We start from the raw sequence: 144,179 nt of genomic DNA, 5'->3' as shown, positions 1-144,179 counted from the left end.
TTCCTGTTAAAAGGGAGTTTTTCCTTCCCACTGTTGCCAAGTGCTTGCTCAAAGGGGGTCGTTTTGACCGTTGGGGTTTTTCCGTAATTATTGTATGGCTTTGCCTTACAATATAAAGCGCCTTGGGGCAACTGTTTGTTGTGATTTGGCGCTATATAAATAAAATTGATTTGATTTGATGTTTTTCCACCTAACGCAGCCCTTCAGGTCCAGCATTTGTCCAGCAGCACCCGCTGGTTCTCTAACAGTTGTACAAGTGTGTCTTTAACTCCAGTGTCCCAGCATTCTGATTCTACCATATTGTCATCATCCCGTGTTACCCATCATCCACCTCTTCTACCCACTCTGCAGTTGCCTGTAGTCTTTGATTTATTTCTTTGGAAAACTCATGCATCTGTTTCTTTGTGTCTTCCTGGAATCCTGCACAGAGCCCGTTAAGTCACTTGTCAGTTCCACTCATAGAGTTGTCATTTCAGCCAACACATCACTCACTGCTCCATGGATCAAGTCCAGGACTGCGTTTCGCTCGCCATCTTGACCCAGTGCTCAGCCTTCTTCATCAGCTGTGATGACGTTTTCCATTTCACAGTCAGGAATGTTTTTTTTACGTAGGCCGTATTGTCCTTTCTTAGTTTTGTCCACCACTCACCAATGCACCAAAATATAACAATACAACTCTCGAGTCTGGGGAACTCCCCTAGTTACGGAGTAACTAGGGAAACAAGACGCAGATGTCAGGGAAGGTTCTGGAAGGGGCGTGGTCAGATGAGACAGAGGTGAGACAGGAGTCAAGAGAGTGCAGGAAGACAGAGCAGACAGAATTACAATGAAGGTGAGAGAAGCTGGTGCAAGATAGTACAGTAAGACAAATGCAACTTGAACAGGACCTGACAAGATGGTGATCCTCACCACAGAGATCAAAATAAAACACCAACACAAAAGATGAACAAAACCCAAGTCTCAATAAACAAGAAATAAAATAAAGAAAACCTGACATGAAGGAACAAAGAATTAAACCATGAAACAAATGTAAGAACTGAAAAGAGCTAAACAAGAAAATAAAGACTAAGACCAAACCAGAAGGGAACTATGTGTAACAATAAACTTAATTATTAAGATGGCGGCGCGCACGGGTGCAGCGGCTTTTCGCTGTCCAATTTGGTGCTTGTTTTTGTTACTTTTTTCGCATATATTCTTCGAGTTTTGTAAAGCGACCCACAGTTACCCCATTGTAAACAGGGGATAAAGCGTGTCTCAGATCCCCTCCCCGGTTAAGGCTGGGTTTCAAACGTTTCACAAAGAATGCCTACTTGACCCCTCTCTCAAACCATTTCTTCTCTCTGGCTAATATTTTAACTTCCTTGTCCTCAAACATGTGGTTAGTGTCTTTAAGGTGGAGATGAACTGCAGACTGAGGTCCACTGGCGCCCTCTCTGCGGTGCTGGTATAGCCTTTTGTGTAAAGGTTGCTTAGTCTCACCTATGTAGTGTTCGTTACAGTTTTCCTGACATCTGATAGAATACACTACATTGCTCTGTTTGTAACTAGGGATCCTGTCCTTAGGGTGAAGTAATTTCACTCTCAAGGTGTTAACCGGTTTAAAGTAAACTGGGATTTTGTGCTGTCTGAAGATCCTCTGTAGTTTTTCCCCTACTCCTGCTAAATAAGGGAGAGACACTCCTCTTCTTCTTGTCTCCGTCTCCTCTCTATCTGGTCTCTTTGTTCTCTGGGACTTCTGCACTTTGTCCAGGGACCATCGTGGGTACCCACATACTGTGAGGGCTTTCCGGACAAGTTGTTGTTCAAGTAGATTCTACTTGATTTCTACTTGAAAGGACCAAACTCACACCAGACCACATCTGCCAACTCTTGGAGATCTGTCTTAACACCACGTATTTCCTGTTTAGGGGGAATTACTACAGGCAGATTCATGGTTGTGCGATGGGGTCTCCGGTATCCCCCATTGTGGCCAATCTGTACATGGAACGAGTGGAGAAGACAGCCTTGACGTCTTTCACGGGCATCTCTCCCAGTCACTGGTTCAGATATGTTGATGACACATGGGTTAAAATCAAGCAACAGGAAGTTGAGGACTTTACAGAACACATCAACTTGGTGGATGCCAATATCAAGTTCACACGTGAGGATGCCAGAAACAACCATTTAGCCTTCTTGGACTGTGATGTTACGATTGGAGAGAACAGGCAGCTCCAGACAGGGGTTTACAGAAAACCAATTCACACTGACCAATATCTGCTCTTTGGCTCAAACCACCCCCTTGAACACAAGCTCGGGGTGATCAGGACGCTTCAACACAGAGCCCTACAGGTGCCCACAACTGCAGGGGGAAGGGCTAAAGAACAACAAATTGTCCAGAAAGCCCTCACAGTATGTGGGTACCCACGATGGTCCCTGGACAAAGTGCAGAAGTCCCAGAGAACAAAGAGACCAGATAGACAGGAGACGGAAATAAGAAGAAGAGGAGTGTCTCTCCCTTATTTAGCAGGAGTAGGGGAAAAACTACAGAGGATCTTCAGACAGCACAAAATCCCAGTTTACTTTAAACCGGTTAACACCTTGAGACAGAAATTAGTTCACCCTAAGGACAGGATCCCTAGTTACAAACAGAGCAATGTAGTGTATTCTATCAGATGTCAGGAAAACTGTAATGAACACTACATAGGTGAGACTAAGCAACCTTTACACAAAAGGCTATGCCAGCACTGCAGAGAGGGCGCCAGTGGACCTCAGTCTGCAGTTCATCTCCACCTTAAAGACACTAACCACACGTTTGAGGACAAGGAAGTTAAAATATTAGCCAGAGAGAAGAAATGGTTTGAGAGAGGGGTCAAGGAGGCATTCTTTGTGAAACGTTTGAAACCCAGCCTTAACCGGGGAGGGGGTCTGAGACACGCTTTATCCCCTGTTTACAATGGGGTACTCAGGTCAAAGCAGTTTCAGTCTTTTGTTCATGGTAATGAGTCATTCACGTCATCAGCAGCGTTGTCAAGGGAGCCATCATGAGAGGGTCCGTCCCATCATTACGAGGGGCAGCTGCCCTGTCATTAGGAGGGTGCTAACTAGAGCACAATAGGTGCTAATTAGAGCTATTGTTTAGTCACTAGTCTATAGCAGTCTGCCTCTTGGTAGGAGGGGTCTGGTTAGGTTTAAAACTCCAGCTTTTGTGACTTCTTGATTATTCTTCTCTACAAGAGTCAAGACAGAAGTCAGACCACCAGAGCAAGAATTTTAGCTGAGGAAGCTTCTGCGATTTGAAGCGAAACGTCCTCATGTCAAGCAAACCAGTCCAGTCGAAGATTCAAGCTGCTCTACTATTATGAACTGTGTTGACAATGTCACCGTCAACAAACGGGTCAGGGTTGTTCCCAACCAGAAACCCTGGATGAATAGTGTAGTCCAGTCCCTATTAAAAAGCCACAACACCGCCTTTAAATCACGGGACAGGGCCCTGTACAGCGCGGCCAGGTCCGACCTGAAAAGAGGCATCAGGGAGGCCAAGGGTGCCTACAAGGAAAAGATAGAGGACCACTTCGCTGTGAATGACCCCAGAAAGATGTGGCAGGGAATAAATCATATAACCAATTACAGAAGCAGCAACCCAGGAAATGCCAGGTCTGACGCCTCGCTGGCAGAGGAGCTGAACCGCTTCTTTGCCCGCTTCGAAGCAGACAGACCAGCAGCAACTCCACACCCACCACCCTCCAGCACTAGCACACTAACACTTCAGGAACACGAAGTGAGACGTGTGCTGAAGGCAGTGAACACCAGGAAGGCGGCCGGCCCCGATGGTGTACCTGGCAAGGTACTCAAAGCGTGCGCTGACAACTGGCTGGAGTTTTCACCTGCATCTTTAACCTGTCTCTGTCATAGGCCATCATTCCACTCTGCCTCAAATCTTCCACCATCATTCCAGTTCCAAAGAAGTCAGCAGTGGAGAGCATAAATGACTACAGGCCTGTTGCACTTATGCCTATGGTCATGAAGTGCTTTGAAAGACTGGTCTCTCAGCACATCAGGGCCTGTCTGCATCCCATTCTGGACCCCCACCAGTTTGCCTACAGGGCAAACCGCTCCACAGTGGACATTATCACCACAGCGCTCCACACTGCGTGGAGCCACCTGGAGCACCAGGGGAGCTATGTGAGGATGCTTTTCCTCGACTTCAGCTGAGCCTTCAACCACATCATCCTGGTCCAGAAACTGACACATCTGGGCATCTCCACCCCCATCTGCAAGTGGATCAAGGACTTCCTCACAAACCGTCCACAGTCTGTGAAACTTGGCCCCCACCTTTTCTCCACCATCACACTCAGCACCGGTTCCCCTCAAGACTGTGTACTGAGCCCCCTCCTGTTCACCCTTTACACCCACGACTGCTCTCCGACTCATCTCTCAAACACAATCATAAAGTTTGCGGATGATACCACCGTGGTTGGGCTCATCTCAGGAGGGGATGAGTCTGATTACAGAGGTCAATTGACTGACAGCATCAGTCGATTGACAGCTAACAACCTGCCGCTGAACACCACAAAAACAAAAGAAATAATCCTGGACTTCAGGAAGAACAGGGCTGACCCAGCCCCACTCTACATCCATGGGGACTGTGTGGAAAGGGTCAGCTCCATCAGGTTCCTGGGAGTGCAGCTCTCTGACAGCCTCTCCTGGACTGCCAATACCACAGTGGTGGTGAAGAAAGCCCAGCAGCGACTCCACTTCCTGAGGGTGCTCAGGGGGAACAATCTGGAGGAGAAGCTGCTGGTGTTGTTCTACAGAGCCACCATCGAGAGCATCCTGATGTACTGCATTACAGTGTAGTACGGGGGGTGCTCAGCAGCAGACAGGAGAGCACTGCAGAGGGTGATCAAAATGGCCCAGGGGATCACTGGTTGATCTCTGCCCAGCCTGGAGGACATTGCCAGCTCTCGCTACCTCAGCAGAGCTGCGAGCATCAGCAAAGACACATCCCACCCCAGCAGCCACCTGTTTGACCTACTACCCTCCGGCCGACGGTATAGGTCAATCAAAACTAGGACAAACAGACTCAGGGACAGCTTTCTCCCCAGAGCGATCACTGCACTGAACAATAACAAACCACTTTAATCTGCACTTTTCAAAGTCCCTGTGCAATATCTGTAACCATGTGCAATATTTCCCGTGCAATATTATTCCACAGTTGTAAATAATTCTCGTTTTACATTTTACTTTGGTCCACATTTTATTTTATTTAGTTGTACATATATTTAAATAATTTATTGTTAATATTCATTACCTTTTATTTGGCTAACAATTACTCGCACCTCGGAAAAGCACCTTTTGGAGTTGCACTCAAATCTTGTTGCAATGCAAATTGCAACGACAATAAAGGCGATTCTGATAATTCAACATAAGACAAAGGAAAACTAATGACTATACAAAGGTATGACTGACAATAGGCACATGACTAAAGTAAGATAAACAGGAAATAACTGAATCAGAAAGTAAAACCATTGACATAAGTATTACACACAGGAGCGAGATAATCAGAACCAAAGTATGACGAGACTAGATTAATAATTAACATATAATGACCAGATAAAAGCAATAGGGGACAAAACATGACTGGGCCAGACTGGGGCCTAAACCTGGCATCACCCCCCAACCAAGGCAGCCGACACCGGCGGCTGACAGAACCCCCCAAAACCCAAGAAGGGGTGACCACACAGCATAGATGACCACGGGAGGGAGGTGGGGGACCGGACATAGGTCATCCAGAGATCCGCTACCCAACAATGGAACACAGGGCAGACAGCCGACAGACAGACAAAACCCAGAAAGAAAACCAGGAAAGTGACTGGGTGGCAGGCAAAAGAAAAAATGACATTCGGGAGGCCAAACAAAAGCAGAGGCCATGGATGGGCCCATGCAGCAGTCATGTGACCAGCCACAGGACCCACAGGGAACCACGGCTGGGGCCTGAGGACACTGGTACGGCTAACAGAGCCTAGGGCAGGGTCAGGAGGTTGGCCAGGGACCACAATAGAGTCAGAGGAAGGACAGGAGCTAAACTTGCAACAGAAGTGGACACAACACTGAACTTCCCCAAGGCTACGGTGTTACAGAGCCACCCGAGGCAGGAGAGATTACAAAACTTAACAGGTGAGCTGAGAGAGGAGTGAACATGCCAGAAAACAAGACACATCAAAGGGGAAGCACAATTAAACAAAACGGTAATCAACAAAATCCAAACCACCCAAAACCTCCACAGAGAGAAAAATGGGCGGAGGATGGATACTGAGAATGGAAACCAAGTAATGCCAGAATGTAAAATATGTGAAAACCAACATAATGACTAACTCTGGAGATAAGACATAGTGACTGAATCAACAAAAAAAACATGGGAAGAAGGGTCTGTGGCAAACTGCTGGGTGGAAAAATACTGTCTAAACAACAAACTAAAACAAAAAGGAAACCACTGAAAAGAAATGCACAAACCAAGTAAATAAGACAGAGCTACATGGAAAAGGAAATTGTTTGACATAAGAACGCAAACCCCTAGAATCCCAACCAAGTAGGTCCAAGGCCCAACCAAAACCCACTGAACCCATCAAGGAACGTGGAGAAAAATTAACAAAACAGTGATTTAGGTAGTCAACTCATTTCTGATGCAAATGGAAATGGTTTGAAGACCCAAAAATATAAATAACGAGGCTGTGGTGAAGTACATGGGAGATCACAGTCAAAAACTTAGTACACGAATCGTAAGAGGATCTAAGCAGACATAGACATTGAATAAGAACTTTTGGACCCCAAAGGTGCATGAGGTGAATACCTTCACAAACTAAACCTAGGGGGCGACAAAGCCCAGATAATACACTCGGAAACTTGGGAGGCACATCAATCAACCAGTAATGAGGAGTGCCTATCCAATTTACCAAAAAACATGACCCATGAGACAGCCAGAAAAATAAAACCTCCCAAAAACACAAAAGACAGGTGTAAAAAACATAATGAAGGGACGAAACCAAATATTGACAATGGACTCGAACTTGTCTATCCAGCAAGCACAGAGTTGGGTGAAGACACAAACGCAAATGCATAAGCAATACGAAAAACAAGAAAAACTCACTGTCCTGCTAGTCTTGGATTCTGCTGTTTTCTCTGAGAATGATTCAGAAGATTGGATGCAATGAGGTGGCACTGAAGATGTTTCTTGTGGTGGACTCGCAGTTGATGATTCCGTTTGCACTGCAGAGAAGCTTACAGCTGGGCGCATCGTTGTCTGTGGCGTGCACGCTGATGATTCGGTTTGCACGGCTGAGGAGCTGACAGCTGGGCGCGTCGTCTGTGGCGTGCGCGCTGACGATGATTCGGTTTGCACAGCTGAGGAGCCTACAGCTGGGCGTGTCATCTGTGTGTGCGGTGGCGATGACTCTGCTTGCACTGCTGTGGAGTTTACTGCTGGGCGTGCCACGGACGTCATCTGTGGTGTGCGCGCTGATGATGCCAGAGTCGCAGAATGCACAGCCAGTTGCAGAGGCGGGTAGGTAGAGATGTTGTGTGGTGATGAAACTTTTCCTGATGGCTCTGCTGATGGAGTGATCAGTGCAGAAAGTTCAGGCAACATGGGAGCTTCAGCTTCCATGTGCGGCGCAAGTGTAGGTGCTGGGTGCTGGAGCTGAGGGGCTCGAGATTTACGTGGTGTTGGTACCGGAGGTAGTCATGGAGCAGCCAACGACTGTGTCGGGAGACGCCGAGGTGCAGGCTCAGGTGGCAGATGTGGTCTGGGTGTGGTTTGTGCCGGTGCGAAAGGAAGCAAAGAAGAGATTGCTGCATTCGACATGGTGATTGACCATGGTGCGTCAGTGCAGGAATCATACAGGTCTGATTCAAACAGAAAGTTCATGGGATCCTCGATGTAAGAAGGAACCCTGCCCTGCCTGAAAAAAAGTCTTTATATTTGCTAGGTCTGGATAGGCAGTCACAGTTTCACACTCTGCTCTCAGGATCTGGTCTAGTGCAGAAAAAAATTGTCTGTGTGATTCCTCAGGATTGTCCCAATATGAAAAAAAAAATAAATCTTGAATCTTGAAAAATATATTAGCAGTATCTTGGAGTGCTGGATCTTTCTCTTCTGATGATGAGTCATCATCCATGTCAACCCACTCTGAATCCAGTCTGGGAGACTGTTTGAGGTGAAGATTTCATCCAGATCTTCTAATTTTGGGTCAGAGTCGAACAGCCAGGAGTTTGCCTCCACCGCTTCCCAAGCCTGATCCAGATAGTCAAACTTCTCCCTTGGAGAGGTGCAGTCGCGGAAGCAGACGAAAAAAAATTTGAGGTCAGTGAAGATTTCTTTGATTGCGGTCATTTCCAGGCTTGTGACTGTGGAAAGTCTGTTGGTGCACATGACGGGGCCTGAGTCTGTTGTGTTCAGGTTCTGGTCAGTTTGTTCTGTCATGAGCTGGGTAGGCGTGGCACAGAAGGAGGTTGAACACAAATGCAGACTCAAAATACTGAGGTGTACGTTAAAGGCTTTATCTCAGAAATGAGGCAGGGATTCAGTACACAGGAAGGCAGTCTGAGAAGCGGCGGTACAGGCAGGGGTCAGGCAGAGGCGTAGCCAACAACAAGTGCAGTTCCAAAATACCAGGAGACACAATACATGGGCAGAGGCAGGAGCAAGGTAAAAAAAAAAAAAAACAAGCACGGTCAAAAATGGCAAGTCATATACAGAGCAAAAAACAAGACGCAGGTGTCAGGGAAGCTTCATCTCCACCTTAAAGACACTAACCACACGTTTGAGGACAAGGAAGTTAAAATATTAGCCAGAGAGGAGAAATGGTTTGAGAGAGGGGTCAAGGAGGCATTCTTTGTGAAACGTTTGAAACCCAGCCTTAACCGGGGAGGGGGTCTGAGACACGCTTTATCCCCTGTTTACAATGGGGTACTCAGGTCAAAGCAGTTTCAGTCTTTTGTTCATGGTAATGAGTCATTCACGTCATCAGCAGCGTTGTCAAGGGAGCCATCATGAGAGGGTCCGTCCCATCATTACGAGGGGCAGCTGCCCTGTCATTAGGAGGGTGCTAACTAGAGCACAATAGGTGCTAATTAGAGCTATTGTTTAGTCACTAGTCTATAGCAGTCTGCCTCTTGGTAGGAGGGGTCTGGTTAGGTTTAAAACTCCAGCTTTTGTGACTTCTTGATTATTCTTCTCTACAAGAGTCAAGACAGAAGTCAGACCACCAGAGCAAGAATTTTAGCTGAGGAAGCTTCTGCGATTTGAAGCGAAACGTCCTCATGTCAAGCAACCCAGTCCAGTCGAAGATTCAAGCTGCTCTACTATTATGAACTGTGTTGACAATGTCACCGTCAACAAACGGGTCAGGGTTTTTCCCAACCAGAAACCCTGGATGAATAGTGTAGTCCAGTCCCTATTAAAAAGCCACAACACCGCCTTTAAATCACGGGACAGGGCCCTGTACAGCGCGGCCAGGTCCGACCTGAAAAGAGGCATCAGGGAGGCCAAGGGTGCCTACAAGGAAAAGATAGAGGACCACTTCGCTGTGAATGACCCCAGAAAGATGTGGCAGGGAATAAATCATATAACCAATTACAGAAGCAGCAATCCAGGAAATGCCAGGTCTGACGCCTCGCTGGCAGAGGAGCTGAACCGCTTCTTTGCCCGCTTCGAAGCAGACAGACCAGCAGCAACTCCACACCCACCACCCTCCAGCACTAGCACACTAACACTTCAGGAACACGAAGTGAGACGTGTGCTGAAGGCAGTGAACACCAGGAAGGCGGCCGGCCCCGATGGTGTACCTGGCAAGGTACTCAAAGCGTGCGCTGACAACTGGCTGGAGTTTTCACCTGCATCTTTAACCTGTCTCTGTCATAGGCCATCATTCCACTCTGCCTCAAATCTTCCACCATCATTCCAGTTCCAAAGAAGTCAGCAGTGGAGAGCATAAATGACTACAGGCCTGTTGCACTTATGCCTATGGTCATGAAGTGCTTTGAAAGACTGGTCTCTCAGCACATCAGGGCCTGTCTGCATCCCATTCTGGACCCCCACCAGTTTGCCTACAGGGCAAACCGCTCCACAGTGGACATTATCACCACAGCGCTCCACACTGCGTGGAGCCACCTGGAGCACCAGGGGAGCTATGTGAGGATGCTTTTCCTCGACTTCAGCTGAGCCTTCAACCACATCATCCCGGAGATCCTGGTCCAGAAACTGACACATCTGGGCATCTCCACCCCCATCTGCAAGTGGATCAAGGACTTCCTCACAAACCGTCCACAGTCTGTGAAACTTGGCCCCCACCTTTTCTCCACCATCACACTCAGCACCGGTTCCCCTCAAGACTGTGTACTGAGCCCCCTCCTGTTCACCCTTTACACCCACGACTGCTCTCCGACTCATCTCTCAAACACAATCATAAAGTTTGCGGATGATACCACCGTGGTTGGGCTCATCTCAGGAGGGGATGAGTCTGATTACAGAGGTCAATTGACTGACAGCATCAGTCGATTGACAGCTAACAACCTGCCGCTGAACACCACAAAAACAAAAGAAATAATCCTGGACTTCAGGAAGAACAGGGCTGACCCAGCCCCACTCTACATCCATGGGGACTGTGTGGAAAGGGTCAGCTCCATCAGGTTCCTGGGAGTGCAGCTCTCTGACAGCCTCTCCTGGACTGCCAATACCACAGTGGTGGTGAAGAAAGCCCAGCAGCGACTCCACTTCCTGAGGGTGCTCAGGGGGAACAATCTGGAGGAGAAGCTGCTGGTGTTGTTCTACAGAGCCACCATCGAGAGCATCCTGATGTACTGCATTACAGTGTAGTACGGGGGGTGCTCAGCAGCAGACAGGAGAGCACTGCAGAGGGTGATCAAAATGGCCCAGGGGATCACTGGTTGATCTCTGCCCAGCCTGGAGGACATTGCCAGCTCTCGCTACCTCAGCAGAGCTGCGAGCATCAGCAAAGACACATCCCACCCCAGCAGCCACCTGTTTGACCTACTACCCTCCGGCTGACGGTATAGGTCAATCAAAACTAGGACAAACAGACTCAGGGACAGCTTTCTCCCCAGAGCGATCACTGCACTGAACAATAACAAACCACTTTAATCTGCACTTTTCAAAGTCCCTGTGCAATATCTGTAACCATGTGCAATATTTCCCGTGCAATATTATTCCACAGTTGTAAATAATTCTCGTTTTACATTTTACTTTGGTCCACATTTTATTTTATTTAGTTGTACATATATTTAAATAATTTATTGTTAATATTCATTACCTTTTATTTGGCTAACAATTACTCGCACCTCGGAAAAGCACCTTTTGGAGTTGCACTCAAATCTTGTTGCAATGCAAATTGCAACGACAATAAAGGCGATTCTGATAATTCAACATAAGACAAAGGAAAACTAATGACTATACAAAGGTATGACTGACAATAGGCACATGACTAAAGTAAGATAAACAGGAAATAACTGAATCAGAAAGTAAAACCATTGACATAAGTATTACACACAGGAGCGAGATAATCAGAACCAAAGTATGACGAGACTAGATTAATAACTAACATATAATGACCAGATAAAAGCAATAGGGGACAAAACATGACTGGGCCAGACTGGGGCCTAAACCTGGCATCACCCCCCAACCAAGGCAGCCGACACCGGCGGCTGACAGAACCCCCCAAAACCCAAGAAGGGGTGACCACACAGCATAGATGACCACGGGAGGGAGGTGGGGGACCGGACGTAGGTCATCCAGAGATCCGCTACCCAACAATGGAACACAGGGCAGACAGCCGACAGACAGACAAAACCCAGAAAGAAAACCAGGAAAGTGACTGGGTGGCAGGCAAAAGAAAAAATGACATTCGGGAGGCCAAACAAAAGCAGAGGCCATGGATGGGCCCATGCAGCAGTCATGTGACCAGCCACAGGACCCACAGGGAACCACGGCTGGGGCCTGAGGACACTGGTACGGCTAACAGAGCCTAGGGCAGGGTCAGGAGGTTGGCCAGGGACCACAATAGAGTCAGAGGAAGGACAGGAGCTAAACTTGCAACAGAAGTGGACACAACACTGAACTTCCCCAAGGCTACGGTGTTACAGAGCCACCCGAGGCAGGAGAGATTACAAAACTTAACAGGTGAGCTGAGAGAGGAGTGAACATGCCAGAAAACAAGACACATCAAAGGGGAAGCACAATTAAACAAAACGGTAATCAACAAAATCCAAACCACCCAAAACCTCCACAGAGAGAAAAATGGGCGGAGGATGGATACTGAGAATGGAAACCAAGTAATGCCAGAATGTAAAATATGTGAAAACCAACATAATGACTAACTCTGGAGATAAGACATAGTGACTGAATCAACAAAAAAAACATGGGAAGAAGGGTCTGTGGCAAACTGCTGGGTGGAAAAATACTGTCTAAACAACAAACTAAAACAAAAAGGAAACAACTGAAAAGAAATGCACAAACCAAGTAAACAAGACAGAGCTACATGGAAAAGGAAATTGTTTGACATAAGAACGCAAACCCCTAGAATCCCAACCAAGTAGGTCCAAGGCCCAACCAAAACCCACTGAACCCATCAAGGAACGTGGAGAAAAATTAACAAAACAGTGATTTAGGTAGTCAACTCATTTCTGATGCAAATGGAAATGGTTTGAAGACCCAAAATATAAATAACGAGGCTGTGGTGAAGTACATGGGAGATCACAGTCAAAAACTTAGTACACGAATCGTAAGAGGATCTAAGCAGACATAGACATTGAATAAGAACTTTTGGACCCCAAAGGTGCATGAGGTGAATACCTTCACAAACTAAACCTAGGGGGCGACAAAGCCCAGATAATACACTCGGAAACTTGGGAGGCACATCAATCAACCAGTAATGAGGAGTGCCTATCCAATTTACCAAAAAACATGACCCATGAGACAGCCAGAAAAATAAAACCTCCCAAAAACACAAAATACAGGTGTAAAAAACATAATGAAGGGACGAAACCAAATATTGACAATGGACTCGAACTTGTCTATCCAGCAAGCACAGAGTTGGGTGAAGACACAAACGCAAATGCATAAGCAATACGAAAAACAAGAAAAACTCACTGTCCTGCTAGTCTTGGATTCTGCTGTTTTCTCTGAGAATGATTCAGAAGATTGGATGCAATGAGGTGGCACTGAAGATGTTTCTTGTGGTGGACTCGCAGTTGATGATTCCGTTTGCACTGCAGAGAAGCTTACAGCTGGGCGCATCGTTGTCTGTGGCGTGCACGCTGATGATTCGGTTTGCACGGCTGAGGAGCTGACAGTTGGGCGCGTCGTCTGTGGCGTGCGCGCTGACGATGATTCGGTTTGCACGGCTGAGGAGCCTACAGCTGGGCGTGTCATCTGTGTGTGCGGTGGCGATGACTCTGCTTGCACTGCTGTGGAGTTTACTGCTGGGCGTGCCACGGACGTCATCTGTGGTGTGCGCGCTGATGATGCCAGAGTCGCAGAATGCACAGCCAGTTGCAGAGGCGGGTAGGTAGAGATGTTGTGTGGTGATGAAACCTTTCCTGATGGCTCTGCTGATGGAGTGATCAGTGCAGAAAGTTCAGGCAACATGGGAGCTTCAGCTTCCATGTGCGGCGCAAGTGTAGGTGCTGGGTGCTGGAGCTGAGGGGCTCGAGATTTACGTGGTGTTGGTACCGGAGGTAGTCATGGAGCAGCCAACGACTGTGTCGGGAGACGCCGAGGTGCAGGCTCAGGTGGCAGATGTGGTCTGGGTGTGGTTTGTGCCGATGCGAAAGGAAGCAAAGAAGAGATTGCTGCATTCGACATGGTGATTGACCATGGTGCGTCAGTGCAGGAATCATACAGGTCTGATTCAAACAGAAAGTTCATGGGATCCTCGATGTAAGAAGGAACCCTGCCTTGCCTGAAAAAAAGTCTTTATATTTGCTAGGTCTGGATAGGCAGTCACAGTTTCACACTCTGCTCTCAGGATCTGGTCTAGTGCAGAAAAAAATTGTCTGTGTGATTCCTCAGGATTGTCCCAATATGAAAAAAAAAAATAAATCTTGAATCTTGAAAAATATATTAGCAGTATCTTGGAGTGCTGGATCTTTCTCTTCTGATGATGAGTCATCATCCATGTCAACCCACTCTGAATCCAGTCTGGGAGACTGTTTGAGGTGAAGATTTCATCCAGATCTTCTAATTTTGGGTCAGAGTCGAACAGCCAGGAGTTTGCCTCCACCGCTTCCCAAGCCTGATCCAGATAGTCAAACTTCTCCCTTGGAGAGGTGCAGTCGCGGAAGCAGACGAAAAAAAATTTGAGGTCAGTGAAGATTTCTTTGATTGCGGTCATTTCCAGGCTTGTGACTGTGGAAAGTCTGTTGGTGCACATGACGGGGCCTGAGTCTGTTGTGTTCAGGTTCTGGTCAGTTTGTTCTGTCATGAGCTGGGTAGGCGTGGCACAGAAGGAGGTTGAACACAAATGCAGACTCAAAATACTGAGGTGTACGTTAAAGGCTTTATCTCAGAAATGAGGCAGGGATTCAGTACACAGGAAGGCAGTCTGAGAAGCGGCGGTACAGGCAGGGGTCAGGCAGAGGCGTAGCCAACAACAAGTGCAGTTCCAAAATACCAGGAGACACAATACATGGGCAGAGGCAGGAGCAAGGTAAAAAAAAAAAAAACAAGCACGGTCAAAAATGGCAAGTCATATACAGAGCAAAAAACAAGACGCAGGTGTCAGGGAAGCTTCTGGAAGGGGCGTGGTCAGATGAGGTGAGATGGGAGTCAAGAGAGTGCACGAAGACAGAGCAGACAGAATTACAATGAAGGTGAGAACAGCTGGTGCAGTAAGACAAATGCAAAGTGAACAGGACCTGACAAGATGATGAACCTAACAAGAGTGATCAAAATAGAACACCAACACAAAAGATGAACAAAACCCAAGTCTCAATAAACAAGACATAAAATAAAGAAAACCCAACATGAAGGAACAAAGAACTAATCCATGAAACAAATGTCAGAGCTGAAAAGAGCTAAACAAGAAAATAAAGACTAAGCTCAAACCAGAATGGAACTGTGTGGAACAATAAACAGATAATTCAAAGTAAGACAAAAGAAAAGCAAACAGGAAATAAAACTAATGCATATATAAAGGCAGGACTGAAACTTGACACAGGACTAAAGTAAGATAAACAGGAAACAGAAAATAAAACCACTGACAAAAGTAATACACACAGGAGCGAGATAATCAGAACCAAACTATGACGAGACTAGATTAATAACTAAAATATAATGACCAGATAAAAACAATAAGGGACAGACTTGTTGATGTTATTGAATGACTCGGTGATGTTCAGAGTGACTTGTTGATGTTACTGAATGACTCGGTGATACTCAGACTGACTTGTTGATGTTATTGAATGACTCGGTGATACTCAGACTGACTTGTTGATGTTATTGAATGACTCTGTGATACTCAGACTGACTTGTTGATGTTATTGAATGACTCGGTGATACTCAGACTGACTTGTTGATGTTACTGAATGACTCGGTGATACTCAGACTGACTTGTTGATGTTACTGAATGACTCGGTGATGTTCAGAGTGACTTGTTGATGTTATTGAATGACTCGGTGATGTTCAGAGTGACTTGATGTCATTGAATGACTCGGTGATGCTCAGACTCACTTGTTGATGTTATTGAATGACTCGGTGATGCTTTGAGTGACTCGGTGATGTTTTGATTAACTCATTCACTGTGACTGAATGAAGTCTGTCGATCTGCCTGTTGTAGGGGAAAAAGGAAAAGGTCGTTGCCATGGTGATGAAGGAGCTTCCTGGTAAGAAGGCATCTTCAGAAGGAAACACCCTCTTCACCGTGACAACCAAGGTTGGCATGACGACAGTTGAACCAGGAAGTGGCAAACACTTCCTGGTTTGTTTGTTAAAAAGTTGTTTATTTGTCTCAAACAGTCAATGACAAAAGATTGAATGTAAAAAAGAAGCAGTCATGTTTTAGTTTGAACATTAAACAAAGACGGACCCACTAACTGAGTTAGCTGGGCACCACGTCACACAAAGCTGTTATGACTGTCAGTCCCAATTCTTGCCATTCTGTCAAATATGGCTTACAAAGTGACACATGTAATGGCATACCTGTGAATCTCAATTTTAAAACATCTTCAGTGGCACCTGTTACTGTTATGACAGCTGTTGAGTTGCCATCATGAATCAAATCGGTCATTGTCAGCTTCACAGGTGAAATATTTTTCAATTTGTTTTCATACACTGGTGTTCCTGGCAATATGCCACTATGGACTCTAAATACATTCTCAAATCTGCATCTAAACTCTGTCCATGGTTCTCCTTCTTTCTGAGTTGTCCTGGTAATTTCAGTATAATTTATCTTTGGTCCTAACACACCTTTTGCCCGTGTAATCATAGCTTCCACTCTTGTTTCTAAGACTAGATCATCATGTGTCAGTGGTACGCCTTGTTGGTCTGCAGGATTCCAGTCTCCGCGTATCTGACTCCATTTAGGGCCACATGCTTTCATCCACACCTGTTGGACTTCAGGTCCATTAAGGTGGTAAGATGTTCTAATGTTTTCTATATCCTGCATAAATCCCTCAATATCGACATGTGGCGATGGTATCATGTCGACTGCTGCTTTGATATCATCAGCATTCCATGTTCGATATACGAGCATGGTTGATCGCTGTCCTGCTGTTCCTGCACGAGGATTTGGTACTTCTATCATAGGATAGGCACCTCCCTGGTCACTGTGTTCCACCATGGGAGGGGCAGTAGGCACTTTCGCTTGACTGCGTGTTTGTGGTTTTTCTGGTTTTTCTGGTTTTTCACTTTTTACCTTAGGTTTTACTGCCAAATCATACTGTGGTGGCGGTACATCGTCATCCTCTGGTAGAGGAGATAAGGGTGTTGTTGTCACCGACGATCCAGCCGGCGGTGATTGTTGAGGCTGTTCTGGTTCTCTGTGCTGAATTATCACATCTTCTTCTGCCTTACCTACAGCTTTCTTTTTCCTTGCTTTCTCTAATCGTCGCTTCTCTGCTCCTTCTGTCTGTTCTCTGCTTCCTCCTCCCAAAATGCCACTAAATCTGCCCCTACTTTCTGCATCTTTTTCTCATCACCTTTATGTTGCTGTTCTAACTCCTTCTTCAGCTTCTGTATACTGATCAGGTTCAGTCGTCCGTCAAAGTTATGTTTAAGGTTTTAAGAATGTTTGGAGGAGAAAATACCCAACAGTTTTAGTGTATTTTGTTGTTTTTTTTGCCTGTAAACAGATTTATGTCTCTGATGAGATTTAGGCTGAATCTCAGTTCTACCCCTCGGCCCTTCCCCTCCGTTTTGAATCTGGATGCACACTCCGTTTGGAAGGGTAGGAGGAGCTTACCGCTGTCTCCACAGAAACAAACATGGCGCCGAAAGAGTCGCACAAATGAAGCGGCTTTCATTACAAATTAGGCTGTTTAGAAAGTTATTACGCTGTTTAGAAAGTTATTACGCTGTTTAGAAAGTTATAACTTGCCAAAAAACTTTACAGGCAGTTGTCTATGACAGTAACGTGTCTGCTGCTGGATGCATGTTGTGTATATTGTCGTTCTGAAGAATATCGTAACTTCGCTCGTGCGCTGAGGCGTTATAATGCACATACACACGAACGCTACGATAAGACACTTTTATATCTCACAACGTAGAAAATCATGATAAAGGATCAGCACGTTAATTTGTATGTTCATAAATCTTTGGATAATAGCGCCCCCTGCTGTTGGATTTCAAGGTCTGTAACACGTGTGTGTATTTAGTAAACAAACAGGAGCCCTGAACACTCGACTCCTAATAAGAAAATGAGGCAGAAAATGAGGAGAAGTTTCATCAATGGAAATAAGTTGTAAAATATCTACACACACATGTACACGTGTAACACACAACCTGACGTCCTGACAGACTGATATTATTTGTCAAGGACATTTCTAAAGGAAATAGAGCTGGATGCAAAAAATGGGAGAATTTGAAAAATAAATATCAGGTTCACAGAACTAGATGCAGCCCAGAACATACATACAGGTGCTGGTCATATAATTAGAATATCATGAAAAAGTTGATTTATTCCAGTCATTCCATTCAAAAAGTCAAACTTGTATAATGTGTACATTCATTCCACACAGTCTGATATATTTCAAGTGTTTATTTATTTTAATTACTAATTAAAGTGTCGGACTCTGTAGTTTTCTCTGGGCCCCTCCCCAATCAGACCGGGAGTGACATGTTTAGCCGCATGTTCTCCTTGAATTGCTGACTGTCTGAGTGGTGTCCAAAAAATGAGGTGGGCTTCATAGATAATTGGCAAAGCTTCTGGGGAAAACCTGGTCTTGTTAGGAGAGACGGCATCCATCCCACTTTGGATGGAGCAGCTCTCATTTCTAGAAATCTGGCCAATTTTCTTAAATCCTCCAAACCGTGACTATCCAGGGTTGGGACCAGGAAGCAGAGTTGTAGTCTTACACACCTCTCTGCAGCTTCTCTCCCCCTGCCATCCCCTCATTACCCCGTCCCCGTAGAGACGGTGCCTGCTCCCAGACTACCAATAACCAGCAAAAATCTATTTAAGCATAAAAATTCAAAAAGAAAAAATAATATAGCACCTTCAACTGCACCACAGACTAAAACAGTTAAATGTGGTCTATTAAACATTAAGTCTCTCTCTTCTAAGTCCCTGTTGGTAAATGATATAATAATTGATCAACATATTGATTTATTCTGCCTTACAGAAACCTGGTTACAGCAGGATGAATATGTTAGTTTAAATGAGTCAACACCCCCGAGTCACACTAACTGTCAGAATGCTCATAGCACGGGCCGAGGAGGAGGATTAGCAGCAATCTTCCATTCCAGCTTATTAATTAATCAAAAACCCAGACAGAGCTTTAATTCATTTGAAAGCTTGACTCTTAGTCTTGTCCATCCAAATTGGAAGTCCCAAAAACCAGTTTTATTTGTTATTATCTATCATCCACCTGGTCGTTACTGTGAGTTTCTCTGTGAATTTTCAGACCTTTTGTCTGACTTAGTGCTTCTTATGGCCTCGGACAGTGGACTCATCTCTGTGCTTGTTCTGTTAGACCTCAGTGCTGCTTTTCATACTGTTGACCATAAAATTTTATTACAGAGATTAGAGCATGCCATAGGTATTAAAGGCACTGCACTGCGGTGGTTTGAATCATATTTGTCTAATAGATTACAATTTGTTCATGTAAATGGGGAATCTTCTTCACAGACTAAAGTTAATTATGGAGTTCCACAAGGTTCTGTGCTAGAACCAATTTTATTCACTTTATACATGCTTCCCTTAGGCAGTATTATTAGACGGTATTGCTTAAATTTTTATTGTTACGCAGATGATACCCAGCTTTATCTATCCATGAAGCCAGAGGACACACACCAATTAGCTAAACTGCAGGATTGTCTTACAGACATAAAGACATGGATGACCTCTAATTTCCTGCTTTTAAACTCAGATAAAACTGAAGTTATTGTACTTGGCCCCACAAATCTTAGAAACATGGTGTCTAACCAGATCCTTACTGTGGATGGCATTACCCTGACCTCTAGTAATACTGTGAGAAATCTTGGAGTCATTTTTGATCAGGATATGTCATTCAAAGCGCATATTAAACAAATATGTAGGACTGCTTTTTTGCATTTACGCAATATCTCTAAAATCAGAAAGGTCTTGTCTCAGAGTGATGCTGAAAAACTAATTCATGCATTTATTTCCTCTAGGCTGGACTATTGTAATTCATTATTATCAGGTTGTCCTAAAAGTTCCCTAAAAAGCCTTCAGTTAATTCAAAATGCTGCAGCTAGAGTACTGACGGGGACTAGAAGGAGAGAGCATATCTCACCCATATTGGCCTCTCTTCATTGGCTTCCTGTTAATTCTAGAATAGAATTTAAAATTCTTCTTCTTACTTATAAGGTTTTGAATAATCAGGTCCCATCTTATCTTAGGGACCTCGTAGTACCATATCACCCCAATAGAGCGCTTCGCTCTCAGACTGCAGGCTTACTTGTAGTTCCTAGGGTTTGTAAGAGTAGAATGGGAGGCAGAGCCTTCAGCTTTCAGGCTCCTCTCCTGTGGAACCAGCTCCCAATTCAGATCAGGGAGACAGACACCCTCTCTACTTTTAAGATTAGGCTTAAAACTTTCCTTTTTGCTAAAGCTTATAGTTAGGGCTGGATCAGGTGACCCTGAACCATCCCTTAGTTATGCTGCTATAGACGTAGACTGCTGGGGGGTTCCCATGATGCACTGTTTCTTTCTCTTTTTGCTCTGTATGCACCACTCTGCATTTAATCATTAGTGATTGATCTCTGCTCCCCTCCACAGCATGTCTTTTTCCTGGTTCTCTCCCTCAGCCCCAACCAGTCCCAGCAGAAGACTGCCCCTCCCTGAGCCTGGTTCTGCTGGAGGTTTCTTCCTGTTAAAAGGGAGTTTTTCGTTCCCACTGTAGCCAAGTGCTTGCTCACAGGGGGTCGTTTTGACCGTTGGGGTTTTACATAATTATTGTATGGCCTTACCTTACAATATAAAGCGCCTTGGGGCAACTGTTTGTTGTGATTTGGCGCTATATAAAAAAATTGATTGATTGATTGATTGATTGAATTAATCAATTACTAACCAATCAGTTAATAATTAATTAAACAATATTAATTATTGCTATTATTGATGAATTATTATTAGTATTATTAACATTAATTACTAATTAATGAATTATTAATACTATGAATTATTATTATAAATTACAAATGAATTAAACTAATTAACATGACATGATTGCGATGTGTTGAAGAAATCTGCGACTTCTTCTATTTCTTTGCATTTACACAGAAAGGCGAGAAAATAAAAAGAGCAAACAGGTGACTGCAACAAGTTGCATTTCAGTTTCCATGTTAACAAACAGTGAAGACAGCAGTTTGACACCGGCAGTTTTTTTTTCTCCTAAGGCGGAGGGGTGTCTCAATTCATAGGGCTAGAGGCACACCCCTTCACCTTACCCCTTGTTTTAAAGGGGAAGGGGTACAAAAGAGAATTGAGATTGGGGGTAAATCTTGTTTTATTCCAGGTGGATCATCTTGTGTGTGGTTTAGGATTAAATTAGGTCTCTGGTTTGACCTTCAACCCCAAACTCTGCTGATTTCCTACATTTCCCAGAATGCCTCTTAGTCAGACCATCTGGCAGCAGATTATTGATCACTTTGGTTATTGATGATTAAATTTGTGTGACATCATTTTCACGCTGAGTCTAATTTTGTGGCTAATTTAATTTATTTGCTGTTTCTTCATGTGTAGATTTAATTTTAATGTTCCTTTGAAATAAAATTGTCTTTGAGCTTCACTTTGATTTTTGTTCTGCAGCAGATGAGAATTGTAGTTATAGAATATTATTCTGTTGGATTACTACAAGTAACAATAATGATGATGATGATGATGATAATGATAGTAGTAATAATAATAATAATAAGAGGACATGATGTTATTTGTTCTTTAATGATACTTTAGCGTAACGTAATATGCTGAGGACACTTTGTAGAATAAACTCGTGTATCAGTAAAACTGTTTGTGCCGTTAGCATGTGCTAATACTCTGTTATTCCGCTGTCAGGAGGTGCCGCCTTCCCCACAGGTGGGCGTGGCCTTGTCATTCCCGTCGGAGGAGTTGTGCGAGCGTCTCCTTACGATTCTTTTCTTACTGTTGGTTTTTGTCCTGTGTATAGCTCCGCCCACCTGACCATCACAAGGATTCACTCACAGCCAGCTAGTTTTTGTAACGTTACAGTAAAGTCCTGCGACTACCGTCCGTTCTGAGACAGCGAGATGACCATTTCATAAATAAAGCTGAGTGTGTGAGCCTGTAGGGGGCGCTGTGCGCTCCTCTGACCCGCTGTGTCTCCTTTCAGCTGGTGGGGGAGCAGCAGGAGAGTCGCCCCCTGCTGAGTCCCTCCATCGATGACTTTCAGTCTGAAGCCCGCAGCGACGCCTCCTCCAGTCGACCCCTGACCTCCAACACCGCAGGTAATCCATGGGGGGGTTGTTCATGAGATCCTTTGTCCTCGTCCTCGTCTCTTTGCACCAGTTTTGTATTTAGAGACAATTCATCACACAGACAGAGCCGGAGCGTTTCCCGTCACCTCGTCTCTGAGCGGTGCAGGGAGGAGGCGCGACGTCTCTCCTCCCTCTAACTTTGTGTCCTTTGTTGTGTCCTTTGTGCCATCTGTGGCGTTCGTCCCAGCAGGTGCAGCTCATTAATTAACACCTCTGACCTCCTCACTTGAATTAATTCTCCTTAGCAGACCTGCTTTTGTCTTTTTAGTCCTTTGAGATGAAATTATGAGATTTTATTTCACCAAAAAATTACAAGTTGAAGGCAGAGTGAGCGATTAAAAAACAAAACAACCAAACACACAAACAGACAAACAAATTTAGGTAACTGTGTGAAAGAGTTAGTGACCCTGTGGTGACCTTTGACCCATAGCTATCCTTTGACCTGCGTCACAGAAGGGGCTCAGATGTTCCAGTCATTAGACTGATCCTGTTTGAGGAGCTGATTTGTGTCCAGATTGGTCCCTATTATTTTATATATATATATATATATATATATATATATATATATATATATATATATAATTTTTATTTTTTTCTGTCTCCGCTGCAGATGATTTAAAACAGCAACTGGAATTCCTAAAGTTCTGGTCAGGATTTCTAAGATACTGAACGGCTGCTGTGTGCTGTCTGACTGTAATAATCTGAAATTAAAATGTAATAATCTGTAACAATCTGTAGTTAATATGTAAGTAATATGTAATTAATGTGTAACAGTCTGTAATTAATCTGTAACAATCTGTAAGTAATATGTAATTAATCTGTAACAATGTGTAATTAGTCTGTAATAATCTAATTTAAATTAAAAAGTTTGGGGGAGGTGATGGTCTAGTGGCTAAGCGCTGGGCTTCAGACCAGCGGATCCGGAGACCGGAAAATCCTTAAGTGCCCTTGGACAAGGTCCTGAATCCCCTAGATGCTCCCGGTGTGTTGTGAGCACCTTATATGGCAGCACCCTCACATTGGGTTGTGACTGTGTCAGTGTGAATGAGTGAATGTGAGGTGTCATTGTAAAGTGCTACATAAGCAGTCCATTTACCATTTATTGCATTTTATTTCCTGCAGCACTTTGTATAAATAAATGTGTTTATTGTCTAACCCCACCTCTGCCACATTTCTCCATGTAATGTGGAGTTTCCTCAGGAAGGGCATGCGGTGTAAAACTTGTGCCAAATCAACATGCAGATCCACCTTGGATCTGCTGTGGTGAACCAGAGTGAAAAAAGGAGCAGCCAAAGGGACTTAATTACCTTCGCCAAGGAAGTTATGTTTTCAGTCGCATCCGTTTGTTTGTTGGTTGGTTGGGTGGTTAGCAGGATTACTCAAAAATCCTGAGCAGATTTCAATGAAATTTTTACCAGGGGTGTATCTTGGCCTAACTTAGAAGTCATTAAATTTGGGTAATGATCCGGAACACGATCCTGATCCAGTCATTTTTTTTAAGGATTCTTTATTGTTGCAGGATAGGGCCAATTTCAACATTTTTGCATCTAACTTCATGAAGACGGGTCACAAAGGCTGAACAAAAATTAAGTTACAACACAACAATAATTTAGCATTTGGTTCTCCTCATTGAATAAACTTGTTATTGTAAAATAAAAAAACTTGTGTAGTTCATGCAGTTTCTCTTTATAAATACATTTGCTAAGATCTAAGGGTTTAATCCTCTGGGGCGACGCCGTCGTATACGACGGCTGAGACCATGCTTTACTAAATTATGAATAACGTTTTAGTGATACGAGATAGAAACTTTTCTTTTTGCTGAAAAGTTAACTCCGTGAAGTTTCGAGCCACCGTCCACCATCTTTGTACTCCTCATAGAAGCTGTGTGATGACATGAGCAATGTGAGTGTCCAATCAGAATTGGTTCACTATCACATGGTTTTCTAAAATCCAATCGGAGGGCAGATTCACCTCACGTGACACACCAAAGATTGTTTTTAGGAGTGATGTGTTACTAGTTGGCCTGTTTGAATAGCCCCCAGGCTGCTCCAATGCGCCCTGCGCCATTACGCACAGCGAAAGTGAAAGTGAGCAGACGGAGCAGATTGAGAGTCTCTCATACCATCTCATATGCTCAAACAGTGTGCGAGTATCAGGATTAATCAACTAGTTTTCCTGTGAATGTTACTGGATAAGCCTGTGGCAAGCTCTCTCGCTCCGGCGTAAAGCACTGTTTACCATATCAATGGGGGGGGAGGGGCCGCTCCTCAAACTGAATGAGCCTCGAAGTGTGAATGTTGCTTTCAGAGCAGGAGAGAACAAACACACTCTCGGCGTCATAGAAGGACAAGTTTGTGATGTGACCTTTATGTAATAGCAGACAGCAATTGCTTTGAGATGAAGACAAACACAACACATAGACCATTTTCCATATATTTTTCAAAATGCGCCTTTGTGTTTATTGTTTGAACGTTTTTGTTGTACAGTCTTTCACACAAGAGCCCAAATTACCTTTATAGTCTTTCACACAAGAGCCCAAATTACCTTTATAAAGTGTCAAAACAGTTATTTATTATAGTTTGCTGTGTGTTTTGAATAAGTGTGTGTGGAAAATTATTTTCCGCTTTACTTTTTCCTTTCTTATTTGTGATTGTAAACCTTTATTACACTTATAAAACACTACTATAGCATATATATTTTGAAAGTACAGGTTGTCTTGAAAAAAAAAGAGACATAAAACTTGATTGTGGGATGCAGGGAGAGCTGTTAACAGCAATAATAAAACGTTTATGCCAGGCGAGTGAACTGTCCAAAAATGCCCTCGGATCCTAGAGGGTTAACCACTGAATCTGAAACATGATGGCAGATGCGTAAAACGATGTGGAATAAGTCTCTTTGCCAAAGGGTATTCCATGTGACGTCAGTGACCCTATGGCCTTGGCGGAGGTTTGTGCTCTCCAAGTGCTTCTAGTTATTATTATAATTTCTGTCAGAATTTCCCAGTTATGCAGACCAGAGACGTCCCCTGCTCCACCCCCCCCCCCTGCCCCTCCTGAAGTTGGAATTCATAACTCAGCAGTTGATTTTTGAACCCGAGTTCTGCGGGTTCATGGTCCAGCAGCAGTTTTTACTCCGGCGTAGGGTGCACACAGCTCCGTCCTGCTGGCTGTTGATGTGTTATAATAGTATTTTTATGCATTAAATACCCTGTGATTTGTTGATTAGCAACTGGTGCTGCTAATGCTGGCTAACCCGGTAGATGTTTGTAATAACTGGCTACACCATCCTCCAAACCGTGCGGTAACTTAGAACACTGTTCTCTTCCACGAGGTCTCTTTCTTCAAACACATACCTTTGGTTGTTCTCTATATTCCAAAATCTTGACATCATTTCCCATCGCGATTTACGACTTCTGAGGTAAACGGAATGCAGCAGGACCTAGTAACTGGAACCTAGTGACCATTCTGAGTTAGCTACCATGGAGACACGCCCACATAGCATATTGTCCTCGACCTGTGACCTGGTTTAAGTTCAGGATGACAAAAAGTCTGACTTTGTTAAATCTGGATTCTCTGAAACCAAACCTTTGCTCAGTCCTCTCCACAGCTCTGGACCTGGTTGACCTGAGTGACCTGGGGCAGAGCGGTGGAGGCAGAAACAGGGAGTCCAGGAGGAGCCCGAAGAGGAGGAAGGGGAGCTGGAGGAGCCCACGGTGCCGTACACAGCATGATGAGACGGAACTCATCCAGGTGGAGGTGGAACAGCTATCTCCGCGGACCAGAACAACAGAGAGGGCTTCACTGGACTCAGGTAGTACCATGGATAACCTGCAGGGGGTGCACAGGGAGACTGTTTGAGCATTCTGGTGTCCAGGACACAGTTGCGGTGATAAACTTGGTGACTTGGTTGGTGATTGATCTCTGCTCCCCTCCACAGCATGTCTTTTTCCTGGTTCTCTCCCTCAGCCCCAACCAGTCCCAGCAGAAGACTGCCCCTCCCTGAGCCTGGTTCTGCTGGAGGTTTCTTCCTGTTAAAAGGGAGTTTTTCCTTCCCACTGTCGCCAAGTGCTTGCTCACAGGGGGTCGTTTTGACCGTTGGGGTTTTTCTGTAATTATTGTATGGCTTTGCCTTACAATATAAAGCGGCTTGGGGCAACTGTTTGTTGTGATTTGGCGCTATATAAATAAAATTGATTTGATTTGATAAACTCCACATCTCTGATCACCTGCCCTCTAAACAGCCCAAATGAGTCGGCCACGCCCCCAAATGATGTGCGTTGTACATTTCAGACCGTTTGAGTGTCTCAAAAATAAAAACTAGAACTGCACTGAGAGACATTCCTCCGCCAACACGTTTTTTTGTTTTTTTTTAATGTCACAAACTAACGGACGTCGACAGTGAGACTTTTTTCCCATCATGCCTCTGTGCACTTTAACACCACATGGCGTCTGTGTGAACAGTAACTAAGCTTAGACATCTGCGTGATGTCATCAGGTAAAAAAAAGACCTCATAAAGAATAAAAGGAGTTTTTGAGTCAAACCTATCAACTCAGAAAATATTGATCTGGGGCACACATGAGGCGGGCACACGTGAGGCGGGCACACGACCTGAGCTGCTCCTCTTGCATTCTGACTTCAGACTAAAAGCTTCGTTCATTTTCTCTTCTGTATTTCTCTGACTAATATTTCTGGGCGTTTATGTTTGAGGCCGGTGAGTTTGATCAGAACGCTGCTGGCTGCCTGCTCTCTGTGATCAGTTTTACACGATGAACAAAAAACAGCCGCTGTTCATCGGTCATGTAGCGTCTCGCTGGACGTTCTCACCATCTTATAACGGGATGGTAAGAAATCATTGCGGTGCTAAATCAAAACCATTCCAGTACGCCACCTACCGTCGTTCCTCTGCAGCTGACAGCGTGACCTGCCGTTTCATCTCAGAATTTTAAGCTAACACTCTGCAGCGGACGTAGAAAGAGCTAATTGTAAACTGTACCGCCCTTGCTAATTGTCCTTCCTATTCCTAACACCTCTAGGAGATGGACTCGCTCCCTCAGGAGTCACACTTGCGGTACATTATACGTCAGCACACACGGCAGAGCAGGAGGCTGCCATTTGGACACTAGTCACGTACCCACATATTGGTCCGCGACTGCTCACATGGACAGTGACCCGGCGCTTTACTTAAGGCAGGCGTTAATTTTTTTCCAGCAGAGTTTTGACCCGGCATTTAAATAAGGCCGGCCCGTCTTTAAGGTCAGATGTTTAATACAGTAACCACTTATTCCATTAAAGGTGGAAGGGGGTGGAGCCTATAAAAGAACCCTGATGATGTATTAAAATGCGGGTCAACTCATTCGTTAAATTGCTCACTTTAATCTATGACGGCGTCCTTCAAACAGGGCGGGGCTTGTTATTATGACCTGACCATGACCTTTTCCTTGACAGTCAGCCTGTTGTCTCCTCTGGAGAATTGGGAGGAGCTTAACCTGGAGGAGGACAGAGGACAGAGGAGGAGCTATGAGAAGAAATGCACCTCCCACCACTCCTCCAGCGAACTCCTGTGGTAAACAAAAACAACTTTAAGTGACCTGTGACCTTTGCTGCTGGTTGTTTAAGAATAAACTCTGCAGCCTCTTGGAGGCGGGAGTACGCACAGTGTACTTTGAGATGGTGATATAATCTTTACGCGTGCACGAACCTGATTTTATTCACGCGTGTTTTCTGTGCTTCAGGTCTGCAGAGTTTAAAATGGGGCCGCTGCTCAAGAACACTTTTGAGATCCACAGCTTTGATGATCTTGACTTTATTTCTTCATCGCAGGTCTATCGCCTCACTCTGACTCCACCCACTCTGACACACTGTCATTATTCTTAGATTTAAACTGAAGTTCTCTGTTTTGTTTTCTTTGATATTTTAAACAGAAACAAATCATTAAAATTTAACTCTGAAAATACAGTTTATGCTTCACCCTGATGACATCATCTGTCACCTGACGTCTAGTTCAAGGTGCACAGGAAAGTGTAGCATCTGTCACCTGATGTCTAGTTCGGGTCATATGGGAAAGTGCACCATCTGTGACCTGATGTCTAGTTCAGGGTGCCAGGAAAGTGCAGCATCTGTCACCTGACGTCTAGTTCAAGGTGCACGGGAAAGTGCAGCATCTGTCACCTGACGTCTAGTTCAAGGTGCACGGGAAAGTGCAGCATCTGTCACCTGACGTCTAGTTCAAGGTGCACGGGAAAGTGCAGCATCTGTCACCTGACGTCTAGTTCAAGGTGCACGGGAAAGTGCAGCATCTGTCACCTGACGTCTAGTTCAGGGTGCCAGGAAAGTGCAGCATCTGTCACCTGACGTCTAGTTCGGGGTGCACAGGAAAGTGCAGCATCTATCATCTGATGTCTAGTTCAGGGCATATGGGAAAGTGCAGCATCTGTCACCTGATGTCTAGTTCAGGGCATATGGGAAAGTGCAGCATCTGTCACCTGACGTCTAGTTCAAGGTGCACGGGAAAGTGCAGCATCTGTCACCTGATGTCTAGTTCAAGGTGCACGGGAAAGTGCAGCATCTGTCACCTGACGTCTAGTTCAAGGTGCACGGGAAAGTGCAGCATCTGTCACCTGACGTCTAGTTCAAGGTGCACGGGAAAGTGCAGCATCTGTCACCTGACGTCTAGTTCAGGGTGCCAGGAAAGTGCAGCATCTGTCACCTGACGTCTAGTTCGGGGTGCACAGGAAAGTGCAGCATCTATCATCTGATGTCTAGTTCAGGGCATATGGGAAAGTGCAGCATCTGTCACCTGATGTCTAGTTCAGGGCATATGGGAAAGTGCAGCATCTGTCACCTGACGTCTAGTTCAAGGTGCACGGGAAAGTGCAGCATCTGTCACCTGACGTCTAGTTCAAGGTGCACGGGAAAGTGCAGCATCTGTCACCTGATGTCTAGTTCAGGGCATATGGGAAAGTGCAGCATCTGTCACCTGATGTCTAGTTCAGGGCATATGGGAAAGTGCAGCATCTGTCACCTGACGTCGAGTTCAAGGTGCACAGGAAAGTGCAGCATCTGTCACCTGATGTCTAGTTCAGGGCATATGGGAAAGTGCAGCATCTGTCACCTGACGTCGAGTTCAGGGCATATGGGAAAGTGCAGCATCTGTCACCTGACGTCGAGTTCAGGGCGTATGGAAAAGTGCAGCATCTGTCACCTGACGTCTAGTTCAAGGTGCACAGGAAAGTGCAGCATCTGTCACCTGACGTCTAGTTCAAGGTGCACAGGAAAGTGCAGCATCTGTCACCTGATGTCTAGTTCGGGGTGCACAGGAAAGTGCAGCATCTGTCACCTGACGTCTACTTCAAGGTGCACAGGAAAGTGCAGCATCTATCACCTGACGTCTAGTTCAAGGTGCACAGAAAAGTGCAGCATCTGTCACCTGACGTCGAGTTCAGGGCGCACAGGAAAGTGCAGCATCTACTTCAAGGTGCACAGGAAAGTGCAGCATCTGTCACCTGACGTCTAGTTCAGGGTGCACAGGAAAGTGCAGCATCTGTCACCTGACGTCTAGTTCGGGGTGCACAGGAAAGTGCAGCATCTGTCACCTGACGTCTAGTTCGGGGTGCACAGGAAAGTGCAGCATCTGTCACCTGACGTCTAGTTCGGGGTGCACAGGAAAGTGCAGCATCTGTCACCTGACGTCTAGTTCGGGGTGCACAGGAAAGTGCAGCATCTGTCACCTGACGTCTAGTTCGGGGTGCACAGGAAAGTGCAGCATCTGTCACCTGACGTCTAGTTCGGGGTGCACAGGAAAGTGCAGCATCTGTCACCTGACGTCTAGTTCGGGGTGCACAGGAAAGTGCAGCATCTGTCACCTGACGTCTAGTTCGGGGTGCACAGGAAAGTGCAGCATCTGTCACCTGACGTCTAGTTCAAGGTGCACAGGAAAGTGCAGCATCTGTCACCTGACGTCTACTTAAAGGTGCACAGGAAAGTGCAGCATCTGTCATCTGATGTCAAGTTCAGGGCATATGGGAAAGTGCAGCATCTGTCATCTGATGTCAAGTTCAGGGCATATGGGAAAGTGCAGCATCTGTCACCTGATGTCAGGTTCAGGGCATATGGGAAAGTGCAGCATCTGTCACCTGACGTCTACTTCAAGGTGCACAGGAAAGTGCAGCATCTGTCACCTGACGTCTACTTCAAGGTGCACAGGAAACTGCAGCATCTGTCACCTGACGTCTAGTTCAGGGTGCACAGGAAAGTGCAGCATCTGTCACCTGACGTCGAGTTCAGGGCATATGGGAAAGTGCAGCATCTGTCACCTGATGTCTATTTCGGGGCACATTGGAAAGTGCACCATCTGTCACCTGATGTCTAGTTCGGGGCATATGGGAAAGTGCACCATCTGTCACCTGATGTCTAGTTCGGGGCATATGGGAAAGTGCACCATCTGTCACCTGATGTCTAGTTCGGGGCATATGGGAAAGTGCACCATCTGTCACCTGATGTCTAGTTCGAGGCATATGGGAAAGTGCAGCATCTGTCACCTGATGTCTAGTTCAAGGTGCACAGGAAAGTGCAGCATCTGTCACCTGACGTCTAGTTCAAGGTGCACAGGAAAGTGCAGCATCTGTCACCTGACGTCTAGTTCGGGGTGCACAGGAAAGTGCAGCATCTGTCACCTGACGTCTAGTTCAAGGTGCACAGGAAAGTGCAGCATCTGTCACCTGACGTCTAGTTCAAGGTGCACAGGAAAGTGCAGCATCTGTCACCTGATGTCTAGTTCAAGTTTCACAGGAAAGTGCAGCATCTGTCACCTGACGTCTAGTTCGGGGTGCACAGGAAAGTGCAGCATCTGTCACCTGACGTCTAGTTCAAGGTGCACAGGAAAGTGCAGCATCTGTCACCTGACGTCTAGTTCAGGGTGCACAGGAAAGTGCAGCATCTGTCACCTGACGTCTAGTTCAGGGTGCACAGGAAAGTGCAGCATCTGTCACCTGACGTCTAGTTCAGGGTGCACAGGAAAGTGCAGCATCTGTCACCTGACGTCTAGTTCAGGGTGCACAGGAAAGTGCAGCATCTGTCACCTGACGTCTAGTTCGGGGTGCACAGGAAAGTGCAGCATCTGTCATCTGACGTCTAGTTCGGGGTGCACAGGAAAGTGCAGCATCTGTCATCTGACGTCTAGTTCAAGGTGCACAGGAAAGTGCAACATCCATGTGCACCCTGAACTTCCTGACGGCTCGTTCGGGGCACATGGGAAAGTGCAGTGTTCACAGTATTTTGGCGTTTCATGTCTCTGTCCTCCTGATGTCTGCAGGACAGCAGTGTCTTGCGACACCGGAGACGAACTCGCTCCCTGTTAATGAAGAATGAGTCTCTGGAGGATGAGTTTGTAAGGGCAAAAGCTGCTGTCGAGGTAAAAAAGCAAACAAACACCAAGATGGTTGTCATGTTGATCTCTTACATGTTGGCACTTTAACATGAGTGTGTTTAAAGGACTTGATTTTATTTTATTGCTCTGCTTTTAGGTGACAAAAGCAGCGTAAAAAAGGTGAAATGAGGCATTATTGGAAATGATTGATGCCAGCTGGTCTTTGTAACCATAGCAACATGTCTGCTGATGTCTGCTTTTATGTTCTTGGTCAGTAAATCTCAGATATCAGTAAAGTGCTGAGTCAAGTTTTGGAAATCCATCTGTCCTTCTGTCATGTGATCGGCGATGAGGACGTCCCGATTTAGACATCTGTCCCCTGATGGACAAACATCATCTCAGCACCAGATGTGTGGAGTGATTGAGGATTCTGCTGCAAACACAACAAAGTCCGCTTCCTTTGAGCTGAGGGCTGTACTCGGCCCACGGACCGCCAGTTTGTCCACGCCGGCTATAATCCGTCTCAGATTGGATTATGGCTCATCTTCAATTCAGTGATGTAGGTCAGCAAAGCGTGCACAGGCTGTTTTCTACTGTGTGACCACAGGGGGCGCTGTTTCAGGTCTTATCTGGGTCTTGATGGTCAAATCACAAAAAGCTCTTTTTATTTTCCAGCAGTTTAAAGCGGTTTAGGTCCAGATTAGAGCATCAGTCGTAAGCTGATGAGGATGATGACGGTGATTAAAGTGCATGCTGCTGCACATTTAATTAGATGAAGATGAGTTTTGGGACATCCTGTAAAATCCCCCCAGCTCACTCAGCCAATCAGAACGCATCCTGGTTAAAACCTCTTCCTGTTCAGATTAAAGCGGCTGTGCAGCCCGTCGGACTTTTTCTGTTTGTCACAGAAATCGCCTTCAATTTGAGGAATCGAACACGGTCCCAGAGGGCAACGTTCCAGTGGGGTTTTTTTTTTTTTAGCTTTTTTAGACATTTAGCTTTAATAATGTCTTTTTGAAGCAGAACTCTTTACGAGATGCTCACAGAGGTCACAGAGGTCACAGAGGTGGGAGGTCTCACTCTGCAGGATGCGAGTTCCCACGATGTGGGGCTGTTTGAAGGAACACCACATGAGGCTGAACTGCTCTCAAAGTAATCCAGGAAATCTTGTGCTGTAAAAGGAGAGCGAACTACAGGTGGTTGTCCATGAATAAGTGTTGCCACTGTGTGGAACAAGAACTTTGAGTTATGCTTGTTTTTGTTGATCAAATCAGAGTAGTAGGTCCACTTTGTAGCCAATAATGCATGTTTATAGTCTAAGATAGCATCACGCCACGCAAGGTGGAATACTTCTAATTTTGAACGACGCCATTTCCGTTCTAGACCTCTTGCTTTATGCTTGAGGTCACACAGATAATCATTGAACCAAGGTGACTGTGATTTGGGGGAGTGTGGTTTTAACACAGGTGGTGCAATCATGTCGAGTGTAGTTTGGGGGCTGGACGACTCCTCCCACAAGGAGTGCTCACAGGCGAATGACGTCACCGACAGGCGTGGAAAAACTCACGCATGCGCACGAGGGTTCAAGCATGTCTGACGTAAAAACATATGAATGAAATCCATATAGTTTTTGAAAAAAATAAAAAGGACCCTTACTTTATTGACAGACCTCGTATATGTGGCCCAAGACCAAAACCCAAAATTACCCCCAACACCACCTGCATGAAAATGTTTCAATTCTAGAAGCTCTGAAATGCAATCTGGGACTATTCCAGACAACTTTCCTTATTTAAATTCATTCCAGTAGTATTCTGCTCTTACTAGGATGCAGCAGTTTTCTAGTTTGTCAGATTGTTCTGTTGGAAATCACTGAAGAAATTAACACATTGAAAATATGGTTTGACCAAAACAAACTGTTATTAAATAAGACGGGGATGAAGTGGAGGAGTAAGAGTCACTAAGTGTTCACAGGAAACACTTATTTATGTTCATTGTTAGTTGCTTTTATATTTTCTGTTGTGTTTCTATTCAAGTTCTTTTTGCCTCTTTCTCTAGAATTGTATATAATAATCATTAGATTATTAATATATAAACAAAAATAAATTTAAGAAATATTACAATTTGAAAACAAATGCTCCCGAACGTGATGAGAGCTGCTTAATGCTAACTTTTAACATTGAAAATGCCATTGACATGCTAACGCGTTAGCATCGCTCCCGTTTTTAAGTTATAAAATACATCCATCAACTGTTTCAGAAGACCATAACAGGTCGGTTTAACATAGAAAAGGTAAATAATACTCACATAAGTATGCTCTTTAGGGTTTTAGCGGGGGAAAATTAAGCGAAAGAAAGAAAGAATAAACGAAGCAATCGACCGAAGCATTGCTTCAATCTGCAAACCACTGCTTTGATTGGTTCACGGTTCAAAGCAAAGCCGCGCTGCAGAAAAGTTGATTACAGGCGCACAAGATGTGAAATATATATATAAACATTAAACTGAAGCCAAGAGTAATGCGACTGTTTGAGTAGAAGAGTAGAAGTCAGAAGTAGGCAGAAAAATAAGTAAAGGAGTAAAGTATAGATACCTAAAAAGTGTACTTAAGTACAGTAACGAAGTATTTGTACTTCGTTACTTGACACCTCTGTAAGTGAGTGATCAGACACCAATGATGTAAGAGACATGATGTCAATATTCGTGACAGCAATACCACGTGCGAGAACCAGATCCAGGGTATTTCCACTAATGTGCGTTGAGTCCTGAATGCATTGTTGAAATCCTAAAGCATCCACAATTTCCATAAATGATTTGCAGAAGGGATCAGAAGGCTTATTTATATGAATGTTAAAGTCACCAATGATCACTTCTCCATGTGACCTCCTGTTGTCTGTCACGTGACCTTTGTGGGTCTCTCAACTTTAGAACCCAAAATGTAAATCAGAGGACAAAATTAAAATCAGTTTATAAATAAAAACATAGAAATGTGGAAAAAGGGATATTTGGAAGGAAATTCAGAAGGTTTTTTTTTGTTTTTTTATTTACAAAATGTATATTTGTGGTTTTTGGCAGTCAGACACGGAGTTCTGGGATAAGATGCAGGCGGAGTGGGAGGAGCTTGCTCGCAGGAATTGGTTGGAGGAGTCCGAGAGCCAGGAGCCGAACCCGCCCACAGTCTCATCTCTGGAGAAGGTAGACAGGGGGCGGGACTTATCTGATCACAGGCGTCCTTGTCCCTGCTTCATGATGTCAACAGCTACTGAATACAGCACTCTGTCCCCTTAACCTTTGACTCCTCAGCACGGTGTCCCCTTAACCTTTGACTCCTCAGCATGGTGTCCCCTTAACCTTTGACTCCTCAGCACGGTGTCCCCTTAACCTTTGACTCCTCAGCACGGTGTCCCCTTAACCTTTCATTTACACTGTGACCCCCTTTCAGGATTAGGTTTTGTTGTCCTTTGTCCCGTGGGCTCTTTCAAAGTAGCATTTCAGTTTCTTGTTTTCCCAGAATGCATTTCTCCTGAGCAGACGTGTTTTAAAACACTGGTGAAGTGATTATTTTTGTCTAATGTGTGATGGAGCCAAACATGAAGCCATCAGTAATCTGCAGTAATCCCTCAGCCCGTTAGGTCTGACATCACAGCAACTAATCCACATTATGAAACATCTGCTGGGACACGGCGTCCTCCAGAGTCCACCAAGACCTGGACGTTAGTCTGGATCCATGACCAAAGTATGACATGGGTTCACTCAGAGTCTCTGTCTGTGCCTCTGTGTGTGTCTCTCTGTCTGTGTCTCTGTGTGTGTCTGTGTCTCTCTGCCTGTGTCTCTGTGTGTGTCTCTCTATGTGTCTTCATGTCTGTCTGTGTCTCTGTGTCTCTTTGTCTGTGTCTCTGTGTGTGTCTCTCTATGTGTCTCCGTGTCTGTCTGTGTCTCTGTGGGTGTCTGTCTGTGTCTCTCTGTGTGTCTTTCTATATGTCTCTGTGTGTGTCTTTCTATGCGTCTCTGTGTGTCTGTGTCTCTGTGTGTGTCTCTCTATGCATCTCTGTCTGTGTCTCTGTCTGTGTCTCTGTGTGTGTCTCTGTGTATCTCTCTATGCGTCTCTGTCTGTGTCTCTGTGTGTGTCTGTCTGTGTCTCTGTGTGTGTCTCTCTGTGTCTCCGTGTCTGTCTGTGTCTCTGTGTCTCTTTGTCTGTGTCTCTGTGTGTGTCTCTCTATGTGTCTCCGTGTCTGTCTGTGTCTCTGTGTGTGTCTCTGTGTGTCTCTGTCTGTGTCTCTGTGGGTGTCTGTCTGTGTCTCTGTGTGTCTTTCTATGTGTCTCTGTGGGTCTCTGTCTGTGTCTCTGTGTGTGTCTCTCTATGCGTCTCTGTCTGTGTGTCTGTGTCTCTGTGTGTGTCTCTGTGTGTCTCTCTATGCGTCTCTGTCTGTGTGTCTGTGTCTCTGTGTGTGTCTCTGTGTGTCTCTCTATGCGTCTCTGTCTGTGTCTCTGTGGGTGTCTCTCTCTCAATCAATTTCAATCAATTTTATTTATATAGCGCCAAATCACAACAAACAGTTGCCCCAAGGCGCTTTATATTGTAAGGCAAGGCCATACAATAATTATGTAAAACCCCAACGGTCAAAACGACCCCCTGTGAGCAAGCACTTGGCTACAGTGGGAAGGAAAAACTCCCTTTTAACAGGAAGAAACCTCCAGCAGAACCAGCCTCAAGGAGGGGCAGTCTTCTGCTGGGACTGGTTGGGGCTGAGGGAGAGAACCAGGAAAAAGACATGCTGTGGAGGGGAGCAGAGATCAATCACTAATGATTAAATGCAGAGTGGTGCATACAGAGCAAAAAGAGAAAGAAACAGTGCATCATGGGAACCCCCCAGCAGTCTACGTCTATAGCAGCATAACTAAGGGATGGTTCAGGGTCACCTGATCCAGCCCTAACTATAAGCTTTAGCAAAAAGGAAAGTTTTAAGCCTAATCTTAAAAGTAGAGAGGGTGTCTGTCTCCCTGATCTGAATTGGGAGCTGGTTCCACAGGAGAGGAGCCTGAAAGCTGAAGGCTCTGCCTCCCATTCTACTCTTACAAACCCTAGGAACTACAAGTAAGCCTGCAGTCTGAGAGCGAAGCGCTCTATTGGGATGATATGGTACTATGAGGTCCCTAAGGTAAGATGGGACCTGATTATTCAAAACCTTATAAGTAAGAAGAAGAATTTTAAATTCTATTCTAGAATTAACAGGAAGCCAATGAAGAGAGGCCAATATGGGTGAGATATGCTCTCTCCTTCTAGTCCCCGTCAGTACTCTAGCTGCAGCATTTTGAATTAACTGAAGGCTTTTCAGGGAACTTTTAGGACAACCTGATAATAATGAATTACAATAGTCCAGCCTAGAGGAAATAAATGCATGAATTAGTTTTTCAGCATCACTCTGAGACAAGACCTTTCTGATTTTAGAGATATTGCGTAAATGCAAAAAAGCAGTCCTACATATTTGTTTAATATGCGCTTTGAATGACATATCCTGATCAAAATGACTCCAAGATTTCTCACAGTATTACTAGAGGTCAGGGTAATGCCATCCAGAGTAAGGATCTGGTTAGACACCATGTTTCTAAGATTTGTGGGGCCAAGTACAATAACTTCAGTTTTATCTGAGTTTAAAAGCAGGAAATTAGAGGTCATCCATGTCTTTATGTCTGTAAGACAATCTTGCAGTTTAGCTAATCAATTAGATAAATATGATTCAAACCACCGCAGCGCAGTGCCTTTAATACCTATGGCATGCTCTAATCTCTGTAATAAAATTTTATGGTCAACAGTATCAAAATCAGCACTGAGGTCTAACAGAACAAGCACAGAGATGAGTCCACTGTCTGAGGCCATAAGAAGATCATTTGTAACCTTCACTAATGCTGTTTCTGTACTATGATGAATTCTAAAACCTGACTGAAACTCTTCAAATAGACCATTCCTCTGCAGATGATCAGTTAGCTGTTTTACAACTACCCTTTCAAGAATTTTTGAGAGAAAAGGAAGGTTGGAGATTGGCCTATAATTAGCTAAGATAGCTGGGTCAAGTGATGGCTTTTTAAGTAATGGTTTAATTACTGCCACCTTAAAAGCCTGTGGTACATAGCCAACTAATAAAGATACATTGATCATATTTAAGATCGAAGCATTAAATAATGGTAGGACTTCCTTGAGCAGCCTGGTAGGAATGGGGTCTAATAGACATGTTGATGGTTTGGATGAAGTAACTAATGAAAATAACTCAGACAGAACAATCGGAGAGAAAGAGTCTAACCAAATACCGGCATCACTGAAAGCAGCCAAAGATAATGATACGTCTTTGGGATGCTTATGAGTAATTGTTTCTCTAATAGTTAAAATTTTATTAGCAAAGAAAGTCATGAAGTCATTACTAGTTAAAGTTAAAGGAATACTCGGCTCAATAGAGCTCTGACTCTTTGTCAGCCTGGCTACAGTGCTGAAAAGAAACCTGGGGTTGTTCTTATTTTCTTCAATTAGTGATGAGTAGTAAGATGTCCTAGCTTTATGGAGGGCTTTTTTATAGAGCAACAGACTCTTTTTCCAGGCTAAGTGAAGATCTTCTAAATTAGTGAGACGCCATTTCCTCTCCAACTTACGGGTTATCTGCTTTAAGCTACGAGTTTGTGAGTTATACCACGGAGTCAGGCACTTCTGATTTAAAGCTCTCTTTTTCAGAGGAGCTACAGCATCCAAAGTTGTCTTCAATGAGGATGTAAAACTATTGACGAGATACTCTATCTCACTTACAGAGTTTAGGTAGCTACTCTGCACTGTGTTGGTATATAGCATTAGAGAACATAAAGAAGGAATCATATCCTTAAACCTAGTTACAGCGCTTTCTGAAAGACTTCTAGTGTAATGAAACTTATTCCCCACTGCTGGGTAGTCCATCAGAGTAAATGTAAATGTTATTAAGAAATGATCAGACAGAAGGGAGTTTTCAGGGAATACTGTTAAGTCTTCTATTTCCATACCATAAGTCAGAACAAGATCTAAGATATGATTAAAGTGGTGGGTGGACTCATTTACTTTTTGAGCAAAGCCAATAGAGTCTAATAATAGATGAAATGCAGTGTTGAGGCTGTCATTCTCAGCATCTGTGTGGATGTTAAAATCGCCCACTATAATTATCTTATCTGAGCTAAGCACTAAGTCAGACAAAAGGTCTGAAAATTCACAGAGAAACTCACAGTAACGACCAGGCGGACGATAGATAATAACAAATAAAACTGGTTTTTGGGACTTCCAATTTGGATGGACAAGACTAAGAGTCAAGCTTTCAAATGAATTAAAGCTCTGTCTGGGTTTTTGATTAATTAATAAGCTGGAAGATTGCTGCTAATCCTCCTCCTTGGCCCGTGCTACGAGCATTTTGACAGTTAGTGTGACTCGGGGGTGTTGACTCATTTAAACTAACATATTCATCCTGCTGTAACCAGGTTTCTGTAAGGCAGAATAAATCAATATGTTGATCAATTATTATATCATTTACTAACAGGGACTTAGAAGAGAGAGACCTAATGTTTAATAGACCACATTTAACTGTTTTAGTCTGTGGTGCAGTTGAAGGTGCTATATTATTTTTTCTTTTTGAATTTTTATGCTTAAATAGATTTTTGCTGGTTATTGGTAGTCTGGGAGCAGGCACCGTCTCTACAGGGATGGGGTAATGAGGGGATGGCAGGGGGAGAGAAGCTGCAGAGAGGTGTGTAAGACTACAACTCTGCTTCCTGGTCCCAACCCTGGATAGTCACGGTTTGGAGGATTTAAGAAAATTGGCCAGATTTCTAGAAATGAGAGCTGCTCCATCCAAAGTGGGATGGATGCCGTCTCTCCTAACAAGACCAGGTTTTCCCCAGAAGCTTTGCCAATTATCTATGAAGCCCACCTCATTTTTTGGACACCACTCAGACAGCCAGCAATTCAAGGAGAACATGCGGCTAAACATGTCACTCCCGGTCCGATTGGGGAGGGGCCCAGAGAAAACAACAGAGTCCGGCATTGTTTTTGCAAAGTTACACACCGATTCAATGTTAATTTTAGTGACCTCCGATTGGCGTAACCGGGTGTCATTACTGCCGACGTGAATTACAATCTTACCAAATTTACGCTTAGCCTTAGCCAGCAGTTTCAAATTTCCTTCAGTGTCGCCTGCTCTGGCCCCCGGAAGACAATTGACTATGGTTGCTGGTGTCGCTAACTTCACATTTCTCAAAACAGAGTCGCCAATAACCAGAGTTTGTTCCTCGGCGGGTGTGTCGTCGAGTGGGGAAAAACGGTTAGAGAGGTGAACGGGTTGGCGGTGTACACGGGGCTTCTGTTTAGGGCTACGCTTCCTCCTCACAGTCACCCAGTCGGCCTGCTTTCCCGGCTGCTCGGGATCTGCCAGAGGGAAACTAACGGCGGCTAAGCTACCTTGGTCCGCACCGACTACAGGGGCCTGGCTAGCTGTAGAATTTTCCACGGTGCGGAGCCGAGTGTCCAATTCGCCCAGCCTGGCCTCCAAAGCTACGAATAAGCTACACTTATTACAAGTACCTTTACTGCTAAAGGAGGCCGAGGAATAACTAAACATTTCACACCCAGAGCAGAAAAGTGCGGGAGAGACAGGAGAAGCCGCCATGCTAAATCGGCTAAGAGCTAGTAGCTGCGCTAAGCTAGCGGATTCCTAAAAACACACAAAGTGAATAATGTGTAAATAATTTAGAGGTGATTCAGCAGAGGGAGTGCTTTAGTTAAGGCACGTGAAGATTACACTGGGAAACAAATCGTAATCTAGATAACTAGATCAATCTAACTGCGCAGATTAAACAGCTAACAGATACAGAAAAACACCGCTGTGCTCCGGAACAGGAAGTGATACAATACCGCAGTGAGAGCCAACCACCAGTAGAGGCAAGCAAGCACTCTCTGTGTGTGTCTCTCTGTGTGTCTCTGTGTGTCTCTGTCTGTGTCTCTCTCTGTGTGTGTCTGTCTGTGTGTCTCTGTGTGTCTCTCTATGCATCTCTGTCTGTGTCTCTGTGGGTGTCTATCTGTGTCTCTGTCTGTCTCTGTGTGTCTCTGTCTGTGTCTCTCGATGTGTCTCAGTGTCTGTCTGTATCTGTGTGTGTCTCTGTGTGTGTCTCTGTTGTTCAGTGTCTCTCTGCAGTCGTGTCTCTGTGTGTGTCTGTGTTTCTGTGTGCGTCTCTGTCTGTGTCTCCATGTGTCTCTTTCTATGTGTCTCTGTCTGTCTCTGTGTGTGTGTCTGTCTGTGTCTCTCTATGTGTGTCTGTCTGTGTCTCTCTGTGTCTCACTGTGTGTCTGTGTCTCTGCGTGTGTCTGTGTCTTTCTATGTGTCTCTGTCTGTGTCTCTGTGCATTCGTGTCTCTATGAGTCTCTGTCTCTGTGTGTGTCTGTGTCTCTGTCTGTGTCTCTGTGGGTGTCTCTCTGTGTCTCTGTCTGTGTCTCTGTGGGTGTCTGTGTCTCTGTGGGTGTCTGTGTCTCTGTCTGTGTCTCTGGTGTTCAGTGTCTCTCTGCAGTCGTGTCTCCTGCCTGATGGTACCTTTGGGGTTTGTGTCTCGATCCTTTTGTCCTTGAGTCGGGGACAGATGGTTCCTGTCTGCAGTAACACGAGCAGCTCAGCTGACGAAGACATTTTTCTTCCTCTCTGCACTCTCCAATGTCCTGAAGCATGTTGGGACATAACAGCAGTAAAGATCCTCTGCAGTGTCGTCACGTGGATTCAGTGAATGCAGGGAAATGTCACGGGGTCGCTGCAGCCTTTCCCAGCATGCATCTGACAGATTATCAAGGCACATTCACCCCTGACATCGGGGTGAATGTGAGGCATAATTGTAAAGTGCTTTGAGCGTCTGATACAGGTGGAAAAGCGCTATATAAATGCAGTCCATTTACCATTTAACTGTTCCCTCTCACACTGTGATCAGTAATCAATGATCCTAATCAGTGTCCTCCAGGTGAACTCAGGAGCAGGAACCACAGGAACCACGAGCCCATTGGACTCACTTCAATTAATCAATAATTATTCTCCTGGAACATCGGATTCTCATTTTTAATGAACTATAGGATTATTGTCGTTATTAATTAGTTGAAAATGTAGAAATGTAGAAACAGAGATTAAAATTTTATCTCTAAATGTAATAAAGTGTCTAAATAAACTGATCCAGGAGATGCAGTGTTCACATCAGTCTGCAGGGGGAGGCAAAGTGTCATATTTCTGAGTGCAGCGTGAAGCTAATGCAGTTGTGGCCAACACACAGAGTCTGGACTTCCAGTTCCATAGTCACGGGTTTTCTGTGATCCACAGGATTATTACTTCAATACCAACAACCCCTACAAGGACCGAGGCACCGCCTTCGCCGAGGGTCAGGACCGAGCCCGAGAGGGTGACTTGAGCGCTGCCGTGCTGCTGCTGGAGGCCGCCATCTTACAGGACCCACATGACTCTGAGGTCAGGTATCAGTACCCAGACCAGTCCAGATCCAGAACCAAAATCAGAACCAGCATTAAAAAAGAACACAAGACTGTCCTGGACCTACAGTGTGAACTCTTGTCCTGGCTGTCAGGTTGTTCGTGTTTTTATCGGCACAGCACGGTGACTTAGTGGTTAGCACTGATGCCTCAAACCAAGAAGGTTGTGGGATCGCTTCCTGGCCTTTCTGTGTGGAGTTTGCATGTTCTCCCTTGTCTGTGTGGGTTTCCTACGCTTTCCTCCCACAATCAAAAACATGCTTATTTAGGGTCTGCTCCTTATTTAGAGTCAGTTTCGTATTTAGGGTCTGCTCCTTATTTAGAGTCAGTTTCTTATTTAGGGTCTGCTCCTTATTTAGAGTCAGTTTCTTATTTAGGGTCTGCTCCTTATTTAGAGTCTGCTCCTTAATTAGGGTCTGCTTCTTATTTAGAGTCAGTTTCTTATTTAGGGTCTGCTCCTTATTTAGGGTCAGTTTCGTATTTAGGGTCTGCTCCTTATTTAGGGTCAGTTTCTTATTTAGGGTCTGCTCCTTATTTAGAGTCTGCTCCTTATTTAGGGTCTGCTCCTTATTTAGAGTCTGCTCCTTATTTAGGGTCTGCTCCTTATTTAGGGTCTGCTCCTTATTTAGGGTCAGTTTCTTATTTAGGGTCTGCTCCTTATTTAGAGTCAGTTTCTTATTTAGGGTCTACTCCTTATTTAGGGTCTGCTCCTTATTTAGGGTCAGTTTCTTATTTAGGGTCTGCTCCTTATTTAGGGTCTGCTCCTTATTTAGAGTCAGTTTCTTATTTAGGGTCTGCTCCTTATTTAGGGTCAGTTTCTTATTTAGGGTCTGCTCCTTATTTAGGGTCAGTTTCTTATTTAGGGTCAGTTTCTTATTTAGGGTCTGCTCCTTATTTAGGGTCAGTTTCTTATTTAGGGTCTGCTCCTTATTTAGAGTCAGTTTCCTATTTAGGGTCTGCTCCTTATTTAGGGTCAGTTTCTTATTTAGGGTCTGCTCCTTATTTAGAGTCAGTTTCTTATTTAGGGTCTGCTCCTTATTTAGGGTCTGCTCCTTATTTAGGGTCAGTTTCTTATTTAGGGTCTGCTCCTTATTTAGAGTCAGTTTCTTATTTAGGGTCTGCTCCTTATTTAGAGTCAGTTTCTTATTTAGGGTCTTCTCCTTATTTAGGGTCAGTTTCTTATTTAGGGTCTGCTCCTTATTTAGAGTCAGTTTCTTATTTAGGGTCTGCTCCTTATTTAGGGTGAGTTTCTTATTTAGGGTCTGCTCCTTATTTAGGGTGAGTTTCTTATTTAGGGTCTGCTCCTTATTTAGAGTCAGTTTCTTATTTAGGGTCTGCTCCTTATTTAGGGTCTGCTCCTTATTTAGGGTCAGTTTCGTATTTAGGGTCTGCTCCTTATTTAGGGTCTGCTCCTTATTTAGAGTCAGTTTCTTATTTAGGGTCTGCTCCTTATTTAGGGTCAGTTTCTTATTTAGGGTCTGCTCCTTATTTAGAGTCAGTTTCTTATTTAGGGTCTGCTCCTTATTTAGGGTCTGCTCCTTATTTAGAGTCAGTTTCTTATTTAGGGTCTGCTCCTTATTTAGGGTCTGCTCCTTATTTAGAGTCAGTTTCTTATTTAGGGTCTGCTCCTTATTTAGGGTCTGCTCCTTATTTAGAGTCAGTTTCTTATTTAGGGTCTGCTCCTTATTTAGGGTCAGTTTCTTATTTAGGGTCTGCTCCTTATTTAGGGTCTGCTCCTTATTTAGGGTCTGCTCCTTATTTAGAGTCAGTTTCTTATTTAGGGTCTGCTCCTTATTTTTGAGTCAGTTTCTTATTTAGGGTCTGCTCCTTATTTAGAGTCAGTTTCTTATTTAGGGTCTGCTCCTTATTTAGGGTCAGTTTCTTATTTAGGGTCTGCTCCTTATTTAGGGTCTGCTCCTTATTTAGAGTCAGTTTCTTATTTAGGGTCTGCTCCTTATTTAGGGTCAGTTTCTTATTTAGGGTCTGCTCCTTATTTAGGGGCTGCTCCTTATTTAGAGTCAGTTTCTTATTTAGGGTCTGCTCCTTATTTAGAGTCAGTTTCCTATTTAGGGTCTGCTCCTTATTTAGGGTCAGTTTCTTATTTAGGGTCTGCTCCTTATTTAGAGTCAGTTTCTTATTTAGGGTCTGCTCCTTATTTAGGGTCTGCTCCTTATTTAGGGTCAGTTTCTTATTTAGGGTCTGCTCCGTATTTAGGGTCAGTTTCTTATTTAGGGTCTGCTCCTTATTTAGAGTCAGTTTCTTATTTAGGGTCAGTTTCTTATTTAGGGTCTGCTCCTTATTTAGGGTCAGTTTCTTATTTAGGGTCTGCTCCTTATTTAGGGTCTGCTCCTTATTTAGAGTCAGTTTCTTATTTAGGGTCTGCTCCTTATTTAGGGTCAGTTTCTTATTTAGGGGCTGCTCCTTATTTAGGGGCTGCTCCTTATTTAGAGTCAGTTTCTTATTTAGGGTCTGCTCCTTATTTAGAGTCAGCTCCTTATTTAGAGTCAGTTTCTTATTTAGGGTCAGTTTCTTATTTAGGGCCTGCTCCTTATTTAGGGTCAGTTTCTTATTTAGGGTCTGCTCCTTATTTAGAGTCTGCTCCTTATTTAGGGTCTGCTCCTTATTTAGGGTCAGTTTCTTATTTAGGGTCTGCTCCTTATTTAGGGTCTGCTCCTTATTTAGAGTCAGTTTCTTATTTAGGGTCTGCTCCTTATTTAGAGTCAGTTTCTTATTTAGGGTCTTCTCCTTATTTAGGGTCAGTTTCTTATTTAGGGTCTGCTCCTTATTTAGAGTCAGTTTCTTATTTAGGGTCTGCTCCTTATTTAGAGTCAGTTTCTTATTTAGGGTCTGCTCCTTATTTAGAGTCAGTTTCTTATTTAGGGTCTGCTCCTTATTTAGAGTCAGTTTCTTATTTAGGGTCTGCTCCTTATTTAGGGTGAGTTTCTTATTTAGGGTCTGCTCCTTATTTAGAGTCAGTTTCTTATTTAGGGTCTGCTCCTTATTTAGGGTCTGCTCCTTATTTAGGGTCTGCTCCTTATTTAGGGTCTGCTCCTTATTTAGAGTCAGTTTCTTATTTAGGGTCTGCTCCTTATTTAGGGTCTGCTCCTTATTTAGGGTCTGCTCCTTATTTAGAGTCAGTTTCTTATTTAGGGTCTGCTCCTTATTTAGGGTCTGCTCCTTATTTAGAGTCAGTTTCTTATTTAGGGTCTGCTCCTTATTTAGGGTCAGTTTCTTATTTAGGGTCTGCTCCTTATTTAGAGTCAGTTTCTTATTTAGGGTCTGCTCATTATTTAGGGTCAGTTTCTTATTTAGGGTCTGCTCATTATTTAGGGTCAGTTTCTTATTTAGGGTCTGCTCCTTATTTAGAGTCAGTTTCTTATTTAGGGTCAGTTTCTTATTTAGGGTCTGCTCCTTATTTAGGGTCAGTTTCTTATTTAGGGTCTGCTCCTTATTTAGGGGCTGCTCCTTATTTAGAGTCAGTTTCTTATTTAGGGTCTGCTCCTTATTTAGAGTCAGTTTCCTATTTAGGGTCAGTTTCTTATTTAGGGTCTGCTCCTTATTTAGAGTCAGTTTCTTATTTAGGGTCTGCTCCTTATTTAGGGTCTGCTCCTTATTTAGAGTCAGTTTCTTATTTAGGGTCTGCTCCTTATTTAGGGTCTGCTCCTTATTTAGAGTCAGTTTCTTATTTAGGGTCAGTTTCTTATTTAGGGTCTGCTCCTTATTTAGGGGCTGCTCCTTATTTAGAGTCAGTTTCTTATTTAGGGTCTGCTTCTTATTTAGAGTCAGCTCCTTATTTAGAGTCAGCTCCTTATTTAGGGTCTGCTCCTTATTTAGGGTCTGCTCCTTATTTAGGGTCAGTTTCTTATTTAGGGTCTGCTCCTTATTTAGAGTCAGTTTCTTATTTAGGGTCTACTCCTTATTTAGGGTCAGTTTCTTATTTAGGGTCTGCTCCTTATTTAGAGTCAGTTTCTTATTTAGGGTCTGCTCCTTATTTAGGGTCAGTTTCTTATTTAGGGTCTGCTCCTTATTTAGGGTCTGCTCCTTATTTAGGGTCAGTTTCTTATTTAGGGTCTGCTCCTTATTTAGGGTCCGCTCCTTATTTCAGGTCTGTTCCTTATTTGGGGTCTGCTCCTTATTTAGGGTCTCTTGTCTATATAGGGTCTGTTCCTTATTTCGGGTCCATTTCCTATATAGGGTCTGTTCCTTATTTAGGGTCAGTTTCTTATTTAGGGTCTGCTCCTTATTTAGAGTCAGTTTCTTATTTAGGGTCTGCTCCTTATTTAGGGTCTGCTCCTTATTTAGGGTCAGTTTCGTATTTAGGGTCTGCTCCTTATTTAGAGTCAGTTTCTTATTTAGGGTCTGCTCCTTATTTAGGGTCCGTTCCTTATTTAGGTTCTGCTCCTTATTTAGGGTATGTGTCTTATTTAGGGTCCGTTCCATATTCAGGGTCTGCTCCTTATTTCGGGTCTTATTTCTGGTCTGTTTCTTATTTAGGGTCTGCTCCTTATTTGTGGTCCGCTCCTTATTTAGGGTCTGCTCGTGTTTTAGGGTCTTTTCGTTTTTTAGGGTCTGTTCCTTATTTAGGGTCTGCTCGTTTTTTAGGGTCTGTTCCTTATTTCGGGTCTGTTCGTTTTTTAGGGTCTGTTCCTTATTTAGGGTCTGCTCCTTATTTAGGGTCTGTTCCTTATTTAGGGTCTGCTCCTTTTTCTGCCCCTGAGCAAGGCAGAGTCTGTACATCTGGAGCTGATCCTCGGGTGCCGGACTCTGGCTGCACACTGCCCCCAGTGGTTAGATTGTGTCTAACTGTAATTAGAATGGTTAAATGACAAATTTAACCGTCCTTAACCCAGCCACTACACCCTGCTATTTGATGTGGGTGGGTGCCACTACTGAGGTATTACCTCGATTTACAGAATTTGATAGTATCTCTTGAAGCATGCTAACCAAAACTCGTAATGTCAACAAAAAGCACAACCTGTTTATTTGATCCTATACCAACAAAACTGTTTAAGGACCTGTGGTCCACTCTTAGGTCGACTGTGCTGGAAATGATTTATCTTTCTTTAACTTCTGTATCTGTTCCTAAATGTTTCAAATCTGCAGTGATTAAACCAAGAAATCTAATCTTGACCCTTGTGTATTGAAAAACTATCGGCCGATATCAAATCTATCATTTTGCTCTAAAATTCTGGAAAAAGTGGTGTCACGGCAGCTCGTGGACTATCTTACTGAGGATAATCTCTTTGAGCCACTGCAGTCTGCTTTTAGAAAATATCATTCCACAGAGACGGCCCTCACTAAAGTGGTGAATGATCTTCTGCTTACAATGGATTCAGACACCACTACAGTTCTGTTGCTGTTAGATCTCAGTGCTGCATTTGATACAGTGGATCATCATATTCTACTTGATAGGCTGGAAAATCATTTTGAGATTACTGGGAGTGCCCTTGCATGGCTGTCGTCATACTTGACCAGTCGTTCTCACTGTGTTATGTACAGTAACACTACCTCTAACCTTAGTGACATGAAATTTGGGAATCCACAGGGGTCCGTCTTAGGCCCCCTGCTTTTCTCCCTTTATATAGCACCCCTTGGGTACATATTGCAGCGTTTTGGGATTACCTTTCACTGCTATGCTGATGATACTCAGTTATACATGCCGATAACTGCTGGTAATCTCATCCACATAAAATCCTTAGAAGATTGCCTTGCATCAGTGAGAAGTTGGATGTCTAGAAACTTCCTACATTTAAACTCTGATAAGACTGAAATGATGGTTCTTGGTCCATCGGCATCAATTTGAGCAGTTAACGCTTAGCCTAGGCCCATGTTTCCTACGTCACACGGGCAAAGTGAGGAACCTTGGGGTAATTTTTAATCCTACATTGACCTCCTTTGACCTCTACATTAGAACTATTGCTAGGACTGCTTTCTTCCACCTGAAAAATATAGTGAAGATTTGTCCCATCCCGTCTGTGGCTGATGCTGAGACCCTGATTCATGCATTTATCTGTTCTAGATCTCTTCTGTTGTAATTTGGCGCTATATAAATGAAAATGTCCTGGAAATTGAAATTGAATTGAAATGTCACTGTATGTCTGTGAATGTATGGTGACAATAAAGACTCTATTATTATCATACGAGGGCTGTCAATAAAGTATAGGTCCTTTTTATTTTTTTCAAAAACTATATGGATTTCATTCATATGTTTTTACGTCAGACATGCTTGAACCCTCGTGCGCATGTGTGAGTTTTTCCACGCCTGTCGGTGACGTCATTCGCTTGTGAGCACTCCTTGTGGGAGGAGTCGTCCAGCCCCTCGTCGGAATTCCTTTGTCTGATAAGTTGCTGAGAGACTGGCGCTTTGTTTGATCAAAATTTTTTCTAAACCTGTGAGACACATCGAAGTGGACACGGTTCGAAAAATTAAGCTGGTTTTCAGTGAAAATTTCAACAGCTGATGAGAGATTTTGAGGTGATTCTGTCGCTTTAAGGACTTCCCATGGTGCGAGACGTTGTGCAGCGCTCTCAGGCGCCGTCGTCAGCCTGTTCAAGCTGAAAACCTCCACATTTCAGGCTCTGTTGATCCAGGACGTCGTGAGAGAACAGAGAAGTTTCAGAAGAAGTCGGTTTCAGCATTTTATCCGGATATTCCACTGTTAAAGGAGATTTTTTTAATGAAAGACGTGCAGACGGATCCGCGCGTCGGGACGCAGCCGACGCGGTGCGGCGGCACAGGAAAAACACCTCCGTGTTGATAACCATTTGTTAAAATCCAGGCGGCTTTTGATGGCTTTCAGTGGAGTGAGTGTATGAGAAATTGTTTAACAGGCAGGACATGTTCCAAATGTCCTTAAGGCTTTCAACAGAGGTGTTTTTCCTGTGGCGGAGCGTCGTGTCGGCTGTCATTAAAAAAATCTCCTTTAACAGTGGAATATCCGGATAAAATGCTGAAACCGACTTCTTCTGAAACTTCTCTGTTCTCTCACGACGTCCTGGATCAATAGAGCCTGAAATGTGGAGGTTTTCAGCTTGAACAGGCTGACGACGGCGCCTGGGAGCGCTGAGCGACGTCTCGCACCGTGAAAAGTCCTTAAAGCGACAGAATCACCTCAAAATCTCTCATCAGCCGTTAAAATTTTCACTGAAAACCAGCTTAATTTTTCGAACCGTGTCCACTTCGATGTGTGTCACAGGTTTAGAAAAAATTTTGATCAAACAACGCGCCAGTCTCTCAGCAACTTCTCAGACAAAGGAATTCCGACGAGGGGCTGGATGACTCCTCCCACAAGGAGTGCTCACAGGCGAATGACGTCACCGACAGGCGTGGAAAAACTCACGCATGCGCACGAGGGTTCAAGCATGTCTGACGTAAAAACATATGAATGAAATCCATATAGTTTTTGAAAAAAATAAAAAGGACCGTTGCTTTATTGACAGACCTCGTATGTGTGTCACAGACAGAAACGAGTGACGCTTCTCAGCATCTCACCATGTCATCATTTTCCAGAACAGAGAAAATAACAAAGAACAAAGCAACTTTATTATAGAAAGATAAAAAATAAAATAAACAATAATTAATAATTAAATCAAACCTTCACTGTGCCTTGTGATGGAATCACTATGATGACCTCTCCAAGATGGCGGCCGCATTTCTTACAACCAATGCGGTGTCTACTCTCTATAATTTATACCTCAGCTGGATGTGGATCCACAGGTTTACTACCAGATCCAAACCCTGTATCTGTTTTTAGCAGATCCACATTGTGCTGAACTACTTTCCTTCTACCATCTTTGTTGGCGGTAGGACAGCTGTTCCACACAAAAAGGATCTCCAGTCTTGTTTAACGTATCATTTTCGAAAAACAGTTTAACCGGCTGAGGGATAAAAACCAAACCGCCCTCGTCTGGGGAGCAATAAGAGTGGAGGATCCAGTGAGTCAAGGATGGTGGAAGGATCACCTGAGCCGCTCACATTGCTCCCCAGACTCGCGGTGTTTTGTTATTGTCTGTGTTCATCTACCATTGGTTTGTGGCTTTTTCTCCACCGGGCAGCTTTTTTGTGCCATGTCTGGAGTGTTTTGTGCTATTTCTGGTTTTGTGCCTTTGTCTGCCATAAGAGCATGCTGGCGCTCGCTTGTATTATATTTATCGTCTTTTCACTGGTTTCTGATTCATTTCAAAGTATGCAAAGGTTAAGACCTTTAGCACCTGGAAAACCAAGATGCTGAGTCCACCTCTGGACGGACTCATGGGTCTTCAGGTCAGAGGTCACCTTGATGGTTATTGTGAAAAGGAAGCTCTCAGCTCAGGGTTTTACTGTGAAAGAACAACTCCAGTGCTCAGTGTAAAGAGTTTTATTGTGAAATGGTGACCTGGTAGGGTTGGTGACCTGTGCTCTAAAGCTTAAAGATGCAGGCCTGTGACTAGAGTGCTGTAGGTTCAGTTCCCAGATCAGACAGGAAACTCAGTAAGGTGTCCTTGAGGAAGTTGTTGCTGCTGCCGATGTATTCATTTAAAGCATTTAGAGCATTCCGTTGCCTTGGTAACGCAGGTTTCCTGTCTGCAGGCGTGGCAAGTTCTCGGAATGACGCAGGCTGAAAATGAGAACGAACAGGCCGCCATCGTGTGTCTGCAGCGGTGAGACATCCTGCTCTTCTTCTGCTGCTGCTTTGACTGAGGGTTGTGGTATCACTGCTCCCCCTGCAGGTCCCAGTGAAAACATTTTACAAAAACATTCATAAGACAGTTTTCTTCACAATCTAGATAGATTTTAAAATTTGACCTAAAGCCTGAGGCGGCCTGAGTCCCGAGGCCTGAGCTGCTTTCACAGACCGAATGGTCCACCCTGCCTCCGCTGTGCATGAGTCATTTCAGAGCTGAGACTGAGTCTTGTCACCCAAAGCCATCAAATGGATTGATGTGGTTATTAACCATCAGACGACAAAGTAAAACCTCCAGAGGCTTCCAATGGATTGTTTGCTGTTGTGACGCTTTTCTGAACTTTAACCGGTTGTATACGTTTCTTTTATTTCTGTTTAACACTCTGCTGGTTGTTAAATGTATCTACTCTGAATCTTATTTAACTACAGTCCTGTTGTGAATCACTAGCGGTTAGCCTTCGCTAGCTAGGTTGCCCCCCCACCACTCTGTCATTACTTTTATAGCTGTTTCTTTTTTACCTGTTTAATGCTTCTGTTAGTTTTTCAATGTAACTGCTGTGAATTTTAGGTCATTATTTTAGTCTTGTGTAAATCTTAGGAGTGGCTAGCTTATCCATTATTGGTTAGCTTGTGCTTGCTTGGCTATACTCTTGAATTTCCTGGTGCACAACATGCACCACTTTACACCCTCCATAAATCCTGCGTGATCTTGGAAGATAGGAAGCCATGTCCGTAAGTTAGAACAGCTTCTTAGCTCAGTGGAGTTAGATGTTATGGGCACTCCAGATGAGGTTAGTGTTGGGCCGGCTAGCGTACCCATTAGCATCAGCCTAGAAACACAGGCTGTGGAGGATGGCGTCTGGACTGTGGCTAGGTGGAGGAAGCCCCGTAGGGCTTGGTGCCCACTTGCAGTACCCCGATCACACTCACCACTGTGAACTATGAATCCATTCTCCCCCTTGGATTTGCCAGATGTGAATTCTCTGAGCCCACAAGTGACTTCCACTCCTGTCTCCAGGCTGAAATGCCGGACTTTAGTGATAGGGGATTCTATCACCTGCAAAGTCAGGTTACAGACACCGGCTGACATTAAATGTATTCCTGGGGCCAGAGCTCCCGACATTGCATCTCATCTTAGGGTGCTGATGCTGCAGAAGGGAAGACAGACTAAGGAACATGACATGAGATATAGTTACATAGTTATTCACATTGGCACCAGTGATGTCAGGACCCATATGGAAAAGAAATAGAAAAAACTTACAAGACGTTACATAGGTTCCAGTACTAAACTTTATATTTGACATGTGTTGTGCTTATAAGTCTCAGTTTGATATTACACATATCTACTAAGGATTCTGTATGTGGAATTACTGTCATATATTGTTGTCATATACTGTATATACTGCCATATATACAGACTTTATAAAATGTATGTATATCTTTTCCATATGGGGATGAAGAACTCAGAGGTCACAAAAATGGACAGAGAGGACTTGTGACCTTGCCAAAGAGATGTGTCGGCATTGATGATAGTCTCTGGTCCCCTCCCCTCCCAGGGTACTGATGAGGCGTCTAGCAGGCTGACATCGTTAAATAGGTGGCTGGCGCAATTTTGTAGACAGCAAGGCTTTAGATTTATTGATAACTGGCCTTTGTTCTGGGGCCGCCATGGCTTGCTGATGCCGGACGGCCTCCACCCTACTGGGGAAGGTGCCGCCATCTTGTCTGCAAACATAGAGTTCTACAGGGAGGGTAACATTAGGAATTTACAGCAGGCCACGGAGCAGGCGATTAGCGACCCTGCAAGGCTTATGACAAATGTGGATGTGGAATCCATTAGCTTAGTGGGGAAATTAGTGCAGAAAATCCACTATGGTGATAGTGCAGTTTATCTGGCCTTGGGGCAACTGTTTGTTGTGATTTGGCGCTATATAAAAAAATTGATTGATTGATTGATCTGCCAGGGAGGGAAATTTAACGTTGAGACTGTAGCCTGTTTCCATAGACGTGTCCATAAAAACCATAGAGGGATATGCTTTCCAAACTTAATGCCCATTACTATATTGGATGATGTTGAAATTGAGGATGGCCCAGTGGTTGTTCCAGCAATAGCAAAGATTTCGTGTCTGCTACCTGCAACTCGGTGGAATGTCTCAAACCTAAACCTACTTCGAGGCATCTTATATATGCTACTCTAGAACCACCCCTAAACCCAAACAGTTCAAGTGTCAACCCCACTGAGGTCCTTAGTCTGGGTCTCATTAACATAAGATCACTATCCTCAAAATCATTGTTGATTAATGATCTAATTATTGATCATCACTTAGATATGATTGGGTTATGTGAAACCGGGCTTAAACCTACAGCTGTCCTCCCCTTAAATGAGGCCTGCCCACCAGCATATACATTTAGTCACGTCCCTCATGATGCGAAGCAAGGTGGGGGTGTTGCTCTTATTTATAAATGTAGGTTTAGCTTATTAGCTGTTGGGGTCACAAATATAACTCGTTTGGGCATCTGATTCTCCGGTCTGCTCAGGATATTACGCATTGCCAGGGTCAAAAGAATAAAATGATGCTATCTTAGACTATAAGCATGCATTACTGGCTACAAAGCGGACCTATTACTCTGATTTCATAAACAAAAACAAGCATAACTCAAAGTTCTTGTTCGACACGGTGGCAACACTTATTCATGGACAACCACCTGTAGTTCACTCTTCTTTTACAGCACAAGATTTCCTGGATTACTTTGAGAAGAAATAGAAGACATCAGATTAATCATATCCCAGCATGCCTTAACCCAGCCACTACACCCTGCTATTGAGGTGGGCGCCACTACTGAGGTATTACCTAGATTTACAGAATTTGATAGTATCTCACTAGGCATGCTGACGAAACTCGTAATGTCTGCAAAAAGCACAACCTGTTTATTTGATCCTACAAAACTGTTTAAGGACCTGTGGTCCACTCTTGGGCCGACTGTGCTGGAAATTATTAATCTTTCTTTAACTTCTGGATCTGTTCCTAAATGTTTTAAATCAGCAGTGATTAAACCATTACTTAAGAAACCTAATCTTGACCCTAGTATACTGAAAAACTATCAGCAGATATCATTTTGCCCTAAAATTCTGAACAAAGTGGTTTCACGGCAGCTTGTGGATTATTTTACTGAGAATAATCTCTTTGAGACACTGCAGTCTGCTTTTAGAAAATATCATTCCACAGAGACGGCTCTCACTAAAGTGGTGAATGATCTTCTGCTTGCAATGGATTCTGACACCACTACGGTGTTCTCACTGTGTTTTGTACAGTAACACTACCTCTAACCTTAGTGACATGAAATTTGGGGTTCCACAGGGGTTTGTCTTAGGCCCCCTGCTTTTGTCTTTTATATAGCACCCCTTGGGGACATATTGCGGCATTATGGGATTATCTTTCACTGCTATGCTGATGATACTCAGTTATACATGCCGATAACTGCTGGTCATCTCATCCACATAAAATCCTTAGAAGATTGTCTTGCATCAGTGAGAAGTTGGATGTCTAGAAACTTCCTACTTTTAAACTCTGATAAGACTGAAATGATGGTTCTTGGTCCATCTGCATCAATTTGACCAGTTAATGCTCAGCCTCGGCTCGTGTTTCATACATCACACTGACAAAGTGAGGAACTTTGGGGTAATTTTTAATCCTACATTGACCTCCTTTGACCTCCACATTAGAAATATTACTAGGACTGCTTTCTTCCCCCTAAAAAATATAGTGAAGATTCATCCCATCCTGTCTATGGCTGATGCTGAGACCCTGATTCATGTGTTTATCTCTTCTCGATTGGACTACTGCAATGTTCTATTTTCTGGTTTACCGCAGTCCAGCATTAGGGCTCTCCAGTTGGTTCAAAATGCTGCAGCCAGACTTTTGACATGAAGCAGAAAGTTTGACCACATTACACCCATTTTGGCGTCGCTTCACTGGCTTCCTGTCCCAGTGAGGTCAAGGTTCTGCTACTAAACTATAAAATTATTCATGGACTGGCACCTCCCTACCTAGCTGACCTAATTAAACCTTACGTACCGGCCCGGGCTTTACATTCTCAGGGTGTAGGACTACTTTGTGTCCCTAAGGTGAATAAGAAGTCTGTGGGTCACAGAGTTTTCTCTTATCGTGCCCCTGTTCTGTGTAATGATCTCCCTGCATCAATAAAACAGTCAGATTCTGGAGAGACTTTCAAGTCCAGACTTAAGAAATAACTTATTTTCCCTTTCATATGGCAGCATACTGGTACAGTTTTGTTTTACGCTTTTTACTCTTTTAATTCATTTATTAGTAATTGGAGCGTGTCGCGGCCTCAACTTTATCTAAATTCTGGGTCTTTTAGTGAAGTTTAGGGCTAGTGGCCGGCGATCACCTTAGTATTTCCTGTTTTTCTTGTTGTTTAATGCTGACAAATTATACTGTATTTGTTGTCTTTCTGATGCCTGATTCTGTTTTTTTTCTCTCTGTTTAAGGTGCAGCTCCATCCAGAGGTGGGTGTGGTATTTGTGCTGGAGACCCTCCTGCCCTGTGCACCAACATTTCCTGTATATTTGTTTTGTGAATTGTTCTGTAATTTATGTCTGTATCATGGCCCAAGAAGAGGGTCACCCCTTTGAGTCTGGTCTGCTTGAGGTTTCTTCCTCAGAGGGAGTTTTTTCTTACCACTATCACCTGTGTTCTTGCTCTGGGGGTTAGTAAGGTTAGACCTTACTTGTGTGAAGCGCCTTGAGGCAACTTTGCTATGATTTGGTGCAATATAACTGAAATAAAATGAATTGAATTGAACTGAAGACTCCTTCAGGGAAATTGTGTTTCCAGCAGCATTGTACAGCAGCACACAGGGTAAGAAGCACACAGAGTATAAAACATGAAAGTAAAAAAGAAAAACAGTTTGCAAATATAAATCTACAGTAGTGTTCAGAATAATAGTAGTGCTATGTGACTAAAAAGATTAATCCAGGTTTTGAGTATATTTCTTATTGTTACATGGGAAACATGGTACCAGTAGATTCAGTAGATTCTCACAAATCCAACAAGACCAAGCATTCATGATATGCACACTCTTAAGGCTATGAAATTGGGCTATTAGTAAAAAAAAGTAGAAAAGGGGGTGTTCACAATAATAGTAGTGTGGCATTCAGTCAGTGAGTTCATCAATTTTGTGGAACAAACAGGTGTGAATCAGGTGTCCCATATTTAAGGATGAAGCCAGCACCTGTTGAACATACTTTTCTCTTTGAAAGCCTGAGGAAAATGGGACGTTCAAGACATTGTTCAGAAGAACAGCGTAATTTGATTAAAAAGTTGATTGGAGAGGGGAAAACTTATACGCAGGTGCAAAAAATTATAGGCTGTTCATCTACAATGATCTCCAATGCTTTAAAATGGATTAAAAAAAAGACGCATTGAAGAAAATGGAAAACAACCATCAAAATGGATAGAAGAATAACCAGAATGTCAAAGGCTCACCCATTGATCAGCTCCAGGATGATCAAAGACAGTCTGGAGTTACCTGTAAGTGCTGTGACAGTTAGAAGACGCCTGTGTGAAGCTAATTTATTTGCAAGAATCCCCCGCAAAGTCCCTCTGTTAAATAAAAGACATGTGCAGAAGAGGTTACAATTTGCCAAAGAACACATCAACTGGCCTAAAGACAAATGGAGGAATATTTTGTGGACTGATGAGAGTAAATTGTTCTTTTTGGGTCCAAGGGCCGCAGACAGTTTGTGAGACGACCCCCAAACTCTGAATTCAAGCCACAGTTCACAGTGAAGACAGTGAAGCATGGTGGTGCAAGCATCATGATATGGGCATGTTTCTCCTACTATGGTGTTGGGCCTATATATCACATACCAGGTATCATGGATCAGTTTGGATATGTCAAAATACTTGAAGAGGTCATGTTGCCTTATGCTGAAGAGGACATGCCCTTGAAATGGGTGTTTCAACAAGACAATGACCCCAAACACACTAGTAAACCAGCAAAATCTTGGTTCCAAACCAACAAAATTAATGCCTCGCAGATGTGAAGAAATCATGAAAAACTGTGGTTATACAACTAAATACTAGTTTAGTGATTCACAGGATTGATAAAAAAGCAGTTTGAACATAATAGTTTTGAGTTTGTAGCGTCAACAGCAGATGCTACTATTATTGTGAACACCCCCTTTTCTACTTTTTTTTTTACTAATAGCCCAATTTCATAGCCTTAAGAGTGTGCATATCATGAATGCTTGGTCTTGTTGGATTTGTGAGAATCTACTGAATCTACTGGTACCTTGTTTCCCATGTAACAATAAGAAATATATTCAAAACCTGGATTAATCTTTTTAGTCACATAGCACTACTATTATTCTGAACACTACTGTAAATACACAAATACTGGACATACTGATCAATCCTGGTTTACTGGTTTCTACTGTTCCTCTCCTTCCTGTCCTCTGTCTTCCTGTTCCTCCTCGTCCCCCTGAGTGAGGAGTTGTACATTCTGATGGTCTGAGGGACAAAGGAGTTTTTCAGTCTGTTGGTCCTGTACTTGTGAAGCACCAGTCTGTGGCTGAAGAGGCTCCTCTGGTTGCTGGTGACGGTGTGCAGAGGCTGACTGGCCTTGTCCATAATGTCCAACAGTTTGTCCAGTGTTCTCTTCTCTGCCACCGTTACCAGAGAGTCCAGCTTCATCCCAACCACAGAGCCAGCCCACCTGATCAGTTTGTCCAGCCTGGATGTGTCCTTCTTGGATGTGCTGCCCCCCCCAGCACACCACAGTGTAAAAGAGGACGCTGGCTACTACGGACTGGTAGAACATCCACAGGATGTACAGCTAGCTTGTGCAGACACCATCATACTTTCTAAAATAGGGGGATGAGACACTGAGATGATTGACGTTTTTATGTTGCCGACCTTAATGGACTTTGGCGTTTGTCGGCTCCCCACAGATGCTTGGAGCTCCATCCCAACAACCTGACGGCCCTCATGGCGCTCGCTGTCAGTTTGACAAACACAGGCATGCAACATGAGGCGTGTGTTGCCCTGCGCCGCTGGATTGGGCATCACCCGCGATACAAACACCTGCTCCAGAACAGCAGGACACCATCACACGGCTCCCCGGTCATGCCACGCCGAGACGCCCACGCTTCTACTCTGCACAGGTATGACATCATGGAGAAGAGGGTGGAGCCTCCCTTAATGCCATTTTAAAATGAGCATGGATGTTATGAAAAGTGCTAACTTAGCTTAGCACAAACGATGCTCTTGGGTCGATGTCCAGCCTCGTCCACATTGTGGAATCTGGAGACTGTTGATGTAACAAAGACGACTAAAGACAAGATTCAGGAATATCGTCACCAGACCATAGCTAATAAAAAGCTCCTCCTGTCAGCTGCTCCCATTAGGGGGCGCTACCACAGATCATCCATCTCCATTTTACCCTGTCCTCTGCATCTTCCTTTGTCTCACCAACCACCTGCATGTCCTCCCTCAGCACATCCATAAACCTCCTCTTTGTCCTTCCTCTTCTCCTCCTGCCTGGTGGCTCCATCCTCGTCACTCCCAAAGAGAATCTCAACATCTTCAGCTCTGCCTCCTGTCTTTTTGTTAGTGCCACCGTCTCTAAGCCGTCCAACAAAGCTGGTCTCGCTACTGTCTTGTAAACTTTCTTCAGTCACAAAAGGACTTTTCTCCTCCTCTTCCTCCTCCTCCTCTTCATCCTCCTCTTCCTGCTCCTCCTCTTTCTCTTCTTACTCCTCCTCCTGCTTCTCTTCCTCCTCCTCCATCTGCTGCTCCTCTTTCTCTTCCTCCTCCTCTTTCTCTTCCTCCTCCTCCATCTGCTGCTCCTCTTTCTCTTCCTCCTCCTCTTTCTCTTCCTCCTCCTTTCTCTTCCTCCTCCTCTTTCTCTTCCTCCTCCTCCTGCTCCTCCTCTTTCTCTTCCTCTTCCTCCTCTTCCTCCTCCTGCTTCTCCTCCTCCTCCTCCTCCTGCTTCTCTTCCTACTCTTCCATCTCCTGCATCTGCTGCTCCTCTTTCTCTTCCTCCTCCTCCTCTTCCTCCTCCTGCTTCTCCTCCTCCTCCTCCTCCTGCTTCTCTTCCTACTCTTCCATCTCCTGCATCTGCTGCTCCTCTTTCTCTTCCTCCTCCTCTTCCTCCTCCTCCTGGTCCTCCTCTTTCTCTTCCTCCTCCTCCTCTTCCTCCTTCTCCTCCACCTCCTGCTTCTCTTCCTCTTCCTCCTCTTCCTCCTCCATCTGCTGCTCCTCTTTCCTCTTCCTCCTCCTCTTCCTCCTCCTCCTGGTCCTCCTCCTCCTCCTCTTCCTCCTCCTCTTCCTCCTCCTCCTGGTCCTCCTCTTCCTCCTCCTCCTCCTCTCTCTTCTTCTTCCTCCTCCTCCTGCTCCTCCTTCCTCCTCCTGCTTCTCCTCCTCTTTCTCTTCCTCCTCCTCCTCCTTCTCCTCCTTCTGCTTCTCTTTCTCTTCCTCCTCCTCCTCCTTCTCCTCCTGCTGCTTCTCTTTCTCTTCCTCCTCCTCCTCCTCCTCTTCCTCCTCCTGCTTCTCTTTCTCTTCCTCCTCCTCCTCCTCCTGTTTCTCTTCTTCTTCCTCCTCCTCCTCTTCTTCCTCCTGCTTCTCCTCCTTTTTCTCTTCCTCTTCCTCCTCTTCCTGCTCCTCCTCTTTCTCCTCCTCCTTCTCCTCCTCTTCCTCCTCCTCCTCTTCTTCCTCCTGCTTCTCCTCCTTTTTCTCTTCCTCTTCCTCCTCTTCCTGCTCCTCCTCTTCCTGCTCCTCCTCTTCCTCTTCCTCCTCTTCCTGCTCCTCCTCTTCCTGCTCCTCCTCTTCCTGCTCCTCCTCTTTCTCTTCCTCTTCCTGCTCCTCCTCTTCCTGCTCCTCCTCTTTCTCTTCCTCTTCCTGCTCCTCCTCTTCCTGCTCCTCCTCTTTCTCTTCCTCCTCTTTCTCTTCCTCCTCCTCCTGCTGCTCCTCTTTCTCTTCCTCCTCCTCCTGCTGCTCCTCTTTCTCTTCCTCCTCCTCCTGCTGCTCCTCTTTCTCTTCCTCCTCCTCCTCCTGCTTCTCCTCCTGCTTCTCCTCCTCCTGCTTCTCCTCCTGCTTCTCCTCCTCTTTCTCTTCCTCCTCCTCCTGCTCCTCCTCCTCTTTCTCTTCCTCCTCCTCCTGCTCCTCCTCTTCCTCCTCCTCCTGCTCTTCCTCCTGCTCCTCCTCTTCCTCCTCCTCCTGCTCCTCCTCTTCCTCCTCCTCTTCCTCCTCCTCCTGCTCCTCCTCTTCCTCCTCCTCCTGCTCCTCCTCTTCCTCCTCCTCCTCCTCCTGCTCCTCCTCCTGCTCCTCCTCTTCCTCCTCTTCCTCCTCCTCCTCCTCTTCCTCCTCCTCCTGCTCCTCCTCTTTCTCTTCCTCTTTGTCTTCCTCCCCCTCCTCCTCCTCCTCTTTCTCTTCCTCTTTGTCTTCCTCCCCCTCCTCCTCCTGCTCCTCCTCTTTCTCCTCTTCCTCCTGCTCCTCCTCTTTCTCTTCCTCCTCCTCCTGCTGCTCCTCCTCTTTCTCCTCTTCCTCCTCCTGCTTCTCCTCCTCCTGCTGCTCCTCCTCTTTCTCCTCTTCCTCCTCCTGCTTCTCCTCCTCTTTCTCCTCTTCCTCCTCCTGCTTCTCCTCCTCTTTCTCTTCTTCCTCCTGCTCCTCTCTTCACCTCCCTGTAAATTATTTGGAGGTGTTCTCAGGAACTGTCTGTTGTGGTTCCAGCTCCAGCCTGCTGGAGGTTCTGGCTCTGTTCCAGGATGCAGCACTTTTGAACCTGGACAGTGTGGATCCGGATCTCCAGACCGGTCTCGGTGTCCTCTACAACCTGAGCTCAGATTTTAACAAAGCAGTGCAGGCTTTCACCACAGCGCTGTCCGTCAAACCGCAGGTACCGCCCACACTGTGTGATGTCATCGACCAGCAGGTCACAGCGCTTAGATCTGGACCTGATCCTGTTTTGTTGGTGCTGCTGTCCAGGACTACCTGCTGTGGAACCGTCTTGGTGCCACGCTAGCTAATGGTAACCGCAGCGAGGAGGCGGTGGAGGCGTACAACAGAGCCCTGGAGCTGCAGCCTGGATTCATCCGGTCCAGATACAACCTGGGGATCAGCTGCATCAACCTCGGGGCTCTCAGGTAGGTTCAGGAGGACTAAGAAGGATCAGGACTCGTGTGACCATGGCTTGCTTATTGACTGACTTTGACAGGTTTTGGGAAAAGCCTTGCAGGATGATGGTCCAAGTCTTTAGAATCAGGGTGCTTTCAGTCCTAAACCACTGAGCTCAGACCGTCTGGACGCTGCAGCAGGGCATGTCTGCCCTAACACTACGGTCAGGTGATCCAGAAAACCACAAGAACTGGACCGGCAGGATGTCTGCATGGCTGCAATCAGACTCAAAGCAAGGACATACCAGGACACTCCCCCGACCTGACCCAACCCGACCAAGACTGAGCTGTGTTGGCAAAACACTAATCGATCCTGTTTGCCCCCTGGTGGTTGGGAGCACTAACCCTGACCCGTGTTCTCTTGCAGGGAAGCAGCCAGTAACTTCCTGACTGCTCTGAACCAGCAGAGACAGAGTCAACGCCACAGCCACCAGCAGATGTCCTCTAACATCTGGACCGCCCTGCGTATCGCCATCTCCATGATGGACCGGCCGGAGCTGTTCCAGGCGGCCAGCGTGGAGGACCTGGACCTGCTGTTGAAGGCCTTCAACATGGACAGCGTTTGATGTTGAACCGTGTCCAGGTCGGTCGGGTTACCAGGGGCCTCATGTACAAAGGCTGCATACGCACAAAACTGTGGCGCACATCCGTCTCCACGCTAACATTCAGATGTATCAAAAGTGAAATGAGCGTGGCAATGTGCGGCGCGTCACGCAAAAATCCTGGCTGGCGTACACACATTTCTCCAGCTATTGTTCCTCTGCAGAGTGTGAAAACATGAAGTCATCAGAGTGACATCAGAGACACACTGATGAACATTTAACACACCCACGTTTGCAGTTATACTGGTGGATATAAAAACACACGCAAAGTGATATATAAAATGGCGCTAACAGTGGCTGTTAGTGTTGTTAGATGACCTTACAAATGGTGCAATCTGACGTGAGCGAGTATTCAGGGAATGCCAGGATTTACTAGCAAATTATGATAATTGGCTCATAAACCAATTTTGATTATCAAGGCCACTGTTATTGGAGTTGTGCGCAGAACTCCGACTGGCCCAGAGTGCAATACGGCGAGGAGCCAGGGGTTGTCTGTGCGCACACAGGTGCTGACAACACTGGGCTTCCTGGCAACAGGGGAATTCCAGTGGGTCAGTTCCTACTGGAATTCCCCTGGAACCCACTGGAACCACAGAACCCACTAGGACTCTGGGTATAATGTCTTTGCTGTGTTCATGTTATCTGATGTGACAGAGGGGAATCTCTGCTCAAAGGGCCTATTTACATTAAACTGCATATTTAAATGGGGCGTGCAGAGGGAGGAGTTTGGTGGTCGTGCACATGTGCTCAATTCAATATTTTAACATTTTCCATAATCCCCCTGCACTTCCCAGAATGCACTGCGGCACCAGCAGAATTCCGGCGTCTTACAGCGCATGTAAACAATGGCTAGCGAGGATGTGAATGGCATTGATCCAGCGAGTCCACGGGTGATTGTGATGATGACACATTCTCCCAAGTTGAGAGGGTTATCTAGAGGAGGTGTAGCACCTGTGATGGACTTCTCCTGTGCCCCAGTGTTGTCTTGTTGTCCGTACTTCACAAGGTTTGTTTGCATTGTACCCTGAACTGGAACTCTGCTGAAATTGACCTCTCGCGTCAGTTACGGATCGCGAGATGGCGTGAGATTCACAACTGCAAAAACAGTGAATTCCATGTTCAGTGGGATGTACAAACTGAATGTGCTTGGATCCATGCGTATGCACACTTTGATACATCTGGATATTTTGATGCTTACACCAGTTTCTGGCTTTTGGAGTGCACCTTTTTTCAGCAGGAAATCCATGCAAGTCTTTGTACATGAGGCCCCTGGAAATTAAATGTGGGACAAATTGTATTTTGGATTAAAAAGCAAAGATGAAGGTGACAGCAGATCCCTTTAGGGCCCCGCTCCGCGTATTAGAACTGTCCTGCTTCAGGTTTTGTTTTCTGACCTTAAATTATGACTGTTGATCTTCAGGGATGAGGACAAGGAGGATTATTATTCTGGACATGAGATTACACTGACAGACACGGCACTGATTTTGTATTACATCATCTAATCCGCTAAGGCTCATATATATTTGGACACAGATAAAGTTTTTATTTTATTTTATTTTTGGTGCCACAGCAGTTTGTCGTGTAATTTGACAAATTCTGTGCATGTTCTGAAGAATGTAACTCCTACACAGTTGTTTTGGTGGCTTCCCTCACCTGTCTGCTTCCTACACACCTGGTCACATGACCTGATTAGAATGCATTTGCTCTGAAATTACAACTGTGATGTGATCCACAGAGACACTTTATGACATCACTGGGCGGAAGTGGCACTGAACCTAGATGTCTGGAGTTTACTGTCGCACAAATGGACTTTTTGTTCAGTTTCAGGGTGTTTCATCTGTTGTCCAAAACGCTGTAGAGTTCTGAGAATGTGACAAGGCTGCTGCTCAGGGAGAACAAGTCTCATCTTGTTTTTAGGCACTTAATTAACCACCAAACATCGCAAGGTGTGGGAGCTCGCTCGTTTCCAACATTACAGCTTTCTCAATAAACACTTGCGAAAAGGTCTTATTTCTGAGTGATTTCTTATTTTTTATCAGTCAGTGATAATCAGTTTATGTAATTAATTAAGGATTATTTCAGGATTAATTGTTAGTATTTCAGAATTACTGGGTATTATTTGAGGTTTAATTTGGTATTATGAGAGGCTTAATTTGGGAATATTTAAAATTTAATATGGGATTATCTAAAGTTTAATTGCGGATCATTTGAGGTTTAATTGGGGATTATCTAAGGCTTAATTGGGGATTATGAGGTTTAATTGGGGATTATCTAAAGTTTAATTGCGGATCATTTGAGGTTTAATTGGGGATTATCCAAGGTTTAATTGGGGATTATATGAGGTTTAATTAGGGATGATCTAAGATTTAATAGAGGTCTGAGGTTCAATTGGGTATTATTTGAGGTTTAATTAGGGATGATCTAAGATTTAATAGAGGATTATCTGAGGTTCAATTGGGGATTATTTGAGGTTTAATTGGGGATTATTTGAAGTTTGATTGGGGATTATCTAAGGTTTAGTTGGAGATTATTTGAGGCCTAATTGGGGATTATTTGAGATTTAATTGACGGTTATGTGAGTATTATTAATTCAAGAGTTTTTTTCTGATGCCATCCCACCAGAACTGACACTTTATTGTGATCCTTGGATGTATGTTGTCAGGTCCTGGTTGGGCCAACCATGGCAAATGGGTCCCAGGTGAGGAGACAGATTAAGGGTAATTCAAAAATGACCTAGTCATAAGTGATATAACAAGGGGAAAGCGTTGCCTAGCTCAGATTAGGGAGACTATCTTCTCCCCCTGGAGCCAGACCTAGTGGGAAGCTCACAGTTGCTTATCCAGGTCCAGTTTGTGGTGGCAGCAGAATAAGCAGCTCATTCCACACTTCCCTATCCACAGCTAGCTCTTCCTGGGGGCCCTGAGGTGTTCCAAAGGCAGAGAGAGTCTCACATTCCAGCTCAGTCCCTTCTTCACCACGACGGTCCAGTACAGCGTCCGTAAACCATCAGACTCCGCCCCAATATCTATCGATCTTATGGCCCAACTTACTCCCACTCATGAACAAGACACAGAGTTACTTAAAGATGTCCACTTGAGGCAATCCACCATTTTCAGACGGAGTACCAGAGTTGGATTTGGAGGTCCTGATTCCCATCCAGTCGCTTCACACTCGGGCTCAAACCTGCTCAGTGCACATCAGAGGTCATCACCTGATGAAGCCACATCATCTGCAAATAGCGGAGATGCAACTCTGATGTGATGGAGTTGGACACCCTCTGGTCCCTGACTGCACCTTGACATCCTGTCCATGAACATCACCAACAGGATTGGTGACGAGGGGCAGCCAACACCCACTGAGAACAGGCCCAATGTAATACCAAGAATGCAGACACAGTTCAGGGTTTGAGCCTGGTACCCCATGACCCAGCAGCGCCCCCCACAGGAAACCTTGGGGAACCCAGTCACATACCTTTTCCAATCCACAGAACACATGTAGATTAATAGAGGATTATTTGAGGAGGATAAAAACTTAACCACGCCTGTGAAGCTGCTTTCACACACTGGTGGTAGAAAAATGGTCAGAATTGCTGTCGGTTTCAGACAGTTAATCATGACGTGAAACATCTTATTTCAGTGTTAATTTAATGAAATGAAAAACAAGTTTTAGCATTTTTCTAAATTTGTAGTTAAAACAATTTTAAGTTCTTTTTTAGTTTTCCTGCTGGTCTGATCTAAGTCTGGGTCTTTCCCTGGTCATCTTTCACCATCATAAAACATAAATTTTTGTCCAAACGGGAAATGTTGAACTTTCTTTGTGCGGCTGTGGTGCTCACTGCCGGCGTTCACTCGATTTGCCGTCTGCTGCACAGCAGCAGCATGTGAATGCAGCAAACCCAAACGCACTGCTATGAGTGGACACTGAACCTTCTGCTGCCCCCTAGTGTCCTCCTCAGTCACATCCTCTGGTATGTATGTACATACATTTGGATTACTTGTAATCTGAGTACTTTTGGATTACATCCATCCATCCATCCATTTTCTTCCGCTTTATCCGGAGTCGGGTCGCGGGGGCAGCAGCTCAAGCAAAGCCGCCCAGACCTCCCGATCCACACACACCTCCCCCAGCTCCTCCCTGGGAACCCCAAGGCATTCCCAAGCCAGCCGAGAGATATAGTCCCTCCAGCGTGTCCTGGGTCTTCCCCGGGGCCTCCTCCCAGTGGGACGTGCCCGGAACACCTCTCCAGCGAGGCGTCCAGGGGGCATCTGGAAAAGTTGCCCGAGCCACCTCAACTGACTCCTTTCGACATGGAGGAGCAGTGGCTCGACTCCGAGCTCGTCCCGAGTGACCGAGCTCCTCACCCTATCTCTAAGGGAGCGCCCAGCCACCCTGCGGAGGAAACTCATCTTGGCCGCTTGTACTGGCGATCTCGTTCTTTCAGTCATGAGCCAAATCTCATGACCATAGGTGAGGATCAGAACGTAGATCGATCGGTAAATCGAGAGCTTTGCCCCCCTACTCAGCTCTCTCTTCACCATGACGGTCCGATACAGTGACCGCATCACTGCAGATGCTGCACCGATCCATCTATTGATCTCACGCTCCATCCGTCCCTCACTCGTGAACAAGACCCCGAGATACTTAAACTCCTCCACTTGAGGCAAGGACACTCCACCGACCTGAAGAGGGCAAAGCACCTTTTTCCGGTCGAGAACCATGGCCTCGGATTTGGAGGTGCTGATTTTCATCCCGGACGCTGCACACTTGGCTGCAAACCGCCCCAGTGCACGCTGAAGGTCCTGATTTGACGAAGCCAACAGAACCACATCGTCCGCAAACAGCAGAGACGAGATTCTGTGGTTCCCAAACCAGACCCCCTCTACACCCTGGCTGCGCCTAGAAATTCTGTCCGTAAAAATAATGAACAGAACTGGTGACAAAGGGCAGCCCTGGCGGAGGCCAACGTGCACTGGAAACAGGTTTGACTTACTACCGGCAATGCGAACCAAGCTCCTGCTGCGGTCGTACAGGGACCGGATAGCCCTTAGCAAAGGCCCCCGGACCCCGTACTCCCGGAGCACTCCCCACAGGGTGCCCCGAGGGACACGGTCGAACGCGTTCTCCAGATCCACAAAACACACGTGGACTGGTTGGGCAAACTCCCATGAACCCTCGAGCACCCGATGGAGCGTGTAGAGCTGCTCCAGTGTGCCGCTACCAGGACGAAAACCACACTGCTCCTCCTGAATCTGAGGTTCGACCATCGGTTGAATTCTCCTCTCCAGTACTCTGGAATAGACCTTACCGGGGAGGCTGAGGAGTGTGATCCCCCTATAGTTGGAACACATCCTCCGGTCCCCCTTCTTAAACAGAGGGACCACCACCCCGGTCTGCCAATCCAGAGGCACTGTCCCTGATCGCCACGCGATGTTGCAGAGGCGTGTCAACCAAGACAGTCCCACAACATCCAGAGACTTAAGGTACTCAGGACGGATTTCATCCACCCCAGGAGCCTTGCCACCGAGGAGCTTTCTAACCACCTCGGTGACTTCGGCCTGGGTAATGGATGAGTACGCCTCTGAGTCCCCAGTCTCTGCTTCCTCTTCGGAAGACGTGATGATAGGATTGAGGAGATCCTCGAAGTACTCCTTCCACCGCCTGACAACATCCCCCAGTCAGGGTCAACCTGACTGGGGATGTTGGATTACATTTCAAAGTAATCCTATCCAACCCTGTATATGTATACTCAACAAAAATATAAACGCAACACTTTTGGTTTTGCTCCCATTTTGTATGAGATGAACTCAAAGATCTAAAACTTTTTCCACATACACAATATCACCATTTCCCTCAAATATTGTTCACAAACCAGTCGAAATCTGTGATAGTGAGCACTTCTCCTTTGCTGAGATAATCCATCCCACCTCACAGGTGTGCCATACCAAGATGCTGATTAGACACCATGATTAGTGCACAGGTGTGCCTTAGACTGTCCACAATAAAAGGCCACTCTGAAAGGTGCAGTTTTGTTTTATTGGGGGGATACCAGTCAGTATCTGGTGTGACCACCATTTGCCTCATGCAGTGCAACACATCTCCTTCGCATCATCCGTGAAGAGAACACCTCTCCAACATGCCAAACGCCAGCGAATGTGAGCATTTGCCCACTCAAGTCGGTTACGACGACGAACTGGAGTCAGGTCGAGACCCTAATGAGGACGACGAGCATGCAGATGAGCTTCCCTGAGACGGTTTCTGACCGTTTGTGCAGAAATTCTTTGGTTATGCAAACCGATTGTTTCAGCAGCTGTCCGAGTGGCTGGTCTCAGACGATCTTGGAGGTGAACATGCTGGATGTGGAGGTCCTGGGCTGGTGTGGTTACACGTGGTCTGCGGTTGTGAGGCTGGTTGGATGTACTGCCAAATTCTCTGAAACGACTTTGGAGACGGCTTACGGTAGAGAAATGAACATTCAATACATGAGCAACAGCTCTGGTTGACATTCCTGCTGTCAGCATGCCAACTGCACGCTCCCTCAAATCTTGTGACATCTGTGGCATTGTGCTGTGTGATAAAACTGCACCTTTCAGAGTGGCCTTTTATTGTGGGCAGTCTAAGGCACACCTGTGCACTAATCATGGTGTCTAATCAGCATCTTGATATGGCACACCTGTGAGGTGGGATGGATTATCTCAGCAAAGGAGAAGTGCTCACTATCACAGATTTAGACTGGTTTGTGAACAATATTTGAGGGAAATGGTGATATTGTGTATGTGGAAAAAGTTTTAGATCTTTGAGTTCATCTCATACAAAATGGGAGCAAAACCAAAAGTGTTGCGTTTATATTTTTGTTGAGTGTATGTATGTGTGTATATATATATATATATATATATACACATACATATACACACACACAACCCCAATTCTAGTGAAGTTGGGACGTTGTGTAAAATGTAAATAAAAACAGAATACAATGATTTTCAAATCTTCAACATATATTCAATTGAATACACCACAAAGACAAGATATTTAATGTTCAAACTGATAAACGTTATTGTTTTTGTGCAAATATTTGCTTATTTTGAAATGGATGCCTGCAACACGTTTGAAAAAAGCTGGGACAGTGGTATGTTTACCGCTGCTTTACAGTGATGCCTCACATTCAGCCATTCACACAGACACACCCACACACTGATATCAGGGTGCTGCCAAATTGAATTGAAAAGTGTATAAAAACAAACTGGACGCTACACCATCGTCTCCCACAGAGAGACGGATGCCAGGATGGTGTTCCTGTCCCAGGTCAGTGTCTCCTCTCTGTGGACTCCCAGGAAACAGAAGTCCCTGACCCTTTCCACACAGGCCCCCCCAGTGATAACGGGCTGGTTTCTCCTGAAGTCTGTGATCAGCTCCTTGGGTTTGGATGTGTTCAGGAGCAGGTTATTTTCTCTACACCACACCATCAGCTGTTCCACCTTGTCCCGGTTGGCGGACTCATCACTTCCAGTGATAGCTGCAGCGTCGTGCCTAAAAATCGGTCCACCCTGCCTCCACTGCGCATGTGTCATTTCAGAGCTCAGCTGCTCGTCTGAGACAGAGTCTCTTCACCCAAACGATTAATGTGATTATTAACCATCAGATGACAAAGTAAAACCTCTTAAATCATTCTGAAGTCAGTTTGAAAGAGAAACAAGGCCGTTTTAAGCAAAAACGAGGCGACACTCTGTGATGCTTTGAAATGACCAACATGCAGTGAACGCATCAGCTAGCAGCTCGTGTAGCCGTGGCGCTCTGATCGCTTCATCTGTCTTTTATGATGAACCACGGCTGATGACGGGGCGGACAGATTTTTAGGGGGGACTGTTTGGTCGGCGACACCGGTCCTGCTGGATCAGGCAAGTTCCATAAGAACTACAGAACCCACAGCTGTGACTGGCTGATGGAAGGTAGATAATTTATTTGTTTATTTATCCACCAAAACAACAACAACAACAACATATGACCCTGCTGTGTGAACCTTCATGATGACTATGTGCTGCCAGCAGGAGGCACCGCTGGTCCCGTCAGTCCCCCTGCAGGTACTGAGCTGAAAACTGCTCCAGCAGACTCTCCAGGTCTGTGGCTCTGTTCCTGTCAATCAAAGCAAACTGTCAATCATCCTGAGTGCGATCAACACTAATGTTAGATATATTTGTGTTCAATTATGTTTCTTTATTAATTTTCTGTACTTGTTTTGGTATTAAGGGAGTTATTTCATTTAGGGTTATACTTTTAGTTTTGAATGAATGAATGAATGAATGACTATTTGGCACACAATTCAACAACAAAAAGAAAAAACTCATAACAAAGCAACTTTACAAAAGTCCTGTGTGGCTGAAAGGGTGAGGGCAGAAGCAGAGCTTATAAATACCCATCCCTTATACTAAAAAATAACAAACATATACACACAAACAACATTTCATAAATACATATCTACACAATCACACACACATATATAGATATATATGTGTGTGTGTATACATACCTACATGTACATACATACACACACATGATGACAGTACCAAAAAGAAAAAACGTGCAAAGTTTAGTCAATGAACTCAAATTTACAAAATATAACCAGACAATACTGGCACACAACACACAAACCCAAAAGTAATAAATCACTAGACCTAAGTCTTCAACTAGAGCATACAATTTTGTTATTCTTGTAATGTCATTTAAAGCCTACTAATGTACTAAGTACTTTAATGTTGTCAGGACAGTTGTTCGAGATGTTAACACCTTTGACAGATACACAATGACTTTTTGCAGTAGTTTGGATCCTTGAGTTTCCAAACAATAAAATTCCTCTCAAATTATAACTGGAGTCTCAGTTTAAACAGATCCTGGACACGTTGTGGCAGCAGTTTATTTTTAACTTTATACATAATTTGTTTTGTATTGTAATCAACCAAGTCCCAGAATTTTAGAATATGTAAACAGGCAAACAATGGATTCATTGGCTCACAATGTGATTTGTTACAGATAATTCTTACAGTTTTCTTTTGCAACAAAAATATTGGATTAGTATTAGTTTTATATGTATTTCCCCACACCTCAGTACAGTAGATCATGTATGGAACGAGCAATGAGTAATCTAAAATAGTTAATGAGTGTTGGGAAATTAAATCTTGTGCTTTGTGCAGAATTGCAACAGCTTTTGACATTTTGGATTTAACAAAATTAATATGCATTTTCCAGCTCAGTATATCATCAATAACAACACCAAGAAATTTTGTATCAGTTAGTTTCAATTTCAATATCTTTTAATAATAAATTTCTGCAGGAACTCCTGGACTTGTTTCCAAATATAATACACTTTGTCTTACCAAAGTGGAGCTATAATTTGTTTGAATCAAACCATTGTTTAAACTTCTGTAGTTCCTTCTCCATCATGTCCAAGGTCTGTCCCAAGTGATCCCCACTACAAAACACAGTCGTATCATCAGCAAACAAAATATAGCTGATGGACTTGAAAACCAAACGTATGTCATTAATATACAGAAGAAACAACAACGGCCCCAGAACTGAACCCTGGGCCACCCCACAAGTAATTTTCATGAGTTCAGATTTTGCCCCACCAATATGTACACACTGATATCTATTGTATACATAGCTAACTATCCAATCATATGCCAATCCCCTGATATTTCTGTGTAGGCTCTCAGTTGTCCAGGTGGTTTCCATAGTAGAGAAGCTTGAATCTTCGACTGGACTGGGTTGCTTGACGCGAGGACGTTTTGCTTCAAATCACAGAAGCTTCCTCGGCTAAAATTCTTGCTCTGGTGGTCTGACTTCTGTCTTGACTCTTGTAGAGAAGAATAATCAAGAAGTCACAAAAGCTGGAGTTTTAAACCTAACCAGACCCCTCCTACCAAGAGGGGTGACTAAACAATAGCTCTAATTAGCAACTATTCCTCCAGCTGTCCCTCCTAATGATGGGATGGACCCTCTCCTGATGGCTCCCTTGACGACTCTGCTGATGACGTGAATGACTCATTACCATGAACAAAAGACTGAAACTGCTTTGACCTGAGTACCCCATTGTAAACAGGGGATAAAGCGTGTCTCAGACCCCCTCCCCGGTTAAGGCTGGGTTTCAAACATTTCACAAAGAATGCCTCCTTGACCATTTGGTTTGAGAGAGCAGTTTCAGTCTTTTGTTCATGGTAATGAGTCATTCACGTCATCAGCAGAGTCGTCAGTTGTCATAAAGATAAAAAAAAATTGTGATCCACAAGCCACAAGATTTTCATTGTTATTCTCATTTTCCTTTGTTCTTTCTTGGTATGTGCATGTAGAACTGGATTTAACCAGTTTGTACCACTATTTGAAGAGTTTCAGTCAGGTTTTAGAATTCATCATAGTACAGAAACAGCATTAGTGAAGGTTACAAATGATCTTCTTATGGCCTCGGACAGTGGACTCATCTCTGTGCTTGTTCTGTTAGACCTCAGTGCTGCTTTTGATACTGTTGACCATAAAATTTTATTACAGAGATTAGAGCATGCCATAGGTATTAAAGGCACTGCGCTGCGGTGGTTTGAATCATATTTGTCTAATAGATTACAATTTGTTCATGTAAATGGGGAATCTTCTTCACAGACTAAAGTTAATTATGGAGTTCCACAAGGTTCTGTGCTAGGACCAATTTTATTCACTTTATACATGCTTCCCTTAGGCAGTATTATTAGACGGTATTGCTTAAATTTTCATTGTTACGCAGATGATACCCAGCTTTATCTATCCATGAAGCCAGACGACACACACCAATTAGCTAAACTGCAGGATTGTCTTACAGACATAAAGACATGGATGACCTCTAATTTCCTGCTTTTAAACTCAGATAAAACTGAAGTTATTGTACTTGGCCCCACAAATCTTAGAAACATGGTGTCTAACCAGATCCTTACTCTGGATGGCATTACCCTGACCTCTAGTAATACTGTGAGAAATCTTGGAGTCATTTTTGATCAGGATATGTCATTCAAAGCGCATATTAAACAAATATGTAGGACTGCTTTTTTGCATTTACGCAATATCTCTAAAATCAGAAAGGTCTTGTCTCAGAGTGATGCTGAAAAACTAATTCATGCATTTATTTCCTCTAGGCTGGACTATTGTAATTCATTATTATCAGGTTGTCCTAAAAGTTCCCTAAAAAGCCTTCAGTTAATTCAAAATGCTGCAGCTAGAGTACTGACGGGGACTAGAAGGAGAGAGCATATCTCACCCATATTGGCCTCTCTTCATTGGCTTCCTGTTAATTCTAGAATAGAATTTAAAATTCTTCTTCTTACTTATAAGGTTTTGAATAATCAGGTCCCATCTTATCTTAGGGACCTCGTAGTACCATATCACCCCAATAGAGCGCTTCGCTCTCAGACTGCAGGCTTACTTGTAGTTCCTAGGGTTTGTAAGAGTAGAATGGGAGGCAGAGCCTTCAGCTTTCAGGCTCCTCTCCTGTGGAACCAGCTCCCAGTTCAGATCAGGGAGACAGACACCCTCTCTACTTTTAAGATTAGGCTTAAAACTTTCCTTTTTGCTAAAGCTTATAGTTAGGGCTGGATCAGGTGACCCTGAACCATCCCTTAGTTATGCTGCTATAGACGTAGACTGCTGGGGGGTTCCCATGATGCACTGTTTCTTTCTCTTTTTGCTCTGTATGCACCACTCTGCATTTAATCATTAGTGATTGATCTCTGCTCCCCTCCACAGCGTGTCTTTTTCCTGGTTCTCTCCCTCGGCCCCAACCAGTCCCAGCAGGGGACTGCCCCTCCCTGAGCCTGGTTCTGCTGGAGGTTTCTTCCTGTTGGGGGGGGGGGGGGGTTCCTTCCCGCTGTGGCCGGGTGCTTGCTCACAGGGGGTCGTTTTGACCGTTAGGTTTTACATAATTATTGTATGGCCTTGCCTTACAATATAAAGCGCCTTGGGGCAACTGTTTGTTGTGATTTGGCGCTATATAAAAAAATTGATTGATTGATTGATTAGGATAAAGAGAGTTAGGTTACAATTATAGATCATATTGTCTCCCGTTATTGCGCGGGCCTGGGGCAGGGGGATGGACCTCCCTTGAATGCCCATGGGGGCCAATAAGAAAAGAATTTTGCGAAATAAGCGCCGCCTCTGTCACGCATATGCAATCGTGTATAAAAACTGCTTGTGTCCATTGTTCTGGGTTCTGTAAGAGCGGATCTTGTCTGTAAGAGAAGTTCTTGCAGGCCTGATTATTTCCTGATCGAGGACGTGTTTGAGTACATGAGGGACAGTCCGTCCACTTTGGTGGTCACATGACTGCAGCGTGGCAACGGATGAATTTCACAAACGTGGACTCTGACTCTCAGGTCACCGTTTATTAATTAGTTAGTTTAGTTTTGGACATCATGAAATCATAAACACTTCCTGCCCTGGGCGGGGCCAACGTGCACGTGTGAACTAGAAAACATGTGCACTGTAATGGAAACGATCTCACCATTTCCTGTTTTTGGTGAATAATTAGCCAATTTTGCTAATTACGCAAAGTAAACCCAACAGAAAATATAAGGTAATGCGTATGAGCATTGTGTTCTTTATAAATTGCAGTTTAGTTAATTATTAAGATCCAACTGTCTTACATACAATTTGTAAATGTTGAATAAAGCCCCTTTATCAATCAAATGGTAAATGGACTGCATTTATATAGCGCTTCTCCATCTGCATCAGAAGCTCAAAGCACTTTACAATGATGCCTCACATTCACACAGACACTCACACCACAGTGTCAGGCTGCTGCCATACAAGGCGCTCACTACACGCCGGGAGCAACCTTGCCCAAAGGCCCTTAGTGATTTTCCGGTCAGGCTGGGATTTGAACCGAGGATCCTCTGGTCTCAAGCCCAAAGCTTAACTACTCGACCATCACCTCTCCAATCAATCAATCAATCATAAACAATACTTACATTTTAACGGTGTCTGCAGGAGGGCATGTGTGTGAGCATTTGACAAGAGCAGAAGTTAAGATGCATGATGACTTCTGTAAATCACTCCAGAGGTGTTATCAGGCTACAAAAACAGTGTTTTCACTTTTAGAAGTGTTTATTTCACACTAGATTTTACATAATATTGTAACATCCACCAGATGCTGAAAGGATGACGAAGAAGTTCAACAGGCTGCTCTTTATTCTGCAACGAAGTAATGGTTACTCTGGGCCGTAACCACGTCACACAAAGTACGGCACATGAAGGCCATAAAAACAACAAAACAACCCAACAACAATAAAAACAGCAGAGAACAAATAAAAGCAACTAAAACAGAGCAAGTCTCATACTGTGTTAAAAGCCAGTGAATAAAAGTGGGTTTTAAGATTGGTTTTAAAAACGGACAGCGACGAGGCCTAATGTGCAGGTAGATCATTCCAAACTTTAGGAGCAGCAACAGAAAATGTTCAATCCCCTCTGAGCGTTCGCTTGGACCTTGGTACCTCAAGAAGCAGCTGATCAGCTGACCAGAGGCACCGTGCAGGGGCGTAGTGGTGAAGTAGCTCAGACAGGGAGGGCGGGGCTATTTAAAGATTTAAAAACAAATAAAAGAATCTTAAAATGAACTCTAAAGTGCACAGGCAGCCAGTGGAGGGAGGCCAGGATTGGTGTAGCAGATGAGCAGCAGCGTTCTGAACTAAATAGAGATGTTCAAGGGAGGACAGGCTAACTCCAAAATAAAGTGCGTCCATCTTAAAACCCAAATTAGTAACAATACTCTTCACGTAAGCTGCCAATGGACCCAAATCAAGAGGAGGGTACACAGGAGCCACAAGGGCCAAACACAATCACCTCTGTTTTCTTATCATTAAAATTTAGGACATTTGTGGCCATCCAGGCTTTAATATCCTCAAGGCATGATAGCAGATGTTTGAGAGAATAGGCATCGCTTTTCCTCAGGGCGACATATAACTGGCTGTCATCAGCATAACAATGAGAAGCGACACTGTCTTCTGAGGTTAGACCCTAGGGGAAGCATATACAGGGAGAAAAGCAAGGGTCCTAAAGTTGAACCCTTTGGGACCCTGTGTAAGAGTGGAACAGAGGAGGATTCGCAAACCCCAAGACCAACACTCATAGTCCTGTCTGCTAAATAGGACCGGAGACAGTCTAGGGCACTACCACCAATGCCAACTAGCTGCTGCAGATGATTTAACAAGATGCTGTGGTCTACACTGTCAAAGGCAGTTGACAAGAACAACATAGTTGCCACTATCATTTTCCATTAAAATGTCTTTAAAAATCTTTAAAAGGACAGTTTCTGTGCTATGCAACATTTTAAAACCAGACTGAAGAACCTCCATGATGTTGTGTTTATCAAGGAAAGTTTTTAGTTGTGCATAGACAATTTTCTCCAGAATTTTAGAGACTACTCGGCTCCGCACCGTGGAAAATTCTACAGCTAGCCAGGCCCCTGTAGTCGGTGCGGACCAAGGTAGCTTAGCCGCCATTAGTTCCCCTCTGGCAGATCCCGAGCAGCCGGGAAAGCAGGCCGACTGGGTGACTGTGAGGAGGAAGCATAGCCCTAAACAGAAGCCCCGTGTACACCGCCAACCCGTTCACATTTCTAACCGTTTTTCCCCACTCAACGACACACCCGCCGAGGATCAAACTCTGGTTATTGGCGACTCTGTTTTGAGAAATGTGAAGTTAGCGACACCAGCAACCATAGTCAATTGTCTTCCGGGGGCCAGAGCAGGCGACATTGAAGGAAATTTGAAACCTGCTGGCTAAGGCTAAGCGTAAATTTGGTAAGACTGTAATTCACGTCGGCAGTAATGACACCCGGTTACGCCAATCGGAGGTCACTAAAATTAACATTGAATCAGTGTGTAACTTTGCAAAAACAATGTCGGACTCTGTAGTTTTCTCTGGGCCCCTCCCCAATCGGACCGGGAGTGACATGTTTAGCCGCATGTGCTCCTTGAATTGCTGGCTGTCTGAGTGGTGTCCAAAAAATGAGGTGGGCTTCATAGATAATTGGCAAAGCTTCTGGGGAAAACCTGGTCTTGTTAGGAGAGACGGCATCCATCCCACTTTAGAGGGAGCAGCTCTCATTTCTAGAAATCTGGCCAATTTTCTTAAATCCTCCAAACCGTGACTATCCAGGGTTGGGACCAGGAAGCAGAGTTGTAGTCTTATACACCTCTCTGCAGCTTCTCTCCCCCTGCCATCCCCTCATTACCCCATCCCCGTAGAGACGGTGTCTGCTCCCAGACCACCAATAACCAGCAAAAATCTAGTTAAGCATAAATTTCAAAAAGAAAAAATATAGCACCTTCAACTGCACCACAGACTAAAACAGTTAAATGTGGTCTATTAAACATTAGGTCTCTCTCTTCTAAGTCCCTGTTGGTAAATGATATAATAATTGATCAACATATTGATTTATTCTGCCTAACAGAAACCTGGTTACAGCAGGATGAATATGTTAGTTTAAATGAGTCAACACCCCCGAGTCACACTAACTGTCAGAATGCTCGTAGCACGGGCCGGGGCGGAGGATTAGCAGCAATCTTCCATTCCAGCTTATTAATTAATCAAAAACCCAGACAGAGCTTTAATTCATTTGAAAGCTTGTCTCTTAGTCTTGTCCATCCAAATTGGAAGTCCCAAAAACCAGTTTTATTTGTTATTATCTATCGTCCACCTGGTCGTTACTGTGAGTTTCTCTGTGAATTTTCAGACCTTTTGTCTGACTTAGTGCTTAGCTCAGATAAGATAATTATAGTGGGCGATTTTAACATCCACACAGATGCTGAGAATGACAGCCTCAACACTGCATTTAATCTATTATTAGACTCTACTGGCTTTGCTCAAAAAGTAAATGAGTCCACCCACCACTTTAATCATCTCTTAGATCTTGATTTGACTTATGGTATGGAAATAGAAGACTTAACAGTATTCCCTGAAAACTCCCTTCTGTCTGATCATTTCTTAATAACATTTACATTTACTCTGATGGACTACCCAGCAGTGGGGAATAAGTTTCATTACACTAGAAGTCTTTCAGAAAGCGCTGTAACTAGGTTTAAGGATATGATTCCTTCTTTATGTTCTCTAATGCCATCTCTGACCTCTAGTAATACTGTGAGAAATCTTGGAGTCATTTTTGATCAGGATATGTCATTCAAAGCACATATTAAACAAATATGTAGGACTGCTTTTTTGCATTTACGCAATATCTCTAAAATCAGAAAGGTCTTGTCTCAGAGTGATGCTGAAAAACTAATTCATGCATTTATTTTCTCTAGGCTGGACTATTGTAATTCATTATTATCAGGTTGTCCTAAAAGTTCCCTAAAAAGCCTTCAGTTAATTCAAAATGCTGCAGCTAGAGTACTGACGGGGACTAGAAGGAGAGAGCATATCTCACCCATATTGGCCTCTCTTCATTGGCTTCCTGTTAATTCTAGAATAGAATTTAAAATTCTTCTTCTTACTTATAAGGTTTTGAATAATCAGGTCCCATCTTATCTTAGGGACCTCGTAGTACCATATCACCCCAATACAGCGCTTCGCTCTCAGACTGCAGGCTTACTTGTAGTTCCTAGGGTTTGTAAGAGTAGAATGGGAGGCAGAGCCTTCAGCTTTCAGGCTCCTCTCCTGTGGAACCAGCTCCCAATTCAGATCAGGGAGACAGACACCCTCTCTACTTTTAAGATTAGGCTTAAAACTTTCCTTTTTGCTAAAGCTTATAGTTAGGGCTGGATCAGGTGACCCTGAACCATCCCTTAGTTATGCTGCTATAGACGTAGACTGCTGGGGGGTTCCCATGATGCACTGTTTCTTTCTCTTTTTGCTCTGTATGCACCACTCTGCATTTAATCATTAGTGATCGATCTCTGCTCCCCTCCACAGCGTGTCTTTTTCCTGGTTCTCTCCCTCAGCCCCAACCAGTCCCAGCAGAAGACTGCCCCTCCCTGAGCCTGGTTCTGCTGGAGGTTTCTTCCTGTTAAAAGGGCGTTTTTCCTTCCTATTGTAGCCAAGTGCTTGCTCACAGGGGGTTGTTTTGACCGTTGGGGTTTTACATAATTATTGTATGGCCTTGCCTTACAATATAAAGCGCCTTGGGGCAACTGTTTGTTGTGATTTGGCGCTATATAAAAAATTGATTGATTGATTGATTGATATACCAACACAGTGCAGAGTAGCTACCTAAACTCTAAGTGAGATAGAGTATCTCGTCAATAGTTTTACATCCTCATTGAAGACAACTTTGGATGCTGTACCTCCTCTCAAAAAGAGAGCTTTAAATCAGAAGTGCCTGACTCCGTGGTATAACTCACAAACTCGTAGCTTAAAGCAGATAACCCGTAAGTTGGAGAGGAAATGGCGTCTCACTAATTTAGAAGATCTTCACTTAGCCTGGAAAAAGAGTCTGTTGCTCTATAAAAAAGCCCTCCGTAAAGCTAGGACATCTTTCTACTCATCACTAATTGAAGAAAATAAGAATAACCCCAGGTTTCTTTTCAGCACTGTAGCCAGGCTGACAAAGAGTCAGAGCTCTATTGAGCTGAGTATTCCATTAACTTTAACTAGTAATGACTTCATGACTTTCTTTGCTAACAAAATTTTAACTATTAGAGAAAAAATTACTCATAACCATCCCAAAGACGTATCGTTATCTTTGGCTGCTTTCAGTGATGCCGGTATTTGGTTAGACTCTTTCTCTCCGATTGTCCTGTCTGAGTTATTTTCATTAGTTACTTCATCCAAACCATCAACATGTTTATTAGACCCCATTCCTACCAGGCTGCTCAAGGAAGCCCTACCATTATTTAATGCTTCGATCTTAAATATGATCAATCTATCTTTGTTAGTTGGCTATGTACCACAGGCTTTTAAGGTGGCAGTAATTAAACCATTACTTAAAAAGCCATCACTTGACCCAGCTATCTTAGCTAATTATAGGCCAATCTCCAACCTTCCTTTTCTCTCAAAAATTCTTGAAAGGGTAGTTGTAAAACAGCTAACTGATCATCTGCAGAGGAATGGTCTATTTGAAGAGTTTCAGTCAGGTTTTAGAATTCATCATAGTACAGAAACAGCATTAGTGAAGGTTACAAATGATCTTCTTATGGCCTCGGACAGTGGACTCATCTCTGTGCTTGTTCTGTTAGACCTCAGTGCTGCTTTTGATACTGTTGACCATAAAATTTTATTACAGAGATTAGAGCATGCCATAGGTATTAAAGGCACTGCGCTGCGGTGGTTTGAATCATATTTGTCTAATAGATTACAATTTGTTCATGTAAATGGGGAATCTTCTTCACAGACTAAAGTTAATTATGGAGTTCCACAAGGTTCTGTGCTAGGACCAATTTTATTCACTTTATACGTGCTTCCCTTAGGCAGTATTATTAGACGGTATTGCTTAAATTTTCATTGTTACGCAGATGATACCCAGCTTTATCTATCCATGAAGCCAGAGGACACACACCAATTAGCTAAACTGCAGGATTGTCTTACAGACATAAAGACATGGTTGACCTCTAATTTCCTGCTTTTAAACTCAGATAAAACTGAAGTTATTGTACTTGGCCCCACAAATCTTAGAAACATGGTGTCTAACCAGATCCTTACTCTGGATGGCATTACCCTGACCTCTAGTAATACTGTGAGAAATCTTGGAGTCATTTTTGATCAGGATATGTCATTCAAAGCACATATTAAACAAATATGTAGGACTGCTTTTTTGCATTTACGCAATATCTCTAAAATCAGAAAGGTCTTGTCTCAGAGTGATGCTGAAAAACTAATTCATGCATTTATTTCCTCTAGGCTGGACTATTGTAATTCATTATTATCAGGTTGTCCTAAAAGTTCCCTAAAAAGCCTTCAGTTAATTCAAAATGCTGCAGCTAGAGTACTGACAGGGACTAGAAGGAGAGAGCATATCTCACCCATATTGGCCTCTCTTCATTGGCTTCCTGTTAATTCTAGAATAGAATTTAAAATTCTTCTTCTTACTTATAAGGTTTTGAATAATCAGGTCCCATCTTATCTTAGGGACCTCGTAGTACCATATCACCCCAATAGAGCGCTTCGCTCTCAGACTGCAGGCTTACTTGTAGTTCCTAGGGTTTGTAAGAGTAGAATGGGAGGCAGAGCCTTCAGCTTTCAGGCTCCTCTCCTGTGGAACCAGCTCCCAATTCAGATCAGGGAGACAGACACCCTCTCTACTTTTAAGATTAGGCTTAAAACTTTCCTTTTTGCTAAAGCTTATAGTTAGGGCTGGATCAGGTGACCCTGAACCATCCCTTAGTTATGCTGCTATAGACGTAGACTGCTGGGGGGTTCCCATGATGCACTGTTTCTTTCTCTTTTTGCTCTGTATGCACCACTCTGCATTTAATCATTAGTGATTGATCTCTGCTCCCCTCCACAGCATGTCTTTTTCCTGGTTCTCTCCCTCAGCCCCAACCAGTCCCAGCAGAAGACTGCCCCTCCCTGAGCCTGGTTCTGCTGGAGGTTTCTTCCTGTTAAAAGGGAGTTTTTCCTTCCCACTGTAGCCAAGTGCTTGCTCACAGGGGGTCATTTTGACCGTTGGGGTTTTACATAATTATTGTATGGCCTTGCCTTACAATATAAAGCGCCTTGGGGCAACTGTTTGTTGTGATTTGGCGCTATATAAAAAAAAAATTGAGTGATTGATTGAAATGGCAGCTTGGAGATGGGCCTGAAATTTGCTAAATCTGTGCTATCAAAGCCAGGCTTCTTCAGTAGAGGTTGTATTACTGCATGTTTGAAGCTTACAGGGACGACACCAGAGGACAGGCTGCTATTTATAACGGTCAGAACCGACTGCCATAAGGTAGAAAAAACGTCTTTAAAGAAGTGAGGAGGGGCCACATCATGAGGAGAACCTGATGGTTTTATGTGGGCCACCACATCCTCCAACAGTGACAGAGTCACAGGTTGAAAACCACTGAAGACCGCTGGGCAAGGAACAGGGACAGAGGGGTCAAAGGTGGATGGGGAAATGAGAGTTCTTGCAGAAGCAACCTTCTTAATGAAAAAGTACAGAAAACGATTACACACATCAATGGCTGTTTCCAGACATACAGGCTGTGGGACGTTGAGGACAGAGACAACTGTTCTGAACAGTACACGAGGGTTCTTGCAGTTTTCTGTGATTATGCTTGACAGATACGCTCTTTTATATTCCTTGACAATGTCGTGATAAGAGCACCAGTGGTCCATTAAAATTTGAAATGAAACTTGGCTGCAGCTCGTCTTTCTTCCACCTGGGTTTGTCTCATTCTCATCTGGCTGCACGGGTTCTGTGATTAAACCAAGGTTCAGGCCGAGTCTTAGACTGCCTGGGTTTTAGAGGAGCCACAGAGTTCATTACAGAAAGGCAGGAGGAGTTAAACCAGGAGCAGAACTCCTCTATATCAACACAGGTTGAATCGGGGCACACACAGACAACAGAGGAGGCAGCTGAGAATTTTCCAGCAGTGAGGGGGTTAAAAGCCTGACAGAGCCTGACGGTTGCAATGTTTAGCTGCCACATTAGAGAAATCAACACTACATAAAACTGGTTGCATGATCAGAAAACACACTCACCAATCTCCAAGTCTGACAACAAAATCCTTGAGGTGGCCTGGGCGCCTCCTCCATCTCCCAGGCCGCCTCAGTGTTAACACCAGTGGTTGCGCTTGCAGTCTGCGGACAACATGCTGGGGAGCAGGGGGTGAGTTTGGGGAATTTGAGGAATTAACGGGAGAAACAGTCAGGTGGCTCTCGTTTCTCGGGTAAGGTGTTGAGGATCCAGGGTGTGGAAGTGGACATGCATCCCCTTTGTATGGAGCAAGCCTGTCCCTGTAGAGGGCCACCCATCTTTCCCTAAATAGCAGCTGAACCCGATATACAACGTGCCACCTCACCCAGCCTCTCCAATACCTCACAAGAGCCTGCCCAGTGACAATCTAGCTTAGGACACCATCCCTCCTAGGACTATACAGCCTTAAGTCCCTTCCTCTAGCTCTCAAATCATAGTTTCTTTTCTGCCTTACACCCGCTTTCTGTAACTCGTCCTGGGCAAAAGCATGTGCATCCTGTGATGGAGCATCCTGGCGTACTCTGGACCTAGTGGCACCGGGGGGGGGGGGGTGTTCTGCCTAAAGTAATTTCTGCTGGTGTCTGCAGCTCTTGCCCCAACATGAGCAAGGCAGGTGTGCATGAGGTGGAATCCAGCCGTCCTGTAGTGCAACAAGAAGAGAGGGAGGTGCATATCCCAGTCATGCTGATGTTCCGCAGTGAGGATAGCGAGTTTTAGCAGGGTTCTGTTGAGTCCATCACTCTGAGGATGTAATGGTGTAGTCCCGTGTAGTCTTCTGCATCCCCAGGCATGTGCACATAGCAGCGAACACACCCGAATCGAAGTTTCTTTCTTGGTTACTATGAATGACCTCCGCTGTCCCAAACCTGGTAAACATGCCCTCCACAAGGTCATCTGCATCAGTCTGTGCCCCCTTGATCTGGTATGGCATACACCTATGGCCATTTCATGAAATGGTTATGGTTGGTCAGGGGGTCTGCAATGAATTGCCCTTTAAGGGACTAAAAAAATATTCTGATTCTGAATCCGATTCTGAGTCCACGGCGGCCAGCATGTAGCAGTTCCCTTTGTCTGTGTGAGGGAATGGGCCCATTATGTCCACTGCCACTCTTTCCATTGGGGCTCCAACTACCAGTTGCTGGAGCTGGGCATGAGACTGATTGGGTAGACCTTTGTATGCAGTGCAGGGGTCACAGTGGCGGAAAAAGTCCTTAACATCCCTCCTAAGCTGACCTCACACAGTAAAATCACCAGTGTAAAACTAACACTAACAGTGTTAAATTAACACTGCCAGTGTACATATGGTCCTATTCTGGCCAGAGTGGGACCATATGTTGACCGTCAGTGTTAATTTAACAATCGTGAATTTACTGTGCAGCAGAACCCCTGCTGGAGTCGACGGAGGGAGGGTGAAGGCCTGCTTCCACTTGGGTGTCCAATCAAAGTCACAGTCTTTCTTCTGCAGGTAGAACAGGGGTGCAGCTATACAAGAGAAGCCACGCACAAACCACCGATAGTAGGACGTCAGTCCAATGAAGCTCTTCAGCTATGTACATTGGTGGGTACCGGCCAATCCCTCACAGCCGCACTTTCTCCTCCAATGTGCCTATGACATCCCCCCCGACTCTGTGTCCCCAAAACTCCAACTCTTTCCTCATGTGGGGCAGTGGGTACAAGTCTTTCTGGGTCACACTGTTTCGAGGTCTGTAGTCAACACAGAACCTCATCTTTGAACTGTTCTTCTTATTGACCATCACAACCCCTGAAGCCCATGGGCTGTCAGATGGCTCGATGATGCCAGCTCTCAGCATTTCGTCAGTTGCACTGTCAGCAGCTGCCTGGTGTGCCAGGGGAAGGTGGCAGGGGTGCGTCTTGATGGGCCATGCATCGCCCTGTCAATTTTGTGCTGTACCAGGTGTGTCAGGCCCACTTCCTCCCCCATCAGGGCAAAAATGTTTTTGTATTCCAACAACACCTGCCACAAGCTTTTCCTGTTTTCTGGTTTCTAAGTGCTCCCAGCTATGTTTCCATATCCCTCTTACTGCTGTCAATCTGTCCACCTCACCTGCTGGGGCTTGTTGATCCTGGGCAGGGAGCTGTATGCCAGTTCAGGTATGGGTTGTGGGGAACAAGGGTGTAGGAGGAGGAACTTGGAGCGGGGAGACCCTCTCATGTTGCGCATCTGTTGCTCTCGAGGTTGGTGGATGTGGTCTTGCGGTCTGTATGGGGTGCACCATGTCAGCCGTGGGACTCCCTGGGAATGCTACTGTGTTCTTTCCCAGATCTAACACACTGCGAGCACCCCTGAGGAAGTCCAGTCCTATTATGCAGGGATCCTGCACTGCTGCAACCCACACCTTACAGTCTGTTGACAGACCCCCCACTCGTATATCCTCCACCCATCTTCCCCACATAAGGGCTAGTTCACCAGTCACTGTGCATAGTTTCACCCCAGTAGGTTCCAACAGTGTCCCCACTGGGACCACGTCAGGTCTCATCAATGTTGCGGTGGAGCCCTTGTCAACAAGGGCTCACCCGCCAGGGTGAAAGGGAGATGACAAAAATCTCCAGCATGAGTACAACCCACCACCCTTGCTGATTCAGCAGTGTCATCTACTTCTGGGGGAAGTGGAGCCCTGTTTTCTGGTCTGTGTTGCTGGACACCATCTCCTGAGGACAGGGCATAAAGGGACACAGGGGCAGGGGTTTGCGTCATCCCTTCTACACAGACCCTGGGCTGTTTCCCTGAGCCCCAACATGCTTGGGGCATCGCACGCTTATATGTCCAGCCTGCCCACACACCCAGCACACAGTTGGGCCCCAGCGAGGACGGTTGCTGCTGTGCGGTGACTGTAGTGCCACAGCACAAATTAGTTCAGTCAACTCAGCAGCCCAAGCTCTCTTGAGCTAGGCCGTCGTGGCCCCCATTCTCATAACCCCAACATGTATGTATTCTGCAGTCTCTCTTACAACCTCTCTCTCTAATGCTAGTTCCAGTGCCTCCTGCAGAGTGCGGGGGTGCGCCAAATGAGTCTGTATGCGCAGCTGTTTTGGGGTTATGGCTTGGATGAATTGATCCCTGGCCAGATCACTTTGCACTTCAGCAGGCATGTTGGCGTATGCTCTCCTTGCCAGTTTTTCAGTGTCATTAGCCAATGCACGGAGTGGCTCTCCGGCCTGTCTCTGCCTGTTTGACAGCTCTGAATGCAGAACACCAGACTGACTGCATTGTCCATAATGCCGCTGTAGGACCCCAACTAAAGCCCTGTAGTTGTCTCTTTCGGCTGGGCTAAGGAACAGCAAGCATGTTAAAGCATCATCTGTAAGACACAGAGCCAGCTGGAGTGCTTTATTGTCCTCTGACCAATCTTCAGCCTGTGCCAACAATTCAAATTGGGTGTGGAAGGCCTCCCAGTCAGCCCTCCTGGAGTATTTTGCTGTTTTCACTTGAGGCAGGTTACACTAGATGCCACCATGTTTGTTTACATCTGGCCCAGCCTCACTTTTGACGGGCGTTTCCGCGCCTGCACACTCCCCCGCCATGCTCAACGAGCTGAAGCCAGCGTTGGTAGCTGGCCTCCTGGCTGTTCATCTCAGATGGGCCAAGTGCTCTGAAAAATGGCCAAGCTCCGTATCATGCCCCAGCCCACCCTCACAAACACTGTCCATCACCTCCTGCTTGACTCTAGGACAAGCGTCTGCGTTCTCCCGCTGCGCTGCCATAGCGTCTACAGGCTGCTAATACAAGTTAACCGGGTCTGAGCTAGACGCGGCTAAATGCTATCGGCAAGCAAAGCTCTGGTGTTTTACTTCTGACACCAATGTAACGTCCATCCGGATGCTGAAAGGATGATGAAGAATTTCAACAGGCTGCTCTTTATTCTGCAATGAAGTAATGGTTACTGTCAGCCGTAAAAACGCCAGCAACAGCTCACAGTACAGCTCAGCTCAGAACAATGACCTGTGGTCAGTCTCTCCTTTTTCTGATCTCTACCGCTACACCCCCTCCCTCCTTTGATGCTCCAGACAGCCAATAAAAATAGAGAACACTCAACAGAAACATTATAACAGGAACATTATTGCAGGGTCACTATACTATATGACAAAGAAGTTATATTAACACACAAACAAAAGTGTTTGCTGGTAACACCAGGAAGTGACGTCACCACGCTAACATCTACAACATCATACCATAAAAATAGGAATGTTGATCCCTGTGGGCTTTTACAAGGATGACATCATAAATCAAATCAATTTTATTTATATAGCGCCAAATCACAACAAACAGTTGCCCCAAGGTGCTTTATATTGTAAGGCAAAGCCATACAATAATTACAGAAAAACGCCAACGATCAAAACGACCCCCTATATGCAAGCACTTGGCAACAGTGGGAAGGAAAAACTCCCTTTTAACAGGAAGAAACCTCCAGCAGAACCAGGCTCAGGGAGGGGCAGTCTTCTGCTGGGACTGGTTGGGGCTGAGGGAGAGAACCAGGAAAAAGACATGCTGTGGAGGGGAGCAGAGATCGATCACTAATGATTAAATGCAGAGTGGTGCATACAGAGCAAAAAGAGAAAGAAACACTCAGTGCATCATGGGAACCCCCCAGCAGTCTAAGTCTATAGCAGCATAACTAAGGGATGGTTCAATCAATCAATCAATCAACTTTTTTCTTGTATAGCGCCAAATCACAACAAACAGTTGCCCCAAGGCGCTCCACATTGCAAGGCAAGGCCATACAATAATTATGAAACACAGTCTACGTCTAAAGCAACATAACCAAGGGATGGTCCAGGGTCACCTGATCCAGCCCTAACTATAAGCCTTAGCGAAAAGGAAAGTTTTAAGCCTAATCTTAAAAGTAGAGAGGGTATCTCTCTCCCTGATCTGAATTGGGAGCTGGTTCCACAGGAGAGGAGCCTGAAAGCTGAAGGCTCTGCCTCCCATTCTACTCTTACAAACCCTAGGAACTACAAGTAAGCCCGCAGTCTGAGAGCGAAGCGCTCTAATGGGGTAATATGGTACTATGAGGTCCCTAAGATAAGATGGGACCTGATTATTCAAAACCTTATAAGTAAGAAGAAGAATTTTAAATTCTATTCTAGCATTAACAGGAAGCCAATGAAGGGAGGCCAACACGGGTGAGATATGCTCTCTCCTGCTAGTCCCCGTCAGTACTCTAGCTGCAGCATTCTGAACCAACTGAAGGCTTTTTAGGGAACTTTTAGGACAACCTGATAATAATGAATTACAATAGTCCAGCCTAGAGGAAATAAATGCATGAATTAGTTTTTCAGCATCACTCTGAGACAAGACCTTTCTGATTTTAGAGATATTGCGTAAATGCAAAAAGGCAGTCCTACATATTTGTTTAATATGCGCTTTGAATGACATATCCTGATCAAAAATAACTCCAAGATTTCTCACAGTATTACTAGAGATCAGGGAAATGCCATCCAGAGTAACGATCTGGTTAGACACCATGCTTCTAAGATTTGTGGGGCCAAGTACAATAACTTCAGTTTTATCTGAGTTTAAAAGCAGGAAATTAGAGGTCATCCATGTCTTTGTCTGTAAGACAATCCTGCAGTTTAGCTAATTGGTGCGTATCCTCTGGCTTCATGGATAGATAAAGCTGGGTATCATCTGCGTAACAATGAAAATTTAAGCAATACCGTCTAATAATACTGCCCAAGGGAAGCATGTATAAAGTGAATAAAATTGGTCCTAGCACAGAACCTTGTGGAACTCCATAATTAACTTTAGTCTGTGAAGAAGATTCCCCATTTACATGAACAAACTGTAATCTATTAGACAAATATGATTCAAACCACCGCAGCGCAATGCCTTTAATACCTATGACATGCTCTAATCTCTGTAATAAAATTTTATGGTCAACAGTATCAAAAGCAGCACTGAGGTCCAACAGAACAAGCACAGAGATAAGTCCACTGTCCGAAGCCATAAGAAGATCATTTGTAACCTTCACTAATGCTGTTTCTGTACTATGATGAATTCTAAAACCTGACTGAAACTCTTCAAATAGACCATTCCAATGCAGGTGATCAGTTAGCTGTTTTACAACTACCCTCTCAAGAATCTTTGAGAGAAAAGGAAGGTTGGAGATTGGCCTATAATTAGCTAAGATAGCTGGGTCAAGTGATGGCTTTTTAAGTAATGGTTTAATTACTGCCACCTTAAAGGCCTGTGGTACATAACCAACTAACAAAGATAGATTGATCATATTTAAGATTGAAGCATTAAATAATGGTAGGACTTCCTTGAGCAGCCTGGCAGGAATGGGGTCTAATAAGCATGTTGATGGTTTGGATGAAGTAACTAATGAAAATAACTCAGACAGAACAATCGGAGAGAAAGAGTCTAACCAAATACCGGCATCACTGAAAGCAGCCAAAGATAACGATACATCTTTGGGATGGTTATGAGTAATTTTTTCTCTAATAGTCAAAATTTTGTTAGCAAAGAAAGTCATGAAGTCATTACTAGTTAAAGTTAATGGAATACTCAGCTCAATAGAGCTCTGACTCTTTGTCAGCCTGGCTACAGTGCTGAAAAGAAACCTGGGGTTGTTCTTATTTTCTTCAATTAGTGATGAGTAGAAAGATGTCCTAGCTTCACGAAGGGCTTTCTTATAGAGCAACAAACTCTTTTTCCAGGCTAAGTGAAGATCTTCTAAATTAGTGAGACGCCATTTCCTCTCCAACTTACGGGTTATCTGCTTTAAGCTACGAGTTTGTGAGTTATACCACGGAGTCAGACACTTCTGATTTAAAGCTCTCTTTTTCAGAGGAGCTACAGCATCCAAAGTTGTCTTCAATGAGGATGTAAAACTATTGACAAGATACTCTAACTCCCTTACAGAGTTTAGGTAGCTACTCTGCTCTGTGTTGGTATATGACATTAGAGAACATAAAGAAGGAATCATATCCTTAAACCTAGTTACAGCGCTTTCTGAAAGACTTCTAGTGTAATGAAACTTATTCCCCACTGCAGGGTAGTCCATCAGGGTAAATGTAAATGTTGTTAAAAAATGATCAGACAAAAGGGAGTTTTCAGGGAATACTGTTAAGTCTTCTATTTCCATACCATAAGTCAGAACAAGATCTAAAATATGATTAAAGTGGTGGGTGGACTCATTTACTTTTTGAGCAAAGCCGATAGAGTCTAATAATAGATTAAATGCAGTGTTGAGGCTGTCATTCTCAGCATCTGTGTGGATGTTAAAATCGCCCACTATAATTATCTTATCTGAGCTAAGCACTAAGTCAGACAAAAGGTCTGAAAATTCACAGAGAAACTCACAGTAACGACCAGGTGGACGATAGATAATAACAAATAAAACTGGTTTTTGGGACTTCCAATTTGGATGGACAAGACTAAGAGACAAGCTTTCAAATGAATTAAAGCTCTGTCTAGGTTTTTGATTAATTAATAAGCTGGAATGGAAGATTGCTGCTAATCCTCCGCCCCGGCCCGTGCTACGAGCATTCTGACAGTTAGTGTGACTCGGGGGTGTTGACTCATTTAAACTAACATATTCATCCTGCTGTAACCAAGTTTTTGTTAGGCAGAATAAATCAATACGTTGATCAATTATTATATCATTTACCAACAGGGACTTAGAAGAAAGAGACCTAATGTTTAATAGACCACATTTAACTGTTTTAGTCTGTGGTGCAATTGAAGGTGCTATATTATTTTTTCTTTTTGAATTTTTATGCTTAAATAGATTTTTGCTAGTTATTGGTGGCCTGGGAGCAGGCACCGTCTCAGCCTGGCTACAGTGCTGAAAAGAAACATGGGGTTGTTCTTATTTTCTTCAATTAGTGATGAGTAGAAAGATGTCCTAGCATTACGGAGGGCTTTTTTATAGAGCAACAGACTCTTTTTCCAGGCTAAGTGAAGATCTAAATTAGTGAGACGCCATTTCCTCTCCAACTTACGGGTTATCTGCTTTAAGCTGCGAGTTTGTGAGTTATACTGTTATGATTTGAGGCCAGGATCTGAACAAAGGCTGAGATTTCCCAAATAAAGAGCAGTCATGACAAAAGGTTGAATTTTTAAAGAATACCAGGTTTAATGCTGGACTGGTGGCAAGATACAAAAACAGTGGAGGAGCAGGAACAACCAAAATACAAAGTTCACCCACTCAGGTTGTGGGGAGATCGAGGGCGTGAGGAGACAAAGCAAAACTTAAGTTGACAATCTTCCAGGGAGTGCAAAAACCAGAACTGAGTACTTACAAAAAGGGAGCAGTGGAGAACACAGGACATCAGAAAAGGTGAGCAGTCACTTTAACAACAGAATAAGTAGCACGCTGCATGGACAAAGACGAAAAGCAGCACAGGAATCAGCTACCACAGGATAACAGCTACAATGGACCAGCATGGGACATGAACACAGGTGAGGTTAAATACAGAGTCTGATGAGTGAATTAATTCCAGCTGGAAACTCAGAAGTGTGAAGACTAATTTAAGACACTAGATGGCGGCAGAGAACAGAACATACATGACTGAAGAGTGCAAACATGAAGTGACCCAACATACTAATAAGCCTAATGACATAGAAAGGAACAATGACAAACACACAGTGGAAAGACCAAGACACAAGCAACCACAGGAGTGTAGGACAAACTTGGTTGGAAAGAAAGATGAGAGAACAGACAAAACATAATGTAAACAAAGGGCGTGGTCTAACCAGACCGACAGCACTGCACGCTCAGTGAGAAGTACCCAGACACAGAGCGCGCACGTGCACCAGGAACAACACAGAGGAAAGAGGGATAATATGCACACATACGCAGCAAGACAGAAGAGGAGAAAAAGACAAGAAGTGAGGACTGAGCGCCTGAGGAAATCATGTATAACTGCATTCACACACACAGACGTACACATCCACACAGATGAGGGCCAGCATGCATGTCAATGTGGACTAGGAGGGGGGCGTGCCAGGACACATGCGCATATAGCTGAGCACACTAACCAGATGTGCACATACACTTACACACACACACACACACACACACCTGACTCCAACTCCTTCATCCAAATGACAAACCCACAGATTCACAAAGACAGAAGTCATGGACAGAGCAAATACAACAGAAACTTGGACACTGACCATTCAGAAGACAGGACAGACAGACAAGGAAGAAGACAAAATACAAGACCTCAAAAACAACCTGAAGGGACCCTAACATATACCACGGAGTCAGGCACTTCTGATTTAAGGCTCTCTTTTTCAGAGGAGCTACAGCATCCAAAGTTGTCTTCAATGAGGATGTAAAACTATTGATGAGATACTCTATCTCACTTACAGAGTTTAGGTAGCTACTCTGCACTGTGTTGGTATATGGCATTAGAGAACATAAAGAAGGAATCATATCCTTAAACCTAGTTACAGCGCTTTCTGAAAGACTTCTAGTGTAATGAAACTTATTCCCCACTGCTGGGTAGTCCATCAGAGTAAATGTAAATGTTATTAAGAAATGATCAGCCAGAAGGGAGTTTTCAGGGAATACTGTTAAGTCTTCTATTTCCATACCATAAGTCAGAACAAGATCTAAGATATGATTAAAGTGGTGGGTGGACTCATTTACATTTTGAGCCAAGCCAATAGAGTCTAATAATAGATTAAATGCAGTGTTGAGGCTGTCATTCTCAGCATCTGTGTGGATGTTAAAATCGCCCACTATAATTATCTTATCTGAGCTAAGCACTAAGTCAGACAAAAGGTCTGAAAATTCACAGAGAAACTCACAGTAACGACCAGGTGGACGATAGATAATAACAAATAAAACTGTTTTTTGGGACTTCCAATTTGGATGGACAAGACTTAGAGTCAAGCTTTCAAATGAATTAAAGCTCTGTCTGGGTTTTTGATTAATTAATAAGCTGGAGTGGAAGATTGCTGCTAATCCTCCTCCTCGGCCCGTGCTACGAGCATTCTGACAGTTAGTGTGACTCGGGGGTGTTGACTCATTTAAACTAACATATTCATCCTGCTGTAACCAGGTTTCTGTAAGGCAGAATAAATCAATATGTTGATCAATTATTATATCATTTACCAACAGGGACTTAGAAGAGAGAGATCTAATGTTTAATAGACCACATTTAACTGTTTTAGTCTGTGGTGCAGTTGAAGGTGCTATATTATTTTTTCTTTTTGAATTTTTATGCTTAAATAGATTTTTGCTGGTTATTGGTGGTCTGGGAGCAGGCACCGTCTCTACGGGGATGGGGTAATGAGGGGATGGCAGGGGGAGAGAAGCTGCAGAGAGGTGTGTAAGACTACAACTCTGCTTCCTGGTCCCAACCCTGGATAGTCACGGTTTGGAGGATTTAAGAAAATTGGCCAGATTTCTAGAAATGAGAGCTGCTCCATCCAAAGTGGGATGGATGCCGTCTCTCCTAACAAGACCAGGTTTTCCCCAGAAGCTTTGCCAATTATCTATGAAGCCCACGTCATTTTTTGGACACCACTCAGACAGCCAGCAATTCAAGGAGAACATGCGGCTAAACATGTCACTCCCAGTCCGATTGGGGAGGGGCCCAGAGAAAACTACAGAGTCCGACATTGTTTTTGCAAAGTTACACACTGATTCAATGTTACTTTTAGTGACCTCCGATTGGCGTAACCGGGTGTCATTAGTGCCGACGTGAATTACAATCTTACCAAATTTACGCTTAGCCTTAGCCAGCAGTTTCAAATTTCCTTCAATGTCGCCTGCTCTGGCCCCCGGAAGACAACTGACTATGGTTGCTGGTGTCGCTAACTTCACATTTCTCAAAACAGAGTCGCCAATAACCAGAGTTTGTTCCTCGGGGGGGGGGTGTCGCCGAGTGGGGAAAAACGGTTAGAAATGTGAACGGGTTGGCGGTGTACACGGGGCTTCTGTTTAGGGCTACGCTTCCTCCTCACAGTCACCCAGTCGGCCTGCTTTCCCGGCTGCTCGGGATCTGCTGGAAGGGAACTAACAGCGGCTAAGCTACCTTGGTCCGCACCGACTACAGGGGCCGGCTAGCTGTAGAATTTTCCACGGTGTGGAGGCGAGTCTCCAATTCGCCCAGCCTGGCCTCCAAAGCTATGAATAAGCTACACTTATTACAAGTACCATTACTGCTAAAGGAGGCCGAGGAATAACTAAACATTTCACACCCAGAGCAGAAAAGTGCGGGAGAGACAGGAGAAGCCGCCATGCTAAATCGGCTAAGCGCTAGTAGCTGCGCTAAGCTAGCGGATTCCTAAAACACACAAAGTGAATAATGTGTAAATAATTTAGAGGTGATTCAGCAGAGGGAGTGCTTTAGTTAAGGCATGTGAAGATTACACTGTGAAACAAATCGTTATCTAGTTATCTAGATCAATCTAACTGCGCAGATTAAACAGTTAACAGATACAGCAAAACACAGCTGTGCTCTGGAACAGGAAGTGATACAATACCACAGTGAGAGCCAACCACCAGTAGAGGCAAGAGTCAAAAGACAAAACACCAGCACATCAATTACATCATGTAGGGAATGTCAGCCAATCAGCAATCCTGTTTGTGATATTCATGGACAGGATATTGAGGCATAGTCGGGGGAGGAGGGTTTTCATTTTGGTGGGCTCAGTGTCTCATCACTACTTTTTGCAGATGATGTGATCCTATTGGCTTCATCGGCCTGTGACCTCCAACACTCACTGGATCGGTTCGCAGCCGAGTGTGAAGCAGAATGTGGTCTTGTCCCATGTGAAGGAGTTCATGTACCACGGTGTCTTGTTCATGAATGAGGGGACAATGGAACGTGAGCTTGGCCAGAGAATCAGCGCAGCAGGGGCGGTATTGCAGTCACTCGGTTGTACTGTTGTGACAAAAAGGGAGCTGAGCCAAAAGGCAAAGCTCTCGATCTACTGGTCAATCTTCGTTCCTACTCTCACCTATGGTCATGAAGGTTGGGCCATGACCAAACATCTAGATCACAGGTACAAGCATCCGAAATGGGCTTCCCTGGGGGTGGGGGTGGGGGGTGGGGGGGGTGGCTGGTGTCTCCCTTAGAGATGGGGTGAGAAGCCACTGCTCCTTCACATTGAAATGAGCCAGTTGAGGTGGTTCGGGCATCTGGTAAGAATGCCCCCTGGCACGTCCATCTGGGAGGAGACCCCAGGGAAGACACAGGACTAGGTGAACAGATTTTATCTCCACACCGGCCTGGGAATGTCTTGGGATCCCCCAGCCAGATGTGGTCAATGTGGCCTGGGAAATATGGCCTCTCTCAGCCCTCTGGTCAGAGAGAGGGTCCTAATAATCTGGACTAACAAATAGAACTTAGCTCCATCCAAACCTGGAAAAATACACTTTCCAAGAAATCCAAAGCGGTATGACTGCACAGACAGCTGGAGCTCTGACCTGAAAGCCTTGGACCTTCTTTGGGTGTTCTCCAGTTTGTGGATCCTGAAGTTCAGCTGCCGGATGTTTCCTTCTAGCTCAGCTTCACTCAGATCCACCCGCTGGCATAAACGGAGAAATGTTGATGCCAGTTCCCTGAAACAGAGACATACAAAAACTGGTCAGGTTCAGTATTTTCACTACTTATAGATACACACAATCAATAAAATCCTGGATTGTAGTCTTGATCCCGGACCATTACAATTCCAGACAGTGATTCTTCACTCAGCTTCTCAAGAACTGCAGTCACAGTATCACTGAGTCCACAAACATCACAGCATCGTCCACAAACTCAAGAACACTCAAACTGTCCTCACCAAGAAAAACACCTAAACCGTTGATTTTCACTATCCTATCCAGCACCCAGTCCAACACGCAATCCAACAACACCCAGCCCAATACCCTGTCCAGCACCCAGTACAACACCACCTGTGCAGCACTCAGTCCAAGACACAGTCCAACACCCAATCCATGCAAGCCTTGAACAGTGCAGGAGCCAGAACACATCCCTGTGGAACACCAAAATTAATTGTGAAGAGGTCAAAGATCCTTCCCCGGCTCCGTACAGCACTCACAGTACCTGTGTACAGGCTGGATATGACATCCCATTAACTTGAAGCAGATGATCAATAGAATCAAACACTTTAAGAACACCAACACAATGAAGACCTGCAAGTATTCATGCTAGCTTTGAATCAGTATTCGGAGCCCAGACACACTAAATGCAAATGTGAATTTTGTTGTAACCTTGGCTTAAAGGACACCTGGCCACGGATGCCACTAAGCCACGCCCCCTTCACAGCTTTAGCAGCTGCTTTATGTTTGAATTTATTTTATTATTTATTGTAGTATTGAGATTTGGTTTTACTACAAGGTAAAACAGGAATGACTATTGATTTAACTTGAGATGTTGTGAAAACAAAATCTTTAACTTGTGAGATAAAACAGTCTGATTCTGTAGAGCCGTTCAAGTCCAGACTTAAGATGCATCTATTCCCCCTCTCATATAATTAGCACACTGGCACAGTATGGAACTATGCCTCTTACCCTTTAAATTCATTTTATTAGAAATGGAACAGGTCTCGGCTGAATTCTGGGTCTGTTAGTGAAGCTCAGTTCCAGCTGCCGGTGACCACCTCAGTACAACCCCTGGCAATAATTATGGAATCACCGGCCTCGGAGGATGTTCAGTCAGTTGTTTAATTTTGTAGAAAAAAAGCAGATCACAGACATGACACAAAACTAAAGTCATTTCAAATGGCAACTTTCTGGCTTTAAGAAACACTATAAGAAATCAGGAAAAAAAATTGTGGCAGTCAGTAACGGTTACTTTTTTAGACCAAGCAGAGGAAAAAAATATGGAATCACTCAATTCTGAGGAATAAATTATGGAATCACCCTGTAAATTTTCATCCCCAAAACTAACACCTGCATCAAATCAGATCTGCTTGTTAGTCTGCATCTAAAAAGGAGTGATCACACCTTGGAGAGCTGTTGCACCAAGTGGACTGACATGAATCATGGCTCCAACACGAGAGATGTCAATTGAAACAAAGGAGAGGATTATCAAACTCTTAAAAGAGGGTAAATCATCACGCAGTGTTGCAAAAGATGTTGGTTGTTTACAGTCAGCTGTGTCTAAACTCTGGACCAAATACAAACAACAGGGGAAGGTTGTTAAAGGCAAACATACTGGTAGACCAAGGAAGACATCAAAGCATCAAGACAGAAAACTTAAAGAAATATGTCTCAAAAATCAAAAATGCACAACAAAACAAATGAGGAACGAATGGGAGGAAACTGGAGTCAACGTCTGTGACTGAACTGTAAGAAACCGCCTAAAGGAAATGGGATTTACATACAGAAAAGCTAACGAAAGCCATCATTAACACCTAAACAGAAAATAACAAGGTTACAATGGGCTAAGGAAAAGCAATCGTGGACTGTGGATGACTGGATGAAAGTCATATTCAGTGATGAATCTGGAATCTGCCTTACAATATAAAGCGCCTTGGGGCAACTGTTTGTTGTGATTTGGCTCTATATAAATAAAACTGATTGATTGATTGATTGATTGATTGGGCAAGGTGATGATGCTGGAACTTTTGTTTGGTGCCGTTCCAATGAGATTTATAAAGATGACTGCCTGAAGAGAACATGTAAATTTCCACAGTCATTGATGATATGGGGCTGCATGTCAGGTAAAGGCACTGGGGAGATGGCTGTCATTACTTCAAAAATGACTCAAATCTTGGAGTCATTTTTGATCAGGATATGTCATTCAAAGCGCATATTAAACAAATATGTAGGACTGCTTTTTTGCATTTACGCAATATCTCTAAAATTAGAAAGGTCTTGTCTCAGAGTGATGCTGAAAAACTAATTCATGCATTTATTTCCTCTAGGCTGGACTATTGTAATTCATTATTATCAGGTTGTCCTAAAAGTTCCCTAAAAAGCCTTCAGTTAATTCAAAATGCTGCAGCTAGAGTACTGATGGGGACTAGAAGGAGAGAGCATATCTCACCCATATTGGCCTCTCTTCATTGGCTTCCTGTTAATTCTAGAATAGAATTTAAAATTCTTCTTCTTACTTATAAGGTTTTGAATAATCAGGTCCCATCTTATCTTAGGGACCTCATAGTACCATATCACCCCAATAGAGCGCTTCGCTCTCAGACTGCAGGCTTACTTGTAGTTCCTAGGGTTTGTAAGAGTAGAATGGGAGGCAGAGCCTTCAGCTTTCAGGCTCCTCTCCTGTGGAACCAGCTCCCAGTTCAGATCAGGGAGACAGACACCCTCTCTACTTTTAAGATTAGGCTTAAAACTTTCCTTTTTGCTAAAGCTTATAGTTAGGGCTGGATCAGGTGACCCTGAACCATCCCTTAGTTATGCTGCTATAGACGTAGACTGCTGGGGGGTTCCCATGATGCACTGTTTCTTTCTCTTTTTGCTCTGTATGCACCACTCTGCATTTAATCATTAGTGATCGATCTCTGCTCCCCTCCACAGCATGTCTTTTTCCTGGTTCTCTCCCTCAGCCCCAACCAGTCCCAGCAGGGGACTGCCCCTCCCTGAGTCTGGTTCTGCTGGAGGTTTCTTCCTGTTAAAAGGGAGTTTTTCCTTCCCACTGTAGCCAAGTGCTTGCTCACAGGGGGTCGTTTTGACCGTTGGGGTTTTACATAATTATTGTATGGCCTTGCCTTACAATATAAAGCGCCTTGGGGCAACTGTTTGTTGTGATTTGGCGCTATATAAAAAAATTGATTGATTGATTGATTGATTACATCATCAATACATGCACAAGTTTACGTTGATATTTTGGACACTTTTCTTATCCCATCAATTGAAAGGATGTTTGGGGATGATGAAATCATTTTTCAAGATGATAATGCATCTTGCCATAGAGCAAAAACTGTGAAAACATTCCTTGCAAAAAGACACATAGGGTCAATGTCATGGCCTGCAAATAGTCCAGATCTTAATCCAATTGAAAATCTTTGGTGGAAGTTGAAGAAAATGGTCCATGACAAGGCTCCAACCTGCAAAGCTGATCTGGCAACAGCAATCAGAGCCATCAATCAAGCCAGATAGTTGCCATTTGAAATGACTTTAGTTTTGTGTCATGTCTGTGATCTGCTTTTTTCTACAAAATTAAACAACTGAATGAACATCCTCCGAGGCCGGTGATTCCATCATTTTTGCCAGGGGTTGTAATCTCCCTGTTGATTTGCTGCTGGTGAACTCAGACCTTAGGTGCAGTTTGTTTTCTGGCTGACTGATTCTGCTCCTTTTTCTCTGCCTGAGGCACTGGCATCACCACTGATGGATCCGATTGATCTCCCTTACCAAATCAAATCAGATCAAATCAATTTTATTTATATAGCCCAAGGCGCTTTATATTGTAAGGCAAGGCCATACAATAATTACGGAAAAACCCCAACGGTCAAAACGACCCCCTGTGAGTAGGCACTTGGCTACAGTGGGAAGGAAAAATTCCCTTTTAACAGGAAGAAACCTCCAGCAGAACCAGGCTCAGGGAGGGGCAGTCTTCTGCTGGGACTGGTTGGGGCTGAGGGAGAGAACCAGGAAAAAGACATGCTGTGGAGGGGAGCAGAGATCAATCACTAATGATTAAATGCAGAGTGGTGCATACAGAGCAAAAAGAGAAAGAAACAGTGCATCATGGGAACCCCCCAGCAGTCTACGTCTATAGCAGCATAACTAAGGGATGGTTCAGGGTCACCTGATCCAGCCCTAACTATAAGCTTTAGCAAAAAGGAAAGTTTTAAGCCTAATCTTTTTTTTCTTTTTTTTTTTTATTATTTTTTATCCAAACATACAAGAACAGAGGGAAAAAAAACAGAAAAGAAACTATGAACAATGGGGAAGAGTGCTGTTACATTTGTTCAGAAAATAAATGATCAGTATTCGCTAATTAAAATTTATATATATATTGTTCAGATAAAGTCCGATCTTGTATATTTCACATATTCTGTCCACTTTGACCATGTTTCATAGAAAGAGTCTCTTTGGTTCCGAATGATGGAGGATAGTTTTTCCATCTCGTAGATATCGTGGACTATTTCTATCCATTCTTCCACCGAAGGGGGGTCTGCCTTCAACCATTTTCTTGTGATGGCTTTTTTACTTGCTATTAATAGGATTGCCAATAATTTTGTTTCATTCCTTCTCCAATTCTGAACATTTACATCTCCCAAGTATCAATCAATCAATCAACTTTTTTCTTATATAGCGCCAAATCACAACAAACAGTTGCCCCAAGGCGCTTTATATTGTAAGGCAAGACCATACAATAATTATGAAAAACCCCAACGGTCAAAACGACCCCCTATGAGCAAGCACTTGGCCACAGTGGGAAGGAAAAACTCTCTTTTAACAGGAAGAAACCTCCAGCAGAACCAGGCTCAGGGAGGGGCAGTCTTCTGCTGAGACTGGTTGGGGCTGAGGGAAAGAACCAGGAAAAAGACATGCTGTGGAGGGGAGCAGAGATCAATCACTAATGATTAAATGCAGAGTGGTGCATACAGAGCAAAAAGAGAAAGAAACAGTGCATCATGGGAACCCCCCCACAGTCTACGTCTAAAGCAACATAACCAAGGGATGGTCCAGGGTGACACGATCCAGCCCTAACTATAAGCCTTAGCGAAAAGGAAAGTTTTAAGCCTAATCTTAAAAGTAGAGAGGGTGTCTGTCTCCCTGATCTGAATTGGGAGCTGGTTCCACAGGAGAGGAGCCTGAAAGCTGAAGGCTCTGCCTCCCATTCTACTCTTACAAACCCTAGGAACTACAAGTAAGCCTGCAGTCTGAGAGTGAAGCGCTCTATTGGGGTGATATGGTACTATGAGGTCCCTAAGATAAGATGGGACCTGATTATTCAAAACCTTATAAGTAAGAAGAAGAATTTTAAATTCTCCAGCCTAGAGGAAATAAATGCATGAATTAGTTTTTCAGCATCACTCTGAGACAAGACCTTTCTGATTTTAGAGATATTGCGTAAATGCAAAAAGGCAGTCCTACATATTTGTTTAATATGCACTTTGAATGACATATCCTGATCAAAAATAACTCCAAGATTTCTCACAGTATTACTAGAGGTCAGGGTAATGCCATCCAGAGTAACGATCTGGTTAGACACCATGCTTCTAAGATTTGTGGGGCCAAGTACAATAACTTCAGTTTTATCTGAGTTTAAAAGCAGGAAATTAGAGGTCATCCATGTCTTTATGTCTGTAAGACAATCCTGCAGTTTAGCTAATTGGTGTGTGTCCTCTGGCTTCATGGATAGATAAAGCTGGGTATCATCTGCGTAACAATGAAAATTTAAGCAATACCATCTAATAATACTGCCTAAGGGAAGCATGTATAAAGTGAATAAAATTGGTCCTAGCACAGAACCTTGTGGAACTCCATAATTAACTTTAGTCTGTGAAGAAGATTCCCCATTTACATGAACAAACTGTAATCTATTAGACAAATATGATTCAAACCAGCGCAGTGCCTTTAATACCTATGGCATGCTCTAATCTCTGTAATAAAATTTTATGGTCAACAGTATCAAAAGCAGCACTGAGGTCCAACAGAACAAGCACAGAGATGAATCCACTGTCCGAAGCCATAAGAAGATCATTTGTAACCTTCACTAATGCTGTTTCTGTACTATGATGAATTCTAAAACCTGACTGAAACTCTTCAAATAGACCATTCCTCTGCAGGTGATCAGTTAGCTGTTTAACAACTACCCTCTCAAGAATCTTTGAGAGAAAAGGAAGGTTGGAGATTGGCCTATAATTAGCTAAGATAGCTGGGTCAAGTGATGGCTTTTTAAGTAATGGTTTAATTACTGCCACCTTAAAGGCCTGTGGTACATAACCAACTAACAAAGATAGATTGATCATATTTAAGATTGAAGCATTAAATAATGGTAGGACTTCCTTGAGCAGCCTGGCAGGAATGGGGTCTAATAAACATGTTGATGGTTTGGATGAAGTAACTAATGAAAATAACTCAGACAGAACAATCGGAGAGAAAGAGTCTAACCAAATACCGGCATCACTGAAAGCAGCCAAAGATAACGATACATCTTTGGGATGGTTATGAGTAATTTTTTCTCTAATAGTCAAAATTTTGTTAGCAAAGAAAGTCATGAAGTCATTACTAGTTAAAGTTAATGGAATACTCAGCTCAATAGAGCTCTGACTCTTTGTCAGCCTGGCTACAGTGCTGAAAAGAAACCTGGGGTTGTTCTTATTTTCTTCAATTAGTGATGAGTAGAAAGATGTCCTAGCTTTACGGAGGGCTTTTTTATAGAGCAACAAACTCTTTTTCCAGGCTAAGTGAAGATCTTCTAAATTAGTGAGACGCCATTTCCTCTCCAACTTACGGGTTATCTGCTTTAAGCTACGAGTTTGTGAGTTATACCACGGAGTCAGACACTTCTGATTTAAAGCTCTCTTTTTCAGAGGAGCTACAGCATCCAAAGTTGTCTTCAATGAGGATGTAAAACTATTGACAAGATACTCTATCTCACTTACAGAGTTTAGGTAGCTACTCTGCACTGTGTTGGTATATGACATTAGAGAACATAAAGAAGGAATCATATCCTTAAACCTAGTTACAGCGCTTTCTGAAAGACTTCTAGTGTAATGAAACTTATTCCCCACTGCTGGGTAGTCCATCAGAGTAAATGTAAATGTTATTAAGAAATGATCAGACAGAAGGGAGTTTTCAGGGAATACTGTTAAGTCTTCTATTTCCATACCATAAGTCAGAACAAGATCTAAGATATGATTAAAGTGGTGGGTGGACTCATTTACTTTTTGAGCAAAGCCGATAGAGTCTAATAATAGATTAAAATTATATTAAAAGTATATTAAAAGTATATGCATTCAAATGTAAATGACACTTTGTAGCCAAAAACATTATTTACATGATTACAAATCTGTGACCAGTATGTCTTAAGAATACTACAATCCCAAAAAATGTGATAGTGGTTGGCCCCAGAGGAGCCACACAGCCTCCAACATGAATCCCCTCTCCCTCTGTGTCTTTTTTGAACAGGTGTGATAAAGAACCTCGTAATACTTTTCCATCCAAACTCTCGCCATGTATTAGATCCTGTGGTCTTCCACTGAAGGTGACAAATCTTTTCCCAACTTTCAATTGAAATGTTCAGATTGCCCTCAATTTCCCATTTTTTCTTAATGTTCTCTGTGTTACCTTTTTTACTTAATTGAATTGCTTTGTGCAAATTGGATATTATGTTGTTCATAGAAATTGATTTTATTAGAGTTAAAAAGGTGTGAATAAATCTTAATTCACTGTTTTCCCATAGGGCTTTAATGTTTTGGTCAAAATGATGCCTGATTTGTAAATATCTATAGAAGTCATCTTGATGAAGACCATTTTTCCCCTTCAGCTTTTCAAAGCTCATGAACTCCCCCTTGTGGATGAAAGAGTAGTACGAAGTCAGACCCTTTGAGATCCAAGTTTTAAACCTATTATCTTGAGTATTTGGCAAAAAGTCCGAATCATACGCTATCCATCTTAATATCCAAGAGATTTTCTCCAATTTACAAATTTTTAGTACCCCATCCCAACATTTCAACATAGATTCATACATAAAATCTTTCATAATGTTAAATTTGTTTCTTAATTTTTTATCTGACAGTGTTGCCATAATTGGTGTTTTTTCTGTTTCTACCCTTTCAACCTCCTTCCAACTGGCTGAGTAGGTTGGGGAACCTAAAGATACCAGGGGTTTAAGTTGGGCCGCAAAGTAATATTCTTGAAGGCAAGGTAGCCCGAGTCCACCCTTCTCCTTCCTGAACTGTAATGTTTTGTATTTAACTCTAGCTTTTTTATTGTGCCAAATATATTTACCCAACATTCTATCCCATTCATCAAAATATTTCTGTGGTATCCAAACCAGTAAACAATGAAATAAATACAGCAATCTTGGAAGGATGTTCATTCTGATTGACTCCACACGAGAATGTATTCCCAAGAAGGGGATTGTACTCCACCTCTGTAAATCCATTTTAATTTTTGAGATTAATGGACCATAATTTGCGTCAAAAAGTTTTTCAAAATCTTCTGTTAAAACCACTCCCAAATATTTGATGTTATTTGAGTCCCATTTCCATTTATATGTGTTTTTTATACTTATTGGTGGTTTATAGTTTAGTTTTAACACTTGAGTTTTATTTATGTTGATTTTATATCCTGAGAGGGAGCCATATCTATCCAGCACCTGCATTAGTTTGGGTAGGGATAGCGAGGGCTCAGTCAAGAATATCAGTATGTCGTCCGCAAAAAGGGCTAGTTTTTGTTCACCTGAGTCGAGGTTTACACCTTTGATTTCTGTAGTCTGTCTTATAACTTGGCTCAGCGGTTCGATAAATAGAGCAAATAAAAGTGCGGAAGCTCCACACCCTTGACGAGTGCCTCTCTCCAAGGCAAATGTTTTGGTCAAATCTCCATTAATTTTTATCCTAGCAATTGGTTTGTTGTATAGTGATGCAAAAGTATCAATAATATTATGATGGAAGCCAAATTTAGCCATTATTTTATATAGGAATTCCCATCTTACCGAATCAAATGCTTTTTCAGCATCTAAACTTATCATAAGTGTTTCCAAATTACATTTTTTGACATGTTTCATAATTAATAATGTTTTTCGAATATTGTCCTGAGTCTGTCTCTGTCTAATGAAACCCGTCTGGTCCTTATTGATAAGGTCTGGTAGAATTGTCTCTAATCTTTTGCATAAAATAGAGGTGAAAATTTTGTAATCTATGTTGAGCACACTTACGGGGCGATAGTTTCCACATTGCATTTTATCTTTATTTTCTTTCTGGATTATGGAAATGATGGCTTCTTTCCATGAAGGTGGTATACTTTTCTTGTCGATAATCCAATTAAACGTTTTCACCAATGTTAAAACTAGGTGTTCTTGCATCACTTTATACCACTCTGAATTAAATCCGTCGGCCCCTGGGCTTTTGCCGTTTTTCAATCTCTTTATTGATGCTGAAACTTCCTCCTTTGTTATTTCTGATGTCAATCTCTTATTTTGGTCCTCTGAAACTTTAGGTAAGTTTAGGGATAATATAAATGCATCAATATCTTCACTGCTCCCTAATTGTGATTGAGAATACAATTTCCGGTAATATTCTTCAAAGCATTCTTGTATTTTTTCAGGGTTAGTCTCCACAGCATTTGTTACTGGGTGTTTTATTTTGTATATTGTCCGTTCTGCCTCTTGTTTTCTTAATCTGTAAGATAAAAGCTTGAGTGCTCTCCCGCCTGTATCGTAGTATCGTTGTTTTGTAAAAAGGAGCTTTTTTTGGATCTCCTGTGTGTTTATAGCATCTATCTCATTTTTCATTTCCTTTATTTTAGATTTGACCAAATTATTTAGTGACGTGGAGTGCTCTTTCACAAGTTCTTTAAGTTTGGTTTCTAATTCTTGTATTTTCTGAATTTTACGTTTTTTTAGAGTAGCAGAGATTGCTATTATCTTTCCTCGAATTACGACTTTCAAAGCATCCCACAGTATTGCCGGGGAAACCTCATCGGTGTCATTGTGTTCAAGATAAGACTGAATTTCCATTTTCATAGTGTTTTGAATGTCAGTATCTTTCAAGATATTGGAATTTAGCTTCCATAGGGTGGATCTAGTCCTGTTGCTAATGTTGACTGTTAAATACACTGGTTCGTGGTCTGATATGGCATAAGTTCCAATGTCACAAGTTAATACTCTGTGCATGAACATGAAAAAAAAAATCTATTTGTGAATATACATTATGGGCTGAGGAATAATGAGTATAGTGACGCACTCTATGGTTATTTTCTCTCCAGACATCAATTATTCCCACTTCTTTCATAAAATTATTAACCTTTCTATAGATATTCTTAGCATCTGGTCTACCATTTGAGCTGTCAGTCTTTGGTTGTAGTCGAATATTAAAGTCACCTCCGCATATTGGAATACCTTGACATTTAGTTGTGAGTGTTTCCAATACATGTTTATATATTGACCAGTCACTGCCAGGTGGCATGTACACATTTAACAGACTCACTATTGTTCCCTCCAATTTACCTATAACCAATATGTATCTTCCTTCTTTATCCTTGCATTCAGAAATGTATTCAAAATTCACTGCGTTGGACAACAAGATTACGACTCCTCTACGTTTTCCCGAGCTGTGCGAATGGTAAATGGACTGCATTTATATAGCGCTTTTCCATCTGCATCAGACGCTCAAAGCGCTTTACAATTATGCCTCACATTCACCCCGATGTGAGGATGCTGCCATACAAGGCGCTCACTACACACCGGGAGCAACAGGGGATTAAAGGCCTTGCCCAAGGGCCCTTAGTGATTTTCCAGTCAGGTGGGGATTTGAACCCATGATCTTGTGGACTCAAGCCCAACACCTTAACCACTAGACCATCACCTCCCCTACTATCACCTCCCCTGAAGAAATGCTATCTGGACTTTCTCCCTTTTCAATTGTGATAATATCTTTGATCTCTTAATTGGATTGTGAATCCCATTTATATTTAGTGAAACAAATTTTATGGACCGGGATGACATCTGAGTGTATCAGTAATTAACAAAGTCATTAAACATGGCATTCTTCCCCTCCCTACCAAGAACAGCAAAATGTAGAACAACACAACAAAAAAAACAGAAATGAACATGACTCCCTATGTTGGGGTCTGCGCAGTAGACCCTCATGTGTCCCAGGGGGCGCTGTAAGGTAGTAGCCCTGCTCCTGTTAACAGTGCAGGGGATCCTCATGGGTATGACAGTGTTCGTAAACTTTCATAGTTGAACCTTCAATACTACGATATTTTACTCACCCAGTCATTTCGAACTTGTCATATTTCAGTCAAAGGGACATTTTTGTTCAAAAAAACCTTGCAGTCTTAAACCTTTACTCCGTGTTTGGGTTCGGGGGTGTTCTCCTGAATGCACGTAACTTCTCCTTGTAGCTGGGGTCCCGCTCTGAATCGGGTACGTTCTTCCTCACGCGTCGGTCCACCCGGGTCCAGGTCATCTGTTGGATGCGTACCACAAGCGATGTTGGTGTCTGTATGAGCTTGACTGCGTATCCCCGTTTCACCATTTCCTCTGCCGCCTCCGCTGCAGTGTCATAAATCATAACTCCATCGCCGTGTCTCACCCGCAGCCTGGCGGGGAAGAGTGTTTGAAACCGCACGTCTTTCTCTTTTAACACTTTCCGGATTTCGGCGTATTCTCTCCGCTTTCCAATAATGGTAGGTGGAAAGTCCTGATCCAAGGTTACTTGTTTATCGTTCCACTTGAAACCTTTCATTTGCCAGGATTTACGCAGCACCATTTCCTTGGTTCAGAAGCTTAAAAACTTCACAATGATGGAGCAGGGTGGAGCGCTTGGGGGTGGCATTGGTCCCAGGGAGCGATGTGCTCTTTCGATGTGTAACTCCACGTCATTTGGCAGCTGAAGACCTTCACGAAGCAGTTTTTCCACAAAAATTCTCATTTCTGACGCCTCTTTCTCTGCATTTTCACTGACCCCGTAGATTCTCACATTTTCTCGCCTGCCTCGGGCCTGCATGTCGATTAGCTGTTCATCTAACTTCGAGCATAGCTTTAGCAAGCCAGTAGCTACATCTTCGGTTGATTGAATTCGTTCTTTGACCTTTTCTATTCGGTTTTCCGTCGCCTCTAGCCTATTATTAACCGAAGAAATGTCACGTTTCAACTCTTCAAATTGGCCCCTGCTTTCCTGTCGAAACTGTTTCAACTCGTGCAGGATCTCGGAGTCCGCCATCGTGGGATTTGCTGAACAGGTGTTAGCTGGCCTCGTCCTCGGAACCCAAAACGTACTTTTCTTTCCCTTCTTCGTAGGAAAATTAGTTTATGGTGATGTCCGGCCCCCCTTCTAATACTTTGTGTATCTGATATTTCTCCTTAGAATGGGCCTTTTAATAAGATTTCTCAGGTTCGCTCAGGAGCCTCTCTACTGTGCTGCCAGCGTCGCGGTGTTCCAACCGGAAGTTTAAGCCTAATCTTAAAGTAAAAGACTCGACGTGACCAAAAGTAGTACATGCAAGTATGTTTCAAGTATACTTCCAGTTTACTTTTTATATACTTATCAGTACTATTTTTTGTTAAGGGCTGTCACCACTGATGGATCTAATATATAACCCAGCCCTGGTGCAGGGCTGGGTTATATATTAGAGACCCAAGATGGACTCTACTGTGTTTTCAGTTAAGGACTCTGTTTTTGTTTCTCTTAGGTTTAATCTGTTTCTGTTTCTTCTGTTTGTGAAGAAATTCTTGTGAACCTTATAAAAACCTTGTAGCTGTTAGAATGGCCAAAGCACAGGGCCACTCCCTTTGAGTCTGGTCTACTTGAGGTTTCTTCCTCACATCATCAGAGGGAGTTCTTTTCTACCACTGTTGCCTGTGTTCTTGCTCTGGGGGTTGGTAAGGTTAGACCATAGTCTTGTGAAGCGCCTTGAGGGAGCTTTATTGTGATTTGACGCTATGTAAATGAAAATAAATTAAATTGAAGGCAACAGCAGCTGTATCTTTTACAAGATTTTGCTGTTACAGCATCTCAAGTTAACAGTAAATAAATGATAATTCCTGTTTTACCTTGTAGTAAAACCAACAGGGGTGGGGGGTCCAGAAGTGTGTTGAGGTGTGCTTTGGGGGTGTGGTCATACTTGTGCACTTGCTGGCTGCAGGCGGAGCTTGTGATGGGGATGATGGCCCTCAGCCTGTGGGTGGCATGTTCCACAAACTGTTGCTTCAGTGCTTGCTCTCGACTGACATCTGTCCAGGTGAGCTTCTCGTACAGATAGAGGAGGCCGTAGAGCGACAGAGAGACTACAATGATGCGCCAGCCCACTGAACGCCACACCTGCAATGCCCAAACACCTCCAGATGCTTTTACAGGAGCAGACAATCTGAAAAGCTCCAGCATTTAAAATGGTTGTCTACGTACAACTCCACCAACCACCAGAACCGCCATGGAGGCCCGAGAGGTGATGGGCATCAGGCCTTTTACTATGGAAACCACCATCTTGTCTTTGGCGTCTTCCTGGAAAGAGTGTGTTTGGGAGCTTAATTTCCAAACACTGTTAGAAAGCTTTGAATGTGACGTCACTGCACTGGCCCACCTGGACTCTTGGATCCACGCTGCTCAGGACTTGTCTCGCATTGGTGGCACCGATGAAGCGTGTTACAAGTGCGGTCCATCCCAGAGAGAACTGGAACTCAACGTTCTCACGGAAGTCTGAGCAGAGCGCGGCCAAACCCATGTCATAGGTCAGCTGGAAGCTGCTGCTGGGAACGGCGAGCTGCTCCTGGACGGATGGCGACAGCAGAGGACGCACGCTGTCTGGAGACGAGTCACAAACAAAATGCATGAAATCACAGAGACATAAGGACAAAGACATGGACATCAAAGTAGAGTTGCGTTTACCGATCATGTGACTCTGAGCCGCACGAACATCTGACAGAATGCTGACAGAGCATCGCTGAGCCAAACCGCTGAGCATCCTGTCTTCCACGTGCTGCTGCAGCTTCTGAACACCAGAGACTCTGTTTTAGTCCCATCTGACATGGACTTAGTGATCACATGGGTCTGGTTAGCAGCTAACCGGGCAGGAACCAACAGCTTGCTGACATTCAGTGTTATTGGCTGGGAGGGTTACGGTGGATACAGACAGTAAGCTAGTACTGTGAGCTGTATTACTTTGAGGTTAGCACTTTGAGGGTAGCAGTGTGTGGATAGTACTTTGAGAGTAGTACTCACTGCTTTGTACCGCTCTAGAGTTTCTTGCGTAGCATCAAAATCCCCTCTGAACTCCTCCACCAGAACAGCAAGAGAACGGAATTCATCTGTCATTTCCACGGCAACCTGGCAGATACGTCATGTGTTCAGCGCCACATCGCAACAACGTGACCTTGACCCACAGACATAACATGAACACTGACCCAGAGATGCAATGTGACCCTGACCCACAGACGCAATGTGACCCTGACCCATGAAGGCAATGTGACCCTGACCCACAGATGCAATGTGACCCTGACCCACAGACTCAATGTGACCCTGACCCACAGATGCAAGGTGACCCATAGACCTACAGACCCAACATGAACGCTGACCCAGAGATGCAATGTGACCCTGACCCACAGACGCAATGTGACCCTGACCCATGAAGGCAATGTGACCCTGACACACAGACGCAACGTGACCTTGACCCACAGACATAACATGAACACTGACCCAGAGATGCAATGTGACCCTGACCCACAGACGCAATGTGACCCTGACCCATGAAGGCAATGTGACCCTGACCCACAGATGCAATGTGACCCTGACCCACAGACTCAATGTGACCCTGACCCACAGATGCAAGGTGACCCATAGACCTACAGACCCAACATGAACGCTGACCCAGAGATGCAATGTGACCCTGACCCACAGACGCAATGTGACCCTGACCCATGAAGGCAATGTGACCCTGACACACAGACGCAACGTGACCTTGACCCACAGACATAACATGAACACTGACCCAGAGATGCAATGTGACCCTGACCCACAGACGCAATGTGACCCTGACCCATGAAGGCAATGTGACCCTGACCCACAGACTCAATGTGACCCTGACCCACAGATGCAAGGTGACCCATAGACCTACAGACCCAACATGAACGCTGACCCAGAGATGCAATGTGACCCTGACCCACAGACGCAATGTGACCCTGACCCATGAAGGCAATGTGACCCTGACCCACAGACTCAATGTGACCCTGACCCACAGATGCAAGGTGACCCATAGACCTACAGACCCAACATGAACGCTGACCCAGAGATGCAATGTGACCCTGACCCACAGATGCAATGTGACCCATAGACCTACAGACTCAATGTGACCCTGACCCACAGATGCAATGTGACCCATAGACCTACAGACTCAATGTGACCCTGACCCACAGATGCAATGTGACCCACAGACCCAACATGAACACTAACCTACAGACCCAGCGTGACCCTGACTCATGGATGCAATGTGACCCTGACCCATGGACCCAACATGATTACTGACCTACAGACCCATTGTGGCACTGACCCATGGATCCAACGTGACCCTGACCCACAGATGCAATGTGACCCACAGACCCACAGACTCAATGTGACCCTGACACACAGATGCAATGTGACCCTGACCCACAGACTCAATGTGACCCTGACCCACAGATGCAATGTGACCCACAGATCCACAGACTCAACATGAACACTGACGCACAGACGCAATGTGACCCTGACCCCCAGACCCAACGTGACGCTGAACCATGAACGCAGTGTAACCCTGACCCATAAATGCAATGTGACCCTGACCTACAGACCCAACGTGACCCTGACTCACGGATGCAATGTGACCCTGACCCATGGACCCAACATGATTACTGACCCACAGACCCATTGTGGCGCTGACCCATGGATCACTGTGACCCTGACCCATGAATGCAATCTGACCCTGACTCACAGATCCTTTGTGGCACTGACCCATGGATCCAACGGAACCCTGACCATCGTTCCACTCAGTCTAGAAAATCCACTCACAGGTCGACCTGCAGACCCTCATCCCTGCTTGTCAGTTTTTGTTCTTCAGAGATGTTTGTGCTGTTGTGCTGCATGTTGGTTTATTATTCACAAGTTAATCTTAATTTGTTCCCACTTTCAGTTTGACCCACCCCCTGATACTGTCAGCTGTGCAACAGTGTCCCCTTGTGTTTCGAAATGATATAAGCATTCATATCTCCAAACAACCCCAAGTTACAGCTGTGAAGGATCCTCTCCCCAGAAAGGTTTTGGTGTTTTTGTTGGGATCCTTCAAGAGGAGTTGTTTTTGTTTTTTTCCCCAATTTTTTATTAATTAATTAATTAATTTTACCTTGGCAGTGACATCATCAACAATCATCTTAATCTGCTCTTTGATGCTGTCGGTCACACGGTTGATCTGTCCACGTACAAAATCCAGTCGGTCTCTCTGCTCCTCCCTCTCCTCCAAACAACAGATTCTGTAAAGGGTCAAAGGTTATGGTGGGTGGAGACTGTGCTGGAGGACTGTGCTGTGATTGCTTTACTTTCTGTCTGCAGAGGTGATGTTGATGGCGTCCATCACGGCTTTGATGGCCTCACTGATCTGCCACGCTCGCACTGTGTGCTGCTCAAACTTGGTTTTCACGGCTGACTGAGAGATCAGTTCCTGCAGGGTCAAAGGTCATTTCAGAGAATGCATCATCCAATCGGTGCAGAGCTGATTAACACTGACAAAACAAAAGCAGGAATTTGTGTGACAGCCCGACAAAATGAGCAATGTTTTCTATGTTGTCTTCCAATTATTTCCATTAGGGGGCGCCACAGCTGATCATCCATCTCCTCAGCCTGTCCTCTGCATCTTCTAACAACGCTTATTGAGTGTTGTTAGAAAGACAGGTGATGTAACACGGTGGTAAACATACCACTGTCCCAGCTTTTTTGAAACGTGTTGCAGGCATCCATTTCAAAATGAGCAAATATTTGCACAAAAACAATAAAGTTCATCAGTTTGAACATTAAATATCTTGTCTTTGTGGTGTATTCAATTGAATATAGTTTGAAGAGGATTTGAAAATCATTGGATTCTGTTTTTATTTACATTTTACACAACGTCCCAACTTCAATGGAATTGGGGTTGTATTACTGTGGATGATCAGGTCATGTTCTCACACACTGTCCTGTAAGGGGTGCCCCAGTGCAGCCGAAATCAGTAGTGCAGGTAAGTCAGTGCTCAGTTGTTCCTTCCTCACAGGATGTGCTTATTGCAGAATTTAAGTCTGATCATGCTACCTTGTCCAACCCTGTGTTTGTTGATTCCGGAGCCGATTCTAATCTTATGTTGTCATCTCTCGCCAGGTCCCTCCACCTTAAATTGCATCAGCTATCATGGCCTCTTGTGGTTGGCCATGAGGTCATCACACGCAATCTGTTCGTATGACCATCCCTGAAAATCATACTGAACAAGTTAGCTTCCACATCTTTGATAAAATGACTCACTCGGTTATACTGGGGCATCCCTGGCTTCAACGCCATAAACCATGACTTGATTGATCTCGGGGTAAAATTGAGTCATGGGGACCTGCATGTAATGATTCCTGTCTGACAAAGACTGTTGTACCCATCCATCCATCCATCCATTAATCCATTTTCTTCCGCTTTATCCAGAGTCGGGTCGCGGGGGCAGCAGCTCAAGCAAAGCCGCCCAGACCTCCCGATCCACACACACCTCCCCCAGCTCCTCCGGGGGAACCCCAAGGCGTTCCCAAGCCAGCTGAGAGATGTAATCCTTCTAGCGTGTCCTGGGTCTTCCCAGGACACGCTGGAAGGACTGTTGTACCATCAAGCATAATTAAGTCAGATCTAGATGGGGTCCCATCATTCTACCATGATCTCGCTGAAGTCTTTATCAAAGCTAAGGTGAAGTCACTTCCACCCCACCGCGAGTAAGACTGTGCTATTGACCTTCTCCAGAACGTCTAGCTATGAACACCTATATTGAACACCTGAACACCTATGAACACCTGAGACTGGAGGCGTAAAGCCATAACAATCTTCATATCGATGTGAGAACAGACTTCGAGTCGCCACTGTGTTTTTGTATATTGTCTCTTCCATATGTCTGTATGCAACATTATTTCAATAAATACAGGAGGCAAGTGGGCGGGGCCCTTCAGGACTGACGAGACGCTCAGTGACGAGGGTCACGTTCGTTTGCTCTCTCCTGATTCAGGAAAAGAAATTCAGTGTCTCCTGCATGATTGTTTTCTGTGTTAACTGAGTTGTTCTCCTTTTCAGGTTCAACTCTGACATTTTGATTTTTGCAAATGTATTAAAAATAAAAACTATGAAATCACATGTCCATAAGTATACACAATCTTTGCCATGAAGCTCAAAATTGAGCTCAGGTGCCTCATGTTTCCGCTGATCATCCTTGAGTTGTTTTTACAGCTTAATTGGAGTCCACCTGGGGTCAGTTCAGTTGACTGGACATGATTTGTAAAGACACACACCTGTCTACATATAAGGTCCCACAGTTGACAGTCAGAGCACAAACCAAGCATGATGTCAAAGGAATTGTCTGTAGACCTCTGAGACAAGATTGTCTGGAGACACAAATCTGGGGAAGGGGACAGAAATATTTCTGCTGCTTTGAAGGTCCCAATGAGCACAGTGACCTCCACCATCTGTAAATGGAAGAAGTTCAGATGCACCAGGACTCTTCCTAGAGCTGGACGCCCATCTAAACTGAACGATCTGGGAAGAAGAGGAGAACCATCCAGAAGGACATCCATCTCTGCAGCAATCCACCAATCAGGTCTGTATGGTAGAGTGTCCAGACAGAAGCCACTCCTTAGTAAAAGGCACATGGCAGCCCACCTGGAGTTTGACAAAAGGCACCTGAAGGACTCTCAGACCAGGAGAAACTAAATTCTCTGGTCTGATGAGACAAAGATTGAACTCTTTGGCATCATGTTTGGAGGAAACCAGACACCATCCCTACAGTGAAGCATGGTGGTGGCAGCATCATGCTGTGGGGATGTTTTTCAGCAGCAGGAACTGGGAGACTAGTCAGAATTGAGGGAAAGATGAATGCAGAAATGTACAGAGACATCCTGGATGAAAACCTGCTCCAGAATGCTCTGGACCTCAGACTGGGGTGACGGTTCATCTTTCAATAGGACAATGACACTAAACACACAGCCAAGATATCAAAGGAGTGGCTTCAGGACAACTCTGTGAATGTCCTTGAGTGGTCCAGCCAGAGCCCAGACCTGAATCTGATTGTAACATCTCTGGAGAGATCTGAAAATGTCTGTGCACCGACGCTCCCCATCCAACCTGATGGAGGTTGAGAGGTGCTGCAAAGAGGAATGGACCAAACTGCCCAAAGATAGGTGCACCAAGCTTGTGGCATCATATTCAAGAAGACTTGAGGCTGGAATTGCTGCCAAAGGTGCATCAACAAAGTATTGAGGAAAGGCTGTGAATACTTATGGACATAGGATTTCTTAGTTTTTATTATTGTTTATAAATTTACAAGAATAAAAAACGAACTTTTTTCATGTGGTCATTATGGGGTGTTGTGAGTAGAATTTTGAGGATAAAAATTAATTTACTCCATTTTGGAATAAGGTTGTAACATAACAGTGTGGAAACAGTGAAGTGTTGTGAATAATTTCTGGATGCTCTGTACACAGACTCTTCAGCTTGAAACAGATGAGCGTCTACGACTCCTCCTGTAGGGGACATCAGTCAATCACAGGTAATTTTCCTAGCCAAGGGTGGTACCCATTTCCAGCTGATGGATTGAGATGATGCAGATGACAAACATGTCACCTGAAGCACAGATTGGGAATCAAATCCCAGTCTATGTATTGGTTGTCCAACTCCTCACAGAGATACCTCATCCGTTGTGCTAAGGTAGGTTAACCATTTATTGCTTCCTCTAGGCTTTGCTCTGAGTTGGACAAACAGTTTCCAGGCTTAAGCTGCCTATCTTCAGGTAAAAAGATAGGCTGGTGCTTCTCTGATGTTGAACTGCTGATTTCTTGGTTGGGGTTTGATCTGCATTGTCTTAGCCCACCCACCTGTAAAATGGATACTGGCATCGGTTGGAGTCCACCACTCCACCTCTCAATTAGAAAACAGAGGTAAGCACCGGCCCAATGGGCTGTTGACTCTGAGATAATTTCCTAAGCATCTTCCTGTTGCTGTGCCCGAGTCACAGCAGGTGGTAGGTTGGTGTCCAAAGTGGAAATAGCTCTAATCAGAATAACCCACCTGAAGCTGGTGATGGGGGTTTGTTTTTTTTTAAATACCTCAAACGCTCTCTCAAACCTCTGGAACTCAGCCAGCCTCTCATGGAAACCTTCAGCTAGAGCGCCACCTGTAGGAAAAGCCACAAATAAAGACAACTATTATTTTTACCTTCTAGAGTTCCAATCAATTTGAACTTAACATTCTTTTTTTTTGGTTCATTTTCATCTGTTCCTGTATTCAAGGCCTGAAACATTTCCCATTTTGTAGTGTTGTTGTTCTTTCTCACAACACTTCACAACACAAGACATTCTGGCGTTGAGGACACCAAGCGATGAAGCGTCTCAGGTGTCTCATTCCTCCTGCAAACACATCTTAAAGTGTCCAACAAGACGGGGTCTTTGTTGAATTTTTCTTTTAGAAATTCTCCTCCCATTCCCTGTTGGGGACAGGTGCGGACTGCAGGCAGGCCAGTCCAGTATGTGTCCCCTAGTCTTCTGCATCCATGTCTTTGTAACAGGTGCAGAATGTGGGTTTTCATTGTCTTGCTGAAAAATACACAGATGTCCCTGGGAAAGACGTCATGTTTAAGGCAGCATGAGTTGCTGTAAAATCTCAGTGCATCACAGAGTGTCAGTGACCTTTGACAAGGACACTGACATGACCCCAGACCACATCAGTCCCTGGCTTTTGGACTTGTTGCTGATAACAGTCTGGGTGGTCTTTTTTTGTCTTTGGTCCAGAGCACACAATGTCCATTTCCTCCAAAAAGATTTGGAATACTGATTCACGTTTCCACTGTGTGATGGAACCTGTGACCAGTGACGAGGTTTCCGGTTTGGCTGATGTTCACCTCAATTCAATTCAATTTCTTTTCATTTATATAGCGCCAAATCACAGCAAGTTGCCTCTAGGTGCTTCACACAAGTAAGGTCTAACTTGGCCAACCCCCAGAGCAAGAACACAGGCGACAGTGTGAGGAAAAAACTCCCTCAGCAGAGCATCAGCTTCTGTTTGGACCAAAACATGTCCAACAAATTCACATCACCCATAATGTTCCTGCTACAAAAATGATCAAGTCAACCAGAAAATCAAAGTGGAGGACAAGCAAAAACTAAAACAGACATCTGAGAAAGACAGGCAGAGACTCAAATTCCACAAACAGAAAAAAATGTGTGTCCTTTTTAATTATTTTCTGTCACAGCCTTTGTGTGTCCATCACATCAATGATGTGTCTCAGGTTGTCCCTCACATGGCTCACCTGCAGTGGTGGGCACAGCTAACCAAAAAGTTAGCTTTGATAACTGGTAATCAACGAACTAAAAAGTTATCTTTTTTAACGCTAAACCAATAAACCGCCTAAAAACTTATCGGAAGCTACAGACAACCGATAACTTTCGCTTTTGCCTTCCATACACGCTCAGCTACTAAGAAGCCAATTTTTGCTCTGCCCCCTGCTGTAGGAAAATGTCATTTACCCTGACAGGATACAGCGGTCCTGCGATGAGGCAGAGGTCTTGAAATGGAAAGCAGGTTTGAATTATGGTTTTGCTTTATAAATAAAATTATTCCAGATAGAATAACTACATTAATGTAAACTCTTCAAATGTACAAAGTGATATATAACACATATCTGTTAATTTAAAAATAATCCACTAATTTTGAAGATTTGAACATTAACACACAGATGTCCAGAGGGGATTATGGGTAACTAAGCCTCCGCTCATACTGATTGGTTGATTCATTCATTCTATGTAAAAACCAACACAAGTGAATCAATATAACATGTTGGTGTTTACAAATAAGTGTGCTTTTGTAAAATATGTCAATTTTTCATTTGTATTAAAAAAGAGAGAAATTTTCAAGATCCTGCTAGACAGCGCCTAAGCGCACACGTGATGACATCACAACTCTATCCAGTTAGGGAGATGAGGTTTCTTTCAATAACAAGAACTGTCAAAAAACTTTCTCATGTGTGGTTGGAATTGTGTGGCAATAGGAATCGCTTTTTGAATGCTTGAATAACGATGTCAGTCGCACAAAGAAATCAAATAATAGTGAAAACATGTTCATTGCACCCAGAATGTTGGTATTTTGGTCGTTGAACTTTGCGGTGCGGTGTCAATAATTCATTGATCAGTCGCTCCGTGCGGCGTCATACCCGATCAGTTAGTGGCTCTGTGCGGTGTCAAAACAGATCAATCAGTTGCTCAGAGCTGAGCTGAGTAGGGGGGCAAAGCTCTCGATTTACCGATTGATCTACGGTCCAACCCTCACCTATGGTCCTGAGATTTGGCTCATGACCGAAAGAACAAGATTGCGAGTACAAGCAGCCGAGATGAGTTTCCTCCGCTGGGTGGCTGGGCACTCCCTTAGAGATAGGGTGAGGAGCTCGGTCATTCGGGAGGAGCTTGGAGTCGAGCCGCTGCTCTTCCACATCGAAAGGAGCCATCTGAGGTCGCTCGGGTATCTTTTCCGGATGCCCCCTGGATACCTCGCTGGAGAGGTGTTTCGGGCATGTCCCATAGGGAGGAGGCCCCGGGGAAGACCCAGGACACGCTGGAGGGACTATGTCTCTGGCTGGCTTGAGAATGCCGCGGGGTTCCCCTGGAGGAGCTGGGGGAGGTGTGTGTGGATCGGGAGGTCTGGGCGGCTTTGCTTGAGCTGCTGCCCCCGCGACCCAAGTCCAGATAAAGCGGAAGAAAATGGATGGATGGACATTTAATGTAGTTATTCTATCTGAAATAATTTTATTTATAAAACAAAATCATAAGTGAAACCTGCTGCCCATTTTAAGACTGCTGCCTCATCGCTGGACCACTGTATAGGGTTAAGGAATAATGATTTTCTTTTTTGTGGCAGTTTGGCAGCCAGGCCCTTTCTGCTGGGGGCAGAGTTGAGCTCAGCTCCTCTTAACTACCTCACTGCTGCTAAATATATAGCAGACAGGAGCAAAAGGGATTATAAATGTTTTGCAAATTACCAGCTATTTTAAAAAATAATTTAGCAGTCTAAAAGTTATTGGAACTAAATTTATTGGAAGATAAGTGGTCCGATGATGGTTTTAAAAGTTATCTGAAAAGTTAATCCGCTAAAAAAACATTATCCCTCATTCACATGGCTCACCTGTCTCGGGCCCTCCCTCACATGGCTCACCTGTCTCGTGTCAGCCCTCACATGGTTCATCGAACTCGGGCCCTCCCTCACCCGGCTTACTTGTCTCAGGCCGTCCCTCACCCAGCTCACCTGCCTCGGGCTCTCCCTCACCCGGCTTAACTGTCTCTGGCCATCCCTCACATGCCTCGCCTGTCTCAGGCCGTTCCTCACATGGCTCACTTGTCTCAGGCTGTCCCTCACATGGCTCATCTATCTCAGGTCGTCCCTCACCTGTCTCAAGCCCTCCCTCACTCGGCTGACCTGTCTCAGGCCATCCCTCACATGCCTTGCCTGTCTCGGGCCGTCCCTCACATGGCTCGCCTGTCTCAGGCCATTCCTCACATGGCGCATCTATCTCAGGTCGTCCCTCACCTGTCTCAGGCCCTCCCTCACCCGGCTTACCTGTCTCAGGCCATCCCTCACATGTTTTGCCTGTCTCAGCCCGTCCCTCACATGGCTCAGCTGTCTCAGGCCATCCCTCACATGCCTGGCATGTCTCACGCTGTCCCTCACCCGGCTCACTTGCCTCGGGCCCTCCCTAACATGGCTCACCTGTCTTGGGCCGTCCCTCACCCGGCTTACCTGTCTCGGGCCATCCCTCACATGCCTCGCTTGTCTCAGGCCATCCATCACATGGCTCGCCTGTCTCAGGCCGTCCCTTACATGGCTCATCTATCTCAGGCCATCCCTCACATGCCTTGCCTGTGTCAGGTCATCCCTCACATGGTTCATCTATCTCAAGCCATCCCTCACCTGTCTCGGGCCCTCCCTCACATGCCTCGCATGTCTCAGGCCCTCCCTCACATGGCTCACCTGTCTCAGGCCATCCCTCACATGCCTCGCATGTCGCAGGCACTCTCTCACGTGGCTCATCTGTCTCGGGCCCTCCCTCACCTGGCTTACCTGTCTCAGGCCATCCCTCACATGCCTTGCCTGTCTCAGGCCTTCCCTCACATGCCCCACCTGTCTTGGGCCCTCCCTCACCCAGCTTACCTGTCTCAGGCCATCCCTCACATGCCTTGCATGTCTCAGGCCGTCCCTCACCCGGCTCACTTGCCTCGGGCCCTCCCTCACATGGCTCATCTGTCTTGGGCTGTCCCTCACATGGCTCACCTGTCTTGGGCCATCCCTCACATGGCTCACCTATTTTGGGCCCTCCCTCACCCAGCTTACCTGTCTCGGGCCATCCCTCACATGCCTCGCCTGTCTCAGGCCGTCCCTCACATGTCTCACCTGTCACGGGCCATCCCTCACATGGCTCACCTGTCTCGGGCCGTCCCTCACATGGCTCACCTGTCTCAGGCTGTCGGTCACATGGCTCATCTATCTCAAGCCATCCCTCACCTGTCTCGGGCCCTCCCTCACCCGGCTTACCTGTCTCAGGCCATCCCTCACATGACTTGCCTGTTTCAGGCCGTCCCTCACATGGCTCACCTGTCTCAGGCCATCCCTCACATGCCTTGCCTGTTTCAGGCCATCCCTCACATGGCAGACCTGTCTTGGGCCGTCTCTCACATGGCTCGCCTGTATCAGGCTGTTTCTCACATGGCTCACCTGTCTCAGGCTGTCCGTCACATGCCTCACCTTTCTCAGGCCATCCCTCACATGGCTCACCTGTCTCAGGCTGTCCCTCACATGGCTCATCTATCTCAGGCCATCTCTCACCTGTCTCGGGCCCTCCCTCACCTGGCTTACCTGTCTCGGGCCATCCCTCACATGGCTCAACTGTCTCAGGCCATCCCTCACATGCCTCACATGTTTCAGTCTGTCCCTCACCCGGCTCACCTGTCTCGGGCCCTCCCTCACATGGCTCACCTGTCCCAGGCCCTCCCTCACCTGGTTTACCTGTCTCGGGCCATCCCTCACATGCCTCGCCTGTCTCAGGCCGTCCCTCACATGGCTCGCCTGTCTCAGGCCATCCTTTACATGGCTCATCTATCTCAGGCCGTCCCTCACATGTCTCAGGCCCTCCCTCACCTGGCTTACTTGTCTCAGGCCATCCCTCACATGCCTTGCCTGTCTCAGGCCCTCCCTCACCCGGCTTACCTGTCTCAGGCTATCCCTCACATGGCACATCTACCTCAGGCCGTCCCTCACCTGTCCCGGGCCCTCCCTCACCCGGTTTACCTGTCTCGGGCCATCCCTCACATGCCTCGCCTGTCTCAGGCCGTCCCTCACATGGCTCGCCTGTCTCAGGCCATCCTTTACATGGCTCATCTATCTCAGGCCGTCCCTCACATGTCTCAAGCCCTCCCTCACCTGGCTTACTTGTCTCAGGCCATCCCTCACATGGCTCAACTGTCTCAGGCCATCCCTCACATGCCTTGCCTGTCTCAGGCCGTCCCTCACATGGCTCACCTGTCTGGGGCCCTCCCTCACCCGGCTTACCTGTGTCAGGCTATTGCTCACATGGCACATCTACCTCAGGCCGTCCCTCAGCTGTCTCGGGCCCTCCCTCACCCGGCTTACTTGTCTCAGGCCATCCCCCACATGCCTAACATGTCTCAGGCCATCCCTCACATGGCTCACCTGTCTCAGGTCATCCCTCACATGGCTCAACTGTCTCAGGCCATCCGTCACATGCCTCGCCTGTCTCAGGCTGTCCCTCACATGGCTCACCTGTCTGGGGCCCTCCCTCACCCGGCTTACCTGTCTCAGGCTATCCCTCACATGCAATGCCTGTTTCAGGCCATCCCTCACATGGCAGACCTGTCTTGGGCCGTCTCTCACATGGCTCGCCTGTCTCAGGCTGTTTCTCATATGGCTCACCTGTCTCAGGCTGTCCGTCACATGCCTCACCTGTCTCAGGCCATCCCTCACATGGCTCACCTGTTTCAGGCTGTCCCTCACATGGCTGATCTATCTCAGGCCGTCCCTCACCTGTCTTGGGCCCTTCCTCACCCGGCCTACCTGTCTCAGGCCATCCCTCACATGCCTTGCCTGTCTCAGGCCGTCCCTCACATGGCTCACCTGTCTCAAGCCGTCCCTCACATGCCTCACCTGTCTCAAGCCGTCCCTCACATGCCTCACCTGTCTCAAGCCGTCCCTCACATGCCTCACCTGTTTCAGGCCATCCCTCACATGGCTCGCCTGTCTCAGGCTGTTTCTCACATGCCTCGCCTGCCACAGGCCGTCCCTCACATGGCTCACCTGTCTCGGGCCCTCCCTCACCCAGCTCATCTGTCTCAGGCCATCCCTCACATGGCTCATCTATCTCAGGCTGTCCCTCACCTGTCTCAGGCCCTCCCTCACCTGGCTTACCTGTCTCGGGCCCTCCCTCACCCAGCTTACCTGTCTCAGGCCATTCCTCACATGCCTGTCCTGTCTCAGGCCGTCCCTCACCTGGCTTACCTGTCTTGGGCATGCCTTGTGCTTGGTGCATCCTGGAGGCCAGGACCTCTTTGGCCGAGATGAAAAAGATTCTTCCTGGAGCATCATCCAGGCTGACCACCTTCAGCTCCTCAGCCAGGAAGCTCACACAGCGGTCCAAGTGTTGCTTCCTCACCTGGATCACAGCCGGACAGAAAAGGATTCAGAAGGCTCATATATGTGTCCCTAAAAATGGTTTGGGATGGCCTAAACCTGGACACAGACCTCCTCTAGGTATTCGAGTTCAGTCACCGATGCGTCCCATCTGTTGTGCAGAATGAAGATATTTGGTTTGGAGATCCGCTCGCTGACTTTGTGGAAGAAAAGCTTCTCCTGCAAACAGATGGATGTGAAGAAGCAGAAATCAGTCATTAACACGTATGTTAAACCTGTTTAAAGCAGCTCATCTCAAAAACTGAGTGCATGAAGGAACCTAATGAGGGAAGCCACCAAGACAGCTCTTTTTAATTTTATTGAACCTTTGTTTAACCAGGTTAGTCCCAATTAGATCAAGTTTTACAAGGGAAACCTGGACAATTATAACATTTCCAGTTCACCTAACCTGCATTAAATGTGGGAGGGAACCCCGACAAACACGGGGAGAACACGCAAACTCCACACAGAAAGGCCACAGGACCATGGCCTTCTTGCTGTGAGGCCACAGTGCTAACCACTGAGCCACTGTGCTGACCTAAGGAGGTCAGCTCTGAAGGAGATCCAAGCTTCAGTGGCTGTGACTGGACAAATGTTTCTTGTTGTGTTGTTCTTTTTGTCAAAGTCATTCAACAAGACCCTGTTTGTCTGTTTGTTTGTTTTATGTTTGTCTGTTTATATGTTCATATGTTTGTCTGTTTGTTTATCATCAAACATTTATTTAACCAGGATAAAAACTTGTAGAGATTAAAAATCTCTTTTACAAGAGGGTCCTGCCAAGTGGCAGCATCGCGGTTACAAATACATACAAAAACACAAATAAATGCATAGACACACTTTCACTCAACATAGTCAAACAGCAATGTCATCATAAGAACCTGGGTCCTAAATCAATTTAAAAACAGTGACAGACAGGCTGCCTTTCTGCAAGGTCCTTTAAAAGAATAAAATGAGACCAACTCCTTCAACTGTAATTCATTCTGAAGCTGATTCAGAAGGTGCTGCAAAATTAAAAGCCTTTTTGCCAAAGTCAGTGTGGGCTTTAGGGACAGTCAATAAAAACAGATCCTGTGAATGCAGGTGATACATCCCTGCAGGGCTCTGGAGAAGGTAAGTGTTCACATAAGGAGGAAGAAGTCCAAGTACTGCCTTATAAATAAAAAGATGCCAGTGAATCCATCGCAGAATGGAGGGAGAACCAACCAACTCGAGAGTACAGCAAACAGTGATGAGTGAGAGATTTTAAGTTTGTAATGAATCTCAAGGCTCCATGAAACACAGTGTCCAAGTCATGAAGACACTGGGAGGTTGAATGCATGTATAAAATATCACCATAGTCCAAGACAGACAAGGATGTCGCATTTACAAGTTGTTTTTGTGCTTCAAAAGATAAACAGGACTTGATTCTAAAAAAAACAACAAAAAACACACATACTAAAAAACCTAACTTTAATTTAAATTGTTTAACCAAATCTTGGACATGCTCCTCCTCCAACTGCCACCTTATTGTGGTGGGGGAGTTTGCGTACCCGGATGATCCTAGGAGCTATGTTGTCGGGGGCTTCATGCCCCTGGTAGCGTCTCCCATGGCAAACAGGTCCTAGGTGACAGGTCAGACTAAGGGCAGTTCAGAAGCTCCCATGACCGACACAAAGTCAAGGACCGAGACATCGCCCAGTATGGCAGAGCCAGGGCCCCACCCTGGAGCCAGGCCTGGGATTGGTGCTCGCGTGTGAGTGCCTGGTGGTCGGGCCTTAGCCTACGGGACCCGTCCGGGCTCAGCCCAAAAGAGCGATGTGGGCCCGACCTCCTGTGGGTTCACCACCTGCAGACGGGGGCATGGGGGTCGGGTGCAGAGAGGACTGGGTGGCAGTCGAGGGCGGGTGGCCCGGTGGCCCGGTCCACGCTCACAGCCTCTGGCTGTTGGGATGTGGAACGTCACCTCGCTGGGGGGAGAAGGAGCATGAGCTTGTACGGGAGGTTGAGAGGTACCGACTAGAGAAAGTCGGGCTCACCTGCATGCACACCTTGTGCTGTGGTACCCAACTCCTGGAGAGGGGCTGGACGCTCCACTTTTCTGGCGTTGCTCACAGGGAGAGGTGGTGAGCTGGGGTTGCATTGCTTATTGCTCCCCAGTTCAGTCGCCATGTGTTGGTGTTCACCCCGGTGAACGAGAGGGTTGTGTCCCTACACCTTTGGGTTGGGGACAGGTCTCTCATTGTTGTCTCGGCCTATGGGCTGAGCGGCAGTGCAGAGTATCCAGCTTTCTTAGAGTCCCTGGGAGGGGTACTAGACAGTGCTCCGACTGAGGACTCCATTGTTTTCCTGGGGGATTTCAACGCCCACATGGGTGGTGACAGTGAGACCTGGAGGGGGGTGATTGTGAAGCATGGCCTCCCCGATCTGAACCCGAGTGGTGTTCAGTTGTTGGGCTTCTGTGCTAGCCACAGTTTGTCCATCACGAACACCATGTTCAAGGACAAGGGTGTCCATAAGTGCACGTGGCACCAGGACACCCTGAGCCAGAGGTCGATGATCGACTTTGTAGTCATATCATCTGCCCTTCGGTCACGTGTCTCGGACACTTGGGTAAAGAGAGGGGCTGAGCTATCAACCAATCACCACCTGGTGGTGAGTTGGATCCGCTGGGAGGGAAGGAAGCCGGTCAGACCTGGCAGGCCCAGATATATCGTGAGGGTCTGCTGGGAATGACTGGCGGAACCCTCTGTCAGCGAGGTTTTCAACTCCAACCTCCGGGAGAGCTTCTCCCAGATCCTGGGGAAGGTTGGAGACACGGATTCCGAGTGGACCATGTTCTCCACTTCCTTTGTCAATACGGCCACCGGTAGCTGTGGTCGCAAGGTCTCTGGTGCCTGTAACAGCAGCAATCCCCGAACCCAGTGGTGGACACCAGAAGTAAGGGATGCCGTCAAGCTGAAGAAGGAGTCCTACTTGTCTTTGTTGGTAAGTGGGACGCCAGAGGCAGCTTACAGGTACCGGCAGGCCAAGCATGCTGCAGCAAAACATGGGTCTGGGAGGAGTTCGGGGAGGCCATGGAGGAGGACTATCAGTCGGCCTCGAAGAAATTCTGGCAAACCGCCCAATGCCTCAGGAGGCGGAAGCAGCTCTCCGCCAACACTGTCTATAGTGCGGGTGGGGAGCTGTTGACCCTGACTGGGGATGTTGTCGGGCGGTGGAAGAAATACTTCGAGGATCTCCTCAATCCTCAGGCCGAAGTCACCGAGGTGGTCAGAAAGCTCCTTGGTGGCAAGGCTCCTGAGGTGGACGAAATCCGTCCTGAGTACCTTAAGTCTCTGGATGTTGTGGGACTGTCTTGGTTGACATGTCTCTGCAACATCACGTGGCGGTAGGGGACAGTGCCCCTGGATTGGCAGACCGGGGTGGTGGTCCCTCTGTTTAAGAAGGGGGTGTGTTCCAACAACAGGGGGATCACACTCCTCAGCCTGCCCGGTAAGGTCTATTCCAGAGTACCCGAGAGGAGAATTCGACCGATAGTCGAACCTCGGATTCAGGAGGAGCAGTGTGGTTTTCGTCCTGGTCGTGGCACGCTGGACCAGCTCTACACACTCCATCGGGTGCTCGAGGGTTCATGGGAGTTCGCCCAACCAGTCCACATGTGCTTTGTGGATCTGGAGAAGGCATTTGACCATGTCCCTCGGAGCACCCTGTGGGGGGGTGCACCGGGGGTTTGGGGTCCGGAGTCCTTTGCTAAGGGTTAACCGCAGCAGGAGCTTGGTTCGCATTGCAATAGGAGCATAAAAATACAACATTGTAAAATTAAAAAAATCTGAGAACCAGTAAAGGGCCTTTTACACTGAACACGTCGGAAGCGTCAAATACGTCAAAAATCAGTCTAAAAAGCATTATTTTCAATGAGACGCGTTGCTTTTTAGATGCATCAGAAGCGTTGCATCAAAAGCCGAGCTAAACCGACGCTTCTGATGGGAGCGCGCATTGCCGCTTGTCGGCAGGCTGACGCAGTCAAAGTTCAATCCAATCCAACTTTCAACGCTCTGAGCTGTGACGTACTTTCGCGCTGTCCAATAGGAATGACGCGTTGGGCCAAAACACGCAAGACTAGTGGCAGAAACCACTGATCTCTACAAAATGGATCGGTGCAGAAACCACTGATCTGTACAAAACAAACGTGTCACAGGACTGTTCATTTATAGAGCAGTTTTCTGAAGAAAAATCCTTGGAAATGTTTTTTGTTGTTGTTTGTTACCTCAGAATTTCTGATTACTGTTAAAAAAAAGTTTAGAACACTTGTAATTAAAATAGCTAAATAAATCAATAAATGGTTCTTTAGAAACCTTTCATCTGTAAACTAAAACCACCTGTTATTTCAGATTAGATCATTTCTTGTTTAACATAAGGAACCTCAGACATTTATTTTTAGACAAAATAACATGGAAATTTGTACATTTTTAAAGTCTGGTAGATTATTTATATCTCATTTCAACCAGAAAAACAGACACTGTAAATAAATACAAATGTTTATTATAAATGCAACAGGAAATAATTTAACAATGACTGCAGTGTGATTGTAAAGTAGGATTTCTGTGACATAAACCTCATGATTAATTTTTTTTAATGGTCATTTCAACTTGTAATTTCATCAAAATATGTAATTGCCTTTAATGTTATCAGGACAGAGTCATTTCTAAAATATGAATTTGAGCACAATAAGTGGAGAGCTTCTACCTGTGCAAATGTCTTTGGACTTTGATTCGTGGACATTTTTAATGATCCGTTCATTTATTGTTAAAATATAAAATGAAACAGCTTTTTAAAAAATAATAAAATAGTTGCTGTTGAAAGAGCCTTTTATTTAGAAGCAGGTGATGTTCTGCTGGATTCTCTGGACCAGATGAAGGTCTCTTCTGCAGCTTTGACCTCTGGTGGTGTTGCTGAAGAGCAGAGATGTTTTCTTTCGACTGGACTTCGTGGTGTTCAGCTCATCAATGGAAATGTTCCTGATTGGGACAAATACAAATATTTCTTTAAATATAAAGAAACACTAAACAGTTTATATATATATAAAAAAGAAAAAAAAAACAGAAAAAAAAAAACAATGGAAAAAAAGACCGAAATTTAAATGCCCGTTATTTAAAGTTGAGCTTTTGTGGTGTCTGAAAAAAGCTGTTGCTTTATTTGGTAAAAATAAAAAAGACTGAACCATTTAGAAATTAAAGTGTTCACTCAGATCAACTGTGCTAAAAGGCTACGCTAACGTTAGCTGATCATTAAACCTTCACAGCAGTTCAGTAAACGTCACGTTTTACTTTTATTTTATTCTCACCTCGATAAAGCTGCAGAACTAAACTCCGTTGGTCAAACTGGGACTTCACATATATCCAAAAAGTGGGAGATTTCAGATTTTCACCCCGGCTGCTTGCCTCGGTCTGCCCAGGAATGAAGCCTGAAGGCCGGCTTCTCTGTGCGGGTCGGCCCGCTGTCGCGGTTCGATCAATATCCCACCAAGTCGTCAGTCCTCCCTCGGTCAGCGTCACTCCGAAAAGTAGCTGAAAAAAAGCTTCTCCCAGCAGGGTGATGGGAGAATCGTTCTACTGCTGTTTTTTAAAGCTTTTTTGTGGTTCAGGCGACGCAAATTCAAGATGGCGATCGCTGAACTTTTTTCAGGTTGTGGAAACAGCCAGAGTGTGACGTAGCAGTCTCCGCCCCCTTGCCGCTTCCGAAGCGAAGCATCTGGTGTCACGCGTCGGACGCGTCAGATGCATTGGAAATGCATCCGATGGATTGGAAGGCGTTGACGGATTGGCCTGACATATTCAGTGTGAAAGGCCCACTAGAGATTAATAAATGATCAAAATTTAGTCTAAGAAATCAGATCATGTCAGAATCCCCAAGGCGTTCCCAAGACAGCCGAGAGACGTAGTCCCTCCAGCGTGTCCTGGGTCTTCCCCGGGGCCTCCTCCCGATGGGACGTGCCCAGAACGCTCCTGGGTGAAGAGGAGCTTCATCCTGGACCCGGCCCTCCTGGCCGACTTCTACCGCCGCCACCCGGACAAGCCTGGTCGGGCGCCAGGAGGCGCCCGTTGAGGGGGGGGTCCTGTTGTGTGGGCCGCCAGAAGAGGAGGTACTGCTGGCCCACCACCAGAGGGCGCCCGGTCTGGAGTGCGGGCTCCAGGCACCAGAGGGCCAGCCGCCTCACAGGAGCAGCCAGGGTGACAGCTGTCACACATCACCTGCAACAGCTGTTACCAATCATCTGATCGGCAGGAGTATATCAGCAGGACGACGTCTCCACCTCTTTGCCGAGATATCGTTTCTACCGAGAAGGTAACGTACTCAGCTAACTGTTTGACAGTGATCTTTGTGACTTTGTGCATTGCTCTGAGAGAACTTTCCAACGAGAGGTGGAGGTAGCTTACCTGCCGTTCGGATTCCTGGGTGCGAACGCGCCCTCCTTTAATTGTTCTTTATTCCTCGCCAGCAGTACCAGGTCCGACACGCAGAGGCAGTGGCCACCTGGGAGTTCGGGGCTTGGCGGCTCCAGTATTCCCGGGGTCTGGTGGCGGAGGAAACCGTGTGGTTCTGGTTCTACTTTGGAGAGGCGTCTCCTATCTTCGAGCCTGCCCACACGACACCTGTGTGAATTTGACTTTGTCTATTATTGTAATCTGTTGTACTTGTTGTGCATTTTCACAACAGTAAAGTGTGTTATTTGACCCATTCCACTGTCCGTTCATTTGCGCCCCCTGTTGTGGGTCCGTGTACTTACACTTTCCCAACACTTCCCAACACTTTGAAAATGAATAACTCCATCAATTTTTAAGCTAGAATTAAGATCTATAGCTCAAAATGTTTGGTTTTTAATTTGAAATCCAATATATGCAAATTAGTACCTTTTCAAGGTCAACAGGGGTCAAAAGGTCACGTAACACCAAAAAAGCTTGAAATCTACTAATAGTTTCCTTTTGAGCCAGATTTTGTGGAAAAATCCAACAGAAACCTAACCAAACTTAATTTTTCTGATAGGTTACATACCAGGGCAGTTTATTATAAAGGTCATGGACAATACAGAAAGAATTCCGGTTGTACAGATATGCATGAATTGTGGGAAAATCTCTTGAGTCAGCACAATACACTTTGTTTTTCCTTACAGATTTGCTTAACAAGAACCAACTTATCCCCCTGCTACAATTATGACTGACCAGTTTTAGATGACTAGTACTGTGGAGTATGGTCTTTGTGGTCATGTTACTAAAATGTTCTCACAAAAAGAAAACAAGTACTGGTTCTGGTTTTAATTTGCATCCATATTTTGAAGACAAAAGCACTTTTGCATGTTTCTCTCTTTTAGACTGAACATGGTGAATGGTTTGACCAGAATTAGCCATGACCAACTAATACATAGTCTACAGTGGATGGCTTAAACCTACAACTTCCAATAGACATTACAATGGCTAGCTGACAAACTACATGAAGTTGAACTATAGAAAAATTGCATACACAAGAATTGCCCACAACTCCCAAGAAGATTCATCAAAAGAAGCTGCATAAATATCATCAAACCTGAGCTGGTGGAGTGATGTGGATGCATAAACTGCACATAAAGGTGCCTTATTCATTTTCAAGATCTGATTCTTTGTGCAACCATGCCATCCTCTTCGTCACTCTCATCCTCATCGGTCTCTGTCTCATCTGACTCCAGATCCTCAAGCGACAGTTTCTCTGGCATTTGCAGCCCTTTGAACCAAACCATCACCAACCTCTTGTCAGCATTTACACGCCATCCATCAGGCCCGGATCCAGACCGGTTTGGACTGATGCAATTGCATCGGTCAGATTTTTTTACGCATCATTCGTCATCGGTAAAAAAAACCCAAAAAACTCAAATAATCCCAAATAGTGACAAACGTGTCCCCGCGGCGAACACAGCTTTTGATTTTATCCCACAATGCATCACGCAGGTGTACACAGGAATATTCAAACCGGATGAAACAAACATAGCGTCAGTCCAGTCGAGTCGATGATCAGGGCATCCAGGAAAAAAGTTGTGCAAGGAAAATTGGGCGCTTATTTCAGCAAGAAATGGTGAGTGGTTTATAAATAGTTTTCAGACAACAGTGTGTTTGAAAGGCTTCTATGATGACTGAAATTACATTTTCCAACCGTACATGTCAACCTGTACGGCTGGTCCGTAAATTATACGGATTTTTCCGAGTTTCAGAGTCATACAGACGTACAAATAAAGTCGGATATTCAGGGTTTGGTCTGTAATCAACTGTTTCTCCAGCGCGACTCCACTTTGAAGCATGAACCATTGAAGCAATGCTTCGATCCACTAGCTGATTGGCTCTTTGATTTGCTGCTCTTCAGAAACAGCAAGTCCGCTTCTTAACCCCTCTCAAAGCCATTAAAATACCATGAGTCACTTTTGTGTGGATTAAAGTCACTAACTGGGACTCTTGTCTTGTTGCAGTCAAGAAACAAGACTCGTCCTCTAATCGACTAAAATGTTTTTTCCTCCCAAAATGAGATGTGCTGTATTTCTTTACAAATTACATCCTGATGTGCAGCACAGCAGCTGTAAGAGCTCAGCTCAGATATATGGAAAGACATTCATGCCAATAATGTCTGAAAGGAAATGCTTTTGACAAAAACTACAGATTTTGTTTGTTGCTATTTATGTCCAGAGATCAAGGATCCACCATGTCAGTTTTTGTTATAGTGTTGTTTTTTTAGGACATCATATTTTTACAAATAAGAAGTGTTCACTATGGTCCATGAAGTATAATAAATATATTAAACGAAGTGTGACAGTGTATGTTGCACATGAATAAAAGAATGAAGATTATTGAATAACAAGATGCGTACGATTTTTCATTGGGCAAAAATGCATGTGTCAGATTTTCACTCTGGATCCAGCCCTGATCCATGGCCAACTGGACCAAGTTCCCCAGGCTTAGGTTTTCTGGCATTTTTCCATATGAAGGTCACATAGTTGGTCCGCTTCAGCTTTTCCTGCAGGACGGCTCTGCATGGTGGCAGGCAGCATGGGTCTGATGACTTTATCTGTCCAAGTGGGTCATTCTGTGACTTTGGGGCATAAAGTTTTTTGAACAGGTGACGTCTACCGTCATTGACCTGGCTGACATTTTTCAGACACACAACACACAAACTCCTCCAGAGTTGCAGCCACATCCATATCAATTCTGTCTGAACTTCCAAGAGCTTTAGTGAATCTGTCGTTTCTCACCATCACGTCATATGACTTTTGTTTGCCTTTCCTTATAAATGATGCAGTTTAATCCCACCCAGACAGAGCATGAAGAGCAGGGAGAGCGTCAGTTATCTCTTGGGTGAATTTCAGATATGTTTATCAATCGCCTTGTGTTCTTGGCATTAACACCAGCATCCATCCACAACTCTGCATCAGTGTACTTGGAATGATGAACAAGCAATATGAACACGTCTGTATCAATGCTGCGGACCACGATTCTTGCTGCCTGCCCTCCATTAACCTCAGCCACAAAGTTGGCATGAAAGATGAGTCGTGTATCTGCCTCTTCATGACAACTCTCTAGTTCTGAAACTGTCTGCCTTTGCACACGTCTGTCAGCTACAGTGTAGAGGAAGCAATGCCCTCCTGTGGCAAAATAGAAACTATGGCCCTCCAGAATGGATGCATAGGCAGGATTCATCCATTCATCTCTGAGAAAAGACAGCAGCTCGAGTTTGAACTCTTTCGACCGCAGTGCACTTCCAAAGTCAGCTGGTCTTCTTTGTAAATGTCCAGTTATCTTGTAGCAAGACATTGATTCACCTCAACTGTCATGGTCTTGATCTTTTATTGATGGCCCATCTGGATATGTGTCACATACTAGATGAACTTCTCTGCCATGAGCACACGCTTGCTGCAACATCAATCTGGCTATTCCACCAAAGGAAAGTGGCAAAGTGGGTAAGGTTGGAATGAAGAACATTGGATCTATTAGATCTGCATCGACTGGAGTTGGCTCAGTGTTCTGTATACCCATTGCCTCAGGCACCTCCATCAGTTTACACTTCGATGTTTTATTCATGTCACCAGTAATCTGACAAAGTGACAGCGGAACTGGAACAGTGGATATGACAACACCGTTCCTAAATCAAACCCCTGTGTAAGTGCCAGGTAGAGAAGTCTTCCAAACAAGTCCCTTGTACATTTGACCTCCTTCAGTTTCTTCTCTTTAGCTGGAATCTTCACTTTGACTGCATCTTGGGCAAAGCTTGCCACTTTCCTACGTTTTATTGGCCACTCAAATCTCTTAGGGTCTTCTTTACACTCAGTGACAAATTTTTACTTTATCAGAAAAAAATACGTTTTGTTATATCTCTCTTGGTTTTTCCCACAAAACCTTACTCAGAAGGAAACTAGGGATAAATTTCTCGCCTTTTGAGGTGTGACATTACTTTTTGACCCCTGTTGACCTTGAAAAGGAAGTAATTTGCACAAACTGGATTTTCAACAAAAGAGGACACCAAACCAAACATTTTGAGCTATAGATCTTAATTCTAGTTTACAAATTGATGGAGTTATTCATTTTCAAAGTTGCCCTACCCCATTAATTTGTGGTATTCGCTAATGAAGCAAAATGGTAGAAAAGGGTTAATTCTGGCTTCATGCCCCGGCTGAGGCGCGCCAGCAGTACTGTTCCGAAAGCCCCATGGGATGCTCTTTTCAGAAATACCAATGAAAGGTTCTGTCACTTAAAGCAAATAAACAGGTTCTGGCTCTGTGTCTATAAGATCTAATCCAGTGGTGGCACAGCTAACCAAAAAGTTAGCTTTGATAACCACTCTTCCGCTAACTGAAAAGCTAACTTTTACAATGTTAAACCGATAAAACTTACAAAACCGAGAAAACGTTACAGCCAACTGCTAACTTTTAGTACTGACTCAGTACACTGTCGGCTACTGATAAGTCAGTTTCAAGTTTAAGCACTGTCAAGGTTTCCGAGTAAAATCGAACGCAATCACAAACCCCAAACAAACAACGAACCAGAGCTTCTGTCTTTATGCCCACCGCCCACTGCTGCCCCCCCCCCCCCCACCCCCCACAAAATGTCATTTACTAACCACATGCTACAACACAGACAGTGGACAGGAGACATGAAACTCCAGAAATTCCAGAAAGTTTATTGACATTAACAGTAACTTTGTCATTTTTACAAAGTAAAAATATCACACATACGAGGTCTGTCCATAAAGTATAGGTCCTTTTTATTTTTTTCAAAAACTATATGGATTTCATTCATATGTTTTTACGTCAGACATGCTTGAACCCTTGTGCGCATGCGTGAGTTTTTCCACGCCTGTCGGTGACGTCATTTGCCTGTGAGCACGACTTGGGAAGGAGTGGTCTCGCCCCCTCGTTGGATTTTCATTGTCTGGAAATGGCGGAATGAAAAAGACTTTTTTGGACATGTTTGGACATGTCTTTCTCGGCTTTCAATGCTTACCAGTCCAGTAAGTATCAGTGAAATTGTGGAGATCTGGACATGTCCAAACTTGTCCTCTGACACGCCGAAATGGAGGTGTTCCTTTGTCTCGCTTCCAAAGCGAATCGGTCTTTACGCGCGAAGCCTCCGCGCGGCTTTCCATGACAAAATCTCTTGTTAAAAGTGAAATCTGCCGGAAAATGGCTGATGTCCAGCTCTTGTGATAACCAGAGAAAGAGCACACGACGGTCTCATATCCACAGAGCCATCTGTTTAGAAATGGTCCAGTGGCTTGTGCTGCGTCGTCGCAGCTCAGAGCGCGGCGCGCCGAGCGTCCTTAAAGGGGTCCTTAAAACTGTATTAACAGTCCTTATTCTCTGTGAAGCCCATAAAATTTTCACCAAAAGCCAGATAAATTTTTTGAATGGTTTCCAGCTGCCTGTCTCTAACAGCTTCTGAAAAAATTCTGATGGAAAAAAAGCCCAAATCATTCCACCATTTCCAGACAATGAAAATCCAACGAGGGGGCGGGACCACTCCTTCCCAAGGCGTGCTCACAGGCGAATGACGTCACCGACAGGCGTGGAAAAACTCACACATGCGCATGAGGGTTCAAGCTTGTCTGACGTAAAAACATATGAATGAAAGCCATATAGTTTTTGAAAAAAATTAAAAGGACCGTTACTTTATTGACAGACCTCGTATCTTTTAAAGTAATGCGCTAATGCTGAAGGTTTGAGGATTAACAGACGCACGTGCCAAAAGGAATTATGGGAAAAATAAGTCTCCTTCACTGGTTGGTTGGTGTATTTATTTGTAAAAACCAACACACAAGTGACTGTAGCATGTGTGTCGGTTTTTACAAATAAATGTGTATTTGTAAATATGTCATTTTTTTCATTTGTAAAAAAAGGCATTTGCAAAACTGAAAATTCTGTTTGTGAAGCATAATTCACAATGAAAAGTGACCAACATTGGTCGCTATTCACACTCCCATAGAGTAGATGGCAGTGTTCTATACATTTTGACAGGGGGAGGGGTGATTGAAAGAGACTCATTTTTCCCATAATGCCTTTTGGTGTGTGTGTGTCTGTCAACACTCAAACCTTCAGAATTAGTGCATTACTTTAAAAGATATGTATGATCTTTTCACCTTGTAAAAATGTCAGAGTTGTCGTCAATATCGATAAACTGTCTGGAATTAGTTTTGTTTAAAATCATGAAACCATGAGTGAAAGGTGCTTTGTGTTTCATGTCTCCTGCCCACTGTCTATATTGCTGCATGTGAAAAGTAAATGACACTTTTTTTCCCAGCAGCGCTGGCAGCTGGCCCGCCTCCTTCTGCTGGGGGAGGGCTGAGCTCACAGTGGTCTGACTGATGCAATACATGAAACAGACTGTTAATCTTTATTCACTATGCCAGCAAAAACATGTTAGCAGAATTAAAGTTAGCAGAAGTAAATTTACAGGCACACCTGTGCACTAATCATGGTGTCTAATCAGCATCTTGATATGGCACACCTGTGAGGTGGGATGGATTGTCTCAGCAAAGGAGAAGTGCTCACTATCACAGATTTAGACTGGTTTGTGAACAATATTTGAGGGAAATGGTGATATTGTGTATGTGGAAAAAGTTTTAGATCTTTGAGTTCATCTCATACAAAATGGGAGCAAAACCAAAAGTGTTGCGTTTATTTTTTTGTTGAGTGTATATGAACAATTAAGGATTTACTGAATCCTCCTGGTGGTAAAAACCTAAAGTAACAGAGCGAAAAGACCACAAAAGACCTTTCAACAAGACTTATCAGTGTACCACTGACTTGTCATTGAAAGTTTTTATATGTTTAGTGTTTACTGATTTTACTGTAATTGTGTTTTATGTTGGAAAGAACTTTTTATAGATGGTTGGAAAGTGTAATAATAATAACAACAACAACAACAATAATAAAAATAATATTAACAATAATAATATTTAATAATAATAACATTATTATTACTGTTAATATTTGACATGTACCACATGGTGAAGAGCTTCACTCATTCATGTCAACGACATATACATATTAATAATATTAATATTAATAATAATAATAATAACACAGACTTTGTAAAAAAAAAGAAATGTCAAAAGCGATGATCCACGTTGTTTTGTGATTTGGATTTTGGGGATTTGTTTTCACTTTGATGGTGTAATTCATCAAATTGTGCAGAAAGAAGAACAATTTTATTGATTTATTTTGTTTGATGTCATTAAAAAGGGGAGGGGCTGATAGTATTATGTGCTAATGCCAATGCAAATGTTGGGTGTTTGTTTACCGTGTTCATCAGGGTGGACTCCACATTGCCAACCAGGACAAAGACGTCAGCATCCAGACAGAACTTATCGATCCAGCTGTCCAACTCCAAAGTGACATCAATGCCTGGGCTGGGTCAAAGGTCACAGAAAGGAATCAGTTTTATTTTACTTTCTGCCTCCAGAATGAAATGAAGTCTTTGCTTCAAAATTTTGCTTTGGCGTTCAAATTTTGATTGAATTTAAATCATGTTTTATGGATTGTGTAGGAGCTGACAGTCAGTGGCGGGTCGGCGCTGGCTCACTGTCTGCTCGGGAGGCTGTTCGTATGTGCCGACGGTTTGTCGTTCACGGCAGCAACTCTTCATTTGTTTGCATCGATGGCACGTTGTTTGCGACTGTGACTCTCTGTTTGCGGTGGCAGGTCATTGGTTGCCGTGTTTGTGCCGTTTGTTAAGGCAGCTGACTGTCGGTGATGGCGGCTCAGCGTTCGTAAAGTTGTGTCTGATATGTTCTAACACTAAATATTCGGTCTGTTTTTTTTTTTTTTTTTTGTTCCAGAGTCACCTGTCCATAAGAACAAGGTCATTTCTCAGCAAAGTGCAGCGACTTTTCGGCCAGAAAACCTTGACCAGACTTCCAGAGTCCAGACTGGGATCCATGTGCAGAGCGTGAGCCAGCTGGTTGACCGTCTGCAGGAAGAGGAGGAGTTACTGAGGACAGATTCTGACACCGGAAACTGCCGACTGACTGTTTGGAAAGCTGTGGCTTACTTCAACACTCTTCCTGTTGTCAGATGCCTCGGTGGTGAGATGAGCTTCTTCCTCGTCACTTCCTTCGACCCTCAGGAAGCAGTTGGTGGTGTGGCCGAGGCCGCTGGGTAACACGCGGTCCCTCAGTATGGCGTTAATCACCGTGCTCTTCCCGTTACTGGTCCTGCAAACAAACAGCACAAACGTCATTAATTCTGCACCCGTCACAGACGTTAACCAGGACTTGGCCCGAGCATCCTCTTGTTTGTTGTTATTTAAATAACATAATGATAAAATGTACAATTACATCAAGTCTAAATACTGTAAAAAAACATCATCAGACATGACGGACGTGTAACGACTGCATTTGTGTTGCATCATCAGTTTATCTGTTTTTCAAGTCATTTAAAGTGAAATTTTGAATTGTTGTTACATCATCTGACAGTTATGAGTTCATGAGTCATGCAGATACACTGAAGCTTATCTCAAAAGACAACGAGCCGTTAGCCACTTTGGATCACAGCTTCAGCTCTTTCAGCTCACTTTGTTTTCAGTTTAAATGATGTCCATTTGGCTGCTCCTGTTTTTTTGTTCTGAGGCGCCACAGCGGATAAAGCCCGATCCACATTGCTTTTGGCACGTTTTACACCAGATATCCTTCGTGATGCAACTCCAGTTTTACCTGGAGAAACACACACAGCTGCTGGTGTTCCAAAGAGGTCTCCCATCCAAGAATTAACCAGGTCCTTCACTGATTAGCTTCTGAGATCTGACGGGATCAGACTGACACAGAGCAGACCAGCTGCTGTTTTCAGTTTAAATACTTAAGTTTATTTTTAAATTGTAATTTATGGACCAAACTTGATCACATACTTTAAAAACATCACATGACCATCACCTGCCAAAGAACGCCACCTTCATGTGTCTCCTGACCAGAACTTCTCTGATGGTCAGCAGTTTGGTGGTACAGCTCTGCATCTCCAGGCTCTGCTCCTCCACGGCCACCGGACCCAGGTCGGCACTGCACCATACCTCTGACATCACACAGCAACACAACACCTGGTTCACACATCGTGACCGGTAAATTATGAGGGACTGCTCTTTGAATGCGAATGCAGAGAACTTACTGAACAAATGGTAACAAACCCCATCGTACAACCACACAAATGCCCATACAGACATTACAACCCCAAATTAGAAACACCTGAGATGGAAGCAATTTAGGGCTAGTAATGATCCTCCATCAACCCTGAGACCATTGAAATCAATCAATCAATCAATCAATTTTATTTATATAGCGCCAAATCACAACAAGCAGTTGCCCCAAGGCGCTTTATATTGTAAGGCAAAAGCCATACAATAATTACGTAAAAACCCCAACGGTCAAAACGACCCCGTATGAGCAAGCACTTGGCGACAGTGGGAAGGAAAAACTCCCTTTTAACAGGAAGAAACCTCCAGCAGAACCAGGCTGAGGGAGGGGCAGTTTTCTGCTGGGACTGGTTGGGGCTGAGGGGAGAGAATCAGGAAAAAGACATGCTGTGGAGGGGAGCAGAGATCGATCACTAATGATTAAATGCAGAGTGGTGCATACAGAGCAAAAAGAGAAAGAAACACTCAGTGCATCATGGGAACCCCCCAGCAGTCTAAGTCTATAGCAGCATAACTAAGGGATGGTTCAGGGTCACCTGATCCAGCCCTAACTATAAGCTTTAGCAAAAAGGAAAGTTTTAAGCCTAATCTTAAAAGTAGAGAGGGTGTCTGTCTCCCTGATCTGAATTGGGAGCTGGTTCCACAGGAGAGGAGCCTGAAAGCTGAAGGCTCTGCCTCCCATTCTACTCTTACAAACCCTAGGAACTACAAGTAAGCCTGCAGTCTGAGAGCGAAGCGCTCTATTGGGGTGATATGGTACTATGAGGTCCCTAAGATAAGATGGGACCTGATTATTCAAAACCTTATAAGTAAGAAGAAGAATTTTAAATTCTATTCTAGAATTAACAGGAAGCCAATGAAGAGAGGCCAATATGGGTGAGATATGCATATATACATGGCGCCCACTACACACCGAGCGCAACTGAGATATGCTCTCTCCTTCTAGTCCCCGTCAGTACTCTAGCTGCAGCATTTTGAATTAACTGAAGGCTTTTCAGGGAACGTTTAGGACAACCTGATAATAATGAATTACAATAGTCCAGCCTAGAGGAAATAAATGCATGAATTAGTTTTTCAGCATCACTCTGAGACACTGACAGACCACTGAAACCATTTAAAGACCACTGAAGCCACCTAAAGACCACTGAAACCACATATAGACAACTGAAACCATTTAAAGACCACTGAAGCCACCTAAAGACCACTGAAACCACATATAGACAACTGAAACCATTTAAAGACCACTGAAACCACCTAAACACCACTGAAACAACCTAAACACCACTGAAACCATTTAAAGACCGCTGAAACCACCTAAACACCACTGAAACAACCTAAACACCACTGACACCATTTAAAGACCGCTGAAACCACCTAAACACCACTGAAACAACCTAAACACCACTGAAACCATTTAAAGACCGCTGAAGCCACCTAAAGACCACTGAAACCACATATAGACAACTGAAACCATTTAAAGACTGCTGAAACCACCTAAACACCACTGAAACAACCTAAACACCACTGACACCATTTAAAGACCGCTGAAACCATTTAAAGACCACTGAAGCCACCTAAAGACCACTGAAACCACATATAGACAACTGAAACCATTTAAAGACCACTGAAACCACCTAAACACCACTGAAACAACCTAAACACTACTGAAACCATTTAAAGACCGCTGAAACCACCTAAACACCACTGAAACAACCTAAACACCACTGAAACCATTTAAAGACCGCTGAAACCACCTAAACACCACTGAAACCATTTAAAGACCGCTGAAACCACCTAAACACCACTGAAACAACCTAAACACCACTGAAACCATTTAAATACCGCTGAAGCCACCTAAAGACCACTGAAACCACATATAGACAACTGAAACCATTTAAAGACCGCTGAAACCACCTAAACACCACTGAAACAACCTAAACACCACTGACACCATTTAAAGACCACTGAAACCATTTAAAGACCACTGAAGCACCTAAAGACCACTGAAACCACATATAGACAACTGAAACCATTTAAAGACCACTGAAACCACCTAAACACCACTGAAACAACCTAAACACTACTGAAACCATTTAAAGACCGCTGAAACCACCTAAACACCACTGAAACAACCTAAACACCACTGAAACCATTTAAAGACCGCTGAAACCACCTAAACACCACTGAAACAACCTAAACACCACTGAAACCATTTAAAGACCGCTGAAACCACCTAAACACCACTGAAACAACCTAAACACCACTGAAACCATTTAAAGACCGCTGAAACCACCTAAACACCACTGAAACCATTTAAAGACCGCTGAAACCACCTAAACACCACTGAAACCATTTAAAGACCGCTGAAACAACCTAAACACCCCTGAAACAACCTAAACACCACTGAAACCATTTAAAGACCGCTGAAACCACCTAAACACCACTGAAACCATTTAAAGACCGCTGAAACCACCTAAACACCACTGAAACCATTTAAAGAGCACTGAAACAACCTAAACACCACTGAAACAACCTAAACACCGCTGAAACCACCTAAAGGTCACTGAAACCACCTAAACACCACTGAAACCATCAAAAGACCACTGAAACCATTGAGATAGATAGATACTTTATTAATCCCAAAGGAAATTATGTGGCGGTCTGTTGCTCCCATTCACACAAATAAAATGCACATATTAAAAGTGCATATAAAAGTAACAATAAATAATACAGCACAATAAAATTCAAGTAAAAAAAAAGTAGAAGGAGTTTAAGGCACTACATGGGACATTTCCGGTTCACTTGTCCTGCTCCTAGCTGAAGTAGCTGCATTATGCAGCCTGACAGCACGAAGGACAAACGAGTTCTTCAGTCTCTCAGAGGAATCTGTTGCTGACGGAGATTCTCTGGTGAGAGAAGACCGAGTTCAGTGGGTGGTTCTGATTGGACAGGATTGCCCTGATCTTGGAGAGCGTCCTGTGCTCCACCACCTTCTCCACATAGTCCAGACCCAGTCCAACCACAGAGCCCACCTTCTTAATGAGAGCAGTTTTTTCTTAGAACTGCCCCCCCAACACAAAACACCATAAATAAGACAGTGGACACAATGGACTGATAAAACATATACAGAAGTTTTGAACTGACACCGACACTCTTCTAAGAAAGTACATCCTGCTCTGCCCCTTCTTCTACACAGCGTCCATGTTGGCTGTCCAGCTCAGCCTCGTGTCCAGCTGCAGGTACTTGTAGGTGGAGACCACCTCCACCTCTGATCCATCAACAATGACGGGCTGCAGAGAGGTTGGTCTCCGTTGGAAATTGAGCACCACCTCCTTCGTCTTGGTGGTGTTCAGCAGGACCTGACATCACCTCCCAAAATCCTCCACCAGGCCCCTGTACTCCCCCTCCTCACCCTCCCTAATACAGGCCATAATTGCAGAGAACGTCTGCATGTGGCATGGACCTGAGTTGTACTGGAAATCAGCAGTATAGAGGGTGAAGAGAAAGGGTGAGAGCACTGTGCCCTGAGGAACGTCAGTGCTGCAGATCAATGTGGAGGACCTACTGCCCCCCAGCACAAACAAATTGTGGTCAGATAGTCTGAAATCCAGTGCCGAAGGTAAGGGTCCACAGCCATGATATTAAGGTTCTCCTGCAGGAGGCTGGGATGGATTGTATTAAAAGCAATGGAGAACTCAAAGAACAACATCCTCACAATGCACCTCCCCACATTCAAGTACGTAAGTGCACGGTGTAGGAGATAGAGAACTGCATCCTCAACACCCACCTTCTCCTGGTAGGCGAATTGGAGGGGGTCCCTCCCCATCTGTACCTGAGGTTGTACGAGCTGCAAGACCAGTCGCTCCAGTGTTTTCATCACATGTGACGTGAGCGCGACCGGCCTGTAGTCATTCAGCTCCTGAGGCCAACCCTTCTTTGGGACTGGAACAATGTGAGATGTTTTCCACAGTGAAGGAACACTCCCCACCCGCAGGCTCAGGTTGAAAATGTGCTGTAGAGGGTCTCCCAGCTCAGCAGCACAGGCCCTCGGGAGCCATAGACAAACCCGGTCTGGACCTGCGGCCTTCCTAAGATGGAGATGTTGCAGCTCCTTAACCACCTGATCTGCCCTGATGGAGGGAGGAGTCGAGACTACGCAGCTGGCGCATGAATGAAGCGAGAGAATGAAAGCTTATTACGAAGCTTTAAACCCTCAAGATAAAGCTGTTTATCATGATCGATGTGTAGCAGTTGGTTCAGTGAGATCCGTATGTTGTCCCAGATAGTGAATTTAATGACGGTATAACAAAGTGTTAGGCAGTTTCACAGTGTAAGCTTAATATATCCAGAACCAAGCAGACCGCCCGTAAATCCACAGGAGGAAAAGCTCAGAGGAAGCAGCTGGTTACCAAAGCCGCCTGGAAGAGCACTCCGGCTACCACAAGCTGCCCTTCCAGCGCCTGGTGAGAGAAATTGCTCAGGACTTCAAGACCGACGTCCACTTTCAGAGCCCTGCTGTGATGCTCTGTATGACTCCAGTGAGGCTGAACTGGTCAGCAGCTTGTGGATCAGTAACTCAGTGGATTTCTGGTAGCAGCGGATCTCTCTCAGCACCACGGTGCCAGGCTTGTAACAGTGAGGCTTCTTCACACCGACCGTAGCCGGTGTGCTCTTCCGGGCAGCTTTGGTAACCAGCTGCTTCCTCAGAGCTTTTCTTCCAGTGGATTTACGGGCAGTCTGCTTGATTCTGACCATATTAAAGCTTCCTTCAGATCTGCGTTGCTTAGAAAGCTCATAACACTCCAGTGCTTGATGCACAATAACTGCTGGTAGCCTGTAAAATGAGCGACCTGCCTCATTTTATCACCTGTTCAAACAACCGACGACAGCACAAAAGTTGACCATTGATGAAGCTTCTGCAACTGTTCGCCAAATGCTCGTAGCGTATCACAGTGGCCACCGCATGTAATCCAGAATGGCCACTGGGCACAAAATTCAACCTGGTCTTACGGCAAGTCATGATTCAGCAGCACGAAATATACATTAATCTATTGGTTCATGATATTGTGACGAAAAGCGCCTCATTTTCGTCACGGCAGCATGGATTTATTCTAATACATTCCATGATGGCTGCACGAAATTAAAAGTGAAGCAGGGGGTTGGGGGTGGTTATGGTTGGAGTGGGGGAAAGGAGTAGTATTAGGTTACGGTTACGGTTAAGGTTAGGGTTAGGGGTAGGAATAGGGTTAATAATAGTGAGTTAAAAAAAACCCCATCATGAAAATTTGACTCATTTCATGACGGGAACATGAAAAAAAAAAAAGTGAGACTGGGCTGCAAAATCATGTGACCTATACGTCACATGAAAACCCTCTATAGCACAGTTTTAACTGTCACGTGGTTTGGATGACACCATCACTTGTTAGCATACAGGATGAGACCTCCATCTTTGCTTTTCCCGCTGGAATTGGGAACGCGTCTGCACACACCGTGGAAAAGCCGTCCGGTACGTAGCTGGTTACCCACGTCTCTGTAAAAATAAGCAGACTGTTCTCTCTGTAGCTCCGCTGACTCCCCATCAGCACAGTAAGCTCCTGCATCTTGTTGGAAAATGCATTAACATTCCCCATAACTATGGAGGGAATCGGTGGTTTAAAAATCCTCCGCTTAACAACCCTAACCTTCATTTTAGCCTTGTGATGACAACCAGCTTGACATCCCCAGTACTTCCGCCTTAGCTCCGGTGGAATCAGATGGTGTATACCAGCCTTGGCATAATCTTTTAGTGCCTGTAACTCCTCAATTGAATAAACAAATCTATTAATACTGTCCTGCAGAAAACACTAAATTGAGCAAACAGACAGGCAACCCTACTCGCGCAGGTACAGAAGCAATTCAAGACCACTGAAAACAACAAAAGACCAGTGAAACAATCTAAAGACCACTGGAACCACCTAAGTCCATTGAAATCATATAAAGGCAACTGAAACCAACTAAAGACCACTGAAACCATTTAAAGACAACTGAAACCATCAAAAGACCACCGAAGCTGTCTAAAGACCACTGTAACCACCTAAAGACCACTGAAATCATCAAAAGGTGGCTGAAACCATCTAAAGACCACTAAAACTACCTAAAGACCACTGAAACTACCTAAAGACCACTGAAACCATCTAAAGACCACTGAAGCCATCTAAAGACCACTGAAACCATCTAAATGTCACTGAAACCATCTAAAAACCACTGAAACCATCTAAAGACCATTGAAGCCTTCTCAGTTGGCATCCTTCCGTCCTAAAAACGATGGGTTCAGTGCACTGAATTTGTTGGTTCTCTATGGACCCTGCATTTTTTGTTGTAACTGTGCAGGCCTATTCTGGAGTGGCAGTCTTGCTTACAGTTTGGGCAGATGAAGTTGCTATCTGGCATGGCTGAGGCTGGTCTGTGCCTGTTTAGATTGAAACCATCTAAAGACCACTGAAACCATCAAAAGGCAGCTAAAACCATCTAATAACCACTGAAACCATCAAAAGTCCACTGAAACGAGCTAAAGACTATTGAAACCCTCGAAAGGTGACTAAAACCATCTAAAGGTCCCTGAAACCATCTAAACACCACGGAAACCATCTAAATGTTGCTGGAGCCATCTAAAGATCACTGAAACAATCAATGGGTGGTTGAAACCATCTAAAGGATGCTGAAACCATTTAAAGACCACTGAAGCCATCAATGGGTGACTGAAACCATCTAAAGGATGCTGAAACCATTTAAAGACCACTGAAACCATCTAAAGACCACTGAAGCCATCAAAAGGTCACTGAAATTATCTAAAGGATGCTGAAACCGTTCAAAGAACAATGAAACCATCTAAA

The 144,179-nt window shown here is 44.6% G+C and overlaps 2 protein-coding genes across 2 annotated transcripts in view; one reads left to right on the top strand and one right to left on the bottom strand.

Annotated features, from left to right (window-relative positions):
* The window catches only part of pex5lb (peroxisomal biogenesis factor 5-like b), a 73,066-nt gene extending 11,523 nt beyond the window's left edge, over positions 1-61,543 (top strand). The window contains exons 2-14 of the mRNA XM_034183685.1: positions 15,828-15,923; positions 22,018-22,132; positions 25,757-25,972; positions 27,608-27,725; positions 27,895-27,982; positions 31,473-31,571; positions 34,596-34,715; positions 41,873-42,016; positions 50,606-50,676; positions 57,673-57,885; positions 60,452-60,617; positions 60,707-60,864; positions 61,262-61,543. Coding sequence (XP_034039576.1) covers positions 15,828-15,923; positions 22,018-22,132; positions 25,757-25,972; positions 27,608-27,725; positions 27,895-27,982; positions 31,473-31,571; positions 34,596-34,715; positions 41,873-42,016; positions 50,606-50,676; positions 57,673-57,885; positions 60,452-60,617; positions 60,707-60,864; positions 61,262-61,460 — 1,803 coding nt within the window. The 3' untranslated portion in view covers positions 61,461-61,543. The remainder of the gene's footprint in view (positions 1-15,827; positions 15,924-22,017; positions 22,133-25,756; positions 25,973-27,607; positions 27,726-27,894; positions 27,983-31,472; positions 31,572-34,595; positions 34,716-41,872; positions 42,017-50,605; positions 50,677-57,672; positions 57,886-60,451; positions 60,618-60,706; positions 60,865-61,261) is intronic.
* A 7,955-nt stretch (positions 61,544-69,498) lies between these two features.
* Positions 69,499-137,347, bottom strand: mfn1a (mitofusin 1a). The gene is given in 16 exon segments (XM_034183523.1): positions 69,499-69,626; positions 94,530-94,664; positions 107,814-108,010; positions 108,095-108,260; positions 108,262-108,490; positions 108,575-108,677; positions 108,908-109,012; positions 111,057-111,183; positions 111,250-111,371; positions 115,024-115,091; positions 121,469-121,622; positions 121,712-121,819; positions 135,427-135,535; positions 135,971-136,095; positions 136,177-136,339; positions 137,054-137,347. Coding segments are annotated over 16 exon segments (2,262 nt in total). The 5' UTR covers positions 137,338-137,347; the 3' UTR covers positions 69,499-69,559.
* Positions 137,348-144,179: the final 6,832 nt, after the last annotated feature.

This window comes from Thalassophryne amazonica, chromosome 12, assembly GCF_902500255.1.
Source record: "Thalassophryne amazonica chromosome 12, fThaAma1.1, whole genome shotgun sequence".
Lineage (NCBI taxonomy): Eukaryota > Metazoa > Chordata > Actinopteri > Batrachoidiformes > Batrachoididae > Thalassophryne > Thalassophryne amazonica.
Note: the sequence above shows the minus strand (reverse complement) of the source record. Positions and strands in the feature narration are given on the sequence as shown.